This window comes from Calliphora vicina, chromosome 2 (assembly GCF_958450345.1).
Source record: "Calliphora vicina chromosome 2, idCalVici1.1, whole genome shotgun sequence".
NCBI lineage: Eukaryota > Metazoa > Arthropoda > Insecta > Diptera > Calliphoridae > Calliphora > Calliphora vicina.
Window position 1 is genome coordinate 142,451,443 of NC_088781.1, and position 144,179 is coordinate 142,595,621.

Here is a 144,179-nt window from a genome sequence, read left to right on the forward strand (position 1 = left end):
CACAAGTTGCGCTAAAAATAAGTTTTATATATACAAAATTCATGTCACCAAAGTTTGTTACGATCGGTCCATATTTAGTCATAGCTCCCATATAGACCCGCTTCCGAAAATCACTTTAATTTGCATAAATCGCTAAAAAATGTTGGTATACTCACAAAATTCAACATAGTAAATTTTCATATAGACATAAATCACACGACTTAATTTCATGGTGATCGGTCCATAATTGGTCATAGCCCCCATATAAGGCCCACTTCCGAAAATCACTCAAAAATATAAATTATTGAAATTTTAAAAGAAAAAAGTTTTTGCTCTTTTACTTAGTGTATTTCTTACTTGCTTTTTATTCTGTTTCGCGATACAGTGATATTTAAAATTGAGAAATTCGTTTCACAAATGTCTGAGATACGAGTATAAGTAAACAAATTTGTTTCACCAAAAAATAGCTTTTTAATATTTATCTTAAAGTATACTTGAAGGGTATATAAGATTCGACACAGCCGAATATAGCACTCTTGTTTTTTTTTATTTAATTCAATAACTAAAGCATATTTTTAGGCTTTGTGTAAACATCTTCAACACTGCTGGGGTTGTAAAACAACTTGTTTTGTTTGTTGTATTTGATGGTGAAAACATTATACTAACTGTTATAATAATTGTGGTGAAATAAAAGATTCCCCACAATGGTTTGTGTATTGTCTTATTCAAGTTATTTTTTATTACAATAGATGTCACTGGTTTATGTTTTATATTGACCCCATTTTATAAACAAAAATTATTTATACAATTCTATAATTCTTAAGAATTCATAGAAGCATTACTAGCATAAGGTATTTTGTACTTAATTCTAAAAAATCTATCATCTGGTATTTACAGCTCAACTGGTGTTTTATTTTGTTGGAAACATGGAAATATTTTATCTTCGTAAACCCGGGGCCTCCCTAATATACTTACGTTTATACTTATAGCATAAACATAGATGTTAGTGCACCATACATTTTAGAATACAGTTGGCTGATTAGACCATTAGATTAAACTGATTCACATTAACTTAATTAACTTGGATTTGTTTTTCTTTCCGGAAAACAATAAAATAGTTTCAAATGTACTTGTGCTTATAGAATAATTTAAGAATTGATTTGTGCAATATCAAATGAAACTCACATTCAAATGTATCTTCATAAACTGTCAATATTAAAACTATAAATCAAGTGCCTTCGCATTTGCCATACACGTCCTTAATAATTATAGAAAAACTCTGTGATTTGCAATGGCATTTCGTTATGTAAAAATACTTCCACCTAAATATGTTTATGTTAAACATTTTATTTAATATCAAGTTGTATAACATCAAATTGTTCGAAACCCATTCTACCGACTTCCGTTTAACACTTATTGCCACTTTACGTGACATAAACTTGCCATCCTATCTGTACTTTCTGCTACACATTCACTCAAACACATTACATTTGCTCGGTTTAATATTGAATAAAAAAAAAATACTGACAAGAAGAAAAAAAAAACGAAAAATAAAATAACATATTGATGTTTATCCTTGTGTTGATAACACAAATTGATTTGATTTGATTTGACAATTTTTTTCTTTCTACTTCTTGAATTTTTTGTCGTTTGTGTCATGTTTTTGTTGGGCCCAAGAAAATATGAAAGGAAGGAATATACCTAAAACGCGTGATGTCATTTAAATTGTATCTACATACATACGTTCTACATACATACAATCAATTCAGAATTACAGAATAAAAAATGAAAGAAAAAAGGTGTTACCTCTAAGTATTTTATACTTATTTTTTCTTAAACAACATAAAAATTTATACAGGTTTTTAGTATGTAACAGTGGTATGATTGATGTTAGTTTTCAATAAAAAAAAAGAAAGCAAAAAAATATTTTCATGTCTAGAGAAAGTAAGTTATCAGCAAAATGTGAACTGGCGATTAGAGTCTTAAGTTATTTCATATATTAACCTTTATCTCATTTTTGTGTGGGAAACAACACAAAATTAATATTTTATGTATGTATATTAAAAACAAAGCTTTAAGCGATGTTCAGAAAACTTCTTATCATTTCCTGTCGCATAATTTTAAAACAAAAAACACATTAATTGATTCAAAAAGTATTTTTTGAGAATAAGATATTTAAAAAGTGACTTTGCTTACCCTGGTGTGTGGTTTTCCACACACATGTAATTTATATGTATATGTAATGCATTATGTAAGCGTCCTCATAACCAAAATGTTTGTGCTAAATATGTTGAAAATAAATTAATTTGATGTAATATATCACAAAATATAAAAATAAATATTTTGACTACAAAAAACATTATATTTCTAGTGAAAAATACGCATACATACTGTATGTGTGGAAAACAACACACTAGGGTAGACAACGTATGGTTTTTTTTTGATGCATTCCAATACCACTGTGCACATCTATTGAGCATATATACTTTGTTGTAAATTGACAGTTGATTTTTCGTGTAATCATCCAATGCACACACAAACTCGCCCGCTCGCTCACACCTGATAGGAGTACGAATGCCAGTAAGTACTTGTAAGGAGCTAAAGAAATCAGCAACAAGACAAGATGTTAAGGGTTAATAAAAATATAAAAATGTATTGAACAAAAAACCTAAACGGGTAAGTCAGTGCATGAAGGAGCAGCAGGAGCAGAATGAGGGAAAAGGTGGAGCAGCAATAACGAATAACAACAATAAGAAGAACAAGGTCTATCTTTACATAATAGACGTCGTAGTCGTTGGAATGTCAGGTAAAGTTAATATACAAGTTTATTGAATTATATTATTTTATTGGAAAAAATTCTTTTACATTTGTCATCGTTGTTGTCATGCAATTGTGGTAAATTAAATTTTGCACGAAGCTAAAATTTGTTCACAATTTCATTTCATTTCAGTTTTTTTTGTCATCCTCTTTCGCTTTTTTTCTTTTATTAAGAGAAAACGCAATAAAAAGATTTGATTTGTTTACGTGCCGGTATTAAAAAGACAGGATTTTATTTTAAAATTAAGTCATAAATAAAGTTTATATTCAATTTTAAAAACATTTCAAAATACAATATTTATGTTTATACACTTGTACAATGTACATAGAGTGCAGATGAGAGCAATAAACCTTTTTTATTTAATAATATGTGCAAAAATTGTAATTTAGTTTTATGCAAATCTAAATTTCCTTCATTTATCATTGTCTTCCTTAAAAATAAAGTGCATATAATAAAATAAAATGGTAGAGAGCACGAAAAATTATAATCATTTAGAATTACATATGTTGATTTTATGTTTTTCATGAGTAATTTTAATGTTCATTCCAAGTCAAGTTATAATCTTGATGACATTATTGGCTCGATTTAATAGTCATTAAAAAAAGATTTTTTTGTATACTCGTATTCTATGTATTATTATTAAATGTATATGTATATAAATGAAGTATGTGTGTGAAATGCATTATTTATCCTTTTGTTGCATAAACTATATCCTTATTACTCTAATGTATAACTTCTATGACGCCATATAAACTGTAATTCATAAATACTTATTTTCATTAGGATGGTATAAAATTTGTTTTTGTCATCTGAAAACTAAATGCTTAAAATTCGAACAAAATCATATAATGTTTAGAGTTTTGGGTCAATGAAGCATTAATTTATTATCGACTCTTGAGTGGAAATAAAAGAGACATACAAATTTATATCATTGTAAACGGAGCTTAAATGCTGAAAATAATCCAATAAAAAATAGTTTTTGTATCATATTTGTTCACAACCCATTATAATTTAACAAAACGTATTTTTAAGAAACAATTTTAATAAATTTTTGAACAAATATTAAATTTTCAATAAATCCGTCAATTTTAAATTGATTATTGTACAAACAAAAAAATTTTCGACATTAAACCTTATTTAACTTTTATTAGAATCGAAAAAAAATTGATGATTTCTTTGGCATCAAATTAAAATGGGTTATCGATGTCTGAATAATTTTATATTTTAATTTAAAACATCTATGGTTTACCCATAAATATAAAAAACTATTTTCGATTGTATTTTTTACAATTAAATTATTTGGAAAATATTGTCCCCAAAACTCGAAACTTCGAATTAAATGTGCTAAAATGTTCATCATTTGGTAGGCCTTGTGGGACAAGTGAAAAATAAGAACCACCCTAATGTTCATATGTATGTGTATTGTATGTGTAGCTACCATAAATATTTTGCAAACAATATTTGTGTAATGACTTAAGTTTTATTCTATGGGATTTATGTTGAAACTCTAACATTCGTTTCATGTTTTTTTTTTGCTCTTCTTTTGTTTTTGTGGCCCATTTGTTCATTCACTTATAATATTTGAATATTCATTAAAGTTATTTATTACAAACATTTATGTATGTATGTATGTTTATACAAAAAGAAACTACATTTTAGATTTATATTGTAACTCATTATAAAATTTATTAACAACAATTTGACTTAATATACTTATAGTTCTGAGATCGTATTATTTTTATTCAAAAGAATTTTAAACGCAGAATAAGTCCTCCCTGGTTTGTTACTTTTTTTAATAAATGTTGCCAATGTAGGGCACCATAAAGTCAGGTTTGCTTGGTGTAATATATAGCCTTTAATTGTTTTTATACTATTTCAATTCCACAACGTTTCTCTCAGAGAGCTTTTCAGTGACAGTATTTGTTGTTAAATTTTGATCTTATTATTGGTGTATTCACTATAATGCATTAAACTAGTGTTTATAAACCGGTTAACCGAAAAACCGGTTTTTCTTCCAAATTTCGGTTTTTTGCGAACCGGTTAATTTAAAATGTTGATTTTCGGTTAACCGGCTTATCCGGTTATTATCACTCGGTTAACCGGTTTTTAAAATTTGGGACTAAAATTAATAAATCTCACGTTTTTGTGCATTTTTAGTATTCATTGTATACACATTATTGGTCTGATTTGAAACCTAAACTTATGATTTACAATACAAATCTCTCAAAAAATCACAGCTAAGAGGAAGTGCGTTTACATCCTATATAGGTCCTTTTTTGGGATTTGTACATTTTCTGTTTCATAGCAGAAAGTTGAGGTGATAATAAATTTTAAAATTATCAAATATTTAATTAACAAATTGATTTACATTTTTTGATTGAAATTTAATGAATAAACCAATAACTAAAACAAGTATTATATATTTAGTAACATATTTATACTCAATTCCATTTGACTCAGATAATATTTTGAAATTTTTACAAAATAAAATGGACTTAGCACCTTTGTATATTTATAGTTATTTAATAATATTAACGATTTCTGACTACTAAAAATTACAAAATTTAATGCTGTATATACTTTATTGGAGATTTTATGTTTTCGACACATATATGAAGGTTAACAGGTTTAACCGGTTTTTTCGATGTCGGTTAACCGAAAAACCGGTTTTCTAAAAAAGGCCATTTTTCGGTTAACCGACAAACCGTTTTTTAAAAAGACGGTTTTTTATAAACACTACATTAAACACATTCAAGACAACAGGCTTCACGAATATACGAACACAAATTCTGCTGGTTTCAGTTGTAGTCGTGTGGCAGCTAATGAATTATTTTAAAGACGACAGCTACAAAATAAACAGCTGATTTATAATTAATAAAAAATAACCGTACAAAATTCCAAAGAAATTAAGATTTAAACAATTATTTTGAGTAAATATATATATATGTATATGGTTATAATTAATTATGTACCAGTTATCAGAAACTTCTTTTAATTAAGTAAAAAAATATATTTTTTTTAAGCACTAATTTGATTTACATTTTTTATTATATTAGAAACACTATTTCCGTTTTGTAGTTGACAAAAAAAGAAATTAGCCTAATTCGGCTACATCGGCATGAGTAGTCGCGTGGCCGTGTAGCTGTGCTGTCGTCAAAATAAACGTATTCATGTAAAAGTGTGCATTTTATTTTTGATAGATTGAAGTTGGTAGCCTGCTGTCTTGAATGTGTTTAATGCATACATATGTATGTTGAGAGCGATTCTACAACATTTACAAATACCTCATTCTTTGAATTTGATGAATTTGACAGTTCTACCTATTAAACAATTGAAGATAAAATCAAGTAAGATATAATATTCGACACAGCCGAATCTTATATACTCTTACCAAATTATACTTAAAAAATAAATTTTTTTTATTTATTAGGCAAACATTTTTTTTTTAATTTAAAAAAAAAAATTGGTAATTTATTAGAGAAAAAAATTGTATAACAAAAACATTTTATTGTGAAAAAATATTCGGGTTAAAAAATATTTTGTCCCGGACCCATTGTAGGTCCAACTTACTATAGAGTTATATACGCCCTTACAAAGTTCTTTGAAATATTTATCATTAGATATCCTTGTTGTTTATATTAATGACTTTGTAATCTAGATATAGATAAAAATAGGTATAAAATCGAGGTTGTCATGGTTTTTTTTTATATGTCAGCCATTTAGGGGCCGTTTTTCTCGATTTCAAAAATGAAAACGAGACGGGTCTATAGCAGATACACAACGTATATGTATATACCGTTGCCACTCATGGTGAAGGTTATAATAACATTCCTTGATCTTATTTCACTTTTGAAATTCGTTTCTATTATTGTTGCCAGTTTTGAAGATTTATAAAATTTATTATGTATTATTATATTGAAACGCTGCACACTATTATAAACTTATTTTTTATAATTTACAAATTTTGTCACTTTCATTAATCTTTGTCACTTTCATTAATGTTCGCCAACTAAATGATCATACACTTGGTTTTTTTTCATTGCAGAGATTCTTTATATGAAATGCATCCCAATTATCTTGTAATCTTTTTCTATTGCATGTAAATACATATACATATGTATGTATGCAAAGTCTTGTTGTTGACATTCCCATTACCCATGTAGTATATAGTATATATTGTACATATCTGAGTATCCCAGCAGTTCTAGGAGACTACCTCGAACTAGTGATTTTACCTATCATTTAGGGTGACAACTCGTTACATAACTAGCTACATGACTAGATATTTTAACAGGTGCATGTCCTAAACATGACCCTTTTTGATTTCAAAGAGACTGTCTGATAGCTGTTCTAAAGTAGTCAACACATTGACTACTTACCTAACTGATTACCTAATCAACTACATAACTATTTATTTTAACATGTACTGGTGCTAATTGATCTAAAATAGTCAGTTACATAATAGTCAAATACATCTTATAATAACAGTCCAATAATCGATAGCTTGTAAACAAACTTTCCTCCGACAATTCTACAATAGATTACTTCTGGTGGGTAAAATAAATACTAAAGTGCAGTAATGCAAAATAAACGTTTAAAGTGACTACACTACAAGTTACCTAGAGACACTAAAGTGACTATTGAAATCACGTTAGGTTACATGGTGTATCAATGTACTTAAGCAAAAAGAAAATAAACTGTATGATAATTATATCAACACAATTTGAATAAAATCAGTTTGTACGAATTACCGACAAAACGTTTAAAATGACTACACTTTAGATTACTTAGAGACACTTCTCGCTAGATTACATGGGATGTATAAAGTAACCAGTTGACTTCTCTCTGCACTACAAAGAGCACACACGTGCCAAATGACCCAAAATACATAAATTGGAGTCAGCCAAATGATCAGAAACTAGTGACAATTACTCTCTATAAAGGGATACATTGACTACTTTCTTAACTGCTGGGATATGACTGCATATACATAAATATGTATGTGTGGCTATTCAAAAATATGTAAATGAAACCCAAACATAGGAAGGCTAAAGCTTCTGTTGTTAACTGTCTTCCTTAATTTAAATTATAGGATTTTATTATCCCCCATACATACCCGAACACATATTAAGTTTCATACAAAAAATGTCGTTGCAATATGTGGCACACAAGCAAGCTGAGGCAAAGTGTAGAATTCCACAGCTCGGTTAGAGTGTAGTTATAGTGTGTATGCACTTGTTGGTTAACAAAATAATTGAAGTTAATTTTCTTTAAATCGATTTATAAGCGCCATGAAAGCCATGTTATATTTAACAATGTTAAAATAATACACAAAGGTTAAGGGAAATATAAATTTGCATAGAAAAATAATTCAAATAATATTCAGATTTTTTTCAAAGGGGAATCGGATGATTAAGCTATGCTTCCCCTAATAAGAGCGGATAAGCATATTTACTTGTTTTGATTCTTAAATATTTTTAAACCAACTACCGTTATTTTACTCGTTATTAATTTCTATATTTGTGCATCTTTTCGTTAAAATGATCTCTCAATGAAACAGTAAGCAATTTTAGATCTTCAACAAATAATTTTTTTATAGAATATTTCAGTGATTGTCTACACCCTCTATCGCTCACAACAATCGGTCACTCGTTCATACACAATTACGCTGCTCTAAATTAATCTTAAGCTAAGAATTTTCATAAAACAAAATTAATTTTACAAAATTAAATATTAAAAAAAAATAAATAAAAAAAAATATATTAAAATACATCCATAAAATCTGTGTTATTAAAAATTTTTGACTAGGCTCTTCTCGGTTTTCTTATACTTCTTAACTTTTTTTAAACGCGTTGACTTTTATTTGACTTTGTATTTATCCCTTTTGTTAAAGTTTTTGGAAGAAGTAATTTTTATTGTTTAAAAATTCACTTGCTTCCCTCTCTAGGTTCTCCCACAACTATTTATTTTAATAATTGACCAATTGACATTAAATTAATTTTGCAATTAATTTTTTTATGTAAATTGTAAAACATCATAAATTAAAAAAACAAACTTTATTTAAAAAATTTCAAGTGTTTCGACCCATTATTTTTATTAAATTCGCGTGTTTTGCTTAAATATTTTGTAATTACAATTGTGTTTTTTTTTCATTCTTCGTTTCGCGTTTATAATATTTGTTTTTCTTTTTTTTTAATTTTGGTTATTGAGCCATTTCTAAGGTAAGTAAGAAAAATAATATCCCTTTAAAATGAAATCCGTGTGGAATGGTTGGCAACTCCAACATTTATTTCGTTAATAAGTTCCATAACAAATAAATCAAATGTTTATAAATTATTTATTAGGAAAAACAAAATTTTTACATCTTAATTGTTTGAAAATTCTCATAGGTGAACAATAAGTTATGCTCATTGTTTAGGGCATGATACAATAATTGTAGAAGGTAGAATCACTAGGGAGATTTTTCAATATTTAGCCCTATAACGTCAAACATTGATTTTGATTTTTTTCATATTTTTTCATATTTTCGTTTGTTTGACGTTACAAGAAATGTATAATTGAGAATTTATTTTTTACTGGGTGTACCTTATGTTGTTGTATCATGGTTTAGGGTATATTTTTTTATGATTTTAAAATTCGTCGACTAAACTTTCAAATTTAATAAAAAAAATTCATTCCGTATAATTTTTGTACTTTAAAGTGAGTTATTGTGGCATTCGAAATACAAATATATTTATTGTTCTTAATAAACTTTAAAAGCTCAATTTATTGTCCTCTATTTTTTCTTCCATCCAACCATTCCGGTTGCAAACCAAAGCTGATTTATAATTTCATAACTGCTATGTTCCTTCGCTCTCTTACAGATTAATGTTAAATAACGTACATCAACTTTTATTTAACACACAAATCTCTGAGCAAAAGCTTTTAGTAAAAAGCATTCAGCTAGTACTCTCAAACTGTAACAACTAACAAATGCACTTAAACTGTTTGATTTAAACATGTATGAGGAACGAAAACAATAACAATTGTTAGCAAAAATATACGAAAACACTCTCAACGGTCATTGAACTTGAAAACCGTTAATTTATTTGCAATTTATGCTCTGAGAGCGTATTTTGTGAGATCTTTTACTTACAAAATGCAATTGTTAACATTTCATTGGCCGGTCTAGTTACTTTTATAATATTTAGTTTAACTAGTGTGACCTCAACTAGAACTTGAGTTTCTTTTCGTTCTGTTTTCTTTAAAGACAAGTGCATTTTAGTTTTTAGTTTTCTTTTAAACACATTTTTCGAATGGAATTGATTTTTGAATTTGACCACGAGAGAACAATTGAACACTTTGAAAATAATTTTTAATTTCTAAAAGAATTTAAGGCGTTTAATGTAACAATAATAAAATCCAATGAATTTTTATTTCTAAACTGAAGTGTTAAGTTAAATCTAGATTTAATTTTGATTTGCGAATTCTTGAAAGCCCTGCATAAATGCCGTTTTATAGAGACTTTAGACAATTGAGACGATTTGTCATGAACTGTTGTGTTATAGAAATTAATGAAATTTTACAAAATTTATTTCATTCTGTGTATTTAGACTTTCAGAATTTATTTAACATAAAGTGATTTAAAAGTGTATTAATTAAAACAAATAAACAAAACCCAAGGTAAGAGATTGGAAAAATTATAATAACACAAAAAACTTAATAAATAGGCAAAAATATGTCTCCATATTGTTTTCCTTAAAATTCCAGTAAAGAATTTCGAAAACATTTGTACTAAATACACTATTAAACCTAACATAATACACAAATCAAACTTTTTTGTTTTAGTACAATGTTACTTACAAAGCTTATTATTCGATAAAATATTTTTCTAGCCTTTTCACTTTTTTACACATTCCCTGCATTAACTGTGAAACTAAACTACGTGCCTTCAGCAAGCTTTAAGGACTTAATATATTAAACAGAAAGCTTTCTGAGTACTGATTGAATACACAAACCATCATGATTTCTTGCATCAATAAACTTTTGTATCCCACGGCTGCCACAGTGGCCGCAGCTTCAGCTGCAGCTACATTGGCCCCTTCGAGTGGAGCACCCAGTGAAACACAAAGTGAAATTTCATCCGTGGATAGCGACTGGAGTGACATAAGAGCGATAGCAATGAAACTGGGTGTTTCCAATCCCGATGACTTGCACACCGAACGTTTCAAAGTGGACCGTCAGAAATTGGAACAAATGATAAAAGGTAAGATTAAATTACAAAACCAAAAAGATTTGTATTTGACCATTTTAGAGCTTTATTCACCATTTATATAAAAATCATTTCAATTATTATTCAAATGATAACAAATTTAATCGATTTGCTCTTAGGTCAAGTCTAAAAAGTTTTAATAAAAAAGAACTTAAATGGGAATAAAATTACAAGAACTACACCATTTCCAATTGTATTTCAGAAGTTTCTAATTGTATTTCAGAAATTTCCAATTGAATTTCAGAAATTTCTAATTATATTTCAGAAAATTCCAATTCAATTTCAGAAATTTCCATTTATATTTCAGAAATTTCCAATTATATTTCAGAGATTTCTAATTATATTTCAGAATTTTCTAATTATATTTCAGAATATTCCAATTATATTTCACAAGTTTCTAATTGTATTTCAGAATTTTCTAATTGTATTTCAGAATTTTCCAATTGTATTTCAGAATTTTCTATTTGTATTTCAGAAATATCCATTGGTATTGCTATTAGAATTTTCTGAAATACAAATGGATATTTCTGAAATACAAATGGATATTTCTGAAATACAATTGGAAAATTCTGAAATACAATTGGAAACTTTTTAAGTATAAAATAAAAATTCTAAAATACAAATGGAAATTTCTGAAATACAATTGGAAAATTCTGAAATACAATTGGAAATTTCTGAAATACAATTAGAAATTTCTGAAATATAAATGGAAAATTCTGAAATATAATTAGAAAATTCTGAAATATAATTAGAAATTTCTGAAATTCAATTGGAAATTTCTTTTTTCACCAAAATTTAAAATCCAAAAATTTTTTTAAATTTCAAAAAAAATAATCTTTTTCATTTTTTTTTCCAAAAAATGAAAAAAAAAATTTTGTTCACCTAAAAATATTAAAATTTTTTATTTTGAAGTATAATTTGGTGAAGGGTATATAAGATTCGGCACAGCCGAATATAGCTCTCTTACTTGTTTAAATATACAAAAATATTTTTCGCTTTTAAATTTTCACAAATCTTTACTTGTTATTTTTGAAAATTTATCTTTTCAGCTGACAGTTCCATTGAAGGTATGAATGGAGCAGAGTATTTTTTTGAAAGCGTAAGTACAATAGAGTATTTCAAATTACTTTCATAAATAATACATACACAAAATAATTTATAAAAAAGGTGATGAAAACTACTGAAACTTATATAAGCTGGCCTTGTAGACTTAAAATCGGTGCAAAGAGTAAAAAGGGTATGGCAAAAAATATCTATCTAACCAATTTCCTCCTCTGACACTTTTGATTCTCTTTAACACAATAGATCCTCATGTTCGTATAGTAGGTAAAGCTGAAGAAGTAGCAAAAGCTAAAGAACGTATTTTAGCTAATCTAGACTCAAGAGTAAGTAGGCCTGAAATATATTTACACATTCCAAATATCTAAAATACCCATGATCATAGGGCACACGTGTTATTATGAAAATGGATGTCTCTTACACGGATCACTCCTATATTATAGGACGTGGTGGTAATAATATAAAACGTATCATGGAGGATACGGCAACACATATACATTTTCCCGATTCGAATCGTTCGAATCCTACGGAAAAATCTAATCAAGTTTCGCTATGTGGTTCTTTAGAGGGTGTCGAAAAGGCCAGAGCTCTGGTTCGTTTATCTACACCATTACTAATATCATTTGAATTGCCTGTTATGGCACCAGGACGACCACAGCCAGACAAGGAAACACCATATGTAACAATAGTAGAGCAGAAATACAATGTGCAGGTAATATAATATTTATATTCATTAGATAAGATTTAAACTAAAGTCTATAAACTCTTGCACAATCTACAGGTCATATTTTCTTCTCGTCCTAAATTACATTCATCCTTGGTTTTGGTAAAGGGTTCTGAAAAAGAAGCTGGACATGTTCAAGAAGCTACGCAAACTTTGATAAATTTTTCTTGTGAAAATATAGCAGTTTGTATCATTTTAAAAATATATTTATAATTCTTCTGCTATGGTTTATTTTATTTTACATTACCATTTATTTGCAGAATCAAATATTGGTAAATATGCAATTGGAAATCTCTCCGCAGCATCATGAAATCGTTAAAGGAAAGAATAATACAAACTTATTGAGTATTATGGAACGTACAAATACTAAGGTAATTAAATAACTTAACGCATTTCATTCCTAGTTATATTTTAATTGTTTTTGTTTAGATAATATTCCCCGATTTATCGGATATGAATGTTAAACCATTGAAGAAATCTCAAGTGACTATTAGTGGGACCATAGAAGGTGTCTATAAAGCACGACAACAGTTACTCGTAAGTAAAATGTCTCTCTATTTGTGTTCATTTCCTTCCAAACTTATAATATAATTTCAGGGTAATCTACCGATCGCTTTAATATTTGACTTTCCCGACAATCAAAACGATGCCTCTGAAATAATGAGCCTTAGCACTAAATATGGCGTTTACATAACGTTACGTCAAAAGCAACGACAAAGCACTTTGGCCATTGTTGTAAAGGGTGTGGAAAAGTTTATAGGTAAGTTTGAAAATCTCTTTTACCAGTTCGACCTACATATATGTGAAATTCGCCACCTTCTAATTAGATAAAATATACGAAGCCCGTCATGAGATTTTACGTTTGACAACACCGATGATTAAACCGGAAATACCGGAGACATATTTTATGCCACAGGACAAAGATCTCAATTTGGTTTATCGTACCACATTGACAGCTTTGCTGGCTGGCTACACAGAGAGTCCAAAGACTCCGAATGTAATGTCAACAGGACATGTACAAATATCACCATATGGCAACAATAATAATTTGTTGCTCAATCACAACAACAACAACAATAACAATGCAAATAATAATAATAATAACAACAACAATAATAACAATCACAATTTGAATCAATTGAATCGACAACAATTTGGTTTATATCCCAGCACTCCAACGGGCATTTGCTCGCCGACTCAAAAGTATTTGCAGATCCACAACAACTCATATGCCCGGCAACAGCAACAACATCAACCAGCACAACTCAATCACAATAACAACTATCTTCAAGCTATGCAACAGCAGCATCAACAACAAGTTCAGCAGCAGCAACAGGCCCAGCAACAAATGCAACCGCCACCTCATTTGCAGCAGCAACAACAACAGCAGCAGGCTGTACATCAATCTCACAATGTGTCGCCTCGCAACAGTTGCAGCAATACAAGCGGTTACCAGAGTTTCAGCAGCAGTACTACATCATTGGAACAGGCTTATCCACCATTTGGAAATGCATTAGCCGGCTCTAATGTTGGCCCCAATGGTACCACTTTATTAACGGCCAATAGACCATCCCCATTTTCGCCGGACTCGAACTATAGCAGTGAAGCTGGTTGCAGCCGTTTGGGCAGGAGATCCAGTGATGGAGTTTTATTGGGTTTGAATGCATCTGGACCCATTGGTCCTATGATACCCGGTAGCGCTGAAAGTTATCGTAATTTACACTATGACTTAAAGGTGTGTCTTAACTTTATTCTTTTAAGTAAAAATACTTTTCTTATACTGTTCCAAATTCATTTCAGCACAATCGTACTTTTGATTTTGACATTAAGCGCGCCATGGGTTTTAAGGCCATGGAACGTCCAGCCGTTGCTGGGGAACTGCGTACTCCCACACCCAATTGGATGGGTATGGGCTTGAGTCGCACTTCACCTGCTCCAATCGAGACTGTCGATGATTTGGCACCATGGCAACGTGGTCTGGCAGGAGCTGGTATTCTTGCTTCACCCTATAGTTTGGGTGCAACAACTGGAATTGTTGATTCGACGCCCACCAATCGTCGCCTTCAGCTTACTCAATACAAAGACATACACTCATTGTTGACAGCCTTGGGTTTGGAGCATTATATTAGTAAGTATATCATATAAACTGTCAAAACATTTTATTCTTCTCCTTGATATTTCGTTTTCTTTGTAGAAATTTTCGTTTTGAACGAAATCGATTTGGAAATGTTTACTACACTCACCGAAGAGAATATTATTGAAATGGGTATCACAGCATTTGGACCTCGCAAGAAAATGCTAACAGCTATACACACCTTGCAAGCTAATGAGGCGGTCACATCAACAATGCCCCCTTCATCCTCCTCGAATGCCTCTTCTCCACGATTTTCTGGATCTGCAGCACCCGGTGCTGAACGTAGACCTTCAAATCAGTGGTAGAAACACCCTTGTAGTGCTTAAAGTTTAGAGTTGAACTTTGAACTTTTGCTAAACCTTTTCTCACTTTTTATAATTTTTTTAGATTTAAGTTATTTTTTTTTCTTCTTTTGCATGCCTCACAATATGAAATCATTTATTCCACTAAGTAACTATGAATTCAATTAAAATATCTCTTTGTAAAAAGGACTTTCGTAAAAGAAATTGTAAAATTTTCAGCAACAAAAACTAAAATCAATTGATCTCTGTTCGATGAAGAACTTAAAAGCACGACTGTTGTCTTATGAAATTTTAATAAAAAATTTTATTAACTATTTATTTTTTAACATAAAAACTCTTCACACACTTTAACATGACTTATACTCGTATTTGTACACAAATTTCTTTAAAAGTAACAGTCGATAATTGTTAAGAGACAAATTGATTTTATGCGAAAAACAAAAGCATAAATTAACACAAAATGAAAGTCCATTTATTTAAAATATTTATTTTTTTTTATTTGTAATTATTTATCTATTTATTTTTATATTTATTTTGAAAAAAGAAAAATTGAACTGCATGAAATTAAACATCTTCAAAACAGTGTTCTTAACATTATTAAGTTGTAACTAAAAAGAAAAAACAAAAAACTGTTAAAAGAATAAGTAATAAATTGAAAATATTTAAATAAAAATTATAAACTTTATCAGAAAAATTATTAAATTTTACATAACAAATGTTAAACTTTTTCAAAAAAGTTTCAAAAGTGTGAAGCAACTAGTTTATAGCAGCTTACATTTGCTAGTCAACAGAAATAAAAGCTTTCTGTTGATTAGCAAATGTTTACGTCTATATAGCTTTTTGAGAACTTAAATATATTTTATGGGTTTATGTTTTTGCTAAACTTAAAAAGTCCTTAATTCAGGTTTATACAACAAATAATAACATAAAATGCTTTCTGTTTAAAAAAATACCAAAAACTGAATTGAAGTTTAGTGAAGATTCAAACCGTAAATTCTTTAAATAGAATAGTCAAGTTTATGCATATTTGGATATCAAAGTAAATAATCCTTTAAGTGACAAAAAATTTACAATTTGAATTAATTACGAAAGTTTTTCGAAAAAATTACGAAAGTTTTACAAAAAGATAAACGTAATTCTGTTTGATTTATAATTTTTGTGGTTTTATAACGATAATTAACTCAAAAACATAGCAAAGTCCCTATTTTATTTGAGAAATGCCATTTTATTACTAGGAGGTAAAAACATATCGCCCGTACATAGCACGAACGATATTAAATTTTATTTATTATAAAATCATCCAAAGACAGTTTTTATTTAAATATAACGTTTTGTAAAAGAAACATATTTGGTTTAGTGTATGAAATTAATACAAAAAAACCTTTTAACGATTCACAGGCTTTTGAAATGATTATTCGAATAATTCTAAGCAACTTTACTCTAGATATCATCGTTCTAAAATGGATCTTAAACTTGCAGAAATTCAAAAATACACTACATACAGTGTTAGTATTGCAACAGCAAATATATAAAAATAAAATTAAAAAAATACAAAAGTTTTTCTTCTGAAGTGTTAATAAAGTTAATAGAAATTTGTAGCTGATTAATAAATGAAAGTAACGAGTCCAGAATTATTTTCCTGGTTTACAATACTTACCTGTTTTGGAATTTCCGCAAGGTCAAAAATTATTTTTTAACTTTTGATTCTTGGGCAAAGTTGCTTAGAATTCTTCATAGAATCATTTGCGCTTCTGATTTATTTTTTTTGCACCCATATAAACTAGGGCACTGATAAAATAGATTGGTAAAAATCGGGACAAATATTTTGGCACCGTTTTTTTCACAAAAAAAAATTTTTTATTATAAAATTAAAACTAATAAATTAAAATTTTTTTGAATTTTTTTTAATTAAAAATAAAATTCAAAGAAATTTAAAATTTAATTAAATTCTAATAAATTAAAAAAAAACTGTTTTTTAAATTTTATTTAAAATTTGTATTTTAAAGTCTAATTTGGCAAAACCGAATATAACTCTCTTACTTGTTATACCCTTCAACTTCGTGAGAAGGGTATACATAAGTTTGTCATTCCGTTTGTAATTTCTACATTTTTCATTTGTAGAAATTTCTACATTTTTCATATATAAGGATATTCTGGATCCTTATATATAGCGGAGTCGATTAAGCCATGTCCGTCTGTCTGTCTGTTGAAATCAATTTTCTAAAGACCCCTGATATCTTCGGGATCCAAATCTTCAATATTTCTGTCACACATGCTTTCGAGAAGTTTGCTATTTAAAATCAGCCAAATCGGTCCACATATGGCTGAGATATGATGAAAAAACCTGGACAATCTCGATTTTTTTTACCTATTTTTGACCTATATCTGGATAGTAGGCTCTGCCGAGTATTATATATCCTTCCTTATATATTACTTTAGGTAAATATTAAAAACACTTTTAAGTGAAAAAAAAATTGGATAACAAAAAAAAAGTTTGAAAATTTTTTGATAAAACTATATCAGTTTTATCAAAAAATTTTCAAACTTGAAGTTATGGAAACCAAAAGGTAGTATATAATAGGGTATTCATTCGACTAATGATCGTTCGATTAATCGAATAATTTCTTACGAATAATTATTCGAACAATTTAAAAATGGCCATTTTCGAATAACGAATAATTCGAATAATTTTATGTAGAATAATCGAATAAAGCGAACAAATGTTCATATATATTTAAATTTAATAAATTGCTTAAAATTTTTCATAATTTCAAAATTAAATAAGTAATAATGACTCACAAAAATTGTATTGTTTCTGAAATTCGACAAATAACTAAAGACAAAGGGACTTTCGATTACTGTAGATGAGTATTCCGATAGCTCCTTCTATAAATATATAAATATTACTGCAAGAAGTTACAATTCCAAAAACAAATCTTTCAAAATTTTTAACTTAGGACTTGAACCAATGAAAATAAAAGGTACGGAATAAAATATTTGTTATTTTGCTGGCGAAATATTAGAAGAATCGTAATTAATAATCAAAATATTAACTTAGTTTAAAGTGGAGTTGAATGTGAGGGAGAATGTGATTTTGAAATGGTCGTCGAAAGTGATATTGAGGATGACATTTATAATGTGAACGTTGAAATAGACAAAGGCCATGATCTTAAAATATATTTAAGTGGTGTTATTAACAGCGTGCGTAAGTTTTGCAAACTATTTAATAAATCGAATGGTAAACACAAATATTGCAAACTAACGTTTTGCTGCAAGAAAAGCATGTAGTTCGTCGTATACTTGATTTTGAACATCGTTGAACATCTTTGTCTAACATGATAATAAACTTTTTGCGTATTTGTAAATGCGTTCACTGACAATGATATCAAATTTTGGACATATTTGTGTAATTCCCTAAGACAACTTTATTAAGCAAAGATTCGGAACCCTGATAGAACTTGAGGGTATAATACAATTAGTTATAAATAATTTAGATAAAGTGAATAATTCATTTACTAAAGAATTATTTACTCAATTAAAAACCCGAATTAATGAACGGCATATAAAAGCTCTTAATATAAACATATTGTACTTGAATTCAGGATCATGTCCGATTAGCTCAAATTTTTTAAAGCATAACTCCAAAACGGAAACTATAGGGTTTGTTAGTCAATTGTTTTGTAGATTGTTCGGGAGTTAATAATATCACAATATTTATGATGAAAATTTAATGATGGACTTTGTTGTCGCATGTTTTTTAACATTATCAATACTTGAATTGTTAACTTTAACGTTATTTTTTGATTTTCTTTCAACATCAAAACTTCATTCCTTTTTTTTTAAAAAAAATTTAAATTATTCGAATAATTCGATTAATTTTAAACGTGTGATCGAATTATTCGAACAAGTTAAAATCTCTTATTCGAATTATTCGTTTTATTCGAACAAGAGAAAAATCGAATAATTCGAATACCCTAGTATATAACCACTCAAATAAACCCGTATTTAGCTAAAACTAATCACAGTTTAATTTTAATTTTCCCCCATCATTTTTGGTTCTTCGTGCCGTCTATGAACTTTAAAACAAAAACATCATTAGATAAAATTTTATTATTTTCGTTTTTATTATCAATAAATTTGTTTTTCTTTATTTATATTTATTTGCAAAATTATGTTTAATTATAATTTCATTATTTTTATGTTTATGTTTATTTATTATATTAATTAATTTATTTTATCATGTTGTTATTATTATTATTATTACTTGTATTTAAGATATGACTATTTTTAATATATTTATTTTTATTTTAACTATTTTACAATACTATAATAATATTTTATACTATGTATTTATGTATGAATGTGTGTATATGTTTGTATGTATTTATTAATTATGTATGATTTTATTCAAATACGCTTTTAAAGTTTTCATTTTTATTTTTTTGTTTTCCTTTTATTCTCTCCATTGTTGTTATTGTATTTGTTTATGGATTTGTTTATAGTTTTATATCATGTTTATTTTATGCTCATTCATAATCAATTTACATACATTTTATTTCAATTTATTATTTATTTATTTCTTTATTAATGTCTAGTTTTATTTACAATTTATTCATTAAATCAATCAATCAAACAACCAATCAATCAAATTAATATGCACAAATTTATGTATTTGTATTTGTATAGTATTGTACATTACATTACATTACGTTACATACGACAACTAATTAACTGTAGATTTTATTTATTAAACATTATTATTAATTTATGTATGAATGTTTGTTTGTTTGTTTATTCGCTTGTTGGTATTTGTTTTAATAAAATAAATAAATTTATTTAAATCTTAAACAGTTAAATAAATTAAAAATAGGGTCACTTTTGTGTTTAATACAATAAAAAAAGTAATTAATTGTGTGTTATTAATTTGTACAGTAATTAACACCATTATATGGAGGCAATTAATACTGTTTTCATTTTTTGTTTAATAGAAATTATTTTAATATTTATATATTTATATATGTATTTATGTATGTTTTAATACTATTTTAAGGAAATATAATCTATACTTAGCCATGACATCAACCTGGTTATATGAGCGTTTTATTTTTTTTTTTTTTGATTTTGTGAGCTTTTCAAGTTATTAAAATATATATTGATTAAAATTGAAATAATTTGCATAATTTAGTTTGTTCTTGTTTATTTTTTTAACAATTAAATTTTCCATAATTTTGTTTTTCACATAACTTAAGGAAGACAATTGGCACAACACTTTCGCTAAATACTAAACGAAATCATAATTTTATTACATTTTTAAAAAGCATATACAGACTAATAAAATTATAAAAAATTATAAAGCTTAATTCTTGGGATTTTTATTTCCCCATAATCTTATTAAGGGCTTTTAGATTTAAATCCAAGAATTTCTTATTTTGCTGTAATAAGAAATGTTTGCATTACATAATTTTAAACTATACTTTTTACTCTTTACCGGGTTTTAAATACATAAATTTACATGCGTTTTTAATTTACAAAATAAATATTTTTATTTTTTTACATAAAACTAATGCAGAAAATTAAATTTAATAAATATTAGATTTTATATACAGTTTCTAGTTTTATTTCAGAATCTTCTAATTATATTTCAAATCTATTTTCAAAAAATTCAATTGTAAATATCTGAAATACAATTAAAAACATCTGAAACACAATTGGAAATTCATAATTTTCGAATTTTGTTTCAGAATTCCAATTATATTGCAGACATTCGTAAGTCTATTTTAGAATTTTCCAACTTTCACATCAGAACATTCCATTACTATTTCAGAAATTTCTAATTCTATTTCAGAAATAACTACATTATTTGTTATTTGTATTTTAGAGTTTTCAAATTGTAAATTTCTAATTATTTTTTTTTTGTATTTCAGAATTTTTAGATTGTTTTTCAGAAAATTCTAATTATATTTAAGAAATTTTCATTTATATTTTGAATTTTAAATTAAAAATTTCTGAAATACAATTTGATAATTCGTAAACACAGCTAGCAGTTTTTGAAATACAACTAAAAAATGATGAATCGCAATTAAAAATTTCTTTAATATAGTATTTGGAAATTTCAGACATGCAGTTTGAGATAAGTAGAATTATAGACTGCTATAAAATCTCTCATTTATTTTAAATATATTTTTTAAATTTTATCTATGTTTATTAAATTTTGGTTATGTTTATCTCTTAATTTAAGGAACTAGTTACCGTTTTTATGGATTTCTTTTCAAATTAACCAATTATATAAATTTTTATGTTTTTTTTTGTCGGCCTAAAAGTTTTGAAATAAATTTTACATATTTTTTTTTATAATAAATTTTACTAATTTTGGTTTTGTTGCCAAAGAGTTTTTTTTTTTAACGGTAATTATTTTCCCCAAAATATTGTTGTTTTTTGCTTTTGTATTGTTTTAAACATACCAAACAATGTTTTGAAACTGACTAATAATTTATTTACATATTTACAATTAAAAATACACTTTTTCAATATTGAGCTTTTTTTTGTGGAAGTGTATTAATACAATTTGTGGAGAGAAATTTGAGGAAACATTTTTAGGAAATAGTAAAATGTCTATTATATTAATAATCAAACATTAAATTTAGGTTTTTATCTAAGAAATTCCGAAAAAACACACAATGCATCGCATTTTGAACTTTCTACTGCACAGTGGGGGATCTGAAAAAAAGTGCAAATAAATCTGTAACTTCTAAACGAATTGCCCGATGTTAATAAAATTTCCCGTGGCTATAGAGGAGGTGTTGATTAGTTTAAGCCGAGCCACAATGCCCCAAAGTGGGGCACCTCGGGTATATCAAAAATTAAAAATGATGCCAAATTTTTGTTTGCGATCCGATTTGAAAGATTGTTATATATATGGAATTTACTAGACGAGATCTACATTGCTTTAGCCATATATTATGTCTTATAGTTTACGAGTTATTCGCATTTGAAAAGTAAAAATTAATTTTATTTACCTACCTTGGTCTGGTTTTTTGCTAATAACGGATCCAATTCTTCCCCGAATTAACAAGACATGTATTAATAATAGTATGAGAGAATTGTTTAAAAGCATCTACTGAGTCAAAAGTTATGTGCATTCAAATATAAAATAAAATAAAAAAGTCGTTTTTTCGCCATTTTTTTTTTCGAAAAAAGTACTTACAATAATTTTAAATTGTACAGAAAATAAGAAAAAGATAAAGAGTCTGTTTATATTTTTCTGAAAGACAACATTTTGGGAAATATTATAAAAGTAAAATAATATCAAAATTCGTATTATTACATGGTCCAGAGCCTTCCGAAGTAGACCTATTTTTTATATAAATTTCAACTTTAGACAACATTTTCTCAAATCACATAGCTGCTTTCAAAAAATGAAGACCTGTTTTGTATGTCCCAATATGTTCTTCAATATTGTGCAGAGGGATTTCATAGCCCCGAGCTTGGTGCTTTCAATAAATCAAAAAATCTAAAAATTCCAATTTTGGGGTTTTTGGAAAGTTTTTTGGGAATAGTTGGATTGTAATTAACAATTCACAAATATCTTTTTTTTGGATCGAAAGTTTCTATATAAGTGTAAAGTTTTATTAAAAACGATTCATAAACAAAACTTTTATTGCATTTTAATAATTTTTCCAAAAAAATCAGCTATAATATTTTATTCCCATATTTTTGAAAAAAGTCTTCTATAATTTTTTTAATTCTTACAAATTTTGTACATTTTTGAAAAGAGGACATAATTTCCAACACGTTGATATATAATATGTATATCTTTTCTTTTCCCGTAGCATAATTAATGGCTTTCAAATATATAACTCGCAGTAATTAGCTTTATCTTGTAGTTTTCTCCGATGTTTGGTAATACAGTCGCCGGTAATGCAGTGCATTAAAATATATTACAAAACGGCAAGATTCTATAAATTTTCAGTCTGTTGTTGATTTGAAATCCATTAATTTTAATTTTTCTGCTGTTTTTGTAAATAATAGACTTTGTGTTATATTTTTCTTAAGTTTCATCAAAATCGGAGCAAAAATATATAACATTTCGCTATCTTTCCATGAGAAATTCGAAATATTGAAAAAATTGACCTTTGACCTTCACGGGTTAACGTTTTCTGATTTTAGTAAAACTTTCAGAATATATTTAAAATTACCTGGACTTTAATATTCTGAACAGGTTTTACATAAAATTAATAACAATTGCCCAATTCACAATTGGTGTCGTAGCGTTGTATGTCGTATTTTTTTTTATTAATAATTTGTTTTTGTTTCAAAAAATTTGTTTGAAAAATATTTATGACATGCTACAACACTACGACATCAATTGTGAATTGGGCAAATGAGGAAATTGGGATAAGTCGCCAAAATATGGTCAAAAATTTTGTTTCTCGAAAATCGCAAAATTTAAATCGCAGGTACGGAAAAACTATAGGAGTTATTGTCACAGTTTTTTCACATTTTTATTCCCTATTATATTATCAATAAATCCCTATGTGATGATAAAAAAATTCTAAAATTTGTTTAACAAAATTTTTAAAAATTTGAAAATGCACCTCAAAACTCTGAGCGACTAGCGGCACGGCTTGCCTAAAAAAATGTTGGTATTATTTTAGGTCATTGCGAACCGTACCGTTTCAACATTTCAAGCATTTAATTCTAAGGGACAATCTAATGGACAACCAGCCCGCCAGAAATTTAAATCGATGTAGAAAGTGATTCTGAATCGATCGGTAATAATTAATTTTGTACAACAAATAAAATCGAAAAAAAAAAACTTTTTGTAAAATGCAAATTAACAAAAAAACAATTTTTTTAAAACGACTTTTAAATTTTATTTTCCCATAAATGGATTTGATGGATATTTCAGAATTTCATTATAATCTTGTATATTGTATATAAAAATTTCCCAAAAAAATCTCTCCTTTTTCTTTTAAATACATATAAGTAGGTATGTACCCATATGTATGTATACTGTTTTGCATTCTAATTTTCATTTGAATTTAACATTAAGGCTTAATTAAGTTTAGGTTTATTTTAAATATTGTTTTATTTATATAAATTTATTTATTAGATTTTAATTTATGTGTTTATCTTTTTGTTTGTTTATAACAGTCAACATAAATGAAACTTGTTTTGTATGTGTAAGTGGATTTCTATCTTTTGGTTTTTCGATTCTTACAAAAAATTATAACATTTAACACTTAATATCTAAACGTACAACACTTTTGTATTTTACTTGCAGATTTTTCATTTCACTTTTGCTCTCCTCACAGCTTGTCTTAATGTTCACTTGGTTACATCAATAAATGCTACAATTCCTTTCTTTGACATAATGCAGTTGGAGAATTAATATTAAAAAATATATATTGTAAAAGAATTTATGCAGTTTTTTTGTATTATTATTAATAATAAAATATGTATGTATGTAGAAATAAGTATGAAAATAATAAAATAATTTTTGTATTTTTCTTTTAGTCTAACGTTGTTGTTAAGCTTATATTGTTGTTGTCAAAGATTGACGAGAGTCGAGCAAAAGAAGAATGAATAGTATCATTCATCATCATTTTAACATCAGCATTGATGCAATAACAATTCACCAATAAACGCCATTAAATAGTTATTCCGGGAAAATGTTGTTGCTGTTGGTGTTGCTGATGAGTAGGGGTATGTGGATGAGGACGATAATGATGATGGCATTGATGTTTCTACGATTGCCAGCGAGGGTAGCACAGATGTTTGCAATAAGTTTGACTCTAAAACTAATGCTCTCACTGATGCTGTTGTTGTTGCTGTTGCAGTAGCTGTAGCTGTAGCTGTTAGGGGTGGAAAAGCACTTGGTGTTTCATAAGTTGATTTTGAAGTAGCAACAGCAACAATAGCAGTTGCAGCAGTCGCAGTAGAAGTCATCAATAATGTTTGATCCTTTGACATATACTTGGCGTTATTGCTTTTAGATGCATCTACAGCATATAATGGAAAACTATCATGTGCATACGTTTTTCTATAACCCAAAGTAGTTGACAATGATAATGATGATGTTGCTGATGAGGAGCAAGCGAATGATGGTGGCAATCGAAATACAGAGCAGGATGTAGGTGGCGCTGTGGGAGTGTTAGTTGAGAGCAGTGTAGCAAAGGCTAGTGTTTGTGACAGGCGATGTTGGCAATCAAAGGCTGTTGTTGTTGTTATTGTTGGAGTAGCAAACATTTTGTTTTTTATATTCTGGTGTGCTGTAGTAATATTTGTATCTTTTAGAAGAGGACTTTCTACGCTGACGACATTTTGATTTGCTACTAAACAATGTTCATCATGTTGGAGTAGTTGCTGTTGTTGTTTTTGTTTTTTCTGTCCACATTTAGCCTGACAGTCATCATTATTGGCATCTTGATAACAATTTTCATTTTCTTGCTGCTCTTTTTCTTCACTGTAACGTGTTTTATGCCATAAATTTATGGCTAAAAAATTCTCTTTTATTTTCCCCATCATTTGCCTCGTCTTTCCAATGCAATTATATGCCATTTGCTTGTCTTCTGTCATTTGTTTTCTAAGAAATTTTCTTAAGTAGTCTTGTTGCTGTACTTGTAAAAGCAATACTGCCAACAATATTACCAATGCTGTTACTATAAATTTTAATAGCATTAAATTTAATACAGTACTATACGTTATTTTTATTTTAATAAGAGAGATTTTGTCCAAACTATTTTTCACTTTATTGACAAGTGTCGTGGTTAAGGCATTTTGAGTTGTGCTCTCGACTAATGACTTTAGCATTTGGAAGTTATCTAACAGTTTTTGTTTGCTTATTTTCAAGATTTTACCCAACACAAAGTCCGCTGTAGGAGAAGCCGATGATTTGGGAGCTGCAAGGTTTTAAAATAATTTAGGGAAAATTACATTTTAATTTACAATTTTTTTTGCCATCAAGTTTATAATAACAATTAAGTAATGAACATTTAGTCACCTGAAAAATATGTTAAATATGATTCATTGTGCTCATAACCATCAGTGTCACCATGTGTACCATAACCATGATCGGGTGGATACGATTGACCGGAGGCCATAATGCGTGGACGATCTTCTTCTATAACGCTTTCAATTTCCTCTTTGAAAATATCAAAAATACTAGCGGTACATTTGAGCTGAAAATTAAGTTTGAATATAATTTAATTATAAACACTTGACAGGCAATAAATTTAGGATGTTAAATAAAGCACTTGGTTTTCTAATTTATATATTTAACAAGGGATACATTATATTTATTTGACAGTCATTTATAGATATTTATGTTTATAAAACTCACCCTCATTTGGCCCTTAATAAAATGTTGAGTGGTCACCATGAAATGTACAGCACTCATTACGGACTCCAAATTCGTTTCCTCATACTTTTCAATTTGATACGTTTTTATGTGATGAGGAGGCACCTAAAACAAAGCAAAGAAAAAACAATTAAAATCTTTTTAATAACATTCTCTGAACAATCATGAATTTTCAATTGCGGTTATTTTAGAATTTGTGGTCAATCAAGTTTTTTTTTTTTTCCTAAATTTCCTGAATTTCATTTAAGGCTCTTCTCCTCTTTGGTAGAAAGTGGTCTACAATTTTAACAAAACATTTTTTGTGTTTAACCAAAATTGTCACACTTTATGGAGTCTACTTTTTTGTGGACATCAACTAACATGTTTTATGAGTTTCTTTTATAGAGAAATTTTATGTCTACTTTCCATGATTTCATTACACATTTTTTTGGGCTAATTTTTTTTGCTAGTTGTATGAGTAAGAAGTGTTGATGTTGAATATTTGTAGCATACTTATTTGGGCATGCCAAAAAAAATAAACAAATAAACAACAATCTCACTTGAATAGGTTCTTTTAAAGTATTTTTCTGTGGCAATATTTGTGGAAGAGAAAGTAACAGCATCTTTTACTACTTCAAATGTATTTTGGAAAGTTTTTTTCCTCGAATGTCCTTGTCAACCTTAATGAATTATGAGTTTTTGTTTCTAAGCTTTGTAAAATTCTCGGAATATTTTCTCAAATATGTATGTTGCTGTAAATTGTAGACATTTTTAAGTTTACGTTTTTTTTTAGTCAATTGACATTTGGCATAAATACTTGTATTGAGGTTTTCTTTATTTCCAAAATATAAACAAAACTAAAGTGTCTTTTTAGGGAAATGTTAAATAAAGTAGATTTAGGATAATTTTTAAAATTTTTTAGGGTAATCCCAATTATATCAAGTTAAAGCATTATACATTTCAATAACAACTCATATATCTACGCTATAATTTTTCTTTTATGTAATTTTTTTTTCACATAAATTTAAAAGCCATATTGAATTTAATATTTTTAAAATCAGCTGCCTCTGTGGGCAGCTTAATATACTCCAAAGTAGTAGCATTAATCCCTTGATTCAATTGATTAAACATTTTTTTGTTGCATGCTTTTGAAAAATCATTTATAAATTAAATTAGTAGTATACTTTATGGGTTTAATGGAATTTAAAACTCAAAGCTTTTAATATTTTTTTTAAAAAAATCTAAATTAAAATAAATATATGTTTAAAATAAAGAAATTTATTTGATTGTTTATTAAACAAATCTACATTTGTTACATACAACAGTTTAATTTATTTATTATTGTTAACATGTTTATGTTTTATATAAAATTTAAACACTTTTTTGGGCAAAACATAAAATATAAAAATAATATACATAAACATTTCTAACAATTTATGCATAGAAAATCTGGCCTCAACAGATTATTTTGCAAAAAAATAACAATAATTTCCTGTACATGATTCACAGACAATAAAAAAATATTACAATAAAATAAAACTAAACATGACAAATAGCGAAAAAATTGTTTACAAAATAAAAAAATTGCAATTTAGAACACAAAATAAAAATTTTTAAGAGCTTTGACCGAAAAAAGGGATTGAACACAATATGCGAATAAAATACCGAAAATATACAATGAATTTTGGGCTGGAGAAAAAGTAAAACAATTTCAATGTTGAAGTTTGTTTTCTACGACCAGTCGGAGTTAGGCAAACTTGGATTTAAAATATCGAAAAAAAAATATAATGAAAAAATGAATTATGTTTCAGAAATAGTAACAGATTTCAAGTCATAAATGCCATCAATAAGGCTAGAAGTAAAAAATCAAATGAAAAAGTAAGTAAAGCGTAAAAAAGTTGACTAAAATGTCCAACAGTTCAAGCTAAAATGGAAATACCAAAACGACGTGATATCAGAGAAAATGGGAAAATATTCAACATCCCGTAGCTGCCACCCTCAATTTATAGGCCGGCCTGCAATGTATCACGCACACAGCCACAAAACACTAGAGGGTAATCTACAGCGTTTATTTATTGTTGCATACTTTTATGCGAAAAAAAAATGGAAATGTTTAAAAGATGGTATGTAGACTTCTATTTATTTCATTTTGATGAAACTATACTAGTACTAGTACCAGTATTCTGTTTTTGTTTTTTTAGGAGACAATGTATCTGTTTCTATTTTGGTTTTATTTTTTTTATATTTTCTATGACACACGACCTTTTCTTTTTATTTTTTTATTGTTTCACTGGCTGTTTTTGCAAAAATATTTCTACATGGCTATTTGTTTGGACAGGTGCGGGTAGAATGTACAGTTTCGTCCATAATTTTAAGTTTGTTAAAAATTTCGAGTAGATACATAGATACAAATGTGTGAAAATGTGCGTGTGATTATTCTTCTTTTTTGTGTAGAATTCGTAAAGCATTCTAATATTATGCAATAATTATATTTTTATATTCTCCCCTAAAGTATGCAACAAGAAAATGCAAATTTTTAAATCCCTTTCAAATTGTTTATGCCTTATTGCATTCTTTTTAACGTAGTTCAAATTTCAAAGAAGAGTTATCATTATGGCTTTTCCAGTCATTTATAATCATAAAATCTTTTAAATCCTAAACACTTAAACATTTCTACTGACTCATCCAAAGTCATAAATATTCCTTTTTTATTTGTTGTGTTTTTCATTTTTCATTGTTTACATACTTAAACTTCATATATATATTTTGAAATTTCTGTTGTAGCCGTTGTTGTGTTTTTAAATAAACTCTAAAATATGAAATCAATTTATAAATATTTATTATTGTATCCAAAGAACTAAGTTGAACGTACATACATACTACTTGTGTATAAATTTACTATATTTACAGAGCAAACAAAGCAAAATATGGAAACTTATTCACATACATTTAAGGCAAACAAAGAAAAACTCTTCGAAGAGGAATATTATTCAAGCGGAAATATTTGTAATACAAAAAAACACAGAAAATAGTTGGAGAAAAAACACAAAAGTACCAGATGAAACGTTTAAAAATTATATAGTTTTTGCTATTGAGGCTGCAGAATTTGAAAAATAGTCATGACCATGAAATAAAATTCTTATAATCTAGAAAAATATGAGCTATTTTGCCTGTAAAATATTCTATATTTCAAAATGTATTAGAGCCTAAAGAAAAGTTTTTAATACTTTTTGAGTTTTTATTAAAGTAATGATTAAACTGTGCTCATCTCAAATATTTATGCCGTTTTAATCTTACAATTCCTAATACTGATGTCTACTTATTTCTGTTTACTTCTTTTTCTTGCTGGTATTTATTTAAATATACAAACAGGACATTCATGACCATTACATGGTGCGTTTCTTCAATATTTGTTTTTATTGTATCTTCTGTACAAGAAAATGTTAACATTTTTGTTGTCTGTGGCGTCTCAAGAAATCTATGGAATACTATGTTTTTTTTTTGTACATTTGCTCCAAGTTGTTGTGCTTTTTCTAATGTTTTTAACAAAAGAATAGATTTACGGTTGAGTGATTAAGTAGAGCAAGGAGTAGTCACTCTTTGATTTTTTTTTTTTTTTGAAAAAGCAAAGTAGAAAAAAATGGTGAAAAACAATGTTATTGCGGTTTTTAAGTTTAACCACTGTATCGTAACAAGTATAAAGTAAATCTCAACCAAAATTTACAGTATTTTTCAATGAATCCTCTGCTGCACATCCACTGACACCACCACCATCATCATCATTTTATTTTACTCGTCTATCGAATGACTTGACTTTGACTGGTGGCGTTGATGATAAGAAAAGTACTGGAATTTGATGGTCTGTGTAGAGTTTTTTTTTTTTATTCAGTTTTCATTCTTTAGTTTATGATGAAAAAGTACTTGTCAGAAGACAACTAATGATGAGAAATTTATTTGTGAAACAATGAAAGAGTGGTAGTTAAGGAAAAAATAATAATAGTAATAATAAAATTGTATAAGACATTTTGAAGAAATTATTATTTTTATTTTTAAAAACAATGACTTTTTGCTGGGGATAAATATAAAGAAATTTAAGATTTACGAAATGAATTTTAAGCAACATACTATAAGTTATTTAAATAATTGTATGTGTACAAAATGTTATTACTATTAAACATAGATATTTTATACAATACTAGCTGTCCCGGCAAACGTTGTTCTGCCATAGCTCATACAAAGCGTGAAGACTCCCACTATAATAGTACTTCAGATATGCAATAATAACTTTTTACTTTGTATGGGAGGTGGCGTGCCCATTGTTCCTATATAGGTCAATTGTAAATCTAAACCATCCAGGGACCCACTCAAACACACACAACTAATTTCATCGAAATCGGCCAACCCGTTAAGGAGGAGTTCAGTTACTAACACACGTATTATATATATAAAGATAAAACAAATTAACGGGACCTCAAATTTTCTACACAACAATCGATAATCAAAACCTTATTTCTTCTATTTTTTCTTTAATCTGGGATCACTTGTATTTCCTACCAAAATCACTGTGATCACTCTTATTTCCTACCAAATATCGATTTTTATATGAAAAATATAAAATCACTCATGGATCGTTAATAAGAGGTCCTAGACGAAAAAGAACAAAAATCTGTGATCACGTCTATTTCAAACCAAATATCGATTTTTATATGAAAAATCTAAAATCACTCATAAGTCGTTAATAAGAGGTCTTAGACGAAAAAGGACAGAAATCTGTGATCACTTTTATTTTCTACCAAATATCGATAAATGAAAAATCTAAAATAACTCATAAATCGTTAATAAGAGGTCCTAGATGAAAAGGGACAAAACTCTGTGATTACTTTTATTTTCTACCAAATATCGATTTTATATGAAAATTCTAAAATCACTCATAAATCTTTAATAAGAGGTCCTAGAGGAAAAAAGACAATAATCTGTGATCACTCATATTTCCCACCAAATATCGATTTTATATGAAAAATCTAAAATCACTCATAATTCATTAATAAGAGGTCCTAGAGGAAAAAAGACAATAATCTGTGATCACTCATATTTCCCACCAAATATCGATTTTTATATGAAAAATATAACATCACTCATGGATCGTCCTAGACGAAAAAGGACAAAAATTTGTTATTACTCTTATTTCCTACCAAATATCGACTTTTATATGAAAAATCTAAAATCACTCATAGATCGTTAATAAGAGGTCCTAGACGAAAAAGGACAAAAATCTGTTATAACTCTTATTTCCTACCAATTATCGATTTTTATATGAAGAATATAAAATCACTCATAAATCTTTAATAAGTGGTCCTAGATGAAAAAGGACAAAACTCTATGATCACTCTTATTTCCTACAAAATATCGATTTTATATGAAAAATCTAAAATCACTCATAAATTGTTAATAAGAGGTTCTAGACGAAAAAGGACAAAAATCTGTGATCACTCTTATTTCCTACCAAAAATATATTTTTATGTAAAATCACTCATAGATTGTCAATACGAGGTCCTAGATGAAAATGGACAATAATCTGTGATCACTCTTATATCTCACCAAACATCAATTTTTAAATGAAAAATCTAAAATCACTCATATATCGTTAAAGGAAAAAGGACACTGATCTGTGATGCACAACGAAATATACTTAATTTGTTTGTTTTTATATTATCCTTTTTATTTGTTATTTATAAAATTTATACAACTTTTTTTTATCGAAAATTTAAATTTAGTTTAGAGTACAAGTTGAAATAATTTTCAATATGATGGCATATATTTGGTAAATTCTTTAATTTTTTTTATTATATTTTGGAGAAATTAACAACTTCATAATTAATAAATTTTCTATTAGTAAAATTGTAGATTTGTCTTCAATTTAACAAATCTACTGAAACTAACACATCTTAATTAAACATATTTGTTGATTTGACTAATAATTTGGTAAACCGTATACTAAACTACCTTACTTCAATTTTACACTTTTAAATTTTTTTATTATTTACTTCCCATTTTTGGTTCAGTGATAAAGGTAATTTCAAAATCTATTCTAATATTCTTATAAAAGTTTATATTCAACTTTAACTTCATTTGTGCATAAATGTTGCCATCATCATTAATCTACAATAGAGCACTTTTTTTCTCTGTTCATCAAAATACTCTTAACTTTTATGTGAGTATATTTGATTGAATGTTGGAAACAAAAAAAAAAAAAATTAAAAAAAAGTTGCTCATTGATTTTAATGCCATCATAAAATGTGTAATAAGCCTTTCCATAGCATTTTTAGTATTAGAAAAAATGTATTCTTTTCGTTTTTGTTGCTGACGCTGTCGCTGTTGATGTGCAGGACCTTAATACTTACCACTATGCCATTAATAGTCCATGTCAAATTAGCAGCTGGTTTAGAGTATTTAATTGAGCAATTGCCGTCAACCAAATCACCGATACGATAACGTGGCTGTATACCCGTTACGGTAGCCTGCTCTTCGGGTAATTCTGTGTCAAAATGAATTGAAACGAGATGGAAAAAAAAACAAAAAGAGAAAGGAGAACGATTATAAAAATGTACAACAGAATTAAACAAAGTAAGGAAAGTGTTGGTCGAATTAAATGCTAATTATTTTGTTCTTAAAAGTATAAAATTTTATCCAAATAGCTTTTTGTTAATTATGTATTACAAATTTATTAGTTTTTAATTAAATTTCTGCTAAATATTTAATTTTTTTTACATAAAATTAAGAACAAATTTAATAAATATTTCGGTTATATTGTAGGGTATTCAAAAGAAAAAGAAACTAATCATTTTTGTTGTACTGACTGTCTGTGAGTGCGTGTGTTTTGGTGCAGTAGTGTTAAATTTGCACCAAAAAGGGGGAAAATAATGTTTAATCAAAATGAGCAGCAGCAGTAAATGTTTTACAGGGTAATTGTGGTTATTGAAAAAAAGGAAACGAAAGGAAAAAAAATTGTATTGGTTGGCACAAAAAAGTTTGCAAAGAAATACCACAAAAATTCATTTGTCTAATTAATTTGTTTTTTGTTCAACCTTCTTTCGTCCGTTAGTAGTTTTTGTTCTTAACTTTACCCAGGCCACATACATTTTTGTTTAACACATTTTCTAAATTTTTTATTGGTTTCACACTCACTCACTCAGTGGCAGCTTACAATCACGCACACACTCATCTACATATTATGTGGGCTATGGTATCATTTGATAAGAATTCATCGTACTCACCTACAACTTCCATTTCACCGGATACCATTGCTGTTTGAAATGAAGGCGCTTCAACGGATATTTCACAAGTGAATTTGCCTGATATATTCAGAGGTACGGCTAATAAAACGACATGACTTTGATTAGAAAGATTGCGCTGCAAAATGCCAAGAAAAAAGAAAACATGAAATCATTTCATTTTGATAAAAAGAAAAATATTGTAAAAATAGAAATTTCCTAAAGACACCCTCTCCCCCATTACACTCGCACAGCAGCTAAAGCTAACGGGAGTAGGAAGGAGTAAAAGTAGCGGCACAAATTATTCACATAATTTTTTTGTTTCTTTTACTCCATTGGATTTTTCAATAATGCTTTGAGTTATAATTTTCCACAAAATGCAAATTGCAAGTCATGAAAATTAGTATGCTGGCAGTTTTTACTTCTTCTAGCTGTGGTTTTTATTATATTCATGGAAGAAAAAAAAATTAAAAAAATGATGAATAATATATTTGATTCGTTCGCTTTTTTTCTTTTCTTTCCATTTTACCACGGTACTTTTTTATTTTTTTTTTTGAATTAGATGAGTATTTTTATGTGGCTTTTTTCATTTTCCTATTATTTTTAGTTGTGATTGAAAATTGGGTGTAGGGAAGGTCTGCAATTGGCTGAATAATAGATTTTCCATTTGAAACGTGTTTAGAAATTATTCTTGTCAGTTCGAAGTTTACTTAGAAATCATAAAAGGAGCTGTTGGCGTTTTGCATAATTGGTTGCTATAGTTTTCGAAAGGTGATTAATTTTTATTTAATTTAGGAAAACTGAAAAAATTTAGTTTTTAACAGAGTTTTAGCAACTAACTGCATTAAATATGAGTACGTACATAGGTGTGAGTCCAAAAGAGAAGATGTACATCATGTCCAAGTTAAGCACTTTTTATACCCTACACCACCATAGTGGGGAGGGTATAATGCGTTTGTGCAGATGTTTGTAACGCCCAAAAATATTAGTCTAACACCCATCTTAAAGTATAGAATCACTTTCTGAGTCGATTAAACGATGTCCGTCCGTCCGTCTTGTCGGCTGGCTGGCTGGCTGTCAATGTAAACATTGTGCGCAGAGTACAGGTCGCAATTTTGAAGATATTTCGATCAAATTTGGTATATATTATTTTTTCGGGTCAAGGACCATGCCTATTGGCATTATTTCACCTAGCCCCCATACAAATGTCCTTCCAAAATTGGACTTTATCGGTCATAAATGTTTAATTTATATATGTATCTCCACAAATTCCGCTCCAAATAAGTTTTATATACACTAAATTCATGTCACTAAATTTTGTTACGATCGGTCCGTAATTAGTCATAGCTCCCATATAGACCCGCTTCCGAAAACCACTTTAACGTGCATAAATCGCTTAAAAATGTTGGTATACACACAAAAGTCAACATAGTTAACTTTAATTTAGACACAAATCACACGACCTAATTTAATGGTGATCGGTCCATAATTTGTCATAGCCCCCATATAAGGCCCACTTCCGAAAATCACTCAAAAATATAAATTATTGAAATTTTAAAAGAAAAATGTTTTTGCTCCTTTACTTAGTGTACGGTATTATATTAATTATAAATGTTGAAGTTCTATCGTAACGGTCAAGCCCGACCCTACACTATGTATATGAGGAAAACCTTTTTAAGATTTTTTCGAGTTTGTCGCCCATCACTTTGTAATTTTTCGATACGATAATATGCTGTTGATTGTAAGGGAAGATTAATAGGATGAAACTGATTTGTATTGAATTTTATTTGAATGTAAATATTTCTAGGAGATTTATTGATAGCTGAGTATCCAAACGTGATAAGTCCCTTTTTATAATTAATAACACTGTCCAATAGCATTTTTGGAACAGAACAGCGACCATATAATTCTGAATGACCATGTTGAGTAGATAATTTTTGTAGAATAAACTTATAGTCCAACAGGTCTGAATTTTTGTTTGCAGTGGGTCAAAGTTTTCATTTTTTGATCGAAGGGAGCATTATAATAACTGAAAAAAATATGTTGTAAGTTAATATCTGAGAGAATTCTTATGGTAGGAGTTATGACATGGAATTTTATGGGGATAATTTTTGTGGAAGATCATAATCCTCTAGCTCCTCTCTTTAGGGGTTAATTTGACCCTTTTGTTGAGCAAATCAAAAAAAGTCCTTTCAAAAAGGACATTTAGGGATTCCAATATTCCACAAAAAATTTTGCTGGAAAATTTCAGTGGGGGTCACCAAAGATACCAAAGTTGTAAATAAAGCTCTTTACGCTTAATTACAAAATTACACGCAACCTTTTGTCTCACATTTTTTAAAAAAATCACAAAAGATCGATTTAAAATCTGAATGCGCTGATATTTAAAATATAAATAGTCCTAAAGAAGATCTACAAAAAATATGTGTATATATGTAGATTATCACTTTTAGGTCAAGAGTTATTTAGGTTTATTTTTTTTTAATTTTGTTCGATTTTTTTTAGTTTTTTAGATATGTCGGGCCTACGGTGCACAGTGGGGTCAAATGCCCCATTTTTACGGATTTATTAATATCTCAACAACAATAATAGCGACGCTCGCAAAATTTTACGTGGGTAGCCCTTAGACCAATCCGCATATTGTAACAAAATTTTAGGGATATAGGAGGGGGAAGTCAATTACCCACCATATAAAATAATTATTAACTGTGCTATATCTACAGAACTACAATAGTTATGTACACTACATTTGCTGCGGGTAACTCTAAAAACAAACTTCACGTTCCGCCAAAATCGGAAGGGTATACGAGGGTCGAATCGGGTTCCCCCCATACAAATGAATTATTAATTTTCCTATATCTATAGAACTACATCAGTGAGACACACTAAATTTATGCATGTTATTGATAAAAAAACTACCATATTGTTTTAAGATGATATCATTATATTAACTAGTAATGGGAGGTTGAATAATAGAGATCTTTCCCAACTCCTGCCACTAAAAGACTTTGAAATTTATACAACACAATATTTGAAATGAGACAATATAAAAACTACAGATCTGAACGTGAGTGATAACTGGCTCCCGATATAAAACTTTAAAATTCTCGCGATCGCGCTCACTAACATGATTTTTTTATTAAGCTAAATTGCCTGCTATCGGATGACTTCGTATTAACCACAAGAAAAAACTTCGAATTAATCACAAAAAAATATACAAGCGTGAGTTCATGAGAGTTAAATTGTTAAAATTCCAAGTGCTATTCATTCACGATTAGAAAATCAACCAATGAAAAACTAAACTGAGATAAAGAAAAGTAATTGGTAAAAGATTATTATTATTTATCTCATTATTATACAAGAATATAGCCACGTCCAGGCGAGAATCACACGTGACTCTCGTATTATTAAACACAACACTTGCACATCTCTTATAAAACAAAAAAAAACAATGACAATAACAAAACAACAACAGCGACAGCAATAAAAGGTTTATCAGAATCGCAAAGTGTTTTTTGATGGTAGACTTAAAGGGTGAAGCTTTTACTAATTTACATATAACTTATGAGGCGCAGCGATGCGCAACCTAATTTTTTCTGAAACGACGCCTAACTGTCCAGGCTTTTAAATTATATTAAATTCTCTGCCCAGCTGAGCCCAGCTAATAACTTTATGTCCATTTGAACTGACAAAATCCATTTTTTTTTGCACTTCCAATATAAAAACTAATATCAAAGCCATTTCCACAAATAATTTAAATTTAAATTTAACCAAAACATATCAATAAATACCTGAACTTGATGGTTGCATAATTAGATTTGATAATTTTTTTAAATACCTATCACAAATAGTATTTATTTGCGTAATTTTTTATTTTTTTTTTATAAATTTTTTAGGTTTTTTTCTCACAATATGTAATTTCAACACGTGACTATAAAAATACCTTTTAATATTTCACATTAGTTTTTTGCCTGCTGTGCTCTTTAAGCTGGCACTTTCAGTTTTCACGATACTTGAAATTTGTTTTTTCAATTTAATTAATTTAAAATATGACCTATATTTGCGATAAAATTTCGAATTCTATAAAAGTAACTTACTAACAGACATGTCGTCCCTATTGGTACATGTAAAAATTGCCGTATTTTTTACGTTTTTTCAAAAACAATTTTTACATGGAATATATAAAAAAACGTTAAAATTTTTCAAAAGGATGAATAAATTTATGATTTATGGTTTTTTTTAACGACTATATTCATAACTAAATCATGTTTGTCCCTAATATATGGGAAGTATGACTTAAAAATCCGGGATTTACAATAGATGGCGTATCTTTTGAGTTTTTAATTGTCCGGTTCAGAAGAAGATCACCCAGGCCAGCCAAAACAGTTTGAAGCTAAGTGACATTGAAATACGATCTTGTATGCCTGAAATGCTGCTTGAACGCTATAAAATAAAAACATTTTCTCACCGAATTACTACTTGCGATGAAAAATGGATCCATTACAATAACCCAAATAATCCAATAACTATATTTGTTTTTTTGTTTGGTCTGTATAAAATACATAACGCCATCCAAAATTACGGCCAAGGAAGAGCCTCGTCCAGGAAACGCCAATCCTCCTATACCTTCGTATAGGAAGCAGGAATTCCCGAACTCAGCTCCTAAGTTTTATGGTCTCCACCAAATTACAATACGTGTTTTGTTTGGTTCTCCACCATATATAAAATTAATTTAGGTTATAAAACCAAAGTCGATTGCATGTTGTTAATATACACTTTGAAGAACCATAACGCTGTACAGTTAGACGACGCCACACATTAACCAATGCGAGTGAAACGAAATTCCCCGAAGGCAGCGAAAAAAGGACAGCCTGATTGCCCTTAGCGACAAGACAATGACTCGCGAGTTCTTTCTCCACCCAGAGCTGAATTACGAATGAACTATATTTGGTTGTACAATGTTGGTCCAGCCTTTATAAGGTTTCTAATTTAATAGTGGCATTTTATCGGTATTGTCACAGTCGTAGTTTTAATCAAGTATAAAATCAATAAATTCTTTGTTTAATTAAAAAACTTAAGAATTTCGACTATGTTAAATCTGTAAAACATGCGTAGTTAGAGACAATTAGCAACAAATTTGGCCATAAAAACGAATCTGAAAATTGCAACTTTTAAAAAAAAATTCCCGTAATTTCCCGACAAACATTTTCCGAAAATTAAGAAAAAAATATTCCCGGGAATTCCCGGTAAATTTTTCCCGCGTAGGAACCCTAGGCCAGACATGAAACCGTAATATTCAACCGTAAATGTTCACATGTGGCAATATCTGTTAAAAACTATTTATAAATAGCTGGTTGGGAAGTTTTTCCTCACCCGTCGTATAGCCCAGACATTAACCCGTGTGATTACTAATGATTTCGATCGATACAAAACGCTCTCTCTGGGATACGCTTCACTTCAGAACAGAGTATTGGAAATTGGCTTGATTCGGTTTTGGTCTCAAAAGATGAGCTGTTATTTTGGATCGGAATCCATTTCTCAGAAAGTGATTCTGAGTCGATAGGAATACATTAAGTTGGTATTTAGACTAATATCTGTGCATCAGCACTAAAGTAATTCAGCCTTCGCAGTGATTTAGTTCTGGCATAAAGCCAGATTATAATTCAAGTAATTATTATAATTATTGAAATCTGTTTAATTTTGTTATAATGAATTCATTCAGTATTAATAAATGTGCAGGCTTAAATATTAAATAACAAATTTATGAACAACGTTATTAGTATGAATCCGCTTTGATACACTTCTGGTTAAGTAATTTAATCTCCACTTTGAAAATAAAATTTAATTTTTGTCTTTAATTAATTCGCGCCATTCATTTGTCTACATATTTGTATGCAGATGTAGCAAAGCGAGAAAAAAATTTAAATTGGTGTTGAAAATGTTGGTCATTAAAAGCAAATAACTGTTGCAATGTAAAAAATATAAAAAATAAAACAAATTAAACACGAATTGAAATGTATGGAAAAATTACGAGAAAAAAAAACATTGGATTATTAACAGCGATATTATCGGTATTTTATCTTATTTTTTCGCTGTTGTTTAACCATACAGGTATTGCAAATACGGCTAAAATGCTATTGGATTGTAAATTGAATTGCAAATGAATGTATATTATAAAATTATTGTATATTTTTTTGTTATTTTATTTTATTTGTTTGTAAAAATTTCACTGTAAATTATTGAATGAGAATATTACAATACAAAAGGAAAGACAGAAGAAAAAAATGGAAATATTTTTCATAACTATGGAATATTGTTTATTAAATGTAATCGATCGATAATGCATTACTGTGCAATACATTGTTAATGAGGTTTGTTTTTTGTTGTTGTAATGTTGTTGCTCTGCTCATTAAACAACAGTTGCTTTAATTACAAGCAATATTTGTGCGTTGTTTAAAACAACTGTATTGATGTTGTTTGCTTGTTATGTTTTCATAACTTTACATACATACATACACTCTCTCGTCCTCGTTCTGTGCCAGTATTTATGAATTATTTCGGTTCATTTTTATTTTTCGTTTTCCTTTTCCGTTACATTTGTTTTTTTTTACTCTCCATCTATTTATTATAGTTTTTACACCGGTTTATTTTACTGGAAAGTTGTGCGTACTTGTTTGGTTTGGTTCGGTTTGGCATGCCAATGTACTATATAAGTGTACCGGCATTTTGTTTCAGAAAAATATAAATAAAGAGTTGAAAAACTTACCTCTACATTTAGACCACTTTGGCTAGGAAAAACTTTCATTGCCGGATTTTCCTTTGGTGTATAACGATAAAATTCACGTCGTCCTTTGTACCATTTCACAGAATATAAAGTATCATTTTCCATATCGTAATTACATGTTAGCATTGCATTACTACCACGTTTTACAGCTTGTGGTATCGTTACCGAAACATCCTTGAGTGCCACAATGAAATCTGCAACACAAATACAAAAAGACAGAAAGAAACAAATGAGAAGCAGAACCAGCAGAAGATGAAGACAAAAAAAAAGTTGGCATGAAAGAGTTATAATAATGGTTGTTGCTGTTGGTATTTTTGTTTAACATTAAAACATAAAAATATGAGAGTAAAAACTAACTAACGAAAGACAAACAGGAAATATTGTTTAAAAAGTTATGTACATATATCTTTGAATGTATGTAAATGTGTATATACACCCATACGTATGTAATTATTATTATTACATGTGAGTGTGTGGTTGTATAAGTAATACATATGTTTTGTGTTAATAGTTGTACATATTAAATACTGTACAGTAATACTGATATTAAACTTTGTATTTTTACTGTAATAAGGATATGTAAATTATTTTCTTATACAAGTTCACATGTGTACAACTTTAATATGTTACAAATTATTTAACAGAAGTGTATCTAGAAATTTCATGCATTTTATATAACAATTTTTGTTGTTTTTTTTTTATACGAAAAGGAAAAAAAGTGCTCATTCGAGTTGGTAAAATTTCTAGAAAAGCATTAGGATCCGTTTTATGGAAATTAATTGAGATTCATTTTACAAAAGTTTAGCTGGAATTTAAAATAAGTTTTATTTTTGGGTCTGCAAGAAACAGTTTTAGTTAAATTATAAAACTAGGAAATAATTACATTTACAAGTAATTTAAATTTAATTCAACAAATTGTATATTCCAATAAATCATTAATATATATTTATGTATATATTCTAAAATTTATGTTCGTTTTAAATCAAATTTTAAGTTACAGAGTTCTCGTTAATCCCAACCAGATGTAAAATTTTAGATTTTTCAGAACAATTTTAATTATAAGTTTTTCATGGAATTTTCTAAAAGAGATAAGTATGTTTTTCATATAAACAAAAATGCTGGCAAGTAATACGAAGCACAGAGGGTTGAAATGTACCAAAAGTGGCGATTAATTCAAAAGCTGGACTTTATCTGTCACAGTCATGTTTGGTATTGGATTATAGTGCATAATTAATTCTACATTACTAACGGCTAAATTTAAAGTTGTGAGTAACTTAATTTATTGGCAGCGAGCGATCAAAGTCAAATAATTTTTAGAAAATTTTGCGAGCTGATATTTCGAGAGCTAATATTTTTTGTTAATTCTATTAAAAGTAGAAATATTAAAATTGAACCATCAACTTCAGGTATTTGAGAACACAAATAAATATTATTTGTTTAGATAAATGTTTTGCAAATATTTTTTACGTTTTTATTAAAAGTGCTTCATTATTGGGGTTTTTTCGATATATAGATTGAGTTTAAAAAAATTCAGGGCGAGATCGGGTAAATTCCATTAAATGCTCTTTCAGCTTATACCTATATCCAAAAAAATAGTGCGGGTTTATTGATGTATTTTAATTATTTAAGTTATAGTGATAATTTTTTTTTCATTTTTTTTTAAAGTTGTGTTTTTATGTATTTATGATTATTTATTACTAAAGAAATATAGTATTCTCTTTTGTGACTTTTTTGAACAAATTTGTAATTTTAAAAATTTAACTTTTTTTTTCTAAAATGATAAGTTTTTATGTGCTTGTAATAACTCATCAATAAAAACAAATATAATATTTTAAAACTACAGCTTCTATGAATTAATCGCTACTTTAGGTACCATTGAACCCACTGTGCGACGATAAAGAATATTCTATTTCATTTCTTAAAATACCCATTTACCCTTAAAATACCCATTTAGAACGACTACCTCTAAAATATCATTAGTCCAATACTCCCCTTAAAGTATACCCATCGAATTAATGATATCCGTTTGTTATTCTATTTCACCTTGCCCTCCCGAAATAGGACTTTTTTGTCATAAATATATTTCTTTTTACAAATTCTTCCTACTTTCGGAAATCACTTTGACGATCAACAATCTCTTACCAATGTTGGTATCCACAGAAAATTTAATTTCATTTATTCTTATTTACTTATTGAAAATTATTGTGCATATAACAATTTTTTTTCGCAATTTTCGAATTTTGTATCAAAAAAGCATCATATGCGGGAAGTTTTGCTTTACTTATTTAATTTGAAAAAAAAAAATTGGAGTTGAAACACACCGATTGATCACCAAATATAATCTTTGGTGATCAATCGGTGTGTTCCACCGGTTTCCATATCCGATAGATGGTTTGGCGATTTTAACATGGAAGATAAAGATCGCCCTGGCCAGCCAAAAAAATTTGAAGACCAAGAATTGTAGAATATTGTAAAACTCAACAAGAGCTTCCAAAATCATTTGGAGCTATTCTAGCAATAATTTAAAAATTAGCAGCAGGATTCATCCAAAAGCAGGGTATCATACAAATTGAAGCCAAGAGACCTTCAAAGACGATTTTTCATGACAGAAATGATTTACTAATTGCTATAAAAAGTGGATCCATTACGATACCCCAAACTGATTAAGAGATCGTATGTGAAGCCCTGCCAACCTTCCAAAGCCAGATATCCATGGATCTAAGGTAATGCTTTGCATTTGGTGGGACCAAAAGGGTCCGATCTGATATGAGCTGCTGAAATCTGACCAGAACATCACAGGGAACCTGTACCAAATGCAATTGAATAGTTTGAAGCGAGAATTGGCCGAAAAACGCCCAGAATATGCGGCCAGAAATGAAAACAAAATATTCCATCATGATATCGCTCGGCCACATGTTGCAATACCTGTTAAAAAGTATTTAGAATGAAGTTGTTGGGAAGTTTTGCCTCACCCACGTTAGGCAAACATATATTTGTTTACTGTAACCATATATATGGGTGATACAATCATGTGAATCGTAAATTAACCATACTATGGTTACCACAATCATGTAAATAGTTACTGCGACCATAATATTGTTAAAAAACTTATAAGACTATTTAAATGGTTACAGTAACCATGCCCAATTATATTTTTTCTCTGCGTGCAGTCCGACTATTATATGTTTCGATCGAATCAGAAATCTCGCTCTGGGATGTGTTTCACTTTGAAACATATATTGGCTTGATTCGTTCTTGTCCTCAATAGATCTTTTGGCTCGGAATCCATACGTTGCCAGAAATAAATACTTTGAATAAATTTATATTGTACAAACGCTTCAAAATGAAAGCTACACATTTTAAAAAACTTCACATTTTGAAGTCATACACCCAATAAAAGATGCGACCAAATTTCATGGCGTTCGTTCCATAATTGTTAAGAGGTCCCATATAAGAGCCATTTCCGAAAATCACTAACGAAAAGAAATTATTGAAATTTTAAAAGAAATTTGAGTCATGAATTTTGAGCAATGAACAAACTAGAGAAATAAATGTTATTTTTTCTAATTAAATGAAATGTAACTACTTGATAACAATTGATACCACAACCACTGTCGATATAAAGTTAACTAATATTTTGTATCGACATCGATTACCTAATATACTCAAGTTTTACACAAATTGTAATGTTCATTTTAAATAAATTGATTGAAATGTGTTGTTGTGGGAGATAATCTATATATATTTTATAAAACACTATTTTTAATTCATTTAATTTTTCCATGAAATATATAAATGCCTCATTTTGACTTTTTTTAATCAAATAGCAGCATAAAGTTTAGTAGTTTAGTTGGATTTTTAAAATAAAATTTATTTACACCACTTTAAAAATAAATATTTGAAATTGTACGTACTTAACAAGAGATCTATATTTAAGCAAATCTCCATAAGTTTTCCCTTTCAGTGACTACTCGTATTAATGTTTTGTTTAAGCAATATTAAATTCAATTTGCAAGCTGTTGTGAATTCTGTGTGTCTATTTGTTTTTATCTATTTATAGTTATTACCCTTATGTCCATTTTACATATTTACATAAGTTTTGATATTGAGTCTCTAAACTCTGGCTCCATTAGTAGTGAACATTTCTGTTCATGTCAGTTTTTTTTTTGTTTATTTTTTTTTGCGGTTCTGTATTATGTCATGTCTACAGCATGCATTTACATGCAATATTTTTCCCTTGTTCATGGAGTAGAAAAAAAGTAAAAATCATTTTAGAATATATTGTATATGTAAGTATATTTTATAGAATCTTTTTTTGTTTTGTTCGTACTGTTAACAAATCATAAAGTTTCCGTTTCCGTTAAACACACATATACTCTTATGTTTAGTGTATACTGGAATTTATGTTTAGAATGATGATAGAGAGATAGAGGACTATCTAACATTTAAGCATTATGCACACATATACATACATATATAAACACATACATTAAAATATAAACACATTTGAATAGGAGATAGAGAGAGGGAGTGGATGTGTGTGTTGAATAATAACAGACAACATTGTAGTTTGCATCCACATAGATACATACATATCCATATATGTAGATCCTCGTGTATGAAATATTAAAAAACAAGTCTGACACCATGTTTAGTGACATGTGCATATGGTGTTGCCTGGTATTTTGCTTTATGTATGTTGCTACCGCTGTTACTTCAACTTGCTGCCTTTGCATTGACATTATAATATTTACTTTATGCATAACAACAACTACTAGTTGCATGAATTTAACATTAAAACCAAATAAAAACTTATATAGAAATTGTATAGATATAGATATTATTATACTTAGTAAATAAAATAGTGGTGAGTGTAATGACTTAAGATTAAAATGGAACTTAAGTTTTAAATATTATCTCAGATTAAAGACAACTTTCTTAGGGGCTATAAATATTAGGTGGACGCTGTTTTTATTAAGTCAAAGTTTAAGATATTCCCGTTGCAACGTAGTTTTTTTTATATTAAAGCAGAATAAGCCATACACGAAATTATTTTATCCACATTACGAAATTTTTTCTAATGCTTAGTTTAATATAATTTTTCATTGTCAAATTTCTACTTGCTGATGAGTATGTATTTCTAAAAATTTTAATTTTATCATATTGGTCCCTGTTAACATGGACATTGTACTATCCCAACAATAAATATTTGGAAGCAGTTATATTTAGTTTCCTTACAGCTTCTCATAATATTTAGCTTGGAAATTGTTGAAAAATGCAGTAAAGTAAGGGAAATAATTATTGTGTGAAACTGTGTTAGAAACAATAAAAACGATGCTGCACCAAAATTTCTATTGCTTCCAAATCAATAGCGTTTTTTGTGGGTATGTTTTCTTGGACAAAAAATGTTGAATAATTTTAATTGAATTTTTAAAATTGTTTATTGTTTTGTTTATTTTAAATCATTCATACAAATTTAAATTGTTTGTATGTGAAAAACATATTGCAACATGTTCATATTTTCTATACGATTTTTTGAAAGATTTTCACAACAATTTCATTGATGTCCTTTTATATAGATTTTGACATACATTGTGTAAATTTCTTTTTTTGAACAAAAATAATGGTGTTGTTATTCAGATTTTTTATAAAGTTAAAACAAATTTTCAAAAATATAAAAAAGTGAAAAAGACAATTATTCTTTGTATAAAGGGTGATTCATTTATAGGTTTTTATTTTTAATTAAACACTTAAAATAGTATAGATATCGGAAACTTTTCCATTTTTGATTTTTGGTTTTTAAATGTTTTTTAAGGTATTTATAGACGGCAATACTGAGTATTAACACTTTTCAAATTTAAAATATTATTGAAGTCATTCGGTATTTCAAAAAATCGTTTCGAAAAAACATATCTTGTTTACACGATAGTATTACAAATATTTGATTTCTTTGTTGATTCATATTTTTCTGCAAAGTTTATTTTTATTTTATATTTTCTTGACATTTTTATTTCCCTTATTTGTATTTATAAATACATACCCGATACATTTGAAAATAAAAAGTTTTTGAATTGTTTTAAACAAATTTTCAATACCGACCGTAAATCAAAAAAATCATTTGTATTTTTTGAAAATCTAATACAAATTTTGTTTAGACGATGAAATTGTATTATGATACTTGAGTTTTTGACAAATATTAATACTCAGTATTGCCGTCTATAAATACCTTTAAAAATATAAAAAAATCAATGCAATTGAAATGAGAAATATAGATACATATGTTTTGGAGCTGGTGGATAGCACGACCTGTCGTCCTAAAAACTTTTATTTCTAAATCTAATTTTTATGTGAAAAAAAAAGATTTTAAAATTAAAATTTATAGATTTTTTATACGATTTAATTTCTTGGACGCTTACATGCAGAATCAACCAGGTACAATTATTAGGGAGAGTTTACCCCTACAACGTCAAACTCTGCATATTATCACTTTATGTTTTCATTTGATTTGTGCGCGTTTTTAGAATTTTTTTGCGTTAAACTTTAATTTTTCACATTTTTATTTCGTAAAATTATTTTTTTTTTCAGAAGTAAACTTTTCAAATTAATTTTTTTCAACAAAACTGGAATTAATTTTATTTTTTCAGACATTTTATTTTGATATTTTAAATTTTCTTTTGTTTGACATTTTAGGGAAATTATAATTGAGAACATACTTTCTAATAATTGTACCTTTTTGATTCTGCCATGGGACATTTACATGTTAACTATTTTGAAATTTATTAGAAATAAGACGATATATTTTAAAAGCAATATTTGCAAAAAAAAAAGGTAAAAACTAAAATTTCAAAATTTAAATTTAAAAATCTTTCAAGCCATAAAAAATAAATAAATTTTTAGAATTAAATATTACAGAAAATTGTAAAACAAGTTTGAATAAGTAAGAGTTTTTTATTCGGCTATACCGAATCTTGTATACCCACCAACAATATGTGACAATTCTCAATCATGACCGATCCTCACAAAAGTTGGTTGGTTCATATAAAACTTGTTTATATCTAATTTCGTGAATGCTGAGGGGTACCTTGTATGGGTACCACGGACAAATGTTGCCGAATTTTCGTCATACTTTACAATATAATTTCAAAGTACTTAGAACTAATTTGCTCAACATTTTATCAAGATTGCCGCGTAATCAGCATATTTATGAATGCTCAAACAGTATTCCCAGTTGACATTTGTATGGAGCAGGCGCGGATCCAGAGGGAGTGAAATAGGAAATTTCCACCCCAAAACCCAAATTTGTTCATATAAAAAAGGAACAAAAAGAAAAATGTAGAACAAATTTTAATTTTAACAACATACCCACCTCCCACCCCCTTAAATTGTTGACCTGGATCCGCGCCTGGTATGGAGGCTAGGTGAAATCATGGACCGATATTGCCCATTTTCCATACCAAACAATCTTATCAACAGAGAGTATTTGTGGGAAATGACAGACTGCTGGCTCTTTTCGTTTGGGACCTATCGTGTTTTAAACAGACAGACGGATACTGCTAAATAGTCTTAGAATTTTATGTGGACCCAGAATATACATATAATAATGTGAGTCTGGGACAAATATTTTGAAACGGAATGACAAAATCAATATAACCCCTATCTTTTTTGATGGCGGGTAAAATATTATCAATCTTTTTTTAAGTTGTCTCACATATTGGTTAATAAGACTGGTTTTACCCTACCGATTTGGCCTATTTTTAATTACAAACATTTCTGATCCACAAAAACTATTTAATTTCATCCACCTAAATTCTTCTCAGTAGGCTTATGGTGCCTTCAATAGATAGATATACGGGTGGACTTAAGGTCAGTCGGACAGACGGACGGATGGACATAGCTAGATCGCCTTAGAATTTTATAAGGTCCCATAATATATACATGTACTGTTGTGAGACTGTGATGTATATTTTGTGTTACAAACGGATTAACCAAACCAACATATCAAACTTTTAAATGTATTGAAATTGAAATGCATTAATTTGTAGCCATCTTCATTAACAGAAATATAAATTTAATAATGAAATCGCGAATAATATGTAGTATTTTCATTCCATTATTTTGCAGCTTATTTTGTAAAGTTTTTGCAGCGTAGTTGAGCAATTCTCTGATTGCTTAGGTTAGCTCACTAGGAAATCTTTTCCAAATTTTTAGATAAACTAGAAATTCCTTATGAACGACTTACGATAAGCTCTATGAGAATTGGTAAGCCCTTGCACAAAATACTAATGTAACCCCCCCCAAAACCGAAAAGTTTTCCTATACAAAATTTAGAAAAAAATGTTTCCCCCAAATGGTCGGATATATACAAGTTTGACATACCTTTTCTAATTTCCACAATGTTTATTTGCTACCTCATTTTTGTAATCATTATAGATATTGAAAACGATTTAATGATGTCAGCGTGCATATTGAAATCAACTTTCCGAAGTTCTTAAAATTTAATCTCAATCGGGTATGGTCTAGGAAATTTAAATACTGAAAATTGATACTCATATCTTTCAGACAGACATTTAAAAAATCATCGAAATCGGTTGATAAATGATCAAGATAAATGCTATTAAATGTATTAATATGAAGTGAGTACAAGATTCGGCACAGCTGTATTTATTATGTTTTTATTTATTGCCATGCCTTCTAAAACAGCTTTAAATATTTTTCAAATGCTATTTTATTAAAGATTTTATTTTCACAAAATAAAATTTATTGTATTTTTTTATTTATTCCGTTTTTATTTTGGAAAATTTAGTAGATACATACTGCATGTTTGTGTTCTTCCTTATTTTATTTATAATTTGTAATTCTAAACATTTATCAACAACTAATTAAAAAGACACATTAAACTAAAACTTTTCTTTTGGCTAGAATAACAAATTTTCTTTCTTTCGTTACATTTTGCTACAACCACATAAAACTTTGTTTTTGTCGTAATATGTACAAAAACTGTTTGTTGTTGTCGTTGCTGTTATTACCAAAACAAAGTATCATGTGTATGTATTTATTGGGAGGAAATAAAAAACAACGAAGAGAGAGAAGAAAAGGAAAAATGTTGTGTTTGTGTTTATAGTTTTCATTACTTTCAGTGTGCAGGAGTGCTTTTCGTTTCGTTTTTCCAGTTTTATAATGGTTTAGTTGGTCTTTTGGTGATGACAGTTTTTATATGTTTGCTGTTGAACAAAGAACAACAACAAGAAAAAAAGTTATATATTACACAGAAAAAGCACAAAATTTAAAAAAAGATGCAGGAACGATTTTAGAAAATACATTTTGTAATACATACACCACAAGAGTTTATTTCTATTTTATTTTTTTTTTACTTTTTTTGACACAAAAACATTCAATCCTTTTTAAATCACTAAACTGTTCATGATTGCAAATGTTTTTAGTTTGTATAGATTTTTTTCTTTTATTTGGTCAATTCCACCATTTTGTTGCCATTTAACAAAAAAAAAAAAATAAAAATAACTGTTAAAAGGACAAATATAGTCCTTTTTGAATAAACTTAGAATATCGAAAGCTCTCTATGGCCTGTATAGAGAATACAGAAAATATACAGCCTTTTTAAAACAATATTTAGATAAAGTTTATCAGTTTGTTTTGCAACATTTTCTGCATAAAAGAAATGTTAGTTTAGTTGTTTTCTAAATCTCCGTTTTCCTTTGCCACCAGCATTTTTTCTGTAGTTTTTGGATTTTATTTTTTGGTTTGGTTTTCTTGCTGGTAATGTAAATATAAATTTTGCTCTCTCTAGTTTTAGTTGTAACCACTGGCTATCATTTGCAGTTAACCTTCACCTGAACATATCAATTTATAACTTTTTTTACTGTTGGTTTCTGTCTAAACTTTACAGTTATTTATTATTGGTTATCAGTTGTACTTTTCATTTTTTTTTAGTTTTTTAGTTGGTTTTGTTGGTTTTGCAGGTGGAAAATACTAAAAATTATAGTTTTTAGATTCAGCTTAAACTAGTTTTTGGAAATGTTTTTCTAAGGTAAGAAATTCAAACTAAAGTGTAATTATTTAAATATAAAATTTAAATTTTACATTATTTATTAAATAAAAGATAATTTAAATTATTTATTTATTATTTACAAAAAAATTATTGCTTAAACACTTACATACATATATTGTTAATAACAAAATTTAATAATTCAAAAAAAAAATGGTTTCAAGTTTGTAAATAAATATTTATGAAATAATAAATATGTACAACAAATATACCCTGGGCAACTGTGTTGACGAATTTCAAGTAATAAAAACGAAACAGCGGATATTAAAATCTCATTTTATGTATATTTTTTGTTAAAGCCATTTCCCTGGCACAGTTTTTATGCCATTGGAAAGTATGCAAGTAACCAACAAAACAACAAAAAAGAAACGCACAGAAAAAATACATACACATACATACATAATAGTATTTTAATGTAAAAAGTTTAATTTAAAACTGTACAAACACATCTTAAATGACAGTCGATCTTAATTAATCTCGTTCACCCAACGTGGTAGACCTCCCTTATGGCCACCAATAACAATGAAATTTCAAATTAAACTACATACATAGAACAAAAACAAAACTTATCAAAAAATATAAAATGCTGTAATAAAAATTTAAATAAACGAAACTATTTACTACATGTTACATGTTTATGTCAATAACACTGTAAAATAAAATAAAAACAAAAAAATTAAATAATACAGAACTATTGGAGCTCTATTTTTTAGATTATCTCTACAACCTACAAATGAATAATACAGATATGTACTCATACTTGCATACTTCATATGCATTAGACTGGTACAAAGTTTGCAGAAATATTGAAATCATGGTTTTCATGAGACTGTTCAAATATTTTGTATATAATTTCTTGGGGTATATGTCAATTCATTGAATTCATTCCTTTTAAATTGATTTTTCCTTTTCGATGCCACAGATATACGAAGCGCTAATGTACTGTTACGAATTTGCATTAGCGATTTGAATTTAACGCTCTGTAACGTCTGCTTGCATCATTAATCATATGTGCTATACGTCCATCAGTAGAAGCTTCTACTTATCAACAATGTTGATAGCACGTTGTTATTAGCATTGTTTATATATGGCAACACTAAATGATTAAGCTGCTAACATTAACATTGAAGCTGCTAAAAGCTCTAGAATTCGAACATTCTAGTTTTTTTCGTTAAGATCATTCATGAAGCTACTGAAAGGAAGATGGCGCTGTATATAAATAGTGTCAGAGGTTGCAGTCGGTAGTCAGTTTATCATCGACATTGTTAGAATTAATATCAACTGCATTCTTGTACATTATAAAGTGTGTAAATTAATTATGTGCATTCCTTATAAACGTGTATTTGTATAGAAACAGTTAGTGACTATTTAAATTGTTGTTGTGTTAATTTGAATAAAAAAAGAGTTGTTACAATTTTAAACTACTACACTGTTTTTTATTTGCAATAAAAAGTATCCGGTTTATTTAAAGGAAATAAACCACCGTTTTTAAAAGGTAAAAACGTAACAATACATTATTTAGAAATAGTTTAACAAAATTCTCAGAAATGTTTAATTAATGTTCTGAAATTGCAGTTAAAATAACTATTTCTTTTTATACCCTACACCACCATAGTGGGGAGGGTATTATGTGTTTATGCTGATGTTTGTAACGCCCAAAAATATTAGTTTAACACCCACCTTAAAGTATACCGATCGACTTAGAATCACTTTCACGATGTCCGTCCGTCCGTCTGGTCGGCTGGCTGGCTGTCCATGTAAACCTTGTGTGCAGAGTACAGGTCGCAATTTTGAAGATATTTCGATCAAATTTGGTACATATTATTTTTTCAGCCCAAGAACCAAGCCTATTGGAACTGGCTGAAATCGGTCTATTATTTCACCTAGCCCCCATACAAATGTGCTTCCGAAATTGGACTTTATCGGTTATAAATGTTTAATTTATAAATGTATCTCCACAAATTACGCTCCAAATAAGTTTTGTATATACAAAATTCATGTCACCAAATTTTGTTACGATCGGTCCATAATTAGTCATAGATCCCATATAGACCCGCTTCCGAAAATCACTTTAACGTGCATAAATCGCTTAAAAATGTTGGTATACTCACAAAATTCAACATAGTAAACTTTCATATAGACACAAATCACATGACCTAATTTCATGGTGATCGGTCCATAATTGGTCATAGCCCCCATATAAGGCCCACTTCAGAAAATCACTCAAAAATATAAATTATTGAAATTTTAAAAGAAAACTGTTTTTGCTGTTTTACTTAGTGTAGGGTATTATATGGTCGGGCTTGACCGACCATACTTTCTTACTTGTTTAAAGATGGAAATGAATGTTATTCAAGTTATACCAAAATATAAAAAATCGAATCTAAAAAATTCCCAAAAAAGTAACAAAACGAAAAAAAATTAATTTTTGAAACTATAATTTTCTCAATTCTATAATATTTGTTATACATGTTTTCCAGGGCCAGAATTGTTTGTCAGTTTTATGATTTTTAATTTCATATTAAAGATAATGAATTATTAGAATAGGATATAGCATACAAATGGTCCTTAGTCTTGGGATATTTCGAAAAAGCCATCTTCGATTTTTCAAAGATTTTATTTAAATCGCTCGATTAAAAACATATATAGAATTTAAAATGGGATCATGGGGATAATTGTCGCGATAATTGAAATATAAGGATATATGTATATTTACGTTTTTTTGTATATCCGAAATGATGTTTAAACGCTGTAATAGAAAATCATTTTTGCACGCAATCATTATCCATAACGATAACCCGAAGCGTAAGAAATCGTAAGGGAAGCCCGTCCAACCAGTCAAATCGACACCAAAGCCATATTTTCATAGCGCTAAGGTAAAGCTCTATATGGTGGGAGCAAAAGAGATCTATTACGGGAGCAAAAGAGATCTATTACGGGAGCAAAAGAGATCTATTACGCAGCTGATTCGTTTGCAATACCTGTTAAAAACTATTTAGAATGAAGTGGTTGGGGAGTTTTGCCTCACCCGCATTATAGTCCAGACCGTGCCCCGTTGGTCAACTATTTGTTTCAATCGATGCAGAACTCTCTTTCTGGGATACGCTTCACTTAAGAACAGAGTATCCGAAATTGGCTTGATTCGTTCTGGGCCTCAAAAGATGAGCAGTTCTTTCGGTTCGGAATCCATATGTTGCCAGAAATCACTAATTACAAAGATATGTTTAAAAGCATTTGAGAAGATTTTGGAATATTCTTCGGAATATTGGGAATTTTTCACTAAACATTCAATATCTCGAGCTCCTTTCATAATACCACTCTGAATTTTGAATGTGCTATTAATCATACAATGACTTAAGACGGGGAATATCTTTACAAAATGGAAGATTATTTTTTTAAAATTTCTTTGATCAAAAATGTAATTTAATGAAAATGACTGTGTAATTTGCTAAATATGATCGAATTACATAAATTGCTATTCTACATACATACTTCTAAAATAGAACCGAGAGCACAAACTAAATTTATGGGCCACTCTAATATACATACATATATCCATACATACTACATATAACATACATTTATGCAACAATATTCCATTTGGGTTCTGTTGGCTGTTAGTAGTTGTTGCAAACAGTATAAATACATTGTATGTTCAATGTTCGTATAAAAACGCTACTACTACTACTGCTGCTGCTCTACACTCTCACAGCTACATTTATACAATTTCATTTAAAATGAAATCAAATTGTATGTGAATACAAACACAGATACAGATACACACACACACTCATGCACGTACTCATGTGTTTATATATGTGTATTTTTTATGATTTTCATGTATTTTTTTGTTTATTTTTTTCATTTCTTTATTTTTGTTAAATTTTCATTTAAATGTATGGAGTATGATGGCTGTATGTATGCTTGTCTGTATATGTCAGTTAATATGTGTGGATGTGTATGGGTGTGTGTTTGTTTGGTTATTATGTGAATATTTGATTTTCAGTTTATTTTTGTTAAGAGTTACAAACTTATTTGTTGTGCTTCTTCATACATATGGCGCCATGTGGTTGTTTTTGTTGTTATTGCTTTTATTGGCATTGTTGTTGTCGTTTGCAAGTAGCTTTGGCTACTATTATTTTTTTTTTATTTTTATTTCATGCTAAAAAAACTTTATTTTTTATTTGTTGTTTGTGTCTGTTTATAAACATGTCATTGGTGTATTGGTCAAAGGTTTTGTTTCACAAAAAAGTTAAATTTAAACAAAGTTTTTTTTTTTTATTTTGTTTTGATTATTGTGAACATATTATGAAGTGAAAATTCTGTGCTGAAAATTGAGTGAAAATTATATATGTATATAGGAGGAATTTTGTTAAGAGTCCTAAATGATGTTGAATTTATGATGCCGTTTGTTACTCATAGTTATAGTTTAGAGTTTTCATAGTTCACAATACTAAAAAAAGTTATAGTTTTTTTTATATAAATAAATAAACAAAGCATTGAACCTTCGCCATAGCTAGATCTACTATCAGAAAGTCTTTTTAGATTACAACATATTAGTGAATAGCACGATAAATTTACCGGCTTTCTCATTATTTGTTAAATATCAATATTAAATGTTTCTCCCACAAAAAGTCTAATATGTCATAATCAAAACAATTAAAGTAGGTTATAATAATACTTTTATTAGGCTATAACCATGTGAAAGAAGAGAATAAATTACCTCAAATTCTTAATTCAAAATTTCTATTAGTCCAAATTAATAAAAGTACAACTTTGTTGTAGGAACGCTCAACTAAGGGAGATAAGTCAATGTAAGTGCGAAAACCATTTACAATAAATTTCGCATATACAATGATATATGAGGGGTATAGAAACAAATTATGCAATCTCAGTTTTGTTCGGCGACTTATCTAAAATTCAATCCATATTTTAATATGTCAATATCAAATCCGCGTTTAATGTTCAAACACTACCGATTGAAGCCGTCGCACAGTGGCGTATGTTGAACATGTGAGGTTGCAAACATTTTATGTGCCCCTAAAAAATATTGAATAAACCTCTTTTACAGGAAATTTTCCAGCGATTTTTGGTTCAAAAAAACAAACCATTTTTATGTAATTTGGTCCGCTTTCAGATACAGTATCTCGACAACTAGGTAAAGGATCATCATTCTTTTTGATTGTTGATATATATATTTACTAGGAAAACAATAACAAAAAATTGTACTGTTTGCTTTGTGTTTGTCCAGATCAATCGATATTTACCAACTATCCATTTTATCAATATTTCTTAACTTTGATGGAAAATAAAAAAACTATAAATTTATATATTTGCCATATTTTCAAAATAATTTCTTTGATTATTCCTTTACCTATGGAAAAAATTCCCCATTTTTAGCTACAGGTAAAATTTTGAAGAAATTCATGGTTCCAATAATGTTTTGCATGTATTTCTGGGCAATTTATGCATATAACCGTGAAAATATTTTACAAAAAATTTAAAAAAAATTAAAAATAAAAAAAAATTTTAATCTTTTCTGGAATAATTATAAAAACAACTTTAAAAAGAAACGTAAAAAATCAAAAATTTTAAAAAAATATTTTAGTTTACTTTCCATAAAATTTATTTTTCCACAAATTTCAACTTTGCTAACCCATAAGTTTGCACCTATAATAGGCGTAGAACCCATGTCAAACATTCATTTCAATTATCAATTATCTGATCAATTATCCATAATATGCCTTTAAATTTTTTTTATCTCATTTGGTTCAAAAGTTATGCAACACTGTGCGTCGCTTCTATACCCCTCAAACATACAAAGAAAAACAAGTAAGAAAGTATGGTCGGTCAATATAATACCCTAAACTAAGTAAAAGAGCAAAAACATTTTTCTTTTAAAATTTCAATAATTTAAATTTTTGAGTGATTTTCGGAAGTGGGCCTTTATGGGAGCTATGACCAATTATGAACCAATCGCAATGAAATTGGGTCGTGTGATTTATGTCTATATTAAAGTTAACTATGTTTAATTTTGTGTGTATACCAAAATTTTTTATCGATTTATGCACGTTAAAGTGATTTTCGGAAGCGCGTCTATATGGGAGCTATGGCTAATTATAGACCGATCGTAACAAACTTTGGTGACATGAATTTTGTATATATAAAACTTATTTGGAGCGGAATTTGTGGAGACACATTTATAAATTAAACATTTATGACCGATAAAGTCCAATTTCGGAAGGACATTTGTATGGGTTCTAGGTGCAATAATGGACCGATTTCAGCCAGTTTCAATAGGCTTGGTCCTTGGGCCGAAAAAATAACATGTACCAAACTTGCTCGAAATATCTTTAAAATTGCGACCTGTACTCTGCACACAAGGTTTACATGGACAGTCAGCCAGCCGACCAGCCAGACGGACGGACGGACATCGTTTAATCGACTCAGAAAGTTATTCTAAGTCGATCGGTATACTTTAAGGCGGGTGTTAGACTAATATTTTTGGACGTTACAAACATCTGCATTATACCCTCCCCACTATGGTGGTGTAGGGTATAAATATAGTTGTGTATGTTTTCTGTAACCATTTGTACATTTTTACAAGTTTTTTAACAACTTATTGGATGTTATGGTCACCATAAATATTTATATGATTTTGGTAATCATATGTTCAATTTACATGAGTGTAGCAATCGAGGTAGCAATCATTATATGATTGTAGAAATCATTATATGATTGTAGTAATCATATATATGATTGTAGTAATCATATATATGATTGTAGCAATCATTATATGATTGTAGCAATCATATATATGATTGTAGCAATCATATATATGATTGTAGCAATCATATATATGATTGTAGCAATCATATATATGATTGTAGCAATCATTATATGATTGTAGCAATCATTATATGATTGTAGCAATCATTATATGATTGTAGCAATGATACATATGATTGTAGCAATCATACATATGATTGTAGCAATCATACATATGATTGTAGCAATCATTATATGATTGTAGCAATCATTATATGATTGAAGCAATCATTATATGATTGTAGCAATCATTATATGATTGTAGCAATCATTATATGATTGTAGCAATCATTATATGATTGTAGCAATGATACATATGATTGTAGCAATGATACATATGATTGTAGCAATCATACATATGATTGTAGCAATCGTTATATGATTGTAGCAATTATTATATGATTATAGCAATTATTATATGATTATAGCAATCACTATATGATTGTAGCAATCATTATATGATTGTAGCAATTACTATATGATTGTGGTAATCATATATATGATTGTGGTAATCATATATGTGATTGTGGTAATTATATATATGATTGTAGCAATCATTGTAGCAATCATATATGATTGTGGCAATCATATATATGTTTATGGCAATCATATATTGTAGCAATTATGTGTATGATTGTGGCAATCATATATATGATTGTAGCAATTATGTATATGATTGTAACAATTTATATATGACTGTAGCAATTATATACATGATTAAAGTAAATAAGCATAGGTTTGTGACAACCATTTTGATAATGCTGATTTACCACATTATGATGTTCTCGGTTTGTGGATATTATGCTATAATGATACATCATGTCTTAATCTTAACTTTAAAATACTATGGTGCCGCAATCATATAAATAATTATAGTGATTATAATTATTGTTAAACAAGTGTTAAACATTTTGTAATGGTTACAGTTTTTCTCTTGCTTAATGTATATGTAAACATGAGGTCTCTCTCGGTAGACTTTAATTAGTTCAGTCATTTTAGAATTTTGATCTTTTAAACATTTTAATGTTTCCTTTATTAGTTTAATAATTTATAATTACGGTGTAATAAAATGTCAACAAATTTTGATTAATTCATTTGAAAATAATATTAAAATAAATCAATCTTATCTCGCACAATTCTGTTTAATGCTGATTTTGTGCAGCTAATCTTAAGGTTAAACTTTTGGGGAAAACAGAAAAATATTTATTAAAAAGTTTTGAATTTCTTATTTCTAAAAATATGCATATTCCAGCCACTTATTAACCTGTCTAGACGAAAGCCATACATTTCCATATGTTAGCAGCAGATACGTTCATATCAACCGCAAAATTATACCGAGACCTTAAATACAAGGTCAAATGTGTTCATTTTGATACATGAACCTCATGGCACATTGAGTTTGTTTAAGATTTTATAAACAAAAATGACTTAAGCATTTTCATTTAATATCTAAATATTACAAATAATGCAAAGCAATAAATGTAAGATTTTATCAACCGCAAAATTATTTTGCAGATACTTTGGCCATTTCTTGGTGTCTATTATTTGGTTTATCATTTCTTTATTCATTGCTTTTAATTTTGTTTTATTTGTCTGTGCTGTCTACAAAGTTAGTTAGTTGGTTTGGTTGTTTTGCCATCGAATTTCTTTAAATCAAAATCTTAAGGGTATTTATTGTTTATAATTATCTTAGAATGGCTTTAGGCCAAGATATTTTCATTACAATTTACAATATTAGCATTAAATTAAGATTAATGAATAAATTTGAACTTAAAATATACAATAATACACATAAATACATTTAATTTACGATTAAGAGAGAAACATTGAATTAAAAACCAATTCAATGTTGTAAATTGTAGATTCTTATAATAGGTTAATTCATTATATGATTGGTGAATTCTAAATCAATTTAATTAATCATGTTTATACAATAATGCTTCGGTTGTAGAAGTCATAGGTTAAGTTATTACAGAATAAATAGTAGGGTGAAGCCAAAATAAAGTTTTCGAAATTTTTGTATTAAAAAATTCAAGTGCAAGTATTTATGGAAAAAAGTATTTATTTTGAACGTATTATTGAAATTAATATATTTGCATACACATGGCTTACACAAATCAACATGATTGAGCTAATCATGAACTTATTTTCACATTAAATTCAAAATTACATTATTCTAAATAAATGTGTATCAATGCAAGTATATTTCCTTTGAAATAAGAACCCATGTACATATAAAATAAATTGAAAATCAAATACTCATTTCAGTTATTTGTCAATCAAAATAAATGGTTTTCGTATTATTGCATATTTGCGTATCATTTCATAAACCTTTCCCTGCCGGATTGATGATAGTTCTTCGTGACCTCCATTAAGTATCCTAACACGTTTTTCTATTTTAACAACGTAAGAAATATCACTTTACTGCTACGAAAATAAGCATGATTTGCATACGTAAGACATAAGACATGGGTAAAAGAAAACCCATTATCAACAATCGTATGAATTGTTTGCAGAGCAAAACGAAATGTCGCAGCAAGACTAAAAACTAACTGCGATAAACAATTGTCACACTGGAAAAAAAATTTACTTCTATATAAAAAAGTTTTTGTTACAAACACCATTCTTTTTTATTTTGGCAAAGAACAACTTGACACCACAGCGAAAGGTGAAGTTGGAAAATATTATTTTCACATTTTTAACGTTGACACATACAGTCATCAGTGAAAGAATGTCACGTGTTGATGAGGCGGTTTTGGCAAGAGGTTACTACACTAACATTTAACGATTTTTCTTGTGTGTATAGTTGTTTCTGGTCCAACAATCCCTCTCTGGTGGGAGCTAAAACAATCAAACTTACATTTTATATGAGGGCATGCATAAAGTTGTCGCAAGTTTTAACTTTAACGTTTTTACGTTTTTTTTTTGTTTGTTTTTTGTAGGTAGATGTTACAAAATAATAACAGCAACAATAGCAAACACCAGCAGCAACATATGCAGATAAATGTTAAAACGATATAAATTCCCACTTAAAATAAAGTAAATTCCCTTCTCAAGTGTATACAGCTAGAGGAGGGAAGCAACTGAGAGGGAGGAGGAATAAAAATTACGAGACAAAAACATTGCTAGTGATAGCTTTAGTCGGAAAAGGAAGTTCAATTGTCAAGGTGTACGAGTGTGAAGCAAAAGTGCAACAACACTTTACAGAAAAAACAATTGATATTGTTTTTATAATCCGGTCTATAGTAGAAATTTATGTGTGTGGTTTTTGTGTCTTAAAATGTATGCAGCATATTTTTTTTGGAATGATAGAATAATGAGACCAGCTAGTTAGTAGCAACTTTTTCGATTTAGCAGTATATACTACACAGCGATTCGTTTTCATATTGTGATTGGACAAAAATGTTAGTAGTTATCAAAATTTAAATATCGGGACAATATACATATTCTTTTATTAAGAAAATGTGTATTCTTGAGTATACTTGTTATGATTGATCAATGTTACTTATACGCTTCCATGCTTTATGTAAAAACACAAATTGTAACAGATAAAAAGACATTTTTGAAAAATATTTGTACACAGAGAATACAGATTCGTGATAGCAACCGAATTTGTTGCCAATCGAATGATTCTACCTTAGTAACCGAATTTTACAGTTGTGGCTACAATATTTTAAATGGGGTAACAAAATTTGGGTTGTTTCAACCGAAATTCTTCTTTATCAGCTAACTATCTGTTGATATAACCGAAACATTCTATGTGTGCATCCGAATCATTCGATTGGCAACAAATTCGGTTGCTACTACGAATCTGATTTATCTGTGTAAGAACATGTTTTGTTCAGTGAGTTCTATAATAAATATAAGAAAACATTAAAAAATGCTAAAAATTTAATTTTCAACTTTTTAACTCAAAGTTCAAGTTTTTAAATTTTTTATTAAAATCTGACTGGAACTCTTTATTTAGTTATACTGCCACTTTTCAAACTAAAATCATTTTAACAGTTATTATAAATTTAGTTTATTTTCAGTAAATTATTCGAATAATATTTTATTCGTTATTCGTTCGAATAGACAGGAAATTAAAAAAAAAAAATTTCGAATAAAATTAACCCGCCAATGGTGGCATGTATGTCTGCGAGACCGGGTGTGTTAAATTAATCAAATAACTTTATTCTCCGTTATTTTATCTAAAAAAATTTGTGAATTTTATTATTAATTAAAAAGAGAACTATCAGTGATTGATCAAATTAAAATTTACATCACCATTGGCGGTTTAAATCCGAATAATTGACAAACCCTGGTTATTATACGAGTGTATGTCCGTGAATTATGGAATTTTCCGGCTCTTAACTGAAATGGCAACACTGCTGCTGTCAACAGTCATCTGTAAGTTGACAGCTGTCAATTGATAGCAGGCTACCTCGCACAGTGCTTTGTTCAATGGACAAAAATCAAAAATAAGAACATGACATTGATGTTAATGAAATTACTATTTTTGAATACCTAACTAAATAACTCAATCGTGTAATAAAGATTTTTTTTATAAATATCTCTTTTTGTCGTCACTAGAGGTCGCTAAAGTTAGTACATTTTTAACATAAATTTTATTGAGAAAAATATATTTTTTTAAGGTTAACTAAAATAATTGTTAAAAAATCGTTTTTAAAGATATCAACTTACTATTGGCTGCAAATGAAAGAATATGAATGTGAAATTAAGGGACATTGCCGTTTTTATTCAAAAAAGGTTAAATGTTTAATCTGCGCAATTTTTAATAATTAACTTTTTTTTTATTGTAAGCCTGAAATTCCAAAACTTTGTTGGAATATTAGTAAAATACGTGTTAATCGATTTTTATTATGTTGTACCTTAGAATAGCTTTAGGTGTTATATTTAAGAAAATGTAATCATTGGTTGTCCTTTCGTATGAAAACTATTAAAATTTAGTTTTTGGTTAAATGTCTAAATTCACATTTTGGAAATTTTCAATTTGATGATTTGGGAAAATAGCTTAAGATTTTTTGTTTTTTATAAAATAATACCGTTTTTTTCTTTTTAATAACTAAGAAATATTGCATCATTTGATAATAGTAGTTTTATGACATAAAGTGTATTAATAGTTCTTTATTTGGTTTCTGAAGTTGTAAATTTTTTTAGGTGAAATCCAAAAAAATACAATAGTTTGATTTAATTTTGCAAAAAAAACATGTTAATCAATTTTGATTTTTCTTTAATTTTATCTAATGCCTATCTCTTATTTATTATAATGTGAAATCATTATTTGTCCGTTTTGACTAGAACTTTAAAAAAAAATTGTTTTTGGTGGCACCCATAAATAATACATTTTTACAGTAAATGTAAGTAACTCAATCATTTTATATAACCTTAGGTTGAGATAGTAATATGAGCTTCTGCTGATATTATGAGCACATAAAGTATAATCCAGCATCCAGTTTCTAATATTACAGCTGAACTATCATCTATGAACATTTCAAAATGTCCGTCCATCCGTCCTTCCGAATTTAGAAATTCGATACAAAACGGGAGCATATTTCAATAGCCTAATTTTAAATAAATTGTGTACTTATTTATACAAGTTTGTAGGGAATAATGTTAATTTGTTTAACTTGGTACAAATTTTGAAATAATTAGATGATTTTAAAATCATTTGTAGTTTTTTTAAAAAAAGGATATATAGCAGCTATGTAAATCCTTGCTAGAATTGAAATGATAATAACTAAATTAAAGCTTGGTTCCAAAATAGTAAACGATTTTTACGAATTTGTAAAAAAAAAAATAAGATGTTATACAGGATATTGAGATCTTGATGTATCGGAATTATGAATATCCTTCCGATGACATTTTCATAATTTTACATCTAATATTATAAGAGAACAATAATTTCTGAAAATTAATGATTTTATTTAGGTTTCTAAGTTTTTTAAGGAAAACGATATATGGCAGCCACCCGTATCCTTGCTGTGATTGTAATAAAAATTTTCAAAAACATCAATAACTTTATTAAAATGAGTATAACCAAATTTTAAAATTTTAGGAGTATAACTGTAAATTTTATTCAAAATTATATGTTCAGGATATATGGGAGGTACCCGTATCCTTGCATGGATTTTTTTAAAAATTATATTTTTTCTTAATCTTACCAAAAGGTAATATCCTACTAATTTTTATTCGTCTGCGATAACTCCTTCTATTTTTGTCCATTGCTTATATGAAAACAAAGCACTGTGCCTCGTGACTTGAAGAGAAATTGGAAAAAAGTAAATTTCGTCTGCTGATTAAGCATTACTTTTTGCTGAAAAAAAACATCAGTCAAATAATGGCTAAGATGGATAAATACTATGTGAACTCTGCTCGGAAGAAGCCGAATGTTCTGGATAAAAAAAATCTCGATATTGTGTTGTCCGATCGGGAATTCAGAGTGCTAGAGATTGTGAAAGCCATAGGCATCTTACATGGCTTAGAGGTTTCAATTTTGAATGATCAGTTGGGTATGAGTAAGCTCTCCGTCGTGTTTTTGTTCACAATCGGGTGGTCAAAAGGGTACATTAGGGTGGCCCTTAATAAACGAAAGTTGGATTTTTGCCATTCTCACCCCCCAGTTGGGGAATATTAGTAAAAAAAAATCACACTGAAAAATTTGAGGTAAATTGGTTTAAGACGTTTAATTGGGTTAAGACGTGCCGCAAGCCCTCTGAAATTTTGAGATGCATTTACAAGGGGAAAATGCATTTTTTTTAGTTTCTGTAAAAATTTTGCCATTAAAAAATTACTTTTGCAATTTAATTTAAAAGACTAGAAATGTGTACGTAACTGTCGTTCTACTGAGACATAAAAAACAGAAATTGGTCAAAAAATATTAAAGTTATTAAAAATTCGCCAGGTCATTAAGGCGTCTCAGGCAACTATAACAAGAAATGTAGGAACAAAATTAACATATTTTGATAAATTTTAAAATAAAAGCTCATTTTTACTTAAAATGTATCTATATTTACTTGTATATGAGTTTTTGTCTTCGTAGGATACCATTAACCTATTCGCAGGTATGACCAAAGAAATAAAATTTTTTTAACGGCAGTTTCAAAACTCCATTTTCAAATTTTTAAAAATTTTGTTAAACAAATTTCAGATTTTTTTATCATCTCATTGGGATTTATTGAGAACATAACGGGGAATATAAAATATGAAAAAATTATGAAAATATCTCTGATAGTTTTTCCGTACCTTTGATTTATTTTTTTAAATTTTCGGGTAAAACCAATTATTTGGCCATTTGTTGGCGAATGAGCTCTATTTCCTTACTATTATACATTTTAAGTAAATCCTATTGAGAATATTATAATCCAGATAATTGTAAATATACTCTGAAAGTTTTACTAGAATTGGAAAAACTTAAACCTTAAATCGTGAAGGTCAAAAGTCAAATTTTTCAATATTTTGAATTTCTAATTTAAAGAGCGAAATGTTTTATATTTATATGCCAATTTTGATGAAACATAACAAAAATATAACACAAAGCCTAGCATTTACAAAAACAGCAGAAAAATTAAAATTAACCCTATATAGCACTTGGGGTTAAATGAACCCGAATAGTCGCCCGAGTGACTATTTCTTGTTTCCAACCCTGAAAAAATGCCTGTTCAGAAAAATACCTATTTTGATGACCTCGACAAATCTTATTTTCTGGAAAGGATTAAAAAAAAAGTCAAGGACTTTTTGACCCACGAAACAAACAAACGAAACCCATTACTTTTTAAAAAAAAGTTTACAAAGATGGTCACATCAGTTACCTTAAATCTACGTGAAAATGTTTTAAGCAAATCTAAGATGCTGTAAGTTTAAAACTTTATTATTGTAACCATAAACTAGTAAACTAAATGGAAAAGTAATGTAATAAAATGTCATTTCGATAATGGCTATAACCAACCAGCCAGCCAGCCAACCAACCCTTTACCAACAAAACCTATAAAAACAGATTAATCTATGTGAGCTGGATTTTTTTTTATCTCTATTGCCAGTGATGAAAGAATTTAGATTTAAAAAAATGTATCTTTTCACCCATTTTTTGTTCATCTTTATGCCACATACCCCACAATGGCTCTTAGTGCTGCAGATTGCAGTTGTTACAATGCACAACTGCAAACAAAACAAAAAAAAACTTATTCCACACTTAATTAAAATTTTGTTCACTAGACCATTACAATGTGTGGTGGCAACCCTGACGGCTGTATGACTACAAATGAAAATGCATGTGTTAAATAAAAAATGAAAATATAAATAAAAAATAAAAAGAGAAAATGGAATACCAAAAACCGAAACAATTAAATTTCTTTATACAAAAGCAGGCAGAACTCCTGCTGTTATGTGGCGATAAAAAACTACAGAAATGTGAAAAATCGCAGACAGCGATTAGATGCATATTATTGTTTTTAGCTGTTTTTTTTTTTTTAAAAAAGTATATGACAATGATTTGGAAAGGACAAAGTAAAGTGTCTTGGATACAGTATCGAATATTAAGTGGAAGAAAATATTTTTTTTTTCGTTTGAATAACAATTTTCAGTTTAGGCCAAAAGAAAATTCGATTTGTATTTATCGAAACATCAAATGAAAACAATTTAATTTTATAATCTGATCTATTGGAAACAAAAATTTATTTGGGTAGATGATTGGAGACGAACCATCATATTTAATAAGATTTGTTACCCGAAGTTAGATTAGTGTAAGTAGTATCAGCTAACATTTTCTTTAATTCGTATTTTAGTGTTTTGTTAAAAATTCAAGTTATTTAAAAGTTCCATTGCTATTAAATTTCGAGTTTAACTATTAAACAAATCGTTATCATACTTGGATAACTTAAGTTCAATTAGAAATCTCTCCTGAATAAATACAGTTTTTTTTTTGTTTTGGTTTATTGTCGTTTGTCATTCATTTATTTTACCTTTCAGAAATTGCTATCACAGTTATCAACTTTTGACATTATTATTGTGTGCGTTTGTGTTATTTCTATTGTTTGTACAAAGAAATAGTCAATTTTCTGTTTGTTAAAGATAATTTACAACATTTGAATAATGTTTTGTGATCATAAATCATTTGTTTTTAGCATATCAAGACAACAATAGTCCTACAAATACGCATACAAACATCAAATAATTATTCGTATTGTAGGTATTGTCGAGACATACATACAAACAAACGCAACACAAGTACATTTACAAATATTACAAATACAGAACAAATGATATATGTATGTATGTATGTATATATACCTGGAAAATGTATGACAAAACATATTGCTTGATCATATGATAAATGATGATTATTCTATTACAAACAGCAAACAATTTATACTCATTCATATACAATAGGGTGGTCCTCTTTATTTTATTAGGTTTTTGGGTGGTTAAGAAGTGGTGATCTTGACATGGAAGATAAAGCTCGACCAGGGCAGGCAAATAAAACGTTATAATATTTTGTTTTCTAGATTTTAGATCTTGAGATCTTAAAGGCCACCCTAATATAAAGTATATGATTGTATACTTTTATATACAGCAGACATGCATAATAACCAGAAAATGTTATCAAAATCTTAAATGTTTATACATATATGTATATAAAAGTATATCGTCAATTAAAATCTAAAAAGCCCTGAATTAGATTTCAATAATTTCACAGGGACAGTAAACGATGTTAAGTCTTAAATATCTCTGAAAGTATGAAATCGAAAATATATAATGTCATAATTATAAGTAATTTATTTAAACAGTTTTTGATATTTCTCTAAAAAATAATAAAACTTTAGTTTGGCATTTAGCATTTCAGTTGGCCATATGTAGATTTGAAAGAGTATATGTGTGGGCATGAAAGTGTATTTGCAAACGTAAATAGCAATCACCACAACAACAATAATTATACAACAATAAATATTTCAACAGCACAACAGCAGCAGCCAGCAATATATACAATCATACATGCATATTTATGCATAAACATTTTAGCACATTATTTTTTGTTTGATTCTTTTGTTTCAAATCTTCTATTGTACTTTATCAAACAGTGATACTTTAAATACTAGCGGCATTCAAATACACAATAGCTTATATCAAAATCAAAAGAATTGTAATATATTGCAGGCCACAAGTGCTGTTATGTTTAACACAACTGCTAAATACCAACATTGTCAAATACTTCAATAAAACATTTATGTGTTAGTGAGCAAAAGTGTGCTTGAATACTGACATGTATGTACATTAGGGTGGGTCGATTTGTAAGGCCAAAACTTTTTGATATTTTGCCTTCGATTTTTTGATTGCTTTTGGGCATGAGGAACAAAAATTTCCACTACAACAAGTCAAATATTATTTTTCGAGGCGCCTTAAAAATAAAAGTTGAGAAAAGCTAAATTTTTTACTTTTTCCGAAATTTGGTAGCCTCAAAAATGACTTTTTTGATATGTTGTAGTAGAATTTTGTTCCTCATACAAAAAGCTAATGAAAAATCGATGGCACAATATCGATTGCTAAATCGACCCACCCTAATGTACATATACATATGTATGTATGTATGTTTGTGAGTATCTACTTGTGAATGTGTGCATAATATATTTCTTAGTTTTTGGGTACAATTGAATATTTCATAATCAGCATTTTGTTGACTTGTTTCATTCTGGCTGGCTTGTCTTGTTCGGCTGAAAGGCCATTAAAATCCAATATAAATTATTATTTTGTCATTGCATGATTATGATTTGCATTTTTTTTTGCAAACCGCTTAACTTTATGAAAAGCTTTTAAATTCTGTTTTGCTTTACTATTTTATAGAATTTATGTGCATTTCATCATCATAAATACTTATCGTATAAATTGTGAAATTCATTACATATGATTACTGCAGCAGAGTGACAGAGGAATTTTAGTCCAAGGCAACAATAACTACAATAATCATAAAGTGTCAGTAATTGAAATTGTTAATTAGTTAAATTTTGCTTTAACTCTCTCTTTTCACAAATATATGAGATACAATAACAAAATACATGCTAATACATTCTCATGAATATGGTTTTTGACAATAAACTTTATCGTGTCTACAACCTACATTACTTAAAGACAATAAAGTGTCAATTGACTACAGGCTAGGATACCTGAAATGTATAAAGCAATAAATTTAATTCTATTTAGATTATAAAGAGCACTTGTCGAATAACTCAAAAATAAATATATAAATTAGAGTCTGCCTAGTAATAAGACATTGGTAAAAATTACTGTCTAAAAGGGATACATTGACTGTTGGAAAGAAAATATAACAGCTTAGCTGATTTTACCGATTTATAATCTATCTATGTATGTATATAAAAATGGTGTAAAAATTGTATAGTAATTCATAAAATGAGGACGGCTCGGCAGATTTCTAAATTTGTAAATTATTTTGGACAGTTGTTCGTATTTTCGAAGAGAAGGTTTTTACGGAAGAAATTTTGGAAAATCCCTCCGAAAAAGTCGGAAAATTGGAAAAATCGAAAATCGAGTTTTTATATGAAATTTTGAAATTATTAATTACACGGTGCTATGATGGAAAAAAAATTGGAAAACGGCCTGACGTGGTCGTTTGCTGAGTACATTACAAATTGTGTCAAAAAATCTCAGAAACACAAACACTGATGTTCGTCAACTTATCGATCTGTAACTCAGTTAGTTAAAGGGTTTGGAAAGTAAACTGATTTCGCTTTAAAATTAGTGCAGTTTTTTATTCATTTGTAAGTTATAAGTATTGTTTTTCTTAAGAATATCTAAAAGAAAAACAAAATTGATCAACTTGTTTGATTTTAGTCGCTTTTCATTGCTTATTTTGATATGAAAGTTTATAAAACTTTTTACCAACATATATAGGAAATTTAGTTCTTAATAAAACATGGTTTTAATTATTCAAATCGGATTAAAATTGTAAAAGTTATTCAACTTTAACACCATTTTTAGTATTTTCTCCCCTAGCGCATAAGAATATAAAAATAAAACTGTAGAAAAAAAAATATTTGTAAAATTTTGAATTTACAAGGTAAATTTTTTCGAACTTTTTTCAAAAAAATTTAATAACTTTTGCAAATATAAACCGATTTTAACAAGTAATATCTCATTTTTCCCATATAAAGTTGACTTTAAAACACTGTGCAAAAAAGAATAGGTTTTTATAGAAAAAAATTAAAATAACTATTGTTGAATTTGAAAAATTATCAAAAAAATAAAAAATAAATCGAAATTTTTTATAAAAACTTACGCAATTTTTTCGATATACATTTTATGCATAAATTTTATGAAAACTTAATTCTTTGTCTATCATTAATTGCTTAAAATTTTGAAATCGGTCTAAAAATGTGTGAGTTAGAGGTACTAAAATACTACGACCTACCCTAAAACAGTTTTTTCAAAATAACTCAAAATTTTGAGGGTGTTTCAAAATCTTTGAAAACAGTTTTAGAATGTCCTCACCTAGGCCTATAACCCTCATTGGGTCACTTTTCAAGTTCTGACAAAAAGTGTCATTTTGTAGCAGAGTGTTATTATTCCATAATGGCTTTCCAAATCAAACAATAGAAATTTCTTAGTGTAAATCATGGAAAATTGCGGAAAATAAGAAATGCGAAATGTTTTAATGTTGACTTAAAATTGGGGCGAGGCGAAGTTCGCCGGGTCCACTGGTTTAATGATAAATATTTGCTTATTTCAATATGGACTTTGGACTTTAACTAAGACCTAGAATATAGATACTTAAGTTTGTTCTAAATGAATATTTGGAGTCGTTACATATGGAATGACATACTTATATTTATGTAGTGGAGGGTATATTAAACCAACTAGATAAATTTCTTATGTATTATGAATTTTTCGATTTTTCTCTTGTTCGAATAAAACGAATAATTCGAATAAGAGATTTTAAGAGGTGGATCTTGTGATGTTATTAGCTTACGTACGCGGTTGATAACATCACTTATATACATATATTTTAAGATCATGGCCTTCATCTATTTCATTGTAATCATTATAAATGTCATCCTAAATATCACTTTCGACGACCGTTTCAAAATCACATTCTGCGTTACATTCAACTCCACTTTAATTTAAGTTAATATTTTGATTATTAATTGCGATTCTTCTAATATTTCGCCATCTAAATACCAAATATTTTACTCTGTACCTTTTATTTTCATTGGTTCAACTCCTAAGTTAAAAATTTTGAAAGATTTGTTTTTAGAATTGTAACTTCGTGCAGTAATATTTATAGAAGGAGCTATCGGAACACTCATCTACAGTGATCGACAGTCCCTTTGTCTTTAGGTATTTGTCGAATTTCAGAAACAATACAATTTTTGTGAGTCATTATTACTTATTTAAATTTGAAATTATGAAAAATTTTAAGCAATTTAATAAATTTAAATATATATGAACATTTATTCGTTTTATTCGATTATTCTACATAAAATTGTTCGAATTATTCGTTATTCGAAAATGGTCATTTTTAAATTGTTTGAATAATTATTCGTAAGAAATTATTCGATTAATCGAACGATCATTAGTCGAATGAATACCCTAGTATGTACCTAAATTTGTGATTTAAACTAAACAAATTTGTTTTAATTATAAAATGCAAATTTTGCTTTCATCAAATTGTTATAGCATTTGCCACACATAGTTTTATTAAAGACGATTTTAACAATGTCCCAATGAAAATATTATCAATAGGAAGAAACCATGCCAAAGGGGACACAAATTACAATGAAATCTACATTTTGACCAACAGATCGAAACTCATCCGATTTTGTTGAAATTTTCAACATTGCGTTTTTTATGATTTTCAAGATTGCGTTTAAAACTTTGGGAGCAACATAAGTCCAGAAAGTGGAAAATATGAGCCATTCTAATGTGCAGATTTTTTCAATATTTAAAACGCCATAATTCTGAGCTGAAAAAGTTGTACATGTTTACCATAAACATTTCAAGATTTTTAACAATATTTTAATCAGTGTAATTATGTATATGATAACGGTAACCATAATATGTTTAATTCACTATTCACATCATTATAGCAATCATATATATGATAGTAGTAAATATATAAATGTAAATGGCAATCATGTTCATGATGAATCATTATGATTGTTCTCAGAGTATCATAACCATAATCCTACACTCTAAAAAATGCATGTAAATTTATTACCATAAAGTGGGTAAGTTTTTATGTAAAATTGCACAATATGCGTAAATTTAAAATGTTATATGTTTATCAAAATCATATATATATGTACATTTATCTGCAAAAATACAAAACAAATGTAGTATTTTGAATGTTTATAATATAATAGGCATTTTATGTTTAAAATTACTTATATTGTGCATAAATAAGTATTTGAATTTACACGCAACATGTATTTTTAGCCTAATTATAGTAGGAGAAGAGTTACCTACTATTAATGTAGGAAAGTTACATGAAAAATTAATAGAGTGTAGAAAAACACAATATGATGACGTATTACATCAGAAACATGGTTGCCTAAAACATATACATGTTAACTACAATCATATATATGATTGCTACAATGATGAGAATGGTAACTTAAACATTTTATGGTTACCGCAATCATATAAATCATTACAGTGATCATAATATTGTTAAAAAACTTGTAAAAATGTTGAAAAGGTTATGGTGGTGAACATGTACAAATTTATTTTTTTCTCTGCGTTCATAATTTCAAGAATATATTGGTTTTCTGTCCATTTTATATTAACATCTAAACAACGCATTTTTTTTTGATTTGCCTAATAATACGAATTTCTATTACTCAATTTTGTGTGTAAAATGTCTCTATAACTTTCTCTAAACTTAAGTGTTGTTTTAACAAACAGTAATTTGAAAAATAATGGCACACAGACCGACCGACACACAGCCAAATAAATAAACACACCCACACATCTGCATATAAGTACATACATAGATAAATGTGTATATGAGAGTATTTGTTAAATTTAAACTTATACATGAATTATCAGTTGAACACTGCATACCAACACTACTATCAATAACACCACAAAATTACACACTCACACACACAAATATATAAAACAAAGGCATACATACACACTTAATATCAAAAATATATATATTTCTACATATACATATGTATATGTATGTATAATACACAAATATAATAATATAACCAAAGATGCCAGGCAATACAATAATAATCAACTTAATCATCATCTACCTTTACAATCACATACATACACATTGGATAAATTACTCTGTGTGGATACTAGGATGGCCCCTATTTTGTACATTTTAGATTTTCGGTGCTCGAGAATTAACAAAATTTTCAAAATTAAATGTTGAAAAAAATCCTATTCAAAAATGTTTTTTTATTCATAGATATTTAAATATAAACTTTTAACATTTTCTGACTGAAAAAAAAACCTAAAATTTCATGCAGAACACAAATCTCATATTTTATATTTTCAAATATTTTTTTTAAACGAAATTTCTAAAATATGGGGGACTTCGAAAAATTTTAGTAGTCTGAGGGGTTCTGGACTATAAAGCGGTTCAGGCTTCCCAACAACTTCATTCTAAATACTTTTTTTTAACATGTGGCCTAGCGTTGCACAGAGGGATGGCTTCATACATTTTTTGGCAAAAATAATAAGGAGTGGTCGTAGAGCGCTGAAATTTGGCACAGAGAATTATATGGATCAAACTAAGAAAAAATAAAATTTTATTAAAATCGATACAGTCCAAATAGATTTTTTCGCATAAAATTTTTCCTATCCAAGTAAAAGTCTAGAAATTTGGTACATATATTTTCTGAAACAAAAGAAGACCGCATGCCGAGTTTCAATAAAATGGGCCATGCCCACAGCATACCGCCCATGCAATACATTTTTGTATAAAAATTATAAGGAATGGTCGTAGAGCATTGAAATTTGGCACTGAGAATTATATGGACTAAATTAAGAAAAAAAATTAAATTTTATCAAAATCTACTACGCCCAACGCTCACTGCCCATACAATCCAAATATATTTTTTCGCATAAACTTTTTCCTATCCAAGTAAACGTCTACAAATTCAGTACATATATTTTTTGAAACAAAAGAAGAACGCATGCCGAGTTTCAATAAAATCGGTCACGCCCACCGCCCACGAATCCCATACATAGATACGATTTTTTTGGATATTTCGTTTATTTTTCGACAAACAATTTTCATCCTGTTCCGAAAACTTCCGAAAACTATATTTTTCATTTCAAAAATGAGTCGGCGCAAAAAATGATTTTCTTTTCGGACATGCAACATTGTCTTTCAATGTCTCTCGGCTTCAATTCTTCACACTTTTTTGGTCCTAAATAAAGGCCACCCTAATTTATATACATATATAAGAGTATAGATTTACTTGTATATGTGAATGCATGTATTTTATAAATGCAGTTATTTTGTTGATTGAATTTTGCGTAGTTAGTAGTTGTTGCCGATGTTTGTGTGTAGAAGTATCAGTAGTAGTAGTAGCAGTAGTAGAATTGAGTTTTGTGGTTACTATGTTTTGGAGTAAATTTATGGTTTTTCATTTCATAGTGTACTTATTGCTACTGCTACTACTACTGCTGCTATGCAATAATAGCAATAACAACATTAAGCAGTAAAAGTTCTGTAGTAAATATAACAATATTTACATACATATATGTAGACTCTACAACAAAACATGCTGATGCGGTATTATAATTAAATAAATAGTTCCGTTGCCACACATATACATACATATACTTTATACATATCTAAATTTTCAAAAGTATGTGTTCCTATATTAGTATGGCTGTCTGTCTGTCTGTCTGTCTACCTAATAGTGTAGATTTGGTGTTGGTGTGAGCATTTGTTAGAAGGAGTTGTCATTAATTGTTACTGAGATTTTTGGTATTGTCATAACTAACAAAGCAACATTAATTACATTGACATTTTATTAATTTTATAAATGTTTTACCAGCTCCTTTTACTAGTTTTATTTTCATGTTGTTTTTCTATGATTGTTGTTGTTGTTGTTGGTGTTTGTGCTGAATTGTTTAAATGTTCATTTTCTGTTTTGAATTTGCAATTTATCTGAAAACCAACAAGAAATTAATTTTACTTGAGGTCTACGAAACTAATCACTAGAAGAAAATCTGACATTTGTAGCAGCAATAAATAAGATTTATTTAAAATTAATTTAAGTTCGTAATTTATTGAAATTTTATATATGAATGTAAATATGTACTTATGTATAAAGTAAATAAGTTGTAGAAAATTCTCGAAAAAGTTATTGCTCATCAATTTTATTTTATGTATATTTATATAATATATTCTAAAATTAATATACTTTTGTCAAAGTAATATATATTTTTATTTAAATTTATAGCTGGCATTAACTAAAATGCTGCAAAATATTAACTTATTAGTTATTTCTAGTACTTTGATTTAATGCATATAAAAACACAAATGCTCTATTCATTGTATATGTTGATTAATTAGTACAATACATTGTAAATTGTGTGATTATGAATTAAAAACCACAGTAATTTAATTGTATAAATATAAATATACAGTTTTTATAATTAAATTAAATAAAACCAAGTTGTAAATTATTGTATGTATGTAATTTTAGCATTTGCAGATTAAGCGGTGTAAAAACCAAACAGCAATATTGATGTTAACATTTGTTTTTTAACGAAATTATTATTTTTTTTTAATTTAGAGGATTTTTGGTAATTATTTGAACTTTTTATTACAGAGTTATTATATAAAAATTAACTTAAGCCAAATTAAATTTTTTTGATATGATTGCTACACCATTTTATAATTGTATTTCTGAAATTTCCAATTGAATTTGAGAAATTTTCTAATTATATTTCAGAAAATTCCAATTAAATTTAAGATTGTATTTTAGAATTTTTAATTTATACAAAAAGTTTCTAATTGTATTTCCGAAATTTACATTGGTATTGCTATTAGAATTTTTTGCAAAACAATTGGAAATTTCTGAAAAACAATTGGAAAATTCTTAAATGCATTTGGAAAATTCTGAAATAGAATTGGAAATTTAAGTCGGAACTACAATGCTACAAAATCGGGAAAAATATTTTTTAAACCGAACTTTTTTTTACAAAAAAAAAAAAATTTTTATTAAATTCATTTCACAAATAAATTTGACATCATTATGTTATTATTAATTACACTCTGCTACAAAATGACACTTTTTGTCAGAACTTGAAAAGCGGCCTAGGTGAGGACATACTAAAACCGTTTTCAAAGATTTTGAAACACCCTCTAAATTTTGAGATATTTTGAAAAAACTGTTTTAGGGTAGGTCGTTGTAATTTAGTACCTCTAACTCACACATTTTTAGACCGATTTCAAAATTTTAAACAATTATGGATAGACAAAGAAGCTTTCATAAAATATATGCATAAAATGTATATCCAAAAAATTGGGTAAGTTTTTATAAAAAGTTTCGCTTTATTTTTTATTTTTTTAATAATTTTTCAAATTCAACAATAGTTATTTTAATTTTTTTCTATAAAAACCTATTCTGTTTAGCACAGTGTTTTAAAGACAACTTTTTGTGGGAAAAAATGAGATAATACTTGTTAAAATCGGTTTATATTTGCAAAAGTTATTAAAATTTTTTGAAAAAAGTTCGAAAAAATTTACCTTGTAAATTTAAAATTTTACAAATATTTTTTTTTCTACAATTTTTTTTTTTTTTTTATTCATATGCGCTGGGGGAGAAAATACTAAAAATGGTGTTAATTAAAAGTTGAATAACTTTTACAATTTTAGTCCGATTTGAATAATTAATACCATGTTTTATTAACTAAATTTCCTATATATGTTGGTAAAAAGTTTTATAAACTTTCATATCAAAATAAGCAATGAAAAGCGACTAAAATCAAAAAAGTTGATAAATTTTGTTTTTCTTTTAGATATTCTTAAGACAAACAATACTTATAACTTACAAATACTTACATAAACTGCACATAATTTTAAAGCGTAATCAAAAATTCCAAACCCGTTAACTAATTTAAAGTCGGACAAAAACTGACTGAGTTATAGATCGATAAGTTGACGAACATCACTGAAAACGGTTTTTTCAAAATAACTTCTGAATTTGAGGGTGTTTTTGAAATTTTTTGACACAATTTGTAATGTACTCAGCAATCCCTATAACCCACGCGAGGTCGTTTTCCAAGTTTTTTTCCATCGTTGCACCGTGTTATTAATTTTGTATTTTTATTCACAAAAAAATTATTAAAATACTTCTGGTATGTATGTATTGTCAAAATATTCGCACTTATGAATGTCAACGAAGTTCATTAAAATTATGAAATGATGAACAAGAATCACAAAACATAGCTGGTTACATTAAAACAGAACAAAGTGCTTGACATGTGCTTATAATCAATATTCAATGTTCTCTTTATGACAACCATTGCTCTAGAAAGCCTTAGAATTTATCTCAGAGTTACATAAAAAACCGCAAAATTATATATACATATGTGCTGACTCATTCATCACGAGTGGTGATGTAGGTTATAATAATACTTATTTGTGTTACCCAAAATTCTGGAAATTTCAACAAGAGCATTAAGTAGGTATTTATATTTAAGCTGATTTGTATTCAATGCAAATTGTCTATGTTAAAAATGTTCCATATACTATTTTATATCAAAAATATAAGAACAATATCGGTAATATTTTAAACATTGAAACACGTCTTGGAAAATTGATGTGATAGAAAATTAACTTCAAGTTACACAAAGCACAAAAATAAATTGGGAAAACAAGAATTCAATGATAAAAAAACATAAAAACTAAGCAATAAAATATTGTCACTATGTAACAAATTAGGAATTTGTGTGATCTAAAGGAATTAGGTAACAGAAAAAACATCAGTAGAAGCAGAATAAAATAATAATTGTACAACAAAAGACAACTACAAAATAAGGAGAATGAGATAAAAAAAAACACCAGAGTGAATACGAGTTTTTTTTTAAATTTTTCATCTTACATGGGGAGAGGTAAGAGATAAACAGTAGGACAATAGGAAGAAAAATATAAAATACTATAAAATACTAAATAAATTCAGTCTTAAATTTATAAATTTTCTTTTACAATTATTTAATTCATGGTAAGATAGTTGGATTAAACTTTGTCTGTCCATGTGTTGATCGTAATAGATTTTTTTGATATATTTATGTTTTTCTACCATAAATGTTAATACAAATATAATTTTTTTTTACTTACTGATTCACAAACTTTGAAAATTATATATCTAAATTTAGTAAATATTATTGTTTGCTGTTTCCTCCCACTGTAGCCAATACACAAGTAAAAATATAAAATTTAATTGAGAAGAAAAAGAAAACAGCAGCAACAATAAATAAATAAATATTTTCATGTTGAGGCATTAACTAACATTAAAAATGTTTTGCTATATTTTCTTAAAAGGAAAATATAAAAAAAATCTTGTTTATTTTTGGTGTTTTATTAATTTGAAAGAGACACGCAAAACACTTGAAATCAATTTGAGCAGTGTTTTTTTTTTCGATATTTTGAAATAAAAATTGAAATTGGGTGACAAATGAAAAGGAAATTCTTATAAACATCCAGCCATCTCCCTCCCCCGCCCCCTTTCAGCTGCTGGTGCGTGTTGAAACATTTGAAGTGGTAAACAAAATTTAAATTTCTTTTCGTGTTGTTTTACTAAGACAGGTTACTGAAGTTTTTGATGTTTGACACATGTTTTTGTTTTTAATTTAATTTTTTTTATTAGGCCAACCATTTGTAGTAACAGTTTGTAAATGTATTTATTGTTTTTAACCTAAAAATGCCTTAAGGTACAACAAAAAAAAAAAAACAATTTATTTGATATTTCTTCACTTTTCTGTTTAATTTAGTGACAGAGAAATATATTTCACATCTTCTTCATATAAACCCCTACCTAATCTAATCGAAAAGTTTGCTTGATGTTTTTTTTTTTACTTATTTATTTAGTTTGCTGTATGTGAGATATGGAAACACATTAGAATTGTTTGTAAAGAAGCAATTTTTTCACATTTTATTTATTTTATTATTGATTTCCTTTTTCCTTGTATTTTTGTTTTGGTTGTGTTTAGGCAAATTATTTAATGTTATGGAAATTACAAATTATAGCATATAAATTGAAATTATTTTATATCAATCAGTACAATAGAAATTATTTGATTTGAATTTCTGTGTGGGGTGGACAGGAATGAAAACAAATATGCTTGTAATAATATCTAATGAACCATAAGTGTAGAAAATTTGTTTTTTAAATTAATTTTTAATTTAAAGGCATCACTACTGGATAAAACATTTTTTGGGTATTTAAGATAGCTTCTTTCAGTAGCTCGCCTAATTCCACTTAGTATTTTCATACTACATCATTTTCACACAAATGAGATCTTTTGTTTTGGCTGTTTTAAAATTTTCAAGACTTCGCACAGAATACGGGGCTTAATACAGTAACTAAGGTGATGTCTATATAAAATCCGGCTCAGCCGAATACAGCATTCTGAATTGTTGTTTAATTAATTTTATTTTACCAATATTTTGTACATAAAAATTGTAGAATATATCTTTCTTCACTAAATATTAGGGTATTCCATTAATCGGGTTTCTGGTTTAATCGGTTAATCGAGCAAATAATTAATCGAGGTTTAGATTTATTCGGTTAATAATCGGTTAATTAAAAATTATTCGACTAACCGAATAATTTTAAATTTGAAATACAACAACGAATTTTGTGTACAAAAACATAAAAAAACAGCAAATAAGGTATTTGAGATCATTTTTGTAAACATATCACCTATTTGCTGCAACAACGTCCTAACTTAAAATCCGTGTTTTATGAACTGAGTAATACAAAGTTCATTAATCTTTAATATAGTATCATCTGTTTTCAAAAAAGTCAATTATTTTTTGCGGGAAATTGTTTTTTTGTTGTAAACATCAAAATTAAAATTCATGTTTTCTCGTATATTTGATAAGTAAAAATTTTGGTTAAATACAGATTAGAAAGATATTAACATCTACTATTTATTTTTTTGAAATCGCATGATTTGTTGAAAATTTATTTAAGAAATAGTAAAATGTCATAAAATATTCAAAGACGTTTTTCTCGAAACGACTTTTTTTTAATTATGACGTTGTTGCAGCAAATGAGCGATGTGTGAGTTTTTTTAGGGAAATCTTCTGAAATAATATTTTATAAAAAGAATATAATTTAAACTATTTTTTTCTTTAGATTTAATAAAACTTTTCTTGGAATAAAACTCTCTCGCTGATTGTATATGTTGGAGAAATCAAAAGCATGATAAAGAATATTCCTTTTTGGATTGTTTTAGATTTTGATTAATTTAATAGTTTCGTTTAGTTATGATAAAATACTCATTTCAAAACAAAGTTTCGTCTATAAATGTAAATACAAACAAATTTTCAAAGACATGTAAATTAAATATGTCAGTTGTTATACATACTCACTAATCATGCTTATTGGATGTTCAAAAATATCTAATTTTAATTTTAAATTTGTATTTGAATTGTATTATTGAAATTTAAAGTGCAAAAAAAAGGAATTTCGGTTAATCGGTTAATCGACAAAAAATCGGTAATTTTAAATTATTCGAACAGTTAACCGTCCAAAATTAATCGGTTAACCGATTAACGGTTAATCGATTGAATACCCTACTAAATATACAAAATCAAAAATGTTTTTTATTTGGTTTTACTTCTTTGAATATCAATGTTTTTGTAAAAAAATGTTGCAGTAACATGTTGCAGCAACATGTTAAGAAAAAAAGTTTCAGCAACATGTTGACCAAAAATTGTTTCAGCAACATGTTGACAAAATAATGTTGTAGATACATGTTGAAAAAAATTTTGGAGTTACATGTTGATAAAAAAATGTTGCAGCAACTACATGTTGAGAAAAAAATGTTGCAGCAACATATTGAGAAAAAAATTTTGTAGCTGTACGTTGAGATAAAATGTTTTAGCAACAAAAATGACAAAAATGCTTTAGGTTGCAGAAACATGTTGACAAAAAATTTTGCAGCAACATGTTGACAAAAAAAATTGTAGCAACATGTTGACAAAAAATTTTGCAGCAACAGGTTGATAGGTAACAAGTTTCAAGAAAACTTTTGAGGCAAATTGTACATAGAAATCAATTCTATAGGAATAATTATGAAGAAATCAAAGAAATTCTTAGCATATTAGCCATAGCTAATACAAACTGTTAACAAACTATACTAGTTTTGCAAAAATTGGGTTTTGAGACTTACGATAATTTGGTAATTGACACCCTGATAAAGAATCATATAAAATAACAAACTGTAAATAATGATTTTAAAACGATACTTTCTTTTTAGTTTATCTTCAATTAAATATTTGTATCTTCGTTAAATTTTACATTTCTCTTTCAAATACTATTTGGCATTTACAGTAACTACAGAAATATGTATAATAAATAAATTTTTAATACCTTGATATATGAATGTGTTTGCAGTGCTGTTTGTTTAGATTATATTGTGTATATGTATATCTTTTTTTTTCACCACGAGTTAGAAAATATTTCCAGCTCAATGAAGCTCAAATAAAGATTGTCAGTTAAAAAAGAAGTAACCAAGAAAGAAAAAATAAAACAACATTTTTTAGCCATTATATATGAAACATATTTACTTTAAGTTTTTTTTTTTTTTGTACGAAACGACTACTAATGTAACATACAACAAAAAATAAACAACAACAAACTACATACACATGTGTACACTACTCACTAGTCCATTCATGTACGAAATAATGTTAAAATGCACTTTACACAGAAAAATAAATGCATATTTATAACTGTCAGCTCGAGAGAATAAGGAGAAATAGTAACAAAACAAATAGAAAAGGAGTTAGAAGAAAGATCTGAGGACTATGAAATGATAAATATAAAAATTTACACTCAGAGAAAATTACTAAGGAATGTATATACAAAATGTATCTTACTTTTAAAATTCTTTCTCCTTTCTTGTAAAACTTGAATAATAAACTAATTTTGTGCTTAATTGAAAAGTTAAATATTCTATAAATTCAATGACCACTTCTTAAAATTGTTCTATTACACTAACATGTTTTTTTTTTGGAGTTTATGAAGCTACATACTGACACTACAACATTGACATATTTGTATCTACGTGTACAAATATGCAGCTATTCTATGAAGCAAACTTGTTGTTATATACATACATACATACATACATAAACACATATGTATACTATACATATTTATAGTCAAGAATATGCTGGTACTGATACTAGTACTGGTGGCAGTGGATGTTGGTGGTCCCAGCCAAAAGCATCTTTTTAAACTAAACAATACATTCTTTTCCCATTTGCTGATTTATGAGTTTTATTCAATGTTATGGACTTCTATAATGTGAACAATAAAATTCGATTTTTTTTACAGTTCATTTTTAAAAATGACGATACGTTTCTTGTTTGCTTCTCGTATATCTTATTGTATTTTTATATTTTTTTTTATTATATGACAAATATTTTAAATTATATAACAAAACATATTTTTATATCTCAAACATTTACTACCATTATCAGTTGCTTTTTATCCATTTGTCATACATACATAGATGATTTTATTTTTTGGCATGTTTAGTTAGCCATGTTATTTTGTAGGAAACCGAATGTACATATGTCTGTATGTATGAGTTAACCTTAAAAGGGGACCAAGTTTAGAAATATTTTGACAACCATTTGTCTATCATTTTAATTTTCTTGTAAGACCAGAAGCTTCAGAGCTTGACTTTGAAACATCTCTAAAATAGTTTTTGTTTGTTATTGAAAATGGGAAAAAATCGATGAAATAAAACCAGAAATATGGACCAAACTGAGAGATAACATCCAAAACTGTTGACATTTTTAAAAAATGTTTTCAATTATTCTTTAAATACTATTATAAAAAACAATTTGAAAATGTTACGAAAAAAATGATATGTTGGAGTCAAGTTTTAAATTTTCTGTTGTATGTTGGAACTTAGCACTAAGGACATCTTTGTTGTTTCCAAACTAGGGTTAATTTTAAAACTCATAGTAACTAGTATTAAAGTATATTTGACTCCATATCGACAATAGGTAACAGATAATATTTTTTGCTCTTTTTTTTTCAAAAAATAAATAGGAAAATAACAACATCATACACAACTAAAAATAAATATGTTTGTATACACACGAGCTGTCATGTCTCTGTCTCCGTGTATCAACTCGTATTCGTACACATACAAGGCTTTAAATGTATAAGAACTTGTGTCTATGTGAATGTGTTGTTACACCAGTATTAGTTAGTTATTGTTCAATATCTGTTAAATTGGAATATGTCCAACTGTACAACAAAAGTAATAATAGCAAAAACAAAATAAATAGAAAATAAAAATGTTTTGTGTCGTCCAGTTTATCTTACTATAAATATTAACAAAATTACAACAACCACTGTATACCAATATCTATGACAACAACAGTAACTTTTTTTTTTAAAAAGGCACCGAAAAAAACTGAAAATGTTGTGAACAAATACATGGGTATTTATGAACCATAAATATGCCATAAAAACTTACAACATATACAAAAAAAAAAAATATATAGAAAATGTTAGAAATTTGAAAGAAACTTTTGTAATACAAGTAGTCAAAAATGCATTAAAACTTTAATTTAGAAATTTAAGTTTGAACATGTTTATATAGTCATAATTGTCTCTGGAGAAATCTCAAAGAAAGTTACTTTAAATATGATTTGGTATCAATTTTAATTCATATCTCCACCCATGTGTGGAAAAGCACACAAAATTAATCAGTGTGATGTTCATGTGTTGAGTGATGTTCATGATATTTCTCGCCTTATAAAATTAGCACAGAAAACGCATTAATTTACAATGTGAGGTATAATAACCTGGTGTGTGGTTTTCCACACATATGTAATTTCTATGTATTTTGAATTTGATATCAAATGAGCAGTTCCTAACCGATATATTTGTGTAAAATATGTTGAAGATAATTTTATGAAAAATATATTTTGGTGTCCTTGAGAAGCACCCAAATATTTATGCTACTTTTACAAGTTTATGCTATTTTTGATGTTATATACTAGTCTGTATTTTTCAAAGCTGTTTCTATACTTTAAAATGGTTAAAATTTAAAGGTAACCTTAATTTCGCTAAAGCTATTTTAGCGGTAATAGCAGTTATTTCGGTAACGATAGTTAACGATAGTTTCTTCGTAAATTAAATAATTAAAAAATTTATAAAACTTCAAAATAAGTAGACAAGGATGCTATTTTCAGGTCCGTCACACATTTTGTTCGGAATGATTAGACCCCTTTCACACTAGGTAATTTAGTTGCGCAAGTCTCTTGCCCAACAACAAAACAGCATGCAAAATTGTCTTCTCCTTAACCCGACATTACCTCTAGCATCTACAAACACAAGAGACTTGCGCAACTAAATTGCCTAGTGTGAAAGGGGTCTTACAATTGCCATCGATTTCGTCTTATGTTCTGCAGATTCCGTCTAATTTATTAATTCCAAAAATATTTCATAATTCAGTATTTCTGATATTAATTTGACAGCGTTTTTTATATTAAAACAAAAGTGAAGCTTTTGGTACTGAAATTGATTAAACATTTTAGAAAAATAAATAATTACAATGAAATATCAATTCCACTTTGAAAACTGAAAGTGGTTTCATTCCGAAAGAAATTTTCGTTTTACTTTTTCTGAAGAAGCGAAATACGGAATTAAAACAACTTTCGATCGGAATGGAATTCTGTGACAGACCTGTTATCACGTTTTAAATTCTGAGCTAACGGTATGGTAGTTGAGTTAAAAGAGTATTTTTGGGGTAACGATAGCTTTGCCAACCTTTCTATATACGCTACTAGGTACACATTAATAAAGTAATGATTATTAGCTTTAGCACATTGAATACCTCGGAAAATTAATAGCATTAATTACTCAAATGCTTATTATGAATTCATAAAACCACTTTCTGGGAATTTTTTTTATTTATTTTTCCGCAAATTGCATTTTTCATTAGGATTTATTTCAAACATTCACTTAGTTTTATTAAACATATTCTAGTTAAGCATAATGTGTTGCTTTTGTGGATTTAAAACAAAAATCCATAATTAAAAAAAATCAGCTATTAAATTGAAAAACTTTTTGTAACTTAAAACGTCTGGTGTTAAATTTTAATTTCCGTTAAAGCATTATTATTAAAAGGGAAATAAAATTATTATAAAATTAAACATATGATGATAATAAACTCAATGACAAACAAAAAATTTAATTTGCATATAAAATAGAAATATATATTTACAAAAAAAAGGAAAAATACAAAAAAAAAAAACATGCAAATATTTATATTACAAAGCTTAAAGAATTTAGATTAATGTGTAAAAATTCAAATATTTAATGTATTTTCATTAAAATGTAAATTTAGTCAATAATGCAATTGAAACTAAACTAATAATAGAAAGGGTATAATTAAACAAAAACTCAGCGCATATGTTTTCAAAGTCGACTTTTATTTGGCTAAAATACATTCAAACTAAACAAATATTTAGGATGTGATGAACAAGTTAAGCTTAATTGTCACAATGAGTGGTTTGTCATTGTAATTTCCCAAATTTTCATTTTCGAGCCCATATTCTCGATTTTTATAGATATTGCAATTGATATCAACTTCCGAAGCTCCCAAATAACTTACAACTTGATTGCTACATCAATATATCGGGTGTAGTCCTGGTTCCGTGACTTTTTAAAATCGGCCCACAAATGGCTTATGTTTAAGCAAAACATCATGGCTACAAAGATTTTTTTATTTACGTATGTATATCTCGACTACTAAGTCTTAAACATACACAATATGGATATGAAATGAAGGGTATTTCAAATAACTTTCCTATAACCTATGTATATAAGACCATAGAAATTGGAACCGGCAATGGTTCAAAATTGGAAAATAAAAATAACCTATTTCTCAAATTAACAATTTTTTATCCTTTGGATATACAAAATTTGTTATAGCAGTTTAAAGCACTCTTACTTCTTTCTGATACAAATTAGCCAAAATATTCGGACTTGTTACTGTAACGAAAATAAAAATTTAAAGCCATGTTAACATTTTAACCTTAAAATGGTTTTAAAATATGAATCTAGCTGTTTGCACTCACATGTGTTTGGGTGGGTCTAGCAACCATGCAATTTCAATTTGTAGTTTTTATTTAAAATTTTCAAACAAGTTGTGTTTTTTTGTGGATTTTTGCTGTTGTACTTTTAGTATTTTTTTTCTCATGTTATTGTCGGTTTTTTCAGAGTTTTTTTTTTAATATTTTCATCTTGCTTTCTTGTAACACAATAACAATGGCAGGTGAAAAAGTAATGTAAAGTCAAGAAGATAACGAAAAACAGAAAAAAACAGTTTGTGTTCGTCATCAGTTACATTTGCACATATATACATCATTTATGTATGTTTGTATGTCTGTATGTATGTTTGTATGGGTGTATGCGTGTATGTATGTATGTGTGTGAGTGGTCGTGCGTACATTTGCTTTGCAATTCAATTGGGAGTTACTCTATCAAGGTTTTTGTGTTGTTACATTTGTGGTTGTGTTGCATGTCATATGTTTATGTACAATTTGTATATTTTCTTATTGTAGTTGCACAGCATTTCTGTTGCTCTATTCTTTGTTGCCACATGCGTTTCTATAGCTCTTATTACTAACCAGTGGTTAGGTTTTTTTTTTTTCTGTTTTGCTCTTTATTATTTTTGCATAAACATGAGATGCCATCATAGTGAAGGGTAAAAAATATATACAAGAAAACACTACAGAATTGAATTGAACCCAATATAGTACTTGCATGTAGATGTCAATGAAATGGCATAAAGGGTGAAATGTATTAACAAAATGTAAATAAAAACAATTCCACTGAATTAACATCTGGAGAGAAAAAAAAAGAAATGACCTCAGCTATCCTAGAATTGTTACTTCAATTATATCGATGCCAAAGTTGTAAAGGGAAATTTCAGTTTAAAAGCATCACAAGTTTGACAACAAAAATTCAAGAACTTTTAATAGAATACAGTAACTCTGTCCATTCTACTTGTGACGTTTAGCAATTGTTTTGTATTGTGGGATAATGAATCTTGTTCGCATAAAATATAAGAAAATATTTTCATTAAATTAACAAGCTTTTGGTGTAAATAGAAGAAAGTGGTTTGTAGAATTTTTTTTTAATTAAAATATAATTTTAATAAAAACAATAATATTTATGTATGTATATGAAAAATCATTCAATATTTCATTGAAACTATTAAGTAAATCTTTCTAGTCACTTAAACCTACAGAATGGGTTCGAACAGATAAAAGTAGCACGAATGCTTCTTAATTAATAGTAATTTTTAACTGATCTATTTACATCTATTCAAAGAAAAACTAATTGAAAAATCCATAGTTATACATTATACCACCATAGTGGGGTCTAACATCCACCTTAAAGTATACCGATAGACTTAGAATCACTTTCTGAGTCGATTAAACGATGTCCGTCCGTCCGGCTGGATGGCTGGCTGGCTGGCTGTCCATATAAACCTTGTGCGCAGAGTACAGGTCGTAATTTTGAAGTTATTTGGATCAAATTTGGTACATAGAATTTTTTCAGCGCATGGACGAAGTCTATTTAAACTGTATGAAATCGGTCCATTATTTCACCTAGACCCCATAGAAATGTCCTCTCGAAATTGGACTTTATCGGTCATAAATGTTTAATCATACCCTACACTTTATCGGACTTTATCGGTTATAAATGTTTAATTTATATATGTATCTCCACAAATTCCGCTCCAAATAAGTTTTATATACACACAATTCATGTCACCAAATTTTGTTACGATCGGTCCATAATTAGTCATAAAAATTAGCCTAAAAATTTTGGTATATACACAAAATTGAACATAAATAACTTTCATTAAGACATAAATCACACGACCTCATTTCAAGGTGATCGGTCCATAGCTCCCGTATATGGCCCACTTCCGAAAATCACTCACGAATATAAATTATTGATATTTTAAAAGAAAAATGTTTTTGCTCATTTACTTGTTGTAGGGTATTATATGGTCGGGTTTGACCGACCATACTTTCTTACTTATTGTCATATGAAAATATGCCACTGCCATTAATGTTAAAAAGTATTTAGAATAAAGTGGTTGGGAAGTTTTTCCACACCCGGCTTAAAGTCAACACCGCCTCGATCGATGGAGAACGCTTTCTCTGGGATACGCTTCACATTGGCTTGATTCATTCTTGACCTCAAAAGATGAGCAGTTCTTTTGGTTCAGAATCCATATGTTGCCTTATAGATGGAAAAAGTTCATAGCTAACAATGGCCAGTACTTTGAATACACTAATGTTGTACAAATATTTCAAAACAAAAGCTAAAAATTGGGTATGACTTAAAAATTCCGCATTTTTAAGTCATACCCAATATTAACCCTCCGTTAGTCGCAATCATTTTCAATCGAGACTAGTCACAATGCATCAAATTGATATCAATAAAGAAAGGCGCGTTTGAAAGTAATCTCTTCAATTTTTAATTCGAAAACATTAAAACAATATTTAATACAATGTTTTTAAAAGAGTAATACAAAAAGTTGCAGTCAAAATATTATTTTATCAAAAAATAGCTTAAAATTAACAATAAAAAAATTGTTGGCTGTATCAACCAGATCTGTTGCGAGTAACGGAGGGTTAAGATTATTTATTATAGGCTTTAAAAGTGTAAGCTTTAAGTCTTAATTTATAGTTATACAGTAGGTTAAAAAAACATACAGATGATAAAATTTTATCCACAAAATGTACTTTACCAGCCCTAAAGAATATTTCCTTTACTGATAAGTGTGTATAAATTTGTTTCTGCTTGATTTAATTAATTGAATTTTTATTAATATTCCAAACACATGTTTACATTGCCACTGCAATTGTTGTCATTTCATAATTTGTGTAAATATATAATTTTTCATTTGTTCGAATGTTATGAAAGATTCAATTCTTTTTATTAAATTTTATAAATAAATGTGTATATATGTAGGTAGCAGCTGCTGGATGACCAAAAGGAATTCAAAAAAAATAAATAAATTTTTTATTAAAATGACACTTATTAATTCAATAATTTTTTCCAAACTTTAGCTTAGTTATTTTATTTTTTCCCAAATAGCTATTGCTCTGCAGTTACAAACAGACTTAAGAAAATGCAAAAAAAAAAACATTAAATATTTATGGATTTATTTATAAATTGAAAATGAAAAATAGCCAACGAATTTATTAATAAAGGAACATAAAACATTTGTTTGTGGGTTCATTTGAATTTTTGTGAACAACAGTGAAATTACGAGGGAATATTAAATATTCAAAAATATTTGTCAGACATAGTCTGTGTTATTTATAGAGAAATGCTACTTTAAAAATCTGGTATTTAGTTTTTGAAAGATGTTTTGTGTTTATAAGAAATCTGTAAATATTTTACTTACCAGGCAGCCAACATAAGAAGACTAATACTGGTATAATGCTGTATGCCAACAAATGTTGTGGACATTTTTTTATTCTAAAGCTTCCTCGACCACCATCTCCACCTCTTCGTTTGCACAGCGGTAAATGCTGTAGTCGTTGTTGTTGATGTTGATGTTGCTGTTGTGTGTGAGGTGTAGCAGCAGCAGCAGAGGTTGTCGTAGAATTCATATTGGAATTGTCGATGTTATGTTATGGTATACGTAAGAGGAAACAAAACAATAAGAAATAAAAAATAAAAAAAAAATCCAAAAAAATAAGAAGAACAAACGGAAGTGGCAGTAGTTGTTAAGGGGTATTTATAACTGTAAATGTTTGTTGGGTTTAGGTAGTTTGGCTTCCTTTAGATTCTTCTTTTCAATTCGCTGTATAGTTCTCTGGTTGTTAGTGTGTGTTTTACTACAATTTATTTTTTTATTTTACAATTTCCGCTTCCGTTTAAACAGTGTTTTTTTTTATATTGACGTTTGTATTTATGCTGTATCTTATTTTTCTTTGGTTATTTCTTTTATGGGTTTTTATTTAGACTTATTTAAACCAAATTGTCAATTGAATTGTCTGTCTGCATAGATTCATATAAATATTATTGTAGTTATTTTGTTCATTCTTCCTTGTTTCTCTCTTCACAACAACAATGTTAAATTTATTTTAACAAAATTGTTAAATTATTATGTTTGCTTGGAAATTTTAAATATTGTTGCACTCTGAAATAAATAGACAAAACAAAAAATATTGAAATTTTAATTAAAAATATTTATCAAAATTTTTGTTGATAAAATCAACATCTATTCATAAGTAAGTTAAACGTATAACCTTTTAAATTAAAAAGCTTATTTTTCGGTTAACATTTCATTATTATCGTTTTAATTTTTATTTAGTTCTAGCCACTTTTTGGGGGTTTAACTGCATGTCAATTTGATGTCTGTTTAAATGTCATTTAAAATATTGTTGTTGTTGCTCTTTGTAGTTGGTTTTGTTTTTATTGTTCTCATGCCTTTTTGGTTTTTATACGAAAGTATTATTTTGTAGTGTTTATTTGTCAAAGTCTTTTATGTCGTACGGTTGCATTTTTTTTTTGCATTTGTTTTTTTATTTGCAATTGTATGTGTGATTCCAATCTTTTGTTGTTTTGTTTTATTATACATCGTTGTTGTTGTTTTATTTTTTTTTTTACTTTTTCTATTTTGTTGTTTTGTATAGTGTGTATTTTCAATGGTTTTTTGTTGTTGCATTTTTAATTACTTTAATGAAAGTTTTAATTGCATAATAGTATCAACACACTCACTCTCTTACACACACATACACACACACTCACTTACACACACAAAAAATTCCAAATCCGTAATGAGTTTTACTGTCATGGCTTTTATACTTCCTCTTTTTTTGCTGCTTTTGTTCCTGTTTTATTGTGTATAAGTATGCGTATTGCATACAAAGTAACTGAGAGTGTATGTGCGAATATTCATTTGTAAATGTAGTTGCATTTGTTATGGTTGGTTTACCATTTTGTTATGGTTGGTTTACCATTTTGTTGTATTTTTTTTTGTTTTGTTGTTAATGTACTGCTATTAGAAGTTTTATTTAGTCAAAGTATCATTTTATTACAGTTGTTAACTTCTCTAGCTAAAATAAAAAAAATAAATGTTTGCTCGTATGTCCATATGTATCTACTACATAAGTCTATGTATATATTGTAATAAATTCATTTCTAGTTAAAATGTTGTTAAGTACATTTTAACACTTTGTTGCGAATTTTACAAAATTGTTAATAATTTGTTTATTTCGTACACGAAAACATTTTTTTACTGCTATGATTTAATCTGTTCAAAAATAAACTCAGTTAAATATATTTTCATTTTATTTTTGCAATTAATGTTTATCAAATGCAATTTATATTTGAGATCTTAATAAATTTATAAAATTTATTGATAGTGAATTTGAATTTATACTAAAAGCTGAGACAAACCATTTTAAATTTATAAAAAATACATTTTTTCAATACATGCAAAACAGCTCCAAGAACTAGTTTTAGTAAAAAAAGTTTTATTTCGAAAAAAAATTTAAATGTCCAGCAGTACGAAGAAGTTGCGTATGAGTGATATGAATATTTTGTAACATCTCACATACGTTACCTGGCCCGACTAAAGTATCCTTCTTATATGACAAATATTTGATGAAAAAGAGGCAACCTCTGAATTCAATACACATTAATTATTTTATTATACCCTTCGCCATGAGTTTGTCATTTCGTTTGTAATTTTTACATTTTTCATTTGCGACCCCAAAAAGTATATATATTCTGGATCGTCATAGACAGCGAAGTCGATATAGCCATGTCCGTCTGTATGTTGAAATAAACTTTCCGTAGCCCCTAAATAACTTACATACATGATTCATATATCAATATGTCCGGAATTCTTCCAGCTCGGTTGCTATTTAAAATCGACAAAATCTATATAACGAAAAAACTGGGAAAACCTCGATTTTTGGACTATTTTTGATCTATATCTGGATTACTAAGTCATTAATATAGACAATATGGATATCTAATGATATCTAATGATAGATATTTTAAAGTCCATTGTAACGATGTATATAAAGCTATAGTAAGTTGGACCTACAATGGGTCAAAATCGGGAAAAATATTTTTATACCCGAATTTTTTTTCAATAAAAATTTTTTTTGTCACAAATTATTTAAAATTAAAAAAAAAATTTAAAAAAATTTTTGGAAAAAACTTTTTAAAAAAAAAAATTTAAAAAACAATTTCGAAAAAAAAAAAATTAAAAAAAACTTTTTTATAAAAAAATTAAAATTTTATTTACCTAAAAATATTTATAATTTGGTGAAGGGTGTCTAAGATTTGGCACAGCCGAATATAGTTCTATTTCTTGTTTTATTTGATATTATTTACTGTTACAAAACCCTTGTAAGAGTAATCAAAGTAAAGCTAATTTGTTTAGCACAAAAAAGTTGTTATTTAGAGCTTATTTTAGGCAAATACACTAACATTTATAGTTTCTCTGCCGTCTTACTGGAAGCTTAGGAAAGATCACCAGAAAGCTTATCCCAAAGAATTTAGTAAAACTGAAGATATTATACAAATCAAACTAGAGTGAATGAGAATTACAAACATTCAAGTCAAAACCCGCAAAAAAAACACACACAAAATTTCACGTGCTAAAATTCACAAAACAGCTGACAGAACAAAAACTAAAATTCAGAATGCATTTCGACCTTCGAGAGAAATCTTAACAAATCTGTAACTAAAGTCACCGTTAAATTTAAAAAAAAAGTATAATTACTTTTTGAGATAATTGATGTTTTTAATGAATGCCTTGAGGCACTCTTGCGGGTGCGATTCCAATAAAAATTAAATTTATTTGACTCAAAAAAAGTTATGGAATTTTGAAAGAAATTCGTAACAACTTTTTCTAAAATGATTGTAAATATAAAATGGCTTCAATCTTCGTTCTATTTATAGTTCAATGCTAGTTCTTCTTAAAGTTCAATTATATCTTCAATTATAGTTCTTTCTATAGCTTCTATCATAGCTATTTTAATAGTTTAATTCTAGTTTAAATCATAATTCCTTTTCAAGTGAAATTCTAGCATCAAACGTAGTTTTTCTTAAAGTCAAATTCTAGCATCAAATTTAGTTCTTTTAATAGTTAAATTCTAGCTTCAGCCGAGCTTATTTTGTAGTTCTATTGTATCTTGAATCGTAGTTTATTTTTAAAGTTGAATTCCAACTTTAATCATATTTCAATTTGTAGTCCCAATTAACCTTAAATCGTAGTTAGTTCTAGCTTCAATCATAATTCTTTTTAAAGTGATGTTTATCAAAGGCAGTACATTTCATCGTCCAAATATAGCGTCAATCGTGGTTATTTTACTAGTTCAGTTATAGTTTCAATCTTAGTTCTTTTTATAGTCCTATTCTAGCTTCAAACTTAGTTCGTTATTATAGTTTAATTCTGTTTCCTTTTTATAGTCCAACATTTTTAATATATATGTTGTTTTTTTTTTCTTAAAATATCATTAGGCATTGAACGTTTGATGGCCACTGTAAAATATCATTATATTCTGGCATAAAATATCTTTACATGTCATTAATTATTTCACTTGTTTCATACTCATAATGTTTCACATTCCGTTACTTTTTATTCATTCGTTTATTCGTTTCATTTTACATTTACTGTTAAATGTATCAGTAAAATTGCTTTTCAAAAGATTAAAATACTTTGATAAAAGGTTCAGCAAAAGACATTATTTTGCAATTTTCACATTTTTATTTGGTGATGTACAGTTTTATTTAGTGGATGGCACCGGGCATGAATACAGTTATAAACGAAAAAGTGAAAAGGAAATCATTCCATACACAACAAATGACTCTCAAAATAAAAAAAATAACAACAAAAATAACTTTTTTCAAAAGCATTTTAATATTATACATTCATACATACATAGATACACACATACATATATATGTAAGTATGTCTAACTGGCGGAATTGTTAAACGTTAAATAGCCAACCAGCTGTACAACTACTACAAAAAAATACTGGATAAAAGATCTGTATAAAAGTTGAAAACAACAAAAAGCTTTGGAAAATATTTCGAAAAAATAACAACAACAGAAATGTAATGTAGCAATCAATGAACCACAATTGTATCTGTGGCTAAATGTCTATAAGTATGAAAATAAAAATACAACAACCTAGAGCAAAAAAAATAAAATAAAAAAATAGAAAATGAAATAAACATTTACTATCGTTAGCTATTTATCTTTATATGGAAGTACTCGTATATGAATAATGGATAATAAACCGATATAAAGCCAGCAACTAAAAGTACAAAATTTTTAAAAATAAATGGATGGGGAATTGAAATGGCACAGGAAATTGTTAAGATTTTATACAAGAAATGCGCAAAAATAGAAAATGGTTTTGGCAAATGAAGGACAATAAAAAAAATTCAAACTATTTTGGAGAAATCTAATTGACATTTGAAAACTTTTATTTTTTTGAAAGATAATTGCCCTCGATAAAATTTATATACTACTTAAACTTTCACAGGTAATCGTTTATAAAATAGTGTTAGTTTTATTTCGTGAAAACATTCGAATTCGGAATTTGGAAGTCAAAAAGTTATTGCTAAAAAAAGTACTGTAGCACTGAACTAAAACTGAATTAGAACTGAACTAGAACTGAACTAGAACTGAACTAGAACTGAACTTGAACTGAACTAGAACTGAACTAGAACTGAACTAGAACTGAACTAGAACTGAACTAGAACTGAACTAGAACTGAACTAGAACTGAACTAGAACTGAACTAGAACTGAACTAGAACTGAACTAGAACTGAACTAGAACTGAACTAGAACTGAACTAGAACTGAACTAGAACTGAACTAGAACTGAACTAGAACTGAACTAGAACTGAACTAGAACTGAACTAGAACTGAACTAGAACTGAACTAGAACTGAACTAGAACTGAACTAGAACTGAACTAGAACTGAACTAGAACTGAACTAGAACTGAACTAGAACTGAACTAGAACTGAACTAGAACTGAACTAGAACTGAACTAGAACTGAACTAGAACTGAACTAGAACTGAACTAGAACTGAACTAGAACTGAACTAGAACTGAACTAGAACTGAACTAGAACTGAACTAGAACTGAACTAGAACTGAACTAGAACTGAACTAGAACTGAACTAGAACTGAACTAGAACTGAACTAGAACTGAACTAGAACTGAACTAGAACTGAACTAGAACTGAACTAGAACTGAACTAGAACTGAACTAGAACTGAACTAGAACTGAACTAGAACTGAACTAGAACTGAACTAGAACTGAACTAGAACTGAACTAGAACTGAACTAGAACTGAACTAGAACTGAACTAGAACTGAACTAGAACTGAACTAGAACTGAACTAGAACTGAACTAGAACTGAACTAGAACTGAACTAGAACTGAACTAGAACTGAACTAGAACTGAACTAGAACTGAACTAGAACTGAACTAGAACTGAACTAGAACTGAACTAGAACTGAACTAGAACTGAACTAGAACTGAACTAGAACTGAACTAGAACTGAACTAGAACTGAACTAGAACTGAACTAGAACTGAACTAGAACTGAACTAGAACTGAACTAGAACTGAACTAGAACTGAACTAGAACTGAACTAGAACTGAACTAGAACTGAACTAGAACTGAACTAGAACTGAACTAGAACTGAACTAGAACTGAACTAGAACTGAACTAGAACTGAACTAGAACTGAACTAGAACTGAACTAGAACTGAACTAGAACTGAACTAGAACTGAACTAGAACTGAACTAGAACTGAACTAGAACTGAACTAGAACTGAACTAGAACTGAACTAGAACTGAACTAGAACTGAACTAGAACTGAACTAGAACTGAACTAGAACTGAACTAGAACTGAACTAGAACTGAACTAGAACTGAACTAGAACTGAACTAGAACTGAACTAGAACTGAACTAGAACTGAACTAGAACTGAACTAGAACTGAACTAGAACTGAACTAGAACTGAACTAGAACTGAACTAGAACTGAACTAGAACTGAACTAGAACTGAACTAGAACTGAACTAGAACTGAACTAGAACTGAACTAGAACTGAACTAGAACTGAACTAGAACTGAACTAGAACTGAACTAGAACTGAACTAGAACTGAACTAGAACTGAACTAGAACTGAACTAGAACTGAACTAGAACTGAACTAGAACTGAACTAGAACTGAACTAGAACTGAACTAGAACTGAACTAGAACTGAACTAGAACTGAACTAGAACTGAACTAGAACTGAACTAGAACTGAACTAGAACTGAACTAGAACTGAACTAGAACTGAACTAGAACTGAACTAGAACTGAACTAGAACTGAACTAGAACTGAACTAGAACTGAACTAGAACTGAACTAGAACTGAACTAGAACTGAACTAGAACTGAACTAGAACTGAACTAGAACTGAACTAGAACTGAACTAGAACTGAACTAGAACTGAACTAGAACTGAACTAGAACTGAACTAGAACTGAACTAGAACTGAACTAGAACTGAACTAGAACTGAACTAGAACTGAACTAGAACTGAACTAGAACTGAACTAGAACTGAACTAGAACTGAACTAGAACTGAACTAGAACTGAACTAGAACTGAACTAGAACTGAACTAGAACTGAACTAGAACTGAACTAGAACTGAACTAGAACTGAACTAGAACTGAACTAGAACTGAACTAGAACTGAACTAGAACTGAACTAGAACTGAACTAGAACTGAACTAGAACTGAACTAGAACTGAACTAGAACTGAACTAGAACTGAACTAGAACTGAACTAGAACTGAACTAGAACTGAACTAGAACTGAACTAGAACTGAACTAGAACTGAACTAGAACTGAACTAGAACTGAACTAGAACTGAACTAGAACTGAACTAGAACTGAACTAGAACTGAACTAGAACTGAACTAGAACTGAACTAGAACTAGAACTGAACTAGAACTGAACTAGAACTGAACTAGAACTGAACTAGAACTGAACTAGAACTGAACTAGAACTGAACTAGAACTGAACTAGAACTGAACTAGAACTGAACTAGAACTGAACTAGAACTGAACTAGAACTGAACTAGAACTGAACTAGAACTGAACTAGAACTGAACTAGAACTGAACTAGAACTGAACTAGAACTGAACTAGAACTGAACTAGAACTGAACTAGAACTGAACTAGAACTGAACTAGAACTGAACTAGAACTGAACTAGAACTGAACTAGAACTGAACTAGAACTGAACTAGAACTGAACTAGAACTGAACTAGAACTGAACTAGAACTGAACTAGAACTGAACTAGAACTGAACTAGAACTGAACTAGAACTGAACTAGAACTGAACTAGAACTGAACTAGAACTGAACTAGAACTGAACTAGAACTGAACTAGAACTGAACTAGAACTGAACTAGAACTGAACTAGAACTGAACTAGAACTGAACTAGAACTGAACTAGAACTGAACTAGAACTGAACTAGAACTGAACTAGAACTGAACTAGAACTGAACTAGAACTGAACTAGAACTGAACTAGAACTGAACTAGAACTGAACTAGAACTGAACTAGAACTGAACTAGAACTGAACTAGAACTGAACTAGAACTGAACTAGAACTGAACTAGAACTGAACTAGAACTGAACTAGAACTGAACTAGAACTGAACTAGAACTGAACTAGAACTGAACTAGAACTGAACTAGAACTGAACTAGAACTGAACTAGAACTGAACTAGAACTGAACTAGAACTGAACTAGAACTGAACTAGAACTGAACTAGAACTGAACTAGAACTGAATTAGAACTGAACTAGAACTGAACTAGAACTGAACTAGAACTGAACTAGAACTGTAGAGAAAGTGTATAGTGTTAATTTCTGCATTACATCTGAATTACTACTCCATGAAATATTTTTTATTACTACAAATTTGTAGCCTAAGCGATATTTAAAATTTATGGTTTTATTTGAAATGTAGCATATATTACGGTTTCAAATCTGAACAATAAATTGCCTGGTCTAGATTTAATATTCGTATGGACTTATTTAGCATTTCCTTTTTTGGCACACAAAAATTAACAAAGCAATTTGCAGACTACTTATAGGCATTTTAGCTTACATTTCTTTCAAAAATTTGTGTAGCCTACTTTTATGTTACAGTAAGAAAAAAAACCTTAACAATAAAATATGTAGTCTAGTTTTAGGCTCCTATTATACGTAATTATTTTTTGTTTAAACGTTAATTTCATTTCTCTGGATTATTTAACTTTTGTGCTAAATATGAATCTCTTTGCAGTAGGTTGTTTTTCTTTCCTCTACTGCGCTTCTAGTCTTTGTGTTGTTTGCTCTGTTTTTGGCAGAGTTTCTTCTTTTAATTGCATTTGTATGCACTCATTACCTTAAATTTGTCTACATGTTACTAGAATTTAATGTGTTTGTTGTCTTTGCAAACATTTTTATTCGTTGCTTTTTGCCTTTGCTGCCACTTTTAGATGCTGTTACAATTATTCGTTTGTTTTTGCTGGAGCGTAATGTAAGACTTAGTGTATATTTAAGCGTATCCTCTTCACGTAACCAAGGAAGAAATTGTTCTGCTAATGTTCTATTATGTTGCTGTGATTCTTAGTTCACGTTTCTCAGCTGAAAAATACCCTAGGTACTGGATAAAGTTATTCGATGGTTATTCATCTGGCTGGTCACTTGTTTAGTTTGAGGTGGTATAAATTTCTTAAATTCAGATTTTAAAAATCGTGATCATATTCATATTTTAATTCATAAGTCATGCATGTTTTTAATATTCTGTTTATTGATAAAATGGTATTCAATATAGTAACTTTTTGTTACTATTTTGAATTGACATTATTGACTTTAACTTTATTGTACCTTTGTTGCCTTTATTTATTGCATATTTTATCACATTTTGCGCGTCCAGCTCGAGTAGTGCCTCGATCTATTTTTCAAAATATTATCCTTTAAGGTAAGAACAGGTACATTTACGTCGGTTTGTCTTTAAATTAAACATGGTATTATTTTGCATTTGTTCTATGCTGTTGCTACCAGTCGCTGTATTTACTGTTGCCAACACACACTGATACATTTACTGCCACACACACACTTATACAGAGTCATTGTTAATGCCAAACTTGGCAACTTATTGTTCACTAAAGACACTTTGTTTGTCGTTATTTTTTTTTGCCGTGCTGTTTTCAGTTTCAGTTTGTTTTTTTGTTAGAAGCTTTAAGCGCCAACAAACTTTTTGCAAGTGTAAATTTCTTTCAGCTAAAGGATTATATTGCTTGCCTGCAGTATAATGTACTAAATACCATGAGTACTAACTACAACAACTACACACAACATACAATCATATATCCAAACAGCCTTAACTATGTGTGTGTGTGTGTGTGAGGAAATAGAAAATCGTATGGCGTTTGTTGGTAGGAATCTGTGTGTGTGTGCAAGTTTATCTATAGCGTTAGTTAAGGCGTATACGGAGCATTTTTCGTTGCTGTTGTTTTGTTTTTGATTTTTCAATGCTGTTTTGTTTCTATATGACGACGATGATGATGATGCTGTTCCGTTTTTTCTAAATTCCCAAGTGCGTATTTTTTTTGGATAAATGTTAAGTTAGCAAAAAGTGAGAAATGGGTGTTTACAAACAAACTCACATATAAAAAACTTACACATACATAAGTACATGTGAACTAAGAAGGCCCATATTTTGCACTTTTTGAATTTTCGGAGCTGCGTATCCAAAGTAACAATCCGAAATGTGTTTTTAACATATTACAGGAAACAAAATTTCCTGTATATCCAATAATTTTAAATCTAACACAAAATAATCATTTAGCGTTTACTAGAACAAATATATTTTATTGATTATTTTGATATTTCGTTTAAAAAGTTAAATTTGGGATTTCAAATACATATGCATGTAATTGTATGGCAAATAAAAATTAAATTTTTTAAACATTTAATTACACTGTCCAACAAATTGATACTGTTTTATCCTCAAATGTCCCTTTTGAAAGGAATTTTTTGATTTTCTTGAAAAAGGGTAAAATTTACTACTAACGAGAGGAGCTAGAGGTTTAAGATCTTCCACAAAAATGATCCCCATAAAATTCTACAATATGACTCTGACAATAATAATTCTCTCAGACATTAACTAACAACGTTTGTTTCAGTTAGTATAATGCTGCCTTTGATCAAAAAATTAAAATTTCACCAACTTTAGAAAAAATTCATACCAGCTGGAATATAACTTTATTCTACAAAAATGATTTTAGGGTCGCTATTCTTTTCCAAAAATGCTCATGGACAGTGTTATTTTTTTTTTATTTTCTAAACGTAATCCGATTTGGTTCAAGCTTTCAGCATTTGGTTTCTAGAGGACGCACAACAATCTCAGACCTTGAGGGCATCGAAAATACAGAAAGTGCAGAATAAGGACCTCCCTAGTTTGTGTACTACATAAGCTCATTTGTTGTGATGCTTTCCATTGCATACCATGTGTATGAATGTGTGTGTATTTTTGTGCAAGAAAACAAAAACACACAAACATGCACATTTTGCTCTTACAAACTGTAATTAAATGCGGATTAATGCCTGTGCAAGAACATAATGAAGAAACAATAATAAGTAGAACTGAAGACAACGAATAAGGATATAGCAGCATGGATACCACTGGTGGCACCAACAAAAAACAACAACTACGACAACAGAAATGTTGAAAAGTAAAACAAATTAAGACTTTAGCACAAAAATAATTCTTAAGGAGACATTTAGTAGATAAAACTTGAGGGAAAAAACTAAATGAAAAAAAAAGTAGAAAGACAGTTGAGATATTTATGTATATACGTATAATTTTAGCATGTGTGTGTTTTTTTTCGCAAAGATTAATGAAAAAAAAAACAAAAAAAGAAAATTAAAGTCAAGGAAATTATTATTAGAAATTATAAAAGCAGCCTTATGTAGAAAGAAAACATTTTTTGTTCTTAAGAAAAAAAAAGTTAAAAATGTCATTTAGGTTCATATATGTATGTATATACCATGCATGTCTCTATAACATAATGATTTTGAATGTTGAGTAGTTATTATAAAAAAGTTGAAGGTTTTTCGTGACTTAAATTAAACTGGGCTAAAAAAATAAATTTATAAAGTTATTAAGACGCATAGTTCTGGCGGCAGACGTGATCGCTATATAGGCACAATGAATTAGATTTTCTGGTAAGAAACAATTTCGATATTCACGATATTGTTTCATTTTTCATCAGATTTTTGTAACGAATTTCATGTTGTTTCAAAATTTTATTTTAGTTTCAGAATATTTTGCTCAGAAAATGTTGGCAACATAATATAACAATAAAAGGTTGAATAACTACAAAATATGTTCTCAATTATACATGCTTTGAATTGTCAGACTAAGGCGGCATTTACATTATGACTTTAAGTCATGATTAAAAATCATGCGTATTTTTTTACTAACAAATTGTGACGTCTAAACAAAATGCAAGTTTTCTGTTTTTCAAGACATTTTTTGATATTCTGCTTTGAGCTCTTTTCTGATTGGTAAAAAAAAGGCAAACATGGTTGACAAAAAAAGGCATCGTATAAATGCTAGGGGATTTTCGTAGGGATTTTAAAAGAGAAACAAAAACAAGACATGACTTTAATGACATGACAAAGCGTAAATGACACCTAATATAAAATAAAAGTTCAATTGAAATAAAACATCAAAAATTAAGTAAATTGAAAAATAATTTAAATTCAATTTAAAAAATATGTATAAAAAGAAACATGCGTGTTAAATGTTGTTTGTGTAAATATTCATTTGAACAAAATCACGTAAGATTTATAAAATGTCCTGAAAATAAAATTAAAAAATGCAGCTTGCGGGTTGAGCTGAATAATTTTCTTATTGCTCAATTTTCATTTATAATATCGTCTTCTCTAAATTATTATTTGGAATGTAACTCGTGTGCTAGATTTGATTTTTAATTATTTGAAATTTAAAACTGTTTTAATACAATTGTCATCAACTTATTTAAACAAATTGAAGATGACTAATCCAATTGAATATAGAGAAGATAAAAATTATAATTCATAACAGCATGTTATTTGGATTTCTCATTTTCAATATGTTTTTTCTAAATAATAGTTTGCTTTTCTGAATTTCAATTGGTTATATATCAATATTAATTTGAATAGATAGGTTTTTGGGGGATCTGAAACGAAAGCTTGTGGGAATCCGTGAATTACCTATTATAACTTGATACGAACGGAGATTTAGGAGATCTATGCACGTTAAAGTAATTTCCGGAAGTGGGTCTTGTATTGGAGCTATGAATTTCGTGTATAGATACATGTACATATAAATTAAAGAGTTATGACTGATAAAGTCCAATTTAGGAAGGACATTTCTATGGGGGCTAGGTTAGATAATGGACCGATTTTAGCCAGTTTCAATAGCATTTGTCATTGGGTCGAAAAAATTATATGTACCAAATTTTATTGAAATGTCTTCAAAATTACGCACAAGGACTGCCAGTCAGACGGACATCCTTTAATCGACTCAGAAAGTGATTCTTAGTTGATCGTTATAGACTAATATTTTTGGACGTTACAAACATCAGCATTAGTGCATTATACCCTCCCCACTATGGTGGTGTAGATTGTAAATATCTTATACATATATATGCTGCGAAATTTGAGGCTAACAATCTAAATTTTTCTCCAAAAATGTGTGCTTAATCATTGAATATTAATAGCTTAATTCTTATAGCTACAGTACGAAAATAATTTACTAGTTACTTGCTAGAAAAAATTGTTTGGAAATGCTATTCCAATAAGCAAAATGTTTTCAAGTATTTCTAAAAATTAAATACTTGAGTTGTAAATTTTATAAATGTAAAAGGCAAATGGTTAAAATTCTTAGTTATTTTTAACATTTATCACTTATGTGAATTACCAGTAAATTATATAAAGTATTTTTGAACAAAATATAGATTTCTACCTGTTTACAAAATAATAAATAACAAATAACTTTAATATTTTCAAATATTTCAAACAATTTATATGAGATTTTAAATTTCTCCATCAGTTGTAGTTTAAAAATAATACAAAATAAATCTTCTTCGAGAGCTCTTCAAGAAAAATCTTATTGATTTAGCAATTTAGAAATATTATCTTAAACTAACCATAAAAATTCTATAAGAACACAACAACTCTAACACACTCTTATAAATACCACAACATTATAAATATTAAGGGTATATGAAATAAACCGACACACACACACAAAGCGAAATACACACACCATTAAATTGTATATGTATATATGAGATGTACATGATTTTAAAATATTTCTTTAGCTGAAATATTTAAGTAAAAAAAAAAACTGAAAATAAAGTACAAAAAACCAAAACAAAGCAAACTAAAAAAAGGCTTAAGGCCTAAAAATTCTAACTCATACACAAACATAAGCTACAATGTATATACAATTCCTTACACATATGTACTTCATACTTACATAAACGTACGTACATACATACATAAAAATAAATAAATTTGGAAAGATTTTAACACAACAGACTACTACAACAGGCAGCTACTAGAAAATTCATTGAACCAAATAAGAGCATAAGAACCACAACAACACTAACAACAGAAAGAAGCATTTAAAAGAGTAGTAGTTTTAAAAAAACACTAGGGTGTCTCCTATTTTGCACTTGTTCGAATTTGTATGCTTTCAAGGTCTGAAATTGTTCTTTGTCATTCTTAAAACCATATTCTGAACATTTTGGTAAAAATGGAAGCTGCAAAATTTATTTAGATATTTTCAACAAAATTTCAAAAATTAAATATTGAAAAAAATAATTCAATTCAAACTATAGTTGGTATTTCATTTAGAAATAGACTATAAAACTGTTTCTTTATAACTTGGTATAAACAAATTCTAAAAATGTTGCTTGTTTATTAAAAATAATTTCTGGACCCATCACTGTAAAAAATATATTTATACCCTACACCACCATAGTGGGGAGGGTATAATGCGTTTGTGCAGATGTTTGTAACGCCCAAAAATATTGGTCTAACACCCACCTTAAAGTATACCGATCGACATAGAATCACTTTATGATGTCCGTCCGTCCGTCTGGCTGGCTGGCTGGCTGTCCATGTAAACCTTGTGCGCTGAGTACGGGTCGCAATTTTGAAGATATTACAATCAAATTTTGTACATATTATTTTTTCGACCCAAGGACAAAGCCTATTGAAACTGGCTGAAATCGGTCCATTATTTCACCTAGCCCCCATACAAATGTCCTTCCGAATTTGGACTTTATCGGTCATAAATGTTTAATTTATATATGTATCTCCACGAATTCCGCTCCAAATAAGTTTTATATATACAAAATTCATATCACCGAATTTTGTCATGATCGGTCCATAATTTGTCATAGCTCCCATATCAGATCAATCACTTTAACGTGCATAAATCGCTTAAAAATGTTGGCATATACACAAAATTCAATATAAATAACTTTCATATAGACATAAATCACACGACCTACTTTTATGGTGATCGGTCCATAATTGATCATAGCTCGCATATAAGGCCCAATTCCGAAAATCACTTACGAATATAAATTATTGATATTTTAAAAGAAAAAAAATTTTACTCATTTACTTGGTGTAGGGTATTATATGGTCGGGCTTGACCAACCATACTTTCTTACTTGCTTTTATTTGGACTTCTTATCCTATGAGTCAAAATCACAGTTTTAAAGCAATTTCGCACTAAATTTGATATAAATCAGTTTTGAATCATTTCCCACTTTTACCAAAATTGCGAGTGAAAAGTACAACATTTTGAATAAAAATTTATAGCATTTCAAATCAGACAGTCTCTGTATTTTAGAAAATTACTCTCTCACATATAAGGGTGTCGTAAGCAAAACAAAATACTCGATATTTTGAATTACAATTTTCCATTAAATAAAGTCCGATAAACGTTCTTACACTATTATACATAATTTTATGATTTGTTTGAAAACTTTTATTTCCAATACACGTCCATTTTGCCCAAATGAAAAAGTTATTTATTTTATTAATTTTTTTTGACAATAAATATTTTGTTGTTATTGAAAATCAAATAAAATTTAAATTAATTTTATAAAACTCTGTAGGTCTGGTTAATAATACATATTTCGAGCTACACTTGTTAAATTGTCGGACTAATTGTGCATATATATTTTATATTAAACATCAATGGATAAATGAAAAACAACTATTTTTAATTGGATATTTTAAAAATATTTCAAACTAGTTGACCCGCCCGGCTTCGCCCGGTAGCATTTACTAATGTTAGTTCTTCAAGTTTCACCAACCCACATACACCTGCCTGTTCTTATTTACTTGTAAATAAATTATCTAAATTTGTACAGCATACTTTAGGGAGCTTTTTTATTACAGTTGACTGGACTCAGAATCCGAGTTTTACCCGGAATTTTTGAATTTTTTTTCTTTACAAACCATGTCCGGAAAATTTCGAATCGAATAAAAAAAAATCAGCCAAATCGCTCCAGCCGTTCTCACGTGATTCTATTACATACATGAACCATTTCATTTTTATATATATAGATAAATTATACAATCTATAAACGGTAACAGATTTTGCTAAAATGTGCAGCATTTAGTTTTTTGATGACGTAGACAAATCTAGACTTTAAGAATATCGAAAATAGAAAAGGTACAAAATAAGGGGCAGACTAATGCGAGCGTGTGTACATCCACACACATCCATCTATAAGTAATGGACATTACTTATGTATAGCACACATTCATATGTACGTACATTCGTAGGCCAGCACACATTTTAAGTAGTGTGTGTTTAAGTATACCATAGATTAAGGTCCTAGAAGGCAATTGATTAAGGTTTTTGATGAAAGAAAAGGATTTTGTGAAAATAAATGAAATGAAATAGGGTTACAACATGCTTCAATGTCCAACATGTATGAAAATAGAATCTTTTGTTAAAAAGGTTGTTAATTCCCTATATTTTTTTTTGGTTCATACGCTCATTCTTTCCCATTTATTTTAATACACAATACTTAAAAGTTGGCAGGCCAGAAAAAAATCGAAAAACTAAACTATTGAAAAATATTGATTAAAGTTTAGATATTAGCTTAACATAAATTATGTGCTCGAATAATTATCTACTGAAGCAGTGCACAGTGCTGTTGAACAAGTTCACACTTAAATCTATTGAAATGACAAAAACACAGACATTGTCTTGGGGAATTAATCTTGGCAGACATTGACATTTCTAAGAATTCCCACACATTACGAGAATATCTTTTAATGTGTGAGTAAAAACAAGAAAAAATATTAGATTTTTAATGCATTACAAATTATCAAACATCACTTACTTACTGTTATTTGTTGACAAGTAAAATAATTATTTATTTATTTATAAATTTTGTATTTAATTAAATCCTTTTAACACTTATTTTGCTCTTAGTAAACATTAAATATTGCCACAATTAAAGACAGCTGCTATATTTTGTCTAGTGTTTTGTTCTATTATTCTGTTTTTTCGGATTTAAAGTAATTTAGTTCTTTCAAAATCTAAATTTCATTATATTTTTATGGTTTCTTTAGCTTTAAGCTATTTTTTTCTAGTTGTTGTCTTACAAGCTCCTCCTCTGGTAAGTGCTTGCTTGCTTGCTTCATCCACCAATTTTGTATTTCACACCAAATGACGCTTAAATAAGCCTTGGAAATTGTCGTAAAATAATAAGCCTTAACAAATTTACCTCCCACACTTATATATTTATATTTATTTATATGTGTATACTCACACTCACATCTACTTATATATATACATATACACAGATATAAATGTAGATGTATTATTAGCATTTAGACAAACATACATACACACATTTCACACTAAAGACTAAGTTATTCCTATCGTATTATTATTATTTTCCCGGCTGTGCTTTTATTATACATATATTTGTTGTTGTTGTTGTTTTCTCGCATTTAATCGATTTCGACATTTTAAAGTAAATGCGTGAAAATTAGGAAATTATTTAAATATACTTCAAATTTTATCCTTCTGTCTGCTGCCATTTGTTTTTTATTAGCATCGTTAGGCATAAATTGTGAGCGGGTGGGTGGTGTCCCACAGAAAATCCTCATTTACATTCGTACAATACAAAGCAGGCTAATATACCCAGATTTTGTTTGTTTGACTTGATGCTGAAAATGTTGTGATTTTTATTATTCAAATCAAATTCCACAGCGTATGAGTAATATGTGTTTGTGTCGGTTTCACATTGAATATTACTCATACGTACTGGAGTAATGGCTTTAATAATATTTATATTTTAATGAAACATTAGGGATTCAATTCTTTTGTACAATTGTTTCATATTATTATTAAAGAAATTTTCAACACATTCTTAACATTATATTTACATTTTCTGCAAAATGAACTAGATTTAGGTTGGGAGTAGACCTGCTGGTAAAAAATTCTTACTTTAAATCGAGTAAAGTTCATTAAACCTTTTCAAGTCGATCGATTTTAATCACATAACTGAATTATTTTTTTCAATTTCAAAATAATCGCAAAGAATTCACACTACTCTTCTCTTTTTCTCTAAACTTTGTAAAACGCTGGTGTAATTTACAATTTAAATTTGTTTAAAAGTCATAAATCCAAAATGTGCTTTAATATATTGTGACGTATCAAAAAAATTCGATACAAAAAATTAATTGCTGAACATTTATGTACATATCGATGGCTTAATATAAAAAAGGCGTAACTCGATTTTTTGTTACTTTATAGGAGAAGGAAAAAACTTAATAAAATCCATAAAATTTTAGACTCAAGAAAAGTTTTAATGCTATTTTTAATATGAAGAGACATCACGTTTTATTTCTCATTTAAAAATTATTTTTTTTTATTTCAATGAAGTTATTTAATTATACTCTTTTTACATTATATTTTTGAAAAAAAAAATTAGTTACGTCTTTTTTATATTAAGCCATCAGTTAAAAATTCATATATTTTTTAATAGTTGTGAGCCAAATAGTAAAAATAAATTTGTTAATAATATTTGATTAATGTCTTTTGAAGTAGGGTATCCTGAAATTGATGCAGTTAATTTTTGTATTTAGTTTAAAATTTTTTTATATTGTTGTTAAAAAGTATCTAAGAATGTCATAAGGTAAACGTTATTTTTCCAAATGACATACTTAAGAAGTATACTTGTTTTTATTTGAATCAATTCGAAAAAGCTTCGTCATTGTTGAAAATGTCAAACTTCATATATAAAAAAAAATTAAAAATAAAAATTACTGACTTCGATCGTATTTGCATTTATTCGCCCTGCCACCACATGTTATAAATTCTCCATGGAGTATACTTTGTGCTTACAAATTGCGAATTGTGGACAGTTGTGAATTATTAAAGAAATTGTTATCAATAGACAACGAAATGCATGAGGATTATTAGAGATATTGAGACAAATATTATCAGAAGAATCCCACACACTTAAGATAAATATCATCAAAAAAGAAGGAATTGTATAAAAAAGATATACCAAATAATGTGTAGATTCTCAGCTTACTCTATATAAACACCCAAATCTTTACAAGGTGGAAGGTGCCTCTTTTAAGATATCCTTTGTGCAAAGAAATTTCGTTGGTTCAATATATGTAAATTAGATTACATAAGCATTACAATGAGATGTTGCATCAAATTGGATAAGCTGATAATAAGCTGTATGTAATCGAGCAATTTTTTACCATTCCTGTATAAAATATGAACTACTAACCGTGATAACAAATAAACAAAAGCGAGTTAAAATTTTTTGAGTACCTAACAAGTTTTAACAAATTTGAAACGGTTCCTCTTTGTTTGCTCCCTATTTTCAATTTCCAGCTAAAATCAAATACTCTTTTTCAATAAATATATAAATATTTTGTATTTAAAACACATTAAGGGTACTCATTTAAACGCTTAAGTTTCCCATTTGTTCAATTGTGCAAATTTGCGCGACGTGTTTCATGAACCCACCTATCAATTTTGTGCAAGTTTATACATTAAATTTCTCTCTATTTGATATAAATGTCAAATAAAAATAAATTCAACAAAAGCTTTAATAATTTTTTTCAAATTGTATAAATTTTAATTTTAAAAATGTTGAATGAAAGTTAAATCTTTGGAACAAACGGTGATATACAGAGTTTGCAAGATTTTGTTTATATTCTAGCTGTTGATTAATGTTTTCATACACAATGCCATTTAATGCAATCATTCTGTTCCAAAGTTACAGAATTTTCACATGCACAACATTTTTATATTTTATTTGATTTTTATTTCTTATTAATAAAAGTAAACAAAAGCAGCTGATTCATCAAATGCACAATAAATTCAAGTTTGCGAGTCTATATTGTCGCGCAAACTTATCGGGGTTGTGCAAACGAATTTCCATACATTTTTTGACAGTTCATTTGCGAGAGTGTAAAAATGCACAGATTGCACAGTTTGCGAGGCATTTAAGCGTTTACATGAGGACCCTTATTGTACTTATCCTATATATCCCATTAAAAAGTATTATAAATAATACTTTATATTGAATATTAAATTTTAATATTTTACATTTAATTATTAGGAAGTCATAAAATTTAACCATAATTTTAAATTTATTTTGTTTGTTAAAATGATTACATTAAGGGTACTCATTTAAACGCTTAAGTTTCCCATTTGTGCAAATGGGCAAATTTGCGCGACATGTTTCATGAACCCACCTTTTCAATTTTGTGCAAGTTTATACAGAAAATTTATATTTGTCAAATAAAAATACATAAATTCAACAAAAGCTTTAATAATTTTTTTTCAAATTGTATAGATTTTAATTTTAAAATGTTGAATGAAAGTTAAATCTTTGGAACAAACGGTGGTATACATAGTTTGGAGGACTTTGTTTATGTTCTAGCTGTTGGTTAATGTTTTCATACACAATGTCATTTAATACAATCATTCTGTTCCAAAGTTACACAATTTTCACATGCACAAAATTTTTATATTTTATTTGATTTTTATTTCTTATAAATAAAAGTAAACAAAAGCAGCTGATTCATCAAATACACAATAAATTCAAGTTTGCGAGTCTAAATTGTCGCGCAAACTTATCAGAGTTGTGCAAACGAATTTCCATACATTTTTTGACATTTCATTTGCGAGAGTGTAAAAATGCACAGATTGCACAGTTTGCGAGGCTTTTAAGCGTTTACATGAGGACCCTTATTGTATTGTTTTATAATATGAATAAATAGGGATATTAATGTATATTAGAATGGACCTATTTTCATGGAGCGAAAAAGAGTTGAAACTGTTTTGAAGTGAAATCCAAAAGTTACTTATTTTAAGACATAAATATTATTTTGCTATCGTGGGCAGGATAATTGAAGTAGACATCAAATGAGATGAAAATGAGCTGAGTAAAAACATTTTTTTTCCAATTTTTCAAAATTTTTTTTTTTATTTTTTATACAAATTTATTTCTCATTTACGCGGAAAAATGATTCTGCCAAAATGTTTGTTATATTTTTGAAAATTATTTCTAGTTCAAACTAGTGACTTTCAAAGTCCTTTCATATGATCTCTCAGAAAACTAGTACAACACTGTTTCAACTTTGGAGATTACATCCATCTCGAGCCACCCTAATCAACATACATTTTAAATGTTTACAATATACAGAAAAACTAGCAAATGCTGCCACTCGTTTGGCAAATACTTGTATTTATTATACCTCATGACGTATATTTTCCAAGACCGTGGCTGTAAAAGCAAAGGAAGGTTTTAAAAGTATTTTTAAGTATTTCTTGTGTAGTTTTTATAGTGAAAGACATAAAATTTAACAAAAAGTATATTTTTAAATGTTGTACAAGTATTTCCTGACAAACATAATTCTCTCTCGCTTCAACATCTATCTCTGTCTCTATTGCGTATGCTAAAAGAAAGTCATAAACTCTTCAAGTATAAACAGCAGCTATAAAAACATAAACATGACTCTATTTTAAAATGATTTTTTATTTACATTTTAACAGAAAATAAAAGACGATGAAAGTGTTTTACAGATTTTAAGATGAAACAAATGGCAAGTGATTGACTGTAACTATAAAGCAACATGGTTTATTGAGGCGTGAATATATACAAAAGGTTTTATAGTAAAGTTCCAACTTGAATTTTTTTTACTTACATTGTTTGAGAGAAATAAATGTTTTATCGATTTTATTGCAGTATTTACAAAAAATTTAAAATTTTTAAAAAATAAAGGGAATAATTATTTTTAGTATTAAAGAACTTAACATCAGTTTGTAAATTTTTATACGAAATTCTATCATTAAATTGAATTTACCTTTTACTTTTTTTTTCTTTTAATGAATGCTTAAATATATCAAATTGATGGTCCATTAAAATAACACTGTTGTAAATACATACTTTGTGTTTTTAATGTTGAAACAAACATTTCAAAGATTCACTAAACATATATTTTTTATAATGCTAAATAAAATTTAATTCAATTTATTTATCGAAATCTATTTAAATAAGAACTGAATGTAAAACTTCCTTCACAAACATAAAACTGTTTAATTTAATTAGAAATAATACATGTGATTATTTGAAATGAATAGTATATACCTGTTCACACCTCAAATTATAAAATAAATACTATATAAATCTTATAAAATGGTAATTGTTTTCAATTTGCATAAACTACCGAAACGTATGATTAATATCAATATAATTTCAAATAATTTTATATTACTCATACGTACACATACACATACACGCTCATGCAAATTCGCTTATAATTTTAATCTTCTTTTAAATTTGCTAACGTTGCTTTTATTCTGCATAAATCTTCATTTACATACATACATACATTCGAACATTTATTTTATATGAAATTTTAATTATTTTTCCTCTACTAGTTCGGTTTAATTATGGTTTATTATCTGGATGACTGACTGTTTTATTGAGTTCGCTGGAAAAACAACAAAAAAGTGTCTTGTTGTGTTTGTTATTTTTATTGTTATTGTCATTTGGCTTCATTATTGTTACCAGTTAAACAATAAATAAATAAATGAAGAAAAAAAAATATTAAAAAACATTAAAAACAACAAAAATACTATAAAAACAAGAATTCAACAGAATAAAATTGCTGGGGAAGATTGACAGACATTTATTATTTCTGTTAAATCATGCAAATGCAAATTTAAATACAAATTAATTTGTTTATTTATATATTTTTTCACTTAGCGCTCTTATTGTTTTATTTATTTATATTTTTATTTTTGTTTAATGGTCATGATGATTTTGTATGCAAATGTACTCGTATAAATACTAAATGTAGGGGGCAAAAAAATCAATAATAAAGTATAACAATAAATTTTTGTGTGATTAAAACAAATTCAAGAAAAGACAAACAGACAGTATTTACAATATTTATGCTATTTAGTATGACTAAATAAAATGAAGAAAGTCTGTCATTTAAATTTATATGGCGAATTGTTAGAATAAGTATTGGGGTTTGTTATTTTGATATGAAATCGACCGGTTTTATTACTTTTCTAGATAATTTATTGCAATATAAATTAATTGGTTTTTGTTGTTCTATTCGCAATAATATTTTTGTATACATATTGCTTTAAAATTAATTATACTGAAATAGCAATCATTCCAATCCATTAAGAACGAGCTACTATATACGCTTTTGTGATTATGTGTTATTTATTTTGCTGTTTATATTTGAATTTTAAAATCGATTAGTTGGTCTGTTCATTAACAAAAAACTATTACGAATTATCACAAATTGTTTATAAATTTTCCAGTTTTTCAATAAAAATTTAAAATTTTTGTGTGAAAATTTGTACTGTCTGTTCCACGATGTCGAAAGAAAAATGAGTCGAAAAAATTTGTATGAAAAACACTCAGTTTTTAAAATTCTTGCAAATAGTTTTCATACAAATTTGTTTGAATCATTTTTCTTTCGACATCGTGGAACAGGCAGTACAAATTTTCACACAACATTTTTTTTGTTATTGAACAGACCTAAACTAAAAAATCTATTTAAAGTTTCAATTTTTAATTTTAGCGTTGTGAGAGTTTAATATTTTATTCGAAAGTTCTAAATAATTTTCGAACATTTTTTAAAGCTGTTAAAATAATCTCTAAATAAAGAGGAAGCTTAAAAAACTCAGAATATAAGATTTTTAAAACATGTTCGAAATTTCGAATTTTAATTCGAAAAATGCTTAAAAATTCAAAATGTTCTAAAAAAGAGACAATAATTGCTTGTCGGGTTCTCCATGATGACTGGAGTGAGACAATGCTGTGTTCAGTCTCCTCTAATTTTTATTTTTATATCGTCCTGGACAACATAATAAAAAGAGCCTCTTGGTAACAGAGGGAATAACTTGGGGATTCAACAGAAGGCTAGAAGATCTCGACTATGCCAATGATATATATCTACTATCTCACAACTTCAATAGCATGCAGTCTTAGATAAATGAATCAAAAACTGAAGCAGCTAAGGCTGCTGGTGTAAAAACAAATATTGCCAAAACTAAGGCAGAAGAAGTATGATGAATACGTATTAACGTTCTTCTATCTCTGAGATATTCTGACTATAATTAGTAGTTCTTCAGACATCATACGAAACCAATTAAAAGCTGGTAAACATTGAAACATATTTCGAAGAAAAACCAAGCTAAACATATTTAATTCCTGCATGAAATCATCTCTTCTTTTACAAAATTAAACATTTGTATTTTTAAAACTGTTAAATACGCAATTAATATTTTGACACAAGCAGGTAGCTCCCAAAGAGTATGTCGCGGATCCGGAGGGTGTGAAATAGTAATCCCCTTCCAAAACCGAAAACTTTTAATATAAAAAATTTTAAAAAAATGTAGAAGTATATCTGCCATATATACAAATTTCTAAGCGATTTTCAGACATTTGTTATGTTCCCAGAATAGTTAGCAGAATAGTTTTGGATCATTTTAGAGGTATGGTTCCTTGGGCAAAGTTTCTTATTTTGAATACTATTTTCTTTGTCACTTGGGCGATTTTTTTGCGTCCCTACAAATCCACCCGCACTAATGTATGTATATACTAGTAATGTTTCCTAAAGTTTACTGTCAATATATGTATGTATATTTTATTACCCAATAGGTTTGTTTTGCACAGAAATGAGCTTTAATTTAAAATGCATGCATAAATATTGTTTTTCGAATAAATACTTAATTAATATTTTAATATTTCATAAATATTTCAATTAATACTATTTAAAAAATATCTCCATCATATCTGTTGCCTAGCAGATATACCCCAAAAATTCTAGAAAATTGGTTTCCATTGCAAACTACCTACAAATTGAACATGAACTAATGCATGTATTTCCCCGTAAAAAAAGTGAATGAATGTTTCTTACATATTAATATTTGAGTGTGTAAATGCAAGAGTATTTGTTGTTTTTCAAGAGCAATGAACTAAATTGACCTATTTACACATTCATATATGTATATGTACATTCATGCATATGAAATTTCTTTGGTTTTAAATTTGTGTTTAATTTATAGTATTTAAAAAATAATAATATTGTGTCTGAAACCCTATTTTTTGTTAAATATATAAATAAGTAATACAAAAAAAAGAAAACATTTAAAACATACTGTGTATTAAGTATTTTAAATTTTTTTTTGCTGCTGTATTTAACAACAAAAAACTACATGTTTTCACTTACAATTTTTCAGTTTCGCCAACGATATTCAGCTAAACGTAAAATAAAATTTATATATAAAATAACAGCAACTATTTGTTTTTAGTTTATTTTTACAAAAATTGTGTGAGAAAAATAACCAAAAAAATAAAAAAAAATAACAACAACAACAACAAAAAAGCACTACTTCAAATGTTAAAAGCTTCTGCTTTTGTAATAACAACAACTGCATCATCATGGCTTTAAAGCAATAGTTAAGAGAGAAAGAGCAATATAAAAAATAAAAAAGTTACTTACACAACTGTAATAGAAATACAAATACTTCTTTTACTCTTGTACAAAAAAACACTCTCACACTAACTAATTCCCACAAAAACAAACACACACACACACGCATCCTTATAAACACTCTTACATTTAGTTATTGTTCGTATGCTGTACAATCATTTGTGCCGAAATAAAAAAAAACATGTTAGTTCTAAAGCAAATTGTTAGTATGTAGTTTACTATAGGGATTATTTTCGAATATACTTACACATACATACCAACTTACATTTACACTTAACCATACAAACATACATATACATGCATAGACAAAAAATGCACTGACACACACTTTCTTGAAAATACTTATAATACGGGTAATGGTGTCAGGTATACGTATTTATATAAATGTTGTAAATATATACAATATGGACATTAAGGTGGTCCCATTTCTAAAGAGTCATACACATTTGTTAATATTCTCATCCAAATTAAAGTTTTTATTATAGTAAGAATTGTGCTAAATTTCCCAATTATTTATATATTCACTGACATTTATTGTTGGGGGATAAGCTATTTAAAGAAGCAATTAATCGAAGGACCATTTTAAGTTTATCTGATATTTTGGATATTTGTTTTAAATGAGTTATAAACAATATTGAATAAATATCAAAACTCTGTAAACGGTAAACATAAATGCCTTTTAAAGTTCATCTGATGTTTTCCATATTTGTTGCAAACGAATATTGTAAACAATATTGAATAAACACAACAAGTCTTTGAAACGTAAATATAAAATATCAAAGAGAAATATAGTTGTTTTTAAATGTGCTTATCGTTACCTTAATATAGAAAGACCCTAACTCGAGTTTTTTTTTTGTATGCCCAGATTTTCGTTAATTTTGATAAATGGTCCGCTCATAATCATATTTAGCGAAAAAATTCCGTCTTAGCAAAACACGAGTTAGGTCCTTTCTGTATTAAAGTAATGATATATTTTGAATCAATTTCTTTTAAGCACAGACAATAATTTATACCATAGGATTCTTTTGAAATGTTTTTCCCCAGTTTTTTAAATATGTTGCAGTTTTTATTAACCGATTTTTTCCATATCAATTAAGACACAAATAATGTTTTTATGGCAATGCCTACACGATCGTTGCTTAGTGTGCCGTGCTTTATCAAATTAAAAATTTGGAATTTAGCATAAAACAATTTTACTAAAATACTAATTTTTTATTCCGGAATAACCTTTTAACGTGCTAAATCCACTTTTATGAAAATTTAGATTTTGAGTAAACAAAGTTTAAAATTATTTCGTTTTTCATAGTTAATATAGATCAGCGAAATGCAATGAGCTCTCAAATGAGCTCTCTTGTTTTTATTTTCACATGTACGCAAGCACACACATTGTATAAAAACAGTCAGTCTCGCATGAGCATTGATAGAAGCTGGTTGTGTTACGCTTTTATGCTTGTTTATTTTATTATTTCAGCTATTTGTTTTTGTTTTTGCCAGAGAATAATTCTCAACTCATACAACTACAATATCTAAAAACTGTAGTGGTGTGAGTTTGCATTTCGCTGATATAGATACTGTGGTGTGCAAAAGTATTAATTAAATTTTGTAGAAAGAAAACGTATTAAGTCCATTTTTCATTTTCCATATTTGCAAATATTTATATCAGTCAATTGGAATTGAGTATTGAGAATTTAATTGAGAACTACTTCATTAAATATATAAGAGCATCAAACTTGTTTTAATTATTTAATTTAATTATAAGTTGCAAACTTACTTCTTCTAAACGGCGATCATTTTACATTATAAATCGTGCAAAATAAGTAACAAAACTGCATTGACAGATTTTAAAAAGTGTTTTGTGTTTTCTGTAAAATTTGTGTAAAGGGACTTAGTGATAATTCCCTTTTCACAAATTCTTTGTTTTTAATACGTTTCTAATCTAGTAATGTAGTTTTTTTTAGTTTTAAAATAAATACAGTCAAAAAGAATTGAGTGCGAGTTATAAGTTTCTTTTTCTATTAAAAATTTTGTATTTTTAGTGAACTTAACACATTTTCTTGTAAAATGTTTACTTAAATTTTATCGCTTTAACTCTGATTTAAAGTATGTATTGTCAATGAAGTCGTGATGATAAAAAATTACAAAAATTAATTCAATATTTCCTTAATTAAATTAAACGATTTTTGGTTGAACGAATAAAGCATTAATTGAAACGTATGTATTTAACAACGTATTCATACTCAATTCAAATAGAATGAAATAACAATTTTGACAAAATAAAATGGATTTAGCACGATTGCATTGTAAACTTGTTTACCTATAAATTTTACTTATTCTAGCGTTGTGTATTAAAATCTCTATTTCAATTAAAAGTAGACTTAGAACATTTGCTAACTAACAATATACATAAAAAATATGTCACAGCTTTCTAAAACAGAATAGCCATACAAGGTTTGTTTTATAAACCTTTGATAAATTTAGGGTCTAATTTTATAAAACGAAACGACAAACTTTAGCAAAATTTTGTATGGAAAATATTCAAGTATTCTTCACAAAAATTGTTTACGCTTCCAAACGTTTCGCTTTATAAAATGAGACCCTTAAAATTGTTTAGGAATATTGAACTATTGAACTAATTCATAATGGAATTCATTCTACCTGTAACTGATAACAAAGTGTATTAATATAACGAAAATTAAACGAAAATATTTATTTTTCTTTCTAGATCTATATATTTTTAATCGTTTTCAAAATTAATGAAAAACTTTTTCTAAGGGCCTCATTTTGTAAAACGAAGCGTACAGAAACGTAAGCAATTTGTATGAAGAATACTGCGAAAAGGGCTTGAAACGTGAATATTTTCCATACAAAATTTGTTTCACGTTTCGTTTTATAAAATGAGGCCCCAAATCTATTTTAAAATAGATTTGAATTGAAGAAAGTTTAAATATTTCAATAAAATTTGTTATAGAATCATTTTCATAAATTATAGAAATATTGCATGATTTATTAAGGAATTAACCCTGATCTCACCAACAAAATTGAGTACTTTTTTATACATTAAAAAAAATTTGTTAAGCGTTCTTCATGAAATTTATTGACATTTCCTGCCACACCAATCAAACGTAGAAAGCGAATTAATTTATTCAAAAATATTTCTTAATAACCAATTATATAAAACGTGACGTTCTTACCCTGGTGTGTGGATTTCCGCACATATGAAATTTCTACATATTTTGTACTAGCAAATGCATTTTTGGTTGTGAAATATGTTGTTTCTGTCAAAAATGTTGTTGTACTGATAATCAGATATAACAAAATAAATATGTTTTCGATGGTAAATCATAATTTTGAGTAAATACAAGAACAAAAAATTATGTTGCTAGTGAAAAATACTTAGGTGTGAAAATCAACACACGAGGGTAAACAATGTAAGTTTTTTGTTGAATCTATAAATAATGAGATATAAATGAAATGTATTCAATACGTCTGAAGTAATGAATGATTTAATGGAATGGTTGAGTAATCATATTTGATTTGATTTTCGAAATTAAACTCAGGATCAATACCTTTCACCAGTTATCTTGTCTCTTTAAAAAGTTACACGCATCCAAATTTGGAACATGAAAAGAGGACAGTATTATTTTACCTTTTTCCCAAAAAAGTCACTAAATTTTTTCCTTTTGTAGAAAAGATTTTCTTCGGGACAATTTTCATATGATTCGGAAAGAGAACTTAATGCAAAAGCATATAAAGTAAAATTTGGCACAAAAAAAAATTTGAGTAAAAAATTCTGGAAGTTTAAAGCACCTATCCTCGATAAAACTCCATATTTTTATAGTTAAAAACTTACAAAACCATTTTACAGTCACAATAGGCACTTTTCTAAAAGACTCAGTTTTTGGAACACATTTTCCCCGTTTTAGGAATTTAGGCATTTTAAAATAAAAAATGTCAAAAATGTTAATGAAATTGATTTAAGATCATGTGGATCTACAAAGTTTGTTATGATTTTACATTAATTCAAATTTTATATTTCTTTTTAATGGAAAATCACCATATTATAATTTTTTTAGTTTTTAAGATAAATTACTTTAAAAAAATTTATAAAATTATTTCCTTTTACTAAATTTAATTTGGGAACAATGAAAACTTCAGGGATCAGTCTAATAAATGAACATGTATTGTATTTTTACATACAGTTAGTAACAAAACTAATTTATGAGGTGGTACTTATTAAGCCATTATAGCAAAGTTACTTTATCGTCTTAGTATTTCTGTTTCGATTGCTGCAATTATAAACTGATCTGCTTCTGATCACAACACCGTGATGATCTTCGTTCTTTTGTAAATTTATTCAGTATATAATAGTATTGCAACACAAAGTAAATTTGATTTGATATATTTAAATTTCGATTATGCATATTTTATTTACTTTTGTTTAACACTGTAAGTAACTCATGTGTTGTTACTGGTTTTATTTCTGTTATTATACTAAAAAAATAGTGCGTTTTTGTTTGTGGGTTACTTTCAAGAATTTCTGCATTAAAGAAAAATAAACACAAGAAAAATTATTGCATGCAAGTACCACCAACAAGAGAGTGGTATCATTTTGTTCAAGTTACAAAAAAAAAATCTATTGTACATACGAAATAAATGTTAAAGAATAGTTTTTGCAGCTGGGTTATAATATATGAATTTATATTTTAAATACATATGTATGTACAAATTCAAATATACATATGTATATAGTTACACACATAAACAATAATATATAATAAGTATATGTTTTCTTAAGAGTATAGTACTCGTATATGTATTTCTTCAAGTGCATGTGTGCATTGTAGCAAGTAAAATCTATAATCACATTTTTTTGCTTTAGTTTTTTTTTTCTTTCTTGCAGTTTGTTTGTTTTGGCTGTATTGTTATTGTTCTCATACATATTCTTATACTTTGTTGTTTTGCTTTTATTTTGCCCTGCATCAGGTGCATTGAAAGTTCAAAGTGCAATGAAATCTATGTTTTCTATCTTAAAGCAGAAAATCATAAATACTATAAATATTATGCATATACAAGAATATTTTTTAAAAATTTTAAAATAATATAATTGATATGTAAACTATTCACAACAGTTTTTAACGATGTTTTATTACTAAATAAAATAATAAAATTTTAATGAACAAAAATATATTTCAATATAAAATTTGGAACAAATTTTAATTTTTCTTTTTTATCTCCATTTCTTTGTTTAAATATTCCTAGATCTCATTTGCTTTAAGACTTTCCTTAATCCTATTGAAAAACTCAACTCTTATTTTCATTATACCCCTTAACTTTTAAATCAACTCTATGGCATTTAAGACTATAAAACATCTATCATTATCACTGCTCTTTAAAAAATCTCTGCCAAATATTTACAAAAACATTAATTAACAATGATTTAAAGACATTAATCATTATTAAAAATTAAACTTTCAGTTGTGCAAATAACTGTATAAAAATATACAATGGAAGGAGGGTTAAAAGTGAAAAGAAAGCTTTTCATAGAGTGAAATATTTAAGTAGCAAAAGCCATTTGTTAAAGGAATTTTAAATAGATTTTAAATATTTGCGATTTATGAAATTTTAATGGGCAAATTTTGAATATAAAATGAAGCACATTGTGTAGGCAGGTTTAGAAATATTAGTCTTACGAAAAATAGTTTGAGTTAGAGAAAGAAATAAGAAAATAAATATTTAGTTGCTTGTGAGTGTGAGACAAAACTATTTACATTGTGGCAAAGTGCAAAGGATATTATGTTTAAGGCTTTTAAAATAATATTTTTTGTAATGAAAATACAAATAACTGCATAGTTAAGAGAACAGATTCATAATAGCAATCGAATTTGTTGCCAATCGAATGATTCAGTTGCACAAATAGAATTTTTTGGTTCTAGCAACAGAAGAATTTCGGTTTAAGCAACCAGACTTTTGTTACCACTTCTAAAATTTTGTAGCCAAAACTGTAAAATACAGTCACTAAGGCAGAATCATTTTATTAGCAGCAAATTTGATTGCTATTATGAATCGGTTTTCTCTGTGTGCTAATGCCATAATCGTATACACATTTTAAGTATATTACTATTTTGGGTTAGCGTGGGAATTGATTTGAAATTAGCTGTTTTCGGATTTCTGAAAATCCAAATTTTTTACTAAAAACATTGGTAAGTTTAAATATTTTGTACATAGTTTAAGCCATAGCTATGGCAACTTAGATTAAAATATGTTAAAAAGATTTTCTTTTTGATTTACATGAATTTTGTTGTTGCAAGACTTAGGATTTTGACAACATACTTACGTTATGTGTCTCTCAGTAACGCTTCTCTATGTTAATTTTATTCTATGGTTTAAACTAGATATTTTTGTTGAAAGCCTATTTCAAAAGCTTACGATAAAATGTCTTTTCAAAGAAAATGACTTATTATAAAACAATTTTCCCAACATTTTAACAGTTTTGATATTTTGGAAAAGAAAAATTTTGGTAAATTTGGCTCTATGAAAAATTCATCAACATTTGCTGATTTACAATTCCATATTGTTACGGTTACTTAAAACAACTTGAACACTAAATTATTTCAAGCTGCAGTTTCCTCTGAAAATAAAAAAAAATAAATATAATTCATATCTACTATGAATTTCTATTAAAATCTGTATGAACTGAATTGAAATTATTTCCCAAAACTGATTTATGAAGTGTGTGAATTTGTTGCCACATATTTTAAAATATAACATGAAATGGTTTTTGTTTTAAAATTTTCCTACATGCGAAAGACAAAAGGTTTATTTTAACTTTAATTGCATTTTAATTTTTTTCTGAAAATCATATGAATTTATATTTCCTCATTGCAAATGAAAATCATAAAAAAAAAATTTCAAAAAAAAAATACAATTACACAGAAAAAATTTAAACATAAATAGTAACGAATTGATTTCGTTGAATTCAATTTATAAATAATAAAATATTTTTTCATTTGAATAGAGACCATATATGATAACAGTGTAAACTCTTTCTTGATCGGGTCAGACATTCTTAAAATGGACATTATTACAATTATCAAAAAATTAATTTATAAAATATTTGATCCCAAAAATATATGTTTACCTACTGAATCAAAAATATTCACAAAATTGTGAAATTAGATGGCATCTCATGGCTTTTAAAATGTACTTAAACATTTAAAAGTATAAACAATTCTCAATTTCAGTAGTTTTATTAAAAACTATTTCTGGTTTTAAAAACTACTGTTCCTAATTCAGTACCATTCTTTAGTTTAATATTTAAGAATTTTTGCAGAATTATGCAAATAATTGTAAAATTAAAATTTTTCAGTTTAGTCACACAGTGGTTTAGAAACGTTTTTTTTAAAATAATTCGGTATCATTGAAGATATTCTTACGAACTAAAATATGGTTATAGCTGAAGTATTTTCGAGTTGACTTGCAGTTGTTCAGCTTCCTACGGGTAATGGGATCCAGTGCGTGGCTCCTCATAGTTGGTTAACTAGGGTTTAAAATATTTTAAAAAAATCGGTAAAGCTCCATTTGTTATCCTAATGATCCGAATTTAAAATATAAATAGTCCTTGAGAAGATCTTCAGAAAATATGCTTACATGTGTAAGTTATCTCTTTTAGTTAAAGAAATATTTATGTTTATTTATTTAATTTTGTTTCGATATTTTTTTGATTTTTTAAATATGGCAAGACTACAAACGGTCGAGATTATAAATATAATAAAAAAAACTTTCTAACAGTTATCTTGTCTCTTTAAAAAGTTACATGCATCCGAATTTGGAATATGAAAAAGGACAGTATTTTTTAACTTTTTCCCAAAATATTCCCTAAATTTTTTCTTTTTGTAGAAAAGATTATCTGTGGGACAATTTTCATATGATCCGGAAAGAGAACTTAATACAAAAGCATATAAAGTAAAATTTGGCACAAAAAAAATTAAGTAAAAAATTTGAGTAACAAAGTTTGGAAGTTTAAAGCACGTATCCTCGATAAAACTCCATATTTTTATAACCCCATATGTTAGTTAAAAACTTACAAAACCTTTTTACTGTCACAATAGGCACTTTTCTAAACGACTCAGTTTTTGGAACACTTTTTCCCTGTTATTTTTCAAATATTTTAATAAATATTTAATGGTTTGCCAACTTTAATATAAAATATTAATCGCTAAATTATCTAGTTTCTGTAGTACTCAAAAAACATAAATATAGATTTTGTGAAAATAGATTTTTTCTTGAAAACTTAAAATGCAAATAATTTGAAAACAGATCGTACGATTTAAAATGTTGGTCAGTGTTTAGCGTACTATTTTCTATTGTATAGTAGTGTTATTAGTTTATTTATGTCATTTTAACCAATAAACGTAAATAATAATTTTTTTAAGCAAATATTGGATTATTTCGACTGCTGATATCGTAGACCTTGCACCATGGTTCTTGGAGAATAACTCTAGTGACTCAGGTGAGATAATTCTACTTAATAATGCAAAATAATTAAAGAGAAATGTGTACAAACAATGACTTATAAGTAGCCATTACACTTCTTCTGACCTATCTGCATTAATAGATTTAATAATTAATTAAAACAATTGATTTTAGAACGTTTTTTTTATATTTAAAATACTTAAATATTTGGGGAATTCACAAGGTCTACTATTTTGGTCTTATTATCATAATGTCATAATATATTTTGATAGTTTAAACAAATTTTTGTTGTGTGTCAAACTAAATGTTCTAAACTAATAAGACTATTTGAACTATGTTTATCGTTTTGTCTTAAAATAATACTTTTTTTATTTAAAACAAAGCAACAACTATTATAATTTATTACAACATTATGACAATATGACTAAGAGCAGACCATATGAATACCCCAATTATATGTTAATGATTAAAATGTTGGTTAGGTTCTTTTGGTTCTCAAGTGTTGTAAAGGTGGAGATAGTGAATCAATGATATTTTATCACAAAATAAAATTTACGCCTATCAAACCTTAAATAATTTCATATCTATCATACTATTAGCTTTTAGTAAATGACCACTTAGTATAATATCTAGTGATTATAGGTATCATTGTACAATACATTGCTTTTTTGACATGTGTAGGAAATTGATAAAAACAATTTTTCCAAAAATTCAAAATGCAAACTGTAATTTTCTCATTTCACAAATTGTATCTTGATCAAGTATTCATTCATATTAAAATGGGAAGTCTGCTGTAGTCAGAATGAATGTTTTGATAATTGTGAATATACAGGTTTGTGCAGTCTGTGTGTGAGTCTGTAATTTTATTTCAATGTGAGTTTGAGTTTTCTGCACTAAGGATTTTTGATTTTTACAGTGAAAATTTCTATATCCTGTATATGTTTCTACATTTGTAGATTTGTTTGCCAGTTCTTGTGAATATGCACGTAAGTCTGTGTTTATGAGTGTATTTACCTTTGGGATAACAAATCATAAAGTTTATGATTTGTGGGCAGCAGCTTTGCTAGAGAGAAAATAACTTTTGGTATTTTGTTTGTTTGTTTGTTTGCTTAGTTGTTTCTAGTTGATGTTATTTTTATGATGTTGTTGTTGATTTTTACACTGTAGACCCTTGCTGTTTATGGCCGTTGATGCTGCTGATGATGATGATGTTGACTTGACCATCATGTTTGTATAGAAGTTTTAAGCAAAGTTTGGCAATATTCGTAGTAACAATTTTTCACCATTTTCTCTAACTGATTTTTTTTTGTTGTTTTATTTTCAAACATTAAATTTCACTTCAACACAAATAACTTTTTTTTTTGTGGCAATGTAAGACTCTGAAGAATTATTTATATATAATTTTTTGCAATATTTTTCAACTTTTTAATACAACACTTTCTTTACAAATATAGTAGTTGTGATTTTGGGCTAAATAAAATATTTATTTACAACGTTAGTTAAACATATTTTAGATTATATATTTTTTTTAAATATTTTAAACATTATATATTTTATGTTTTGATTACACTGTTTTAATTTAAATAAAATAATTTATGTTTTTATAATATATGTATGTATTTCTTTAAATAATTTTAGAAAAATTCCGTTTTAATTTAAAATTCCTTTTGTGTGATTTTCTTTTTGAAATTTATTCCGTGTTTAGTTCAACATCTATTCGTTTTGACATTATCATTATAACTGAAAATAGTATTTACTTCGTGTTTCGTTTTTTTCCTTTCTACTACTAAAACGAGCCTCATTTCATGATGCTGTTTTCTACTAAATACTCATTTTCGTTTTTTATCTTTTGTTGGAAAAAAAAAACCGAAAGGAAAAACAAAAATAATGTTTAATCTTTCAGCTCGCTGGTGTTTCACTCTCAGATAATTCCCTGCTAAAACCCACAGCAAGAGAACAAAGTCTAATTTTAAATATTCCTATGAGCACATAACTAATAAGAATAAGTACTTGTGTTGTTTACAAATGGATATTTTTGTATGTTTATTGCCAAATGATGAAGAAATATTTCGTACAAGATTCCAACATTTAAGCATTGTTTTTTTTTGTGTTTCGTTAGTAAAGTATACAATGTTGTGTACATATGTACTAAAGAGGGTTGTTGCTGAGTACGAGTATTTATGTTGTTACCACAAAAGTGAAATGAAACATTGTGTGTCGTTATGAGTATTGGGAGGAACGAAATGGCATAGAAATTAGGAATTGTATTGATGTTAAAATTGCTTCCAGTAAAAATTTCTCTTGTTGAATATTTACCAGTAAAAAGGAAATTTTGTTAAAATTTTATAGCATGTTAAGTTTAACAGTGTTGTTTAAGTTCAGTGTGCTTATGTTAAATAATTTATACATATTTGATTTACTCAAAAAATGTGAGTTTAAATCTTGTTTATTAAATAATAAACATTGATTTTATCTAGTTATGCATAAAATGCTGTAATTGTAATTTAAACCAGACATTATATAAAGCTTATTTGAAGGCTCAGAACTACATTGTGTATTCTTTTGCTTATTCTATGCAAAATGAGTCAATGTCCAAAGACGAACACTGATAAATATAACAGCTATTCTGATATATAATAATTTTATTACTGGAATTACTCGTTTACAGGGCTGAGCTAATCGAATTCTGTTTTTTTTTTTTTGTTAAAAACGTATCATTATTTTAAATCATATTGAATGACTTTGAAAAAACAAACTGACTATCAGTTTTTGTATCATAAAAAAGGCACTTTCAGTACAAAAATTCAATATGTAGTTTTTAACTCAAAGTTTGTATTTGTGATATCGAAACTGCTGTATGCCTATGAAAATATAATTATTTTTTTTTTCGTTAGAGGAATCCATTTTAACCATGTAAAAAACAATTATTGTTTTGATTTTATTTCTCCTATATCTTAAACTATTTATTATAATGGAGTTTAAATTACCTTTACAATTTTTTATAAAATGTAGTAGTGGTAAAAAATTCATAAATATTTTTAATTTTGTTCATATACAGTGATGGCCACCAATTTAAGACAAATACTTGAATTTTTTCATCAACTGAATTTTAAGTGCGATAGAGCCAAAATAAAAGGACCTCTAAGGGTATGAAATTTATTATTAGTGTTTCTGGTTTCTGAAAAATGTTTGGAAAAATCGGTAAAACATATATGGACAAAGATATGTGGAAATACGTTGACCCACCTCAGGGAACATCCACTGTTAATAACATGATATGACCGAAACTAGTGGAACTAAAAATACGAAATTTGGTCCGAATATTTTATAATAATAAAATTATAATGATAGAAAAACTATATTTTCTAATATTTGCCAAATTCAAAACTTATTTGATAATTTTTATAACTGATTCTACAATTTTCGTTATTGGTTGAACTTTAATTAAAAAACTTATATGCTGATTAAGTCCATATATTATATTGTATATTATTTTTTTAGCTTTGGTCCTTTAGAGTACAAATCTGAGCCCAGTTATAAAATGGTTAACAATGTTCTAGAAATTCGGTATGTATTATAAAATAGGCTACTAAACTAACAAGTACAACCATTAAAATTTTTATTTTACATCTTATTTTACATTTAGTATTTATTAGAATCGTTTAAAAAAATATTTAAATGTAAGATATGGTATTTGGGATATTCATGAAATTTTATATAAAAGTTTGTCATTAAGTTTATAATTTTTTCATTTGCGACCCCTCAAAATATATATTCTGGATCGTTATAGATAGCGGGTACGATACAGCCACGTCCGTCTGACCATCTGTATGTTGAAGTCAACTTACAGTAGCCGCAAAATAACTTACATATGGGCAATTCCATATCATCGTACGCGACATTTGTAAACCTATATGGTGGAATAGATTTTGCAAAAATAAGAGTATCTGAAAAATAATTTGGTCTTTAAGTTCCATTCAGAGGGTACTATATTTTTTAAGAATAATAACAATTTCTTTCGAAATATTGTTGTATTGTTGACATAAAACGGAACTCTTTTTAAGGTACATGTAGAAATATGCGAAAATATTCGAATCGTGAGATGCGTTATGTTTTTTTTTAATTTCTTACACTAAACGAAATATTTTTGCTTTACATTCCGTCATATTGAAATAAAAACAATCTTTGGATGATTTTATAATAAATAAAATTTAATATCGTACGTGACAGATTTTTCTCTTATAATAAAACAATATATATTCTGTAAATATTACAAATACTAAAAAAATGAATAGAAAATATACATTTGACAATAGCAAAAAAACAATCAGAGTCAAATTCATTTCATACTTACAAGCCTAGTTTTCGCCGCAATTTTATCCTAAAATATTCCTACAACTTTAAAAAATTAAATATAATTAGTTTAAACTATTATTTTTGTCTTTTAAAAGTTGTAATATGATCTAAATACTTTCACATAGTAACATTTTATTAGTTTCTTCTATTCAAATCATGTTGAAAAAATGTTTCAAGGGTTTTTGTGTTTTCAGTCGTGGTAGCGATTCTCGTGGAATTGCCCATATGTACATGACTCATACATCAAAATATCAGGGCTCGCTTGATATTTAAAATCGAGACAATCGGCCCACAAATGGCTGGAGAACCTCGATTTTTGGCCTGTTTTTGATATATATCTGAATTATTAAGTCATTAACATATACAATATGATATCCAATAATAGATATTTCAACCTTATATACGGCGTATATAATAAGGACAAAGTAAAAAAATAAAAAAAATAAAAAAATCACAAATAGTTTTAATTTTTTTTTAAATTAGAAGAAAATTTTTAAAATGTGAATATAAAAAAAAATTCGCTAGTAAATTAAAAAAATAATTTTTGTTGTTTACCTAAAAATATTTAAAATTTGAATTTTAAAATATATTTTGGTGAAGGGTATATGGCTCTCTTACTTTGTATCAATTTATAAAGGACAGTAATTATGTATATGATTGTGGTAACCGAAATATGGTAAAGTAACGATTGGGTGCTATAGTTTGCTGGACTATCAATCTGAGGGTTGCGGGTTCGATTCTCACCAGACAAGGAAACACCTTTGTAGTTTGTGTTTGTTTTTTTTTAAATCATACGAATGTAGCAATCATATATATGTTTGTTGTAAATAAATATATGTTTATGGCTATTATGTTCATGATGAATAATTGTGGTAATGTTGTTCTCATATTATTATATCCATAAGCCGAGAACAACATAATATTGTAAACCATTCTGCATACAATTTTTTGTAACAAATCATAAATATGATTGCTACAATCATATGAATCATAACTGCAACATATTATAGTTCAAAAACTTGTAAAAATGTTGAAATGGTTACAGCAAACTGTGAAACTTTATGTATTTGTTGTCTGCATGTAAGGACTAATTAACAAATTCTAGAAAATGTTGTGTCTAATATTATTGTATTTGCATCAAAAAGCTAAGCTAATATTTAAAATATTAAATGTTAGTACTCTGTAAACGATTCTAATAACCGAAGTCAGGCAATTTTTCAACCTTGGGTGTTCCGAAAATCGACAAATTGCAAGAATAAGGTCTCCCTAGTATGAACATTACAAATGGCGTATGAGTGTTGAAAATAGATAAATATTAAGTATACGTAAGTATATTTTAAATTTCATAAAATTGTAGCTTTATTTATAATAAAATAATGTTGATGTTAATCTGCTTTTCCATTATAATGCTTTAAATTATTTTTGTCTTTAATAGATATTTTCCTCTTTTTTGTTTGTTTGGTTTGATTTGTCTGCGCATTGTTTACGTTAAAAGTACCAAAGTGTAAAATAAAATTACAATTAAAAAACAATCCTTTTATTATTCCCTTAACACACAACAATTACAATAGCAACAACAAAAGTATGATTGGTTGTATTTACAAAGAGCAGCACTTCATTCATGCTTCACTCTAGATCACAATGAATATAAAATTGGTCAGCAGAAATCTACACTGTAACAAAAAAATAAAAGCAAAAATATATACATTTATAAAAAAATAGCAACAAAGATGAAAACAAAAAAAGATTTGGTAGTAAAAAAAAAAGAAAGAAACGCTTGTGCTGTTGGCATAATTTGTGGTAATGTTTTATTAGTCCATGGGGAAGCATTACATTTTTAAATGATTTATATATTCGTGGTTAAATTGAGAACCGAAATGAAAGATGCCAACAATAACAAATACCAAGAAAACACCAACAAAAAAGGGTTTTCAATAGAGACATGCAAAAATAACAAAACAAAAAAATAAAATAAAACTAAATAGAAAGAAAAGGATATTTATAGCAATATTTTTAAATATTCTTGTATCAACATCAAAATTAAAAATTAATTGACAAATACAAAGCATGAAATTAGAATTTTATAATACAAATCACGTAGTGGATCTGAAATATTTCCTTTTGTATCATACTTTTTGTTAATTTGAATATTTATATGAGTTGACATAGAAGGTTATATTAAGAATTTTTATAATTGAATTCAACGTTGACATAACTTCCAGGAAATTAGTTTATGCATAGATAGCATGCAGCATATATATTACAAAGATATTAATACATTTCATATTCTATATATCTATTTTGTATTTGTATTATTTTATATTCATATAAAGACTAGGATGACATATAATTGACAGTAACAACTGTAACTTGATTTTCTATTCAAAAACGGAAGTTTATTCAATTGAATAGTAAGTATAATATTTTATGACATACAATTTTTGTGATATTTTTAGATAAATAATTTCAATTGACAAATTTTAATTTCATTGCATAAAGTATTACTCTTTTCATTTGTTGAAAATAAATAAGTTAGTTATAAAACAAATTGATATATTTAATATGTACACTATTTTTTTAATACTATGGGTTAATTGAACATTCATAAAAACCCAAATCCATCTCAAAATCTATTCAATAATTTGTTTGGTTTATTAACAATTTATTGATTTCTAAATTCTGATGGGTGAATGCTTGTGATATTTTTTCCTAGAACTTATTTTTTATATTTTTACCACTAAAAGTTATTTTGCTAACTAAATTTTGTGATATAAGCATAGAATATAAAAATATACAGTTGTGATCTTCGAGTTTTCCTATAGTCTTAAAACTGCATTATATTTTGGTTGTTATTTTCTAAAATTATAGTTAATTTATGTAAGTCACTACTTCCAAATTAGCCAATAAATTTTTTATTTTGATGTTTAATTTATGAAAAAAGTGCTTATTCAGTGCGTGCAGAAAAAATGAAACTCCTTCTAATTTAAAATATTTATCAAAATTAAAATATTAAACTAATATTTCGTTTTGCTTTTGACTTATTTAATATCGATGGTATAGCATCAACTAGAGATATAATATTATCTCTAGTTGATGGAGATCTACAAAGGAGGATACATATAAAACACGTGCAATTATTTTGTTTCCTATCCGATTTCAAAGATTTTTATATTTTTGGAAAGCGCTCGGCTAGGTCTTGCTATTTATCTCTTACAATTTCCGAGTTATAGGTATTTCAAAATTGAAATTTTAAAATTTTGCCATACCTTGGTCCGCTTTTTTAAAAATATGGGTCGTACTTTTAGACCGAATGGACCCGGAAAACTAAATTACGAATAACATACAAAAGATTTCAGAGCAATATCAATTATGGATCCAAAAATAAACGATTTTCAATTTAAGTATTCAAAAAATAGTTGATTTTTGCTGTTTTTTGAGCGAAAATGTGACTTAACTCTTTTGTAATTAAAAAAAAACTTTCTTTAAGAACACATAACAATTTTATATTTATCTGAATTCGGAACTTGACCTATATTTTATCAAAAATTCGACAAATTTTTTTACACCTTGCTATTAAGAATGACAAACTTAAAAAACTTTGAAAATTTCAATGAGTTTCGTTAAAAAATAAAGTATTTATTACATATTACATATTTATTGATAGTCCGAAACTAAAATTTGTATCAAAATTTTAATAGGCTTGCAAATATTGGGAACAATTTGATCCACATTTATTCCGAGCTATATTGTTTTGTTTAGATAAGTTAATTTTTGGTCTTACAAAAAAAATTCAAGTCAATATCTCAATTAGATTAAAAAAATATTCCTACACAGAGAAAACAGATTCGTAATCACAACCGAATTTGGCGCCAATCGAATTTTGTCGGTTGCAAGTACTATTACCAAATTCGGTTACAATTACTGAATGAATATGGTACTCGTAACTGTTTTCAAAAACAATAAAAATTACTATTGTGAATTAATTTGAATTTTTTTTTTTTTTTCAATTGACATATTTTATTTAATACAAGAAAACTAGTAAAATACAATAATGAATGTTTTAAATATTGAAATATTATGACGTCTGCATTTATTTGGATCTGGACAGCAAATAACGGGAAATCCTTACGGTACTCTACCTCAGATGGTTGAATTCATAGTCATGCATCATTTCGTAGTGTGGTTTGCAAAAACTTTTCAGGAGTTACACGCAAGTAAATCCTTCAGCAAGCATTAACTTCATGACAATATCTTGCAAAATAAGGAAGTACGACGCCTAATGAATTCATTAATCTGTAAGAGTATAAAAAAATCTTTAGTGAAAACATTAATTGTAGGAAAGCTCTAAAATATGTATGTGTTTGCCAATAAATACATAAACTATGTTGTATCTAGCGAAAATAATTATCAGCTTACTCATTCGAATCCTCAACATAATCTTCATTATTTTAATTGATTACTTCTTTAGGTTTTTGTGGATAGTGTTTTAATTTCATTCATTTTTGCACTCGTTTTAAGTATTTTAATAATTTTGTTTCAAAATGTCAAAAAAACAAACAAATATTTCTATTGGTTGATAAACTCGACTTTGGCTTTATTATGTAAATCATAACCAAATTTTTCAATTGCAACTATTATTATACTAAAATTAATTCGATTGTGATTTCCGAATTAATTTATTTATGTTTAGTAAAGACACAAACCGATGTTTTACAGTTGTTGGAATCATATTTTAATTACGATTATGGTTTTATGATACTAAACATAGAAATTCTATTCAATTTATAGTATTTTAATAATACCAATACAATTTCCTTCCACATTATTAAATTTTTATAATCAGAACCGATTTCCAACAAATCTCTTTTCTGTGTGTAAAAAAGAATTAAAACTCCGTCCTTCAAAAATATTGCACTTTTTCATACTAAATTTTTTTTATAAATTTTCTTAATGTGTCTGAGTCAGAACCAATGACTTGTGTTGAATAAAATATTAAGAAAATTTATAAAAAAAATTTAGTATGAAAAAGTGCAATATTTTTAAAGGACGGAGTTTTAACCCTTTACTGCATATTGTTGCCAATTGTCTACATTCCAGTTCCACTTGATTTTAGACGAATATAAGCTTGATACCAAGTCAGATTCTAATTCAGAAAAATCAAATGGAGTACGAAGTGTTTCAGCTAAAGAAATTCTAAATCAAAATAAAGCTAAAGGAAATATGTACATATAATAAATAAAAATATTTGATATTTTATAGAAAAATAAAAGTAAAAATCATGCATTTAAGGGTTAAAGAGTTTTTGCAGCAGAAGTGCATATTTTTCTGTATTAAATACAATAGTGATTTTAGTCGCTTTTCATTGCTTATTTTGATATGAAAGTTTATAAAAATATATACCAATGTATAAAAGAAATTTTGTTCTTAACTATATAAATCGGATGAAAATTGTAAAAGTTATTCAACTTTTTATTAAAACCTTTTTTAGTATTTTCTACCCCAGCGCATATGAATAATAAAAAAAAACTAAATATTAGTACAATTTTTAATTTACAAGGTAAATTGACAGGTAATGTCTCATTTTTGAAATGGGTTTTCATATAAAAAAGTGTTATTTTGTAGCAGAGTGAAATCTAAAAGCTTTATGTCTCTCGGCGGGAGCTAGGTTTTAATTTTAGACCCATACTTGCTTTTGGAAATTTTCTTAGAATTTTGTGTAGATTCCAATTTTGCTGTACGCCTGTCACGTTTTTTTGACTATATGTGGTAAAAATTTGGTGAAATTCTACTTCCACAGAGTGGGTCAAAAGATCAATTGAAATATTACTTCTGTTCTAGATGTCTACTAATACAAAAATTTTAAACTCAATTATTTCGAAATTGCAAACAAATTATACACTATTGTTTTATTAATGGACGATATTCTCTTCTATGATGAGTTTATATATTTAATTCGTCACAATATAATTGTAGATTTTCTGTGAATTGAAAAAGATTATTTAGTTTATTTTTTTTTTGTCCTTTTTTTAATATTTGTAATGAATGTAATTTTTTTTTATTTGGTGGTTAATATTTTTTGTTGGTTTTACATGTTCGTGGTATAAATAGTCACTGATAGATTTTTGTGGTTTCACATTTATCTACCATATCTGGAGTTCAACACTGAATGTTTTACCAATTGCACGAATACATACATATGAATTGAATTTAAATGTTGTTAAATCTACAATTATTTGGAAAACGAAGTTAAGGTTTACTTGTACAATTTAATATAAATTATTGCATATTTTTAATTCTATTAATTACTAAATATTGTTTTTGTTTGTAATTGCGAACGACCCATGTAGCCAAACTAAATCAACTTGTTACATAATAAGTTTTGATTCGTTAGAACTTATTTGAAATCAGAAGCTAGTAGCTATGACATTTTATTTCAAGTGCATAAGATGTGACAAATATCTAAAAAAAATTCTTTATTATAAAAATAAATCTGTTCTTAAATAATATGAATTTCTGAGCAAGTATTTTTATAGTTTAATCAAAAAGGTGATTGTATATTCGTGTGCCAAAATCAATTTTCTTTATATAACTTTCAATCACATTCGCAGTTTTCTTTTATTAATATTCATAAGTTTTCAATGTCAAATAAAAATGAAGTTATTTTGAACATAGCACAAAAAGGAGAATAAAGAATATGTCAGATTTAATAAAAATAAAAAAAATATGTAGATATGAAATAAAAACTCATAAAAATGCAGCAAATATACAATAATAAAATAAAATGAGCTTTACGCTCGTTTCGTTTTCCTATATTATTTTAACAATCGAAATAATTTGATTATTTCATTGTGGAGTATTAATGCAACAAGGACATGTTATTTAAATGTGTATCTCAATATATCCTAGTTTAATACTTAGACATTGTATTGCATAGAAGAATGACGGTAAATAATGTTGACTATATTTTTAAGCCCCTTCAGCTGCTAACGCGATTAGTTTAATCTATTTAACTAAATAATAGAAAAATGAATGCATCACATTTGCCTCTGACTTTATAATTCTCTTAAGGATTCCATATATTTATCTATTCAAGCTTTGGGCTTTGTCTAATATTCCAGCAGAAAGGAAGAAAGTATCACTTCATTGACTTAAACTGTCCACATGGCAATGCAGTTGCTATACGTTTGTAATGAATTTTGCCTTCGATGTTGTGCGAGTACTTTTATTTTAGTTTGATGATGATGGTCTTGTATTCTTGAGCTTGCTGACTAAATTGAATTGTATTAATCTAATAATGTTATTTAAAAGGAAAAATGACAAGCTGGTCTAAGTCTTTTCTTTCAATCTTTACAAGTCGAAAAAGTCATTTATGTATGTATATGTATGGGCCTTGCTTCAAAATATTATAAAATATGATACAATTGTCCCCTGGGTTTTCAGAGCTGCAGCTCTGTCTGTCCTTGTATTTGTTTTTGGTTTTCGTAAGGTGTTGTCAGTATTATAGTGCTGTTGTTTTCTTTTAATAAGTCTTCTTATTAGAAAAATCCACACAATACTTTGAAACAATAAACGTCATGGTAGGCATTAGGTTTGACGTTTTCTTGGTATTTCTTGTTGTCATTGTGTTTTTTGTATTTTGAATTTTAGCTAATTATATCAACAATACAGATTCAGCTATTCCGTTTAATTTAATTTTTAATGGGTTTGCTGGGCTTTGTTTTTTGTGTTGAATTTAAAAGCTTTGCAATTGTATGTCTTCAGTTGTTTAAAATTTATGAATGTCTAGTAAACAATTGATTTCAGTGCGGGCTGCATTAGAAATATTAAAAATTTAAGATTTAAGAGCTAATTAATTAATAAACTTTTCAAATATACATAAATAAAAATACAAAACCGGTCATGCCAACGAAGCCAACAATAACTTGCTTATTAGCCTGTAGTTTTTAGCTGCAGCTTAAATTTTTAAGTTTTGAAAATTTGGGGAATATTTCAAAATATATATTTTGATTGAAATATGTATGTAATAATAACAATATTATCAGTCAGCATCAGCAATGTTGAGCTTGTTTTCATTCACAAATATTCGGTCTTAAAATGAGATCAATAATCCATTATCCATCCGTTTATTTTCAGAGTTTATGTCCTTAAAATATTTTAACGCCCACAGGATTTTGGTATCATTTTGGTAACAACAGTTTTTCTTTTGTATATGGACTAGTAATATGTTTCACTGATTTTTATCATTTCCAAACACAAAAGAAACAGTTTCATAGATTCTCCAAAATATTTGATTTTCCTCACAACTGAATTTTCTTTGTTATATCATAGATGATGTTATTTAAAAAATTCAAAATTGTATTACAATGTTAACAATTGTAATCAAATGTAGAGAGTACTCTAGAAAGACCAAAATATCATATTCTCAACCGCTTTATTTAAGCAATTATACTACGATTCTGAATTCTAATTGTAATTTTTGAAATTTGAGTTTTTATTCTTCTTGTAACCTTTCTCTTTGTATTTGTTATTGCCCTTTTATTCTTGTTGTTTCACTTCTTGTGTTTTTTTTTGGCAATTTTAATCTTCTTTATTCACATATCCAATAACATCAATTTGCAATCAATGTTGTTTTTCTGTGTGATATGCTTTTTACCACAAAAGTGATTCTTTTGTACGACAACAAACAGGAGAAATAGGGCAAAAATAAAAACAAAAAAGGATATAGGAAATATGTACTACAACAACTGTGTTTACAGCTTGTATTTCTGTGTTGGGTATAGGTTTAATACTGTTAGCATTTATTGGAATTCAGACATATAACACACGCATACACTCAGACGTACATACATGCATACATTTGCAGACTCCTGCACACATCCATACATATTCGCATACATGCATACACCTCATAAAACAATTTACAATTTGTTTGTTTCAGTTTTACATTACACAAAAGATTTTCTGCCTGCTTTCGTAATCCTTAAAGTACAAATGCAATCACTAACTCACAGATACACACAATCACACATACATACATCCGTACATACATGTGTGTAAGAATTAACAAGCAATCAGATACAAACACATGCTCACTTACATTTTCGTTTATTTCCATTTTCCAACACACTCGCTCACTCACTCACTCAGCTGCATACAGACATTCGTCGAGCGTACTAACAAACATGATTATGTGGTCGAATCAATGAACACTATGATTTGTTTTGTGCCAATAACTGTTGAAATTTCTATTGAAACATCTATAAGTAGGTGGCAAAGGGATTTGTTGTTCTGTGCTTACTTACTTACTTGCTTTCTTTCCCTGCACTCTGTCTCTCTAATTTACTACAATTTGCCTCCACTAAAAATTTGCAAAATGAAATGATAATGAACAAAATGATGTTTATGGGGAAATGGATAACATTCGCTATTCCACTGACAACTTGGAATTTTTTTCTTCGAAATTGTTGCAAATTTTGTAAAGTTTTGTTTGAAATTTAATTTTTGTTTCATATTTAATGTTGTGCTAATTTTGTGCATCTTTTCACACCTAAAATCAAAAATAGCCTCTCTTAATTCATTTATGAATATTTAATGAATTCATATACCAGTTGACCATACACGCAAAACTGCATTCATAAATATGCATAAGTTTATACAAACCTACATATTCATGTGGCAAATATATGAAACTCAAAAAAAAAGAAAATAATCCAAAATCACCTTTACAACACAGACAATGGCAGCAGCTGCAGCTGCAGCAGCAGCACTACCGACCATTGCAATAACCAGCAACATCATCATTGCTACCACTACTGCTAGTTCTACCACTATCACCATTATCTGTATACAAAATACCAAAAAATAACAAATATCTGACCATACAACGAACCATCACCAGCAGCCACCAATGTATTCTCAGTCTTTCGAATAAATGAATGACTGAATGAATGTATGAATAAATGAATGAATGAACAACTGAATGAATGAACGTATGTATATTATATATGTATAATGCACATAATAAATAAGGCGTCCGTCAAAATCATAAGGTTACATACTTTCTGTTTATCCCAAAATACAAATAGTATTGATTGATAATATAGGTAATACTGTTTAATACTCATTAATTAGAATAAATATTTCATGTTTTTATAAATAATATTTCAATATTGTATGAATAATACATTTAATTTCTGTTACACCCCGTTCACATTAGGCAATTACTTGCGCAATTTTTGTCTTTGTAGACATCAGAGGTAATGTCGGGTCTTGGAGAACAAATTTTTTTCAACTTCGAGTACAGACTTGCTTGTACACGGCAAGTTGGTTTGTATTAGCATTCATATTTTTAAAAATGAAAAACAGACTTGCGCAACTCTTATTGTCTGAAAAATATCTCGATTTATTTAGCAATTGATACATTGAGTATTTATATTGAAATAATATATATAAACCTTATGCTTTTAGGCACTTAAAAATGAGAGGAAAGGATTCGTATCTGAGCATAGTTTGAGCAACAAGTATTTTATCCAATAATACCAGTATTTTTTTTTGGGATAAAAAGAATGTAATGGATGTGACCTTATAATTTTGCTGGGCACCTTATCTATACATACTAGAGTGACAATCAGTTGTATGGAAAAAAATTTTTGTTAAAATTTTAAAGAGTGCCGGGTGGAATATTGTGACACTAGGCCTAAATGTTAAGTGCTGAAAATTTGAGCCAAATCGGGCAACGATTTCTGGACGCGCATCGAGGTCAAAGTTCAGATATATGCAAAATTTTACTGTTAATATGGAATAAATAGGTGAAACTCGTTAACTTTCTGCATTGTTTACTAGAAATGTGTAGATTTATTTATATTAATGAATATTACATTAAAAAAATTTTTTTGGAAATTAACCCTGTATCTCCTTTGGTTCAAAATGACCCAAAAACTGTATTATCGCCAAAATTAGAGAAAAATGCAAATTTTTCAGTTTTTGAAAAAATTTAGCTACTAAATAAATACTTTTGCAATTGAATGCAAAAGAATCGAAATACGTACGTAATTATCGTTGTAATGAGATATAAATGACAAAATTTGATTAAAAAATTTTAAAGTTATTACAAATTCGCCAGACCATTAACGTGTTTCAGGCCACTTGAACAAAAAATTTAGGAAAAAAATTAAGATATTTCGAGAAAAATTAAAATAAAAGCTAATTTTTACTTAAAATATGTCCATATTTACTTGTATATGAGTTTTTGTCTTCGTAGGGTACCGTTAACCTATTTGGAGGGATGGCCAAAAAAAAATATTTTTTTAACGGCTGTTTCAAAACTCCAATTTCAAATTTTTAAAAATTTTGTTAAACAAATTTCAGATTTTTTCGATCATCACATTGGGGTTTATTGAGATCAAAATAGGGAATAAAAATATGAAAAAATTATGTCAATACCTCTTACAGTTTTTCCGTACCTGCGATTTAAATTTTGCGTTTTTCAAGAAAAACTAATTTTTTGTCCATATTTAGGCGAATGAGTCCAATTTCCTTACTGTTATAAATTTTAAGTAAAACCAATTCATAATATTATAGTCCTTGTAATTTTAAATATGTTCTGAAAGTTTTACTAAAATCGGAAAACGATAACCTTTGAATCGTGAAGGTCAAAGGTCAAATTTTTCAATATTTGGAATTTCTAATGAAAATATAGCGAAATGTTATATATTTTTGGGCAGATTTTCATGAAACTTGAGGAAAATATATAATGGTGTCTAGCATTTACAACAACAGTACAAAAATGAATTTTAACCTTTAAGAGTACTTGGGGTCAAAATTGTTGTGTTTTTCGTGATTTTAAAAGTTGAGGGTAATTTGGACCCCAAGTGCTGCTAAGGGTTAATTTCCATTTTTGTGCTGTGATTTTAAATTCTGGACTTAATGTTATATTTTCCTCAAGTTTCATGAAATTCGGCCCAAAAATATATAACATTTCGCTATATTTTCATTAGAAATTCCAAATATTGAAAAATTTGACCTTTGACCTTCACGATTCAAAGGTTATCGTTTTCCGATTTTAGTAAAACTTTCAGAACATATTTAAAATTACAAGGACTATAATATTATGAATTGGTTTTACTTAAAATTTATAACAGTAAGGAAATTGGACTCATTCGCCTAAATATGGACAAAAAAATAGTTTTTCTTGAAAAACGCAAAATTTAAATCGCAGGTACGGAAAAACTGTAAGAGGTATTGACATAATTTTTTCATATTTTTATTCCCTATTTTGATCTCAATAAACCCCAATGTGATGATCGAAAAAATCTGAAATTTGTTTAACAAATTTTTTAAAAATTTGAAAATGGAGTTTTGAAACAGCCGTTAAAAAAAATTATTTTTTTGGCCATCCCTCCAAATAGGTTAACGGTACCCTACGAAGACAAAAACTCATATACAAGTAAATATGGACATATTTTAAGTAAAATTGAGCTTTTATTTTAATTTTTCTCGAAATATCTTAATTTTTTTCCTAAATTTTTTGTTCAAGTTGCCTGAAACACGTTAATGGTCTGGCGAATTTGTAATAACTTTAAAATTTTTTAATCAAATTTTGTCATTTATATCTCATTACAACGATAATTACGTACATATTTCGATTCTTTTGCATTCAATTGCAAAAGTATTTATTTAGTAGCAAAATTTTTTCAAAAACTGAAAAATTTGCATTTTTCTCTAATTTTGGCGATAATACAGTTTTTGGGTCATTTTGAACCAAAGGAGATACAGGGTTAATTTCCAAAACTTTTTTTTAATGTAATATTCATTAATATAAATAAATCTACATATTTCTAGAAAACAATGCAGAAAGCTAACGAGTTTCACCTATTTATTCCATATTAACAGTAAAATTTTGCATATATCTGAACTTTGACCTCGATGCGCGTCCAGAAATCGTTGCCCGATTTGGCTCAAATTTTCAGCACTTAACATTTAGGCCTAGTGTCACAATATTCCACCCGGCACTCTTTGAAATCTAAGAAAAAAAAATCGGCTGTCACTCTAATACATACATATCTATATGTAAGTATGATACTATAAAAATCATCAAATTAAAATCTCATCATTTTATACAAACTTTATTTATGAATGTTTTTTGTGTCTGTAATCTAGAGTATTGAATGAGTAGGCCTGCCTTTTGGCACATTATTTGGTTTGCGGACTAAGGGACTTTTCAAACTGCATGGATAAAATATACCAACCACAGACACAAGCAACAACAAATAATGCAGAATTATAGATATGACCACAACTAAGAGTGCTCCACAATACGCCTAAAAATATAAAATATTATATGCATTCATATACAATATACTATAACACCGTACGACACTCAATATTAGACACGAACCGGATGATATACGTCTGAAACAATAAATTAAATGGAGAAAAACTACGTTTTCAGTTTTTCATTTCGTGATGATGTTTCCTTTTAAAAAATATGTTTTAAAATACTTCTGATCATCGTGATCGTGATCCTGTTACTATGCCAAATTTGGTTTCAAATGATCAAGAAGAGTTGTAAAATATTTTTATTTTATCCTGTAAGGATCAAAAAATGTCCTTTGAAATGTTTATCCTTGAATATCCTTTTAGATTTACAATAATTTTTTTTCAAAAAAATAGTGAGTTAAAGATCCAAATATTCTATACTAAATGTCAAAATTTCATCCTTTATATACATATATGTATATATGTATATATATACACATCTGCTCAAAATAATAGATACACCTAATTGGAAAAAATTTAAATGGCGGTAACATTGAAAATTTCCTCGCAAGCGTTAAGAATACATCATATTATTAAAATTTCTATCTGGCAATGTCATGTCAGTCAAAAATCTGGCAACTATTTGCTTTCATGTTGATTTTTAAAAACGAATTTATTTGAATTACAAAAAATTATTTGCTCATAAAAATAGATACACATCAGTAATTTGTAATTTGTTTATATACAATTTTTTTTTTGTGCAATTTTTTGTTCCTATTTACGTGAAACAGTAAGTATAATTTAAATTTTAGCAACAATTTTATAAAAAATAGGACTCTTTTGAAGAAAATGGGACGAAATCATCATTGTACCGAAGATGAGAAAAAAATTGTTCAAACGATGAGAAATCAAGGAAAATCATTACGGGAAATAGCAAAGAGCATAGGAATCTTTACATTTTGTCCAAAATGCTTTATCTAAAAAACAAAAAAGAGAAACTCGCGGTAGACCAAAGAAAACCAGTCCAGAAACAGATAGGCGGATCGTCCTTATGGTTAAAAAAGACCCTTTCATATCATCGAAAGCTATTTCTGCGGAGCTATGTAACGAAATCAGTCCACAAACAGTTCGTTGTCGTCTTTTACAAGCTAAATTGCCGGGAAGAATTGCCAGAAAAGTGCCACTAATGCGCCAAAAAAATATCAAGACAAGATTAGAATTTGCTAAAGAGCACTTACAATGGTCCGGGTGTGAAGGCGAAAAAAAATGGAGAAATATTTTATGGAGCGACGAAACAAAAATAAATTTGTTTGGAAACGACTGCCAAAGAAATGTACGCCGACCAAAAGGAAAAGAATTCCACGTTAAATTTACAAAAAAGACGGTAAAACATGGCGGGGGAAACATAATGGTTTGGGGTTGCTTTTCATGGAATGGTATTGGTCCGATATTCCGAATAGAAGATACCATGAATGCTAGTCGGTATAGAGACATATTGGAAAACGTAATGCTTCCATATGCATCGGAAAATATGCCATTAATATGGACATTCCAGCAGGACAACGACCCAAAACATAGTTGAAGATTAGTTAAAAACTGGTTCTTGGAGAATAACGTACCTGTTTTAAGCTGGCCCAGCCAATCCCCTGATTTAAACCCAATAGAAAACTTGTGGAGTGAATTAAAGATAAGGCTTTCGAAGGAAGTTTTCAAAAATAAAGACGATTTATGGGAGAAAACGCAAAAAATATGGTACGAGATTCCATTGGAGAAGTGTCAGAACTTGATATCCAGTATGCCCAGAAGAGTGGAGAAAGTTTTACAAAACAAAGGTGGATATACTGGATACTAGCTTTACTTTAATAATAAACTAATTTTTTTAAGATAAAATTTATTAGCTTTTGTTTAATAAGAATTTTTAAAAATGTATCTATTATTATGAGCACCAAATTTTTCGAAATTTAAGAAATTTAATTTACTTTATAATATTTATTATTAATTATGAAATATTTTGTTTTTGTTTTTTACTCTCCTTTTAACTATAAATAAAAATCGACTGAATTTTTTTTATAATTTTACAATATACCATTATTTTTTTTCGTTTTTAAAAAATAAATTTTGGTGTATCTATTATTTTGAGCAGATGTGTATATAAAGTTCAAATTAAAATATAAAAAAAAACATTTATTAGTATACAAAAAAGTTTAATTAAGAAAAGTGCATGTTTATAACCTACACCACCATAGTAGGTACAAAAATATTATCCCAACACCCACTAAGCGGTGTCCGTCTGTCTGTTCGCCCGTCCATGTAAACCTTGTAATCAAACTACAGGTCGCATGTTTAAAGATAGATCGACAAAATTTGGCACAAACCTTTATATTGTCCCAAGGACAGAGCCTACTGCAATAGTTAGAATCGTAATGTGTACTGCATTTAGTTAGAATCGGTCCATTATATCTCCTAGCATCCATACGATTGCCCTATTTGAAAATAGTTAAACTCTCATAAATATCTTAATTATAAACATATTCAAACCAAATTCAGCACAATTAAGTTTTATCTAAGATGAACTCAAACGATCGGTCAACAATGTTCCAAAGCTTCCATATAAGCAACATTCTCGAAAATGTCATTAATATACATAAGTCTTTGAAATTTATTATGATTGGTCCATAATTAGTCATAGCTGTCATATAAGGCCCACTACCGAAAAGGTTGGTTTTCAAATAAAATTCAACACAAATAAGTTTCATATCAAATGAAAAGTCTTTATCACATACTCGGTGTAGGGTAACATAACGTCGGGCTTGCCCGACTATACCATATTACTGGTTTATTAAAAAGTATTCTTCGTTGCTTTTCACAACGGTTTTTGTTATATTTTTTTCGAATGAAATATTAAAATAAAATATAAACAATCAAATAATGCAAGTTTAAAATATTATTTAAAACTTAAGTAGTGAAGATAGAAGGACGAAATTTTGGCGTTTGATATTCAATATTTGGATCTTTAACTCCTTTTTTTTTGAAAAAAAATTATTGGAAATCTAAAAGGATATTCAAGGATTAAAATTTGAAAGGACATTTTTGACATTTTTTGATCCATACAGGATTAAATAAAAATAATACGAAATATTTTACAACTCTTCTTAATC

At 27.9% G+C, this 144,179-nt stretch overlaps 2 protein-coding genes across 2 annotated transcripts; one reads left to right on the top strand and one right to left on the bottom strand.

Moving 5' to 3' along the window:
- Nucleotides 1–10,798: 10,798 nt before the first annotated feature.
- Nucleotides 10,799–15,270, top strand: BicC (protein bicaudal C). Its single transcript, XM_065502100.1, has 14 exons — nt 10,799–11,042; nt 12,098–12,147; nt 12,216–12,285; nt 12,354–12,433; nt 12,493–12,819; nt 12,889–13,014; nt 13,092–13,202; nt 13,261–13,368; nt 13,429–13,591; nt 13,659–13,901; nt 13,998–14,122; nt 14,207–14,566; nt 14,632–14,959; nt 15,026–15,270. The coding sequence occupies exons 1-14, from the start codon at nt 10,799–10,801 to the stop codon at nt 15,268–15,270; spliced, it is 2,580 nt and encodes an 859-aa protein (XP_065358172.1).
- A 9,609-nt stretch (nt 15,271–24,879) lies between these two features.
- Nucleotides 24,880–89,442, bottom strand: LOC135950912 (uncharacterized). The gene is made up of 8 exons (XM_065500436.1): nt 89,235–89,442; nt 40,643–40,854; nt 33,880–34,015; nt 33,007–33,140; nt 26,609–26,731; nt 26,270–26,447; nt 26,007–26,168; nt 24,880–25,928 (listed from the first exon to the last, which is right to left on the bottom strand). The coding sequence occupies exons 1-8, from the start codon at nt 89,440–89,442 to the stop codon at nt 24,880–24,882; spliced, it is 2,202 nt and encodes a 733-aa protein (XP_065356508.1).
- Nucleotides 89,443–144,179: the final 54,737 nt, after the last annotated feature.

Excerpts from the sequence above, each read along its gene's own strand:
- BicC (XM_065502100.1), top strand. The coding sequence starts at position 10,799 with ATGATTTCTTGCATCAATAAACTTTTGTATCCCACGGCTGCCACAGTG. Across the intron at positions 13,203-13,260 it reads TGGAACGTACAAATACTAAG|ATAATATTCCCCGATTTATC; the intron begins GTAATTAAATAA and ends GTTTTTGTTTAG. Across the intron at positions 13,902-13,997 it reads GTTGCTCAATCACAACAACA|CCAGCACTCCAACGGGCATT; the intron begins ACAACAATAACA and ends TTGGTTTATATC.
- LOC135950912 (XM_065500436.1), bottom strand. The coding sequence starts at position 89,442 with ATGAATTCTACGACAACCTCTGCTGCTGCTGCTACACCTCACACACAA. Across the intron at positions 26,732-33,006 it reads GGACTATTAATGGCATAGTG|GTGCCTCCTCATCACATAAA; the intron begins GTAAGTATTAAG and ends GCTTTGTTTTAG. Across the intron at positions 25,929-26,006 it reads TGTCAATAAAGTGAAAAATA|TAACAGCATTGGTAATATTG; the intron begins GTTTGGACAAAA and ends TAAAATTTATAG.